We start from the raw sequence: 130,798 nt of genomic DNA, 5'->3' as shown, positions 1-130,798 counted from the left end.
ACAGGTTACTTATTTTGCTCAGTTAACTAAATGCCAGGCCCTATTTATGCTTACTAGCCACAAACACCATGGTCAATCAGAGACATTGTGAACTCATAATGAGCAGTATGTGGTCAGTATTGGATTGGCAAGAGAGTCTCATTGGTTTCATTAAAAAATATCAAAGAAGCCCTACAATGTGGAAACAAGCCATTCAGCCCGACATGTCCACATCAATTCTTTGAAGAGCATCCCACCCAGACTCACTCCCCTACATTATAACCCTGAATTTCCCATAGCCAATCCACTTAACCTGCACATCCTTGGACTGTGGGAGGAAACCCATGCAGGTACAGGGGAGTATGCAAACTCCACACAGATAGTCATCCGAGGCTGGGATTGTGAGGTTGCAGTGCTGTCCACTGAGCCACCATATCACCCAATATTCATTTAAGTGATATTATATCCTGCTGTTTCCTGATTCATTTGTTAGTATGCCAATTATTTTATAGGGTCATCCATTTAATACCACATGTCCCTCTTTGTTTGCCTGCTGCATAAATCTTTACCAAGACAAGATGGAATCAATGAATAATTAGTGCATTGGCTTTGCATATATAGTACCACCACCTTTTGATTAACTATCTTCCAAAATGTCTCAAATTATATGTCTGAGAGTTGTTCAAAATTGACCAATATTCTTTAATTATGAGACATTTGTTACTGCAGAATGAAAGTTGGAGATAAAAACAACGCAAAGCTCAAAATAGCCCTACGTGCTTCTATAGCTGGGCCTATTTGTTACAAAGGTAAACTATTTTAAAATTTACCTGTAAATGTAAAAGCTTCATCTAACTTCAAATGCATTTTCACATTTGCCAGCCTGAGTTTGTTTTAGCTTAAGCTAAAACAGTAATAAAACCATAAAACCAAACTTTTGACCTAGTCGTGTTGTTCCCTACAGAAAATGTTAAACAACGAGCCACCATTAAGCAATATAATTCAATTCCTCACTTGCTTAATAAAGTCAAACTGATCAATTATTGAAAACTAAACCAATCCCACAATGACACCATCACAAATGGCATCGTATCTGGAAAATGTTTGGGAAGCACAGGCTTATGGATTTTCATCCCAGATTTTAAAAGAATTCTATTCTGGGAAGCGGGCATGCAATTGCGCACTCTTACCTACGTGATATAATTTACAGTAAATGTTAGAACTTTCACAAACAATTACAAGTTTTTCCAATTATGGTTGGTTGGCTGTGCTTCAACATGCCTTCTTTCTTTGAAGATGAGGTTTCATTCTATCTGATCTGAACAGACATGTAAATGTGATGAAGAAATGTGCCCCAATATGCCTTGCCAACTATTTACCTCTCTTTCTATCTCCCCTCTCCGTCATCCACAGAATTCAGATTTGAACACTTATCTTGCACAGAAACAGAAATTGCTGGAAAAGGACAGCAGATGTAGCATCATCTGTGGAGAGAAATTAGAACTAAGGATCAGAAGGGTCTGCAGCATCTGCAGATCTTTCAGTTTTTACTTGTGTTGTAACTTGTTAGAAGTTGAAAGGATAAAATTCTGAGGTTTTCTCATCTCATGATCTTTTATTTTGAGCATTAAATGAACTCTGTTGTACAAGTTAAAAATTATCATGGATATTTTTGTATGGTTTACTTATCTTTTAATACCCACTTGTGTAGATCACTGCTTTCAATAGAGGTTTCTTTTGTGAACTGAATTTGAATATGTGAGATTAGGTACAGGATTTATGATCTGGGAAAATCCAAATGATTTTACAGTTCTCTACTTCCTGTAGGGCTTGGTCTCATTTATATTGCTTCTTCATTTTGTCCATCTTTTTCACTCACTAGTTAAGCAATTTTGTTAGTTTAACTGCTGACCTGTTTTTACTTTAATAGGAATGTGAAACTAATGTATTCTAATTTTCCAGTGACAAATTGATTGCTGAGTTTGTCATGTCTGCTGATCTGAAGATTACGGGTTAGAAAGAGGCACAACTAATAATAGCTGTATCCAAAAACACAGATGCCAGTCCATTAAAAGGCCTGAGGAAGCTGCAGAATGCCAATATGTTTCTCTGTAAAGTTTTCACTGCAGTCAAACTTAATTCACTGCTTAACTTAGTGAGAGAGATCACAAGAAAAACTAGAAGACCAAAGTAAGGTGGAACTCTTTATCCAAAATTTGGAGGACAGTCACATTCTAGAAAAATAATTTGTCTGCTCAGGAGATGACTATTTCATTGTTTGGGGGTGAGGAGTGATGCTTGGAAGGGGTGAATGTGGAAGTTGTGCGGGAAAGAGCCCAAAATATGATCAAATTTGGGTTGGCTTGCAAGTTAAAAATCTGTCTCTAGCCTGCAATCTCTTGATATAGGAAGGTGGGTGATTATCCAGTCTCAGGACAGAGTTTTGACTATTTCACGATTGGAAGAAAATTGAGCAGCTTATATTTACCACCATTTCAAATTTAGTTCTGGGGCTGATAATATTTCCCAGGCCTTAGGCCAAAGGTCATTGAAGAATGCTTAATCCAGGAAATCCCTTTTCAATAAACTGCTGGGTCCCTTTTACTTGTGTTATCAATCTCAAATCCCCTACCCACTCCCCCATGAATCCCTCCTCAATCAGAACTCCCCTCCTCAAACCTTCCAAAACCACCTTGTGCCTACTCAACAAGTCCAGTTTCCTTCCAGAGGTGTCTCCTTGTTTCTTCTATCACATTGATCATTAACTGTCCCACACTCAGTCCAGCCCACACTAAGACATGGAGGAGGTCCTGACTCTACTGGAGTCCTTCAGACTTCAGTCACAGTTGTGAGAAATCCTGGGACAGTGAAAGTTTTGCTGCTGACCTCATTATCTGTGTGCCACACCACAATGGCATCACTCTCACACGAATTGGAAGTCTTTGCTGCCCGTGGACCTCAGAGATATGCATTAAAGTGAAAAGAGTAGAAGGAAGACTGACCTCCAGGTATTCCAAACCTTAGTTACTCACTGCGTGAAAGCAATTTTTCTTACTTCTTTTTTGCAAGTGACTTTAAATCTGTGCACTTTCATCCTTGATCCTTCTATGACTGGGAATATTTTATCCCTCGTAAACAAAAACAGAAATTGTTGGAGAAGCTCAGCAGGTCTGACTGCATCTGTGGAGAGAGACAAATGGAGTTAACATTTTTAGTCCAGTGACCCTTCTTCAGAACCAGCTACTGGAAGTAACATTAGCTCCACAAATGCTGCCAGACCTGCTGGGTTCCTCCAGGAGATTCTGTTTTTGTTTGTTTCAGATCTCCAGCATCTGCAGTTCCTTGTTTTATTTTATGGTTTCTCTCTATCAATCAATCCAGGCTTCTCATGATTTTGAAAACTTCAATCAAGTCTCCTTTTAGCCTTCTCTCCAAGAAAAGCTGTTCCAGTTTCTTCAAGGTATCCTCATAGCTTGTAGAGCCACTTCCATAAACCTCTTCTGCACTCTCTCCTATGTATTCACATCCTCCCTATAATCTGGCACACAGAACAATATACAATAGTTCACCTGAAAAACAACTAGAGCCTTAGATATGTTCAGCATAACCTCTTTACTTCATTATTCTACATTCCTATGAACAAAGCCTAGGATACTATCTATTATTAACTATGCTCTCGAGCTATCTTGCCACCTTCAGTGAGTCAGGTGCAGAAGGTTCCTCTGCTCCTTCACACCTTTTAGAGTGTACCCTTTATTTTATACTATCTCCATGTTCTAACTACTAAAACACATCACCTTTCACCTCTCTGCATTGAAGTTCATTCGCCAGTCGCCTACTCACTCTAACAACTTGTCAGTGTTCATTTGAAATTCGACACTCTCCTCTTCAAGTTTACAATGTTCCCAAGCTTTTCAACATTCACAAACTTTGATTTGTCCTTGCCAAGTTCTAGATCATTGCAGAAATCAGGAAGACCACACAGATACCAGTGACCCCTGAGGAACCATCCTCCTCCCTGAAAAATATCCATTAATTGTATTCTGTTTTCTATCTCAGCTAATTTTTATCCATGTTGCTACTGTCCCTTTTATTCTGTATTTTATAACTTTTCTGACAAATCGCTTGTGTGGCACTGTATCAAACGTGTTCTGAAAATCCAAAACACCCCATCAACAGCATCATCCTCATTAACAGACCTGTTACCTCTTTAAAGAACACCAGTATGGTTTTTAAACATGATTTACAGAAAAGAAATCCAAGCTGGCTCACATCAATGAAGCAACTTTTGTTTTCCATATGACTATTAATTCTTTATGGAATTATTGTTTCTAGAAGTTAAATTGGTTGGTTTGTAAATGATGGTCTTGTCCTTACAATCTATTTTGCAATTGTCCAGTCTTCTGGCACCACAGAGTCCAGGGAAACCTGAAAAGAGTACAGCTGGTGCCTCTCAGCTGTAAATTCATGGCCGTGAAATTCCTTTCTCACTACCTTCATTGTAATTGGATGCATCTCCTCTTGTTGTGGCATCTTGTCATCTCTAAATACTAATAGCTTATCTAATATCTCCTCCCCACAAACATTGACCCCTTCTACTGACAAGAGTTTTCATCTTTCATACCATTGGCTTAGGCAGAATCTGCTTTCTTCATGAAAGCAGATGCGAAATATTCATTTAATACTTCAATCACATGCCCTGCCTCCATGGTCCCTTTTTCTTTGGTCCCTACTTGGTTGTGCACCTCCTTTTACCACACTTTTACCATTTCTGTTCCTACAGAAGACTTTTTGATTGTTCATTATGCTACCTGCCAGAATTATTCATAATCCCTCTTTGCTTCCCTTGATTGCTTTTTCAACTCCTATCTGAACGTTTTGCATTTATTTTCGTTCTCAATTGTATTTTCCACCAGGCATCTTCCATTAAAACACTTTTTCTCCTTATCTTAATTTCAAATTCCTTTTTCAACCAATGTGATCTGGTTTTTTTTTGCATCACCTTTCCCTTTTGAGGGACTATTCATTGACTGTGCTTAACCGTTTATCTTTTGAAGGTAGCCCACTGCTCAGCTACAGTTTTACCCACCAACTTTTCACTTGCAGTTCATGCGGTCCCACTGTATGTCTGTATAATTTAAGTTTGCTTTCCTCTAGTTATTGTTCTTCTGTTTTTCCCCCACCTCCCATAGCTTTTCAACCATTATCTTTTATCGTACGATAATGGTCTATCTCTCCTAAATGTTCACCCACCAATATAATCTAATTGCCCACATCGTTTCTAAGATCCATGTCTAACAGTGCGACCTTTCTTATTGGACTGGATGCATTCTGGTGTTGAAAATTAACCTAATCACAATCTAGAATCACTTGTTGTCTGTGCCAATTACACTGGAACTACTTCAGTTTATATTCAGGTAATTAAAGTCTCTCACTATAACAACTATAAAACATTCATTGTTTTATTAAACTTCGCTTTAATTTCCTTGCAAATTTGTTCCACTACACCCTTCCCACTAACTAGTGTCTGTAGACCACACCAAGCATTGCAATTGTACCTTTTTTGTTCCTTAGCTGAAGCCAATTGATTCTGTCCTTGAATCTTTGGGTATTTCTCTTTCTCTAACACCTTAAATAATACTGTAAACCCTCCTCATTTTCTTCTATTCATACATTTTCTGAATATGCTTTGCCCAGAAAATTTAAAATCCAACCCTGCCCTTCTTTGAGCCAGGTCTCCTTTTTTCATGTCAAAATCATAATTTCACATAGCAAATTTGCACCTGTCACTTGCAAATTCTATTTACTACCCTGTGTACGCTTACATATGCAATAGAATCTTGATTTAGACTCGGTCAATTTCTCCCTTATTCCAACTATTCTCAATTCTAGTGCTTTCTGTTTCTCAGTATTTGCGCATCTTGGCATCCCCCTCTAATATTCTGCCCTGATTGCCACACCCCTAGCTGTGTCAGTTTTAAGCTCCCCCAGCTATCCCTCCTAGACAGGTCCAGAGCAACCTGCCCAGCTTGTACTGGTACCATCTCTCTCAGAGTCTGTGCCAAGAATCTAAAGCCTTCCCTCCTCCACCTTGTTTCTAGCTACATAACCATCAGTCTTATCCTTCTATTTCAATACTTACTTGCATGTGGCAGTGGGAACAATTTGGAAATTACTGCCTTTTGATGTCCTGCTTGCTAATTATTTTACAAAGTTTTCTAAATTGGCACCAAATTTGACCACAACCTCTAGATGTTCAGCCTCCCCAACTGGAATGTCCTGCAGCTGTTCTGTGACATCTTTGACCCTGGTATCAGGGAGGCAACATCCCATCTAGGACTCATGTCTATGGCTGCGGAAATGTTTGTCTATTCCCCTAAGTGATAAATCATCTATCACTGTTGCTCATCCTTTCTTGTTCCTCCCCTTCTGTACAGCTCGGCCATTCTTAGTGCCACATGTTTGGGTGACTGCACTGTTATGAAGGTTGAATGCTTTTATCAAGATCCAAAATGGAAAATTGATTGGTGGGTGGAATACCAGGTGTCTTCTGCACAATCTGTCGAAGGGACATTGTTTAAGAGTAAGAGGTCTTTCTTTAAGATAGAGATGAGGACAATTCTTTCAGAAAGTCATCAAGAGTAGAAGTCTCTTCCCCAGGTAGTTGAGGCTGGGTCTTTAAATTTATTCAAGCAGGAGTTAGATAGATTTTGTTGGACAAGAGCGTCAAGGGTCATGGGGTTCAGACAGGAAAGTGGAAATGAGACCACAGCCAGATCAGTCCATGATCCTACTGAATGACACAACAGCTTTAAAGGATCAACTGGCCTATTTCTGTTCCTAAGTCCTCTTTCCTTATGTAAATGTTTGAAGTACATATAATTTTATGAATACAAATGAGGAAAAGCTATTGAAACTTTGAGCTTATTGTAGTTCTTGCTTAATTAAAAGGGAAAATCAGGCCTCATCTGTTTGGAGTGCAGTTAATTCACAGAATGATGCACAAATGTCATTTTCTTTTTCATTTCAGAACAGCTGCCTTGAAGGCAGGAATGTATATGTTCCCAGCTTAAATAAAATGCTTTATGCATGCACATGCATACCTAAAAATGTGCCAACAATTTAACTTACTGTGTTATATGCTGCTTTGTGGTTATACAGCACTGTTACACAGGAAGTTAAACTTTAACTTGTACAATAAACATCCCATTGCAGAATACCTCTGGCATTCCAATCTCAGTCTTTACATAAGGCACGACTGAATGTAATTACTTGATTAAATTATATTGAATATTACAAGAAAATCTATTAACAGAGAAACAAGCAAGGTCGTGATTCTATTGTCGAATGTCTGTGAAGTTCATTTTCCAATAAATCACAGCTATAATCTCTAGTTGATATGATAAATATATATCAATTAATACTTCATATTTGCTCACACACACCTATTAAACTAAAATAAAGTAATACAGCTCACTTTAATTTGCAAATTATTATGTAATGAAACATTACTTTATCTAAATGCACCTTTTTTTCTTGTAGGAACAAAAACAAAATTGCTGGAAAAGCTCAGCAGATCTGGCAGCATCTGTGAAGGAAAAAGCAGAGTTAACATTTCGGGTCTAGTGACCCTTCCTCAGGTAAGGCTATGTGGTCAGGAATTGTAAAGTCAAATGAGGTGTCTGCTATATCAGCTTTAGTGACAATGGAAGTACTTCACAAAGCGATCAATATGTTCAAACTCCTGAAAGCATTAAAACATTCACAAATACAGCATGTCAATTCTCTGACTCTTCATGAACTCTCCCATCCCTGTGCATAAAATTTAAAAGAAAACAATAATAATATGGGTAAAACTATCTTAAACAGTTCTGGAAAAAGCTTTGTGATGCATTCTATTTACACCATCTTACAAAATGAACTTGTAAACCGGAATTTATTAACAAAGTCCATTGGAACTCTTTTTGCTGCATATAAATATTCATAGCAAAACAACTTTTAAGTGATGTAGTCACAAAAATTCCTGAAATATAAATAAAGATTTGTATCAACATAGTTCCCAGAATGTAAATTAGTTGTGAATAAATAATAGACAAATCCACAAACATTCAAAAATGCTAACTTGAAACTATTCTACATCAAATGGATGGAGGAGTAATCTGAGTTAACTCATCTCAATCTCAGTGCTGTTAGTAGCACTAAAGCATGGATCAGTGAATGAGTTAAAATTGGCCAAAATGAAATGATCACCCAATGAGAAATTAACGCCTTCAGGAAGGGAGGAAAGATAATTAGTAGAGAGAGAAAAAAACAAATAAATTCAATCAATTGAGAAACCTCAACTCACACTTAAGCGCAGTGTGAATCTGTTATTTTCCAAAGATTCTTGGAACACAACTTCAGATATAATTATGTTGTTCCCCGCCCCTTTCCCCAGTTCTATAGCTTGCTAATTCCCCTGTGCACACACATACATGGTATGCTTTGAATCCTGGCACTTTGTACTATGTGCTGGCATTGATAGTTGCCTTAAGGATACATGCTGATAATTGACTCGTTACAAAACCGTACTTGATAAGGATACAGCTTTCACAAAAATTGCTTTGGCAAACTTTTGTTTCATTTGTTTGAACAGAATCCAATTAGCAAATCTTGAAGAAGCACATCTTCAGTGTTTTCTTGGTGATGCCAATATGACAAAATAAAGCACAACTCAATGACTCATATATCCAAAGAGGAAAATAAACATCTAATACTTTTCAAACATCAATTATCCATTAATGGCATGATTTATATTAGTTGCTAGAATAAATGTCAATATAGATTGTGTCAGTTGGCTGAGGTGCCAAATAAACAACATCATTAAGCATCAACCATTCCACCCCTCTAGCCCAGAAGTGTTTTTGTGAAGTTATTTTTTTACTTCACAAGTATAGTCTGCTAAATATTTACCATCTGGTTTTGCACAACAGCTAGCACTGCCTTCTCAAAAACAACATAAACTTATTGAACTGTTTATTAAACTTATTTTCTTGCTCAGAATTTAAACAATGAATGACAGTCATGCTTAGAAAAATCACATTATCTGGGTGAACAATGTCCCAGTTTACAGAATGGATCATTGGTTGAATGTCATTCCAACCTTTTATATTGAGCAGGAAAGCCCATTGGGTAATATTTTTAATCTATGTGATACTAAATAGGGCATGGGCATAGTTCCAAATTTCTAGACAGGGTGCTGCACATCACAGCTGTCCCTCCCTGGCTCTCAATGTACAATATACTATTAGGTGTGTGAGAGACATTGACTAGCATTTGTCAATAGTACTGCAAATCGATTTATACCACTTACCAGCTGGAAGATTTCATTTTGGATCAGATTCACAGTCTGAAGCTTCTGTCAATTATTATACAATATTCGATAATAGTGTGATGTTGCATGGCATAACATTTACACTTGTGGGTTTATTGAAGATGATGTTGACAATACTCCAAAGACAAGAAATGTCCTTTTTCTGCTTTGGGCAATACAGTGAAGTAATTTCAGCTCAAAGTACTACTTTCAGAAAACAGTTTATGAGCAATCTCCTAGTAGGCTAGCTTTTAATATTCAACATATTGTGGAAAGTTCAATGAGGTGTGACGTTTCAGGTTGGGTGAAGGTTCTAACTTGCATCTAACTAGTATGGAACATGATGCCAGTAAGAAACTGCACTTACAGAACAAGGGCAAATGTTAATCTTGTTTATGGAGATTGAAGCAAGCTACCAACACTTAAATAAGTGAATAATGACAGCGCACCCTACCAGTACTAAGTTATTTGATGACTGACAGCTTCTGCTTGATGTCCAGGAGTGGAACAGATGCTGTTCTTCTCTGACTCAAAAGAGCCATTTGCTAATAGAACTAGTGGTTGGCGTCAGCTGGAAGTGTATCTGGGTCTCTGCTGACTTGAAAATCAAATCTCCTCAGGGTGTGAGGCAGTGTTACTAATAATGAATTCTCCTGAACGGTAAGAGTTTACTCATAAATTATATGGCTCAGGCATTAAATAGGGATTGCCTCTGAATTGAGAGAATTTCCCTTAGGATATTATTACCCTTTAAAACCAAAAATGTCAAAGAGGGTGAATGATTTGCTGTTTGAATAGATCATACCATTTTTCTGTTCTGCCACAAGACAAACAGTATTTTTGTATTTTTTGAATGAGGTGAAGAAGATTACGTTTTAAATACTAAATATTAGTCATTAAGCATCTCAAATCTGTTGGCGCCTCTTTAGGCAAAAATTTAAATCCTATGCCATGCTAGAAAAATTGACGAGTTGATATTTAGATTTTGTGCATTCTGTGGATGAGGTTAGGAGCAGTTATTTCCACGCAATGCCTCAACACTACATAAATGGAAATTGATTGATGCTCCTACTTTAAATATAACAGTACCTAAAACAGCCATTAGCTGTTATATCTATCCTCATTCAACTCCTAGAAATAAATAATCTGTGTGCACTCTCTTGTTACAGGAGAATTCATGGAAAAAAATTAAAGGAACTGCAAAAAAGATTTATAAGAATATATAGTGCAATATTTAAAAAGTGTGCATTCCTGGATAAGCTGTTCATCTATCTAGGAAATGTGCACATTTCTGTAAGTTTAAGCTTTTGTTTAAGATATGTTTTAATTTACAAATGGCTGAATTAAGGAAACAGTAGAATGACTTGTTTCCAAAGTAAGAAAATACGTGGCTTATATTGTTAGACTGGCAATGTATAAATGGCACAAAGTAATGAGCAAGAGGTTGATGACTAATGAGAATTTCTTAATTCGAAGACCTTGTAATTATTCAAGACACATTTCCCATAATTTAACCCATTATTTGTTTTTTTTTTAAAGATATTAAAGTTAACATTTCTGTTTGGTTGAATAATCATTGCCTGTATCAAAAATACTGCAGTGTTGCAAAAAGCCATATTTTATCCAGTGAAAAATTTCTATAAGAAAACAAATTGTTGATGCATATGTCAAGCAGTTCACCAAGAAACCAATTGCTGGAAAGATTACAGCATGTAGACAGTAGGGGGCAAGTCAGTTATGAGAACTATTTAAAAATTGTGGAAAAAAAAGTTTTGTAAAATATATCAAATTGTTGAATTCTGAATAGGAAGTCTGGAGGCTAATTTGTGTCATATAATTGTTTTGGAGTGAATATCGCATTATATGAAGAACATATTAATGCATTTATGCCAATATTATAGAACCCATGTTTAATATTCTTCAAGACAGTTTTCCATTTCTTTATTTAGGCTGGTTGACTAAACTTCTATTTAATCCTACTTCTTATGAATTAACAATAGTTCATGCTTAAAATATTTATCTATTTTTATTAACCTGTTTTAACTTCATGGGATTTATATTTTTGTTTTCATTTTACTTACAAAGAGCTTTTAATTGTGACTAGAAATAATAAAATGGTCAATGTCTTTATCCTCAGAATACTGTAGGATATTGACGGCAAAATAAAAGCTTTGTCAGGAATGAATCAATTGTCCAATAAATAAGAGGATAGCTTCTAACACACACAAACAAGGCAGTGATCAATAGATCAGTCATATCAACTTGCACCAAGTCTTCTTCACCAGTCTTCCCTGTGTTCATTGGCCTGCATGGGTCATGATGAAGCAAATAAAAACATTTGTGCTACATAGCACCTGTTATAACTACCAGAATTTCCAATATGCTTTGCAGTCCATGATGGACATTTGAATCATAGCCATTGTTACCATATAGGAAACTGGGTAGCCAAAATGAAGACTGCTATATCCTACATATAGCACAGTGATAATGACACGATAATCTTTTTTTCATTGTAGCTTTGCTTGTGAGATATCTTTTGGCCAGGATACACTGTTGTTCTTCAAAAATAATGCAATATCACCTATTACAGGAAATTGAGAGGGCCTTTGTCTAATATTTCAATCTAACGATGGCAATGCACTGAAATGTCAGCCTAGATTTTTGGACTCAGGTCTCGGACTGTTATTTGAAACCACAGTCTCTGACTCAGAGACAAAGTGTCATAGAGTGCTACCAACTGTGCCAGGTTTGACACAACAGCTCCGCAAAATTTAAAATTCCAATTCTTATTTTCATTTCCCTTCATTGTCTTACTGTTGTCTATCTCTGTAGTTTTCACCAGTCCCACAACATTGAGATGTTTGTACTCCTGTAATATGTACGTCTTGAGGATGCCCAATTTTTATTTTTTCAAAATATGTGGCAAGCCTTTGACTAAAAAGATAGTAACGCTTTCCTGCCTAAACCTCTCCAACAATCTGTCTCTCTTTCCTATTTCAAATCACTCCTTGAAATCTACCTTTTTGGCCTGGCATCTGTCTTATTATCTCCTCATGAGCTCTTGTGTTAAGTGAAAATGCCCTTGAAAATGTAGAAACATGTCTATTCACAGTGGCTTCAATTTTGGAAAAATTTGAGCAGGAGTGGGCCATTCAGCCATTGAGCCTGTTCCACTATTTGATATGATCATGGTTAATCATTGTTAATCAAACACTTCAATGCTTTTTGCTGATAGTTTCCCCTAGTAGTATCCCCTAGTAGTAGCCACTAATAACCCAAACTTTATCAATCTTTAAATATACTCAAAGACTGACCTTCCACAACACTCTAGGCTTGAGAATTCCAAAGATTTCCCGCCATCTGTGAAGAAAATATCTCCTCATCTCAGTACTAAATGGCATCTCCCTTATGTTTTAATTGTGCCATCTGTTCTAAACTCCCCAATGTTAATTTCTGGGGACTTGGTGATCCCAGCTACCTTGTATATGCAGTTAACAATTTATAGCAGTTTTCAGATAGTTTATTAAGTTTGTTAAAAAGCAGCTGTTTAGATATGGTACATTAGTTAATTAGACCGAGACAGTGTGCAATTGTGGCAACTGGAGATGACTTACTGATACTGGAGCACAAATAGGCTGTTAGCGCAGAATGTGTTGGTCTTGTTAAAGTTGTGAAGACAGAATCCTGCTCTTCATCTGGTGATAGGGAACTCTTCCCTGAGTCTCCCTCCTCTTCTTCTCATCTCCCAACTGGAGAAGATAGCTGTCTGAGATCCATCCAATGAGGACTATTTGTTCAGAACCACATTGGAAGTAATCCGGAGATTACTGCTCTTGCGGTAATGCTTTTTAACTTTCTTACAAACTCCCTGAATTTTGCTTTCAGGGCATCATCCCTCTTCCTACCGTGTTGTTGATGCCAATGTGCCAATGCCAGGTTGACCCCTTCCCCTAGAAGGATGCCTCTGTAAAGGATGGCCTGCAATCCCTCTGTGACATCCTTGACCCTGGCACCGGAAAGATAACACGCCATTCTGAAATTACGTTTCATTCCGTAGGAACGCCTGTCTGATCCCCTGAATTTGGAATCCTCTATTACTATTGCCCTTTCATTCTTTCATCTTACCCAACACCTACCACCCTGCACAGCTGAAGTCCCTTGGTGCCACAGCTGTGTCTCGCTGCACTCAATTGAGAAACCATCAGCCTCATCAATTTCCAGTTTGTGTAGCTGGTGACACTTGCTGTAGAGGTGTTTCTCTGGTGCAAAGACACATAGGGATCAGGTAGGTGGGTGGGATGCTCTTCAGAGTGTCAGTATGGATTCAAGAGACTGAATGGCCTGCTTCCACACTGTAGGGATTCAATGATTCTATGACAATACACATCCATGAGTTCACAATACTGCAGGATGTACACTGCATTTTTCTACACTGGTTTGCCGTCCTGTAATTCTGAAAAGATTTCCTAACCATAAAATAAACTTAAAAACCTATAAAAACTTTTTAGGAACTTAACATTCCCTTTTATTATATTTTACTTGACATGATTTAATCTTACTTCCCTCTTGCCGAGATTCCTTCCTGAAATACAAGTGGCTGCTCTTGATAAATGGTATTCTTCTTGACCTGGACTCTCAGTCTCACCTACTATGGAAACGTGTCCTCTACATCTGCTCTATCCATACATGTAGAACATAGAACAATACATCCAGTATTCTATAATTTTCAATCAGAATCTCCCCTCATCCTGCTAAACTCCATCCAGTACAAACCCTGAGTTCTCAACCACTCCTCATACAATAAGCCCTTCATCTGAGGATCATTCTTATGAACCTCCTCTGGATTCCCTGCAATGCCATCCCTCCTTAGAAATGGGGCCCAGAACTGTTCACAATATTCCAAATGTGGTCTGAGTAGAGCTTTATACAGCCTCAGTAGTATTCTCTGCTCTTGTATTCTGGCCCATTCAAAATGAATGTTAACATTACATTTACCTTCCCAACTGCCAATGGAACCTGCATGTTAACTTTAAAGGAATCCCGAACTCAAACTCCTAAGGCCCTTTCTACTTCGTTTCCTGAAGCCTTTCTTTATTTGGAAAATAGTCTATGTTTCTAATCTTCCTACCAAAGTGCATAACCTCACACTTTCCCACATCATATTCCATCTGTTACTTCTTTGCCCACTTCCCTAGCCTGTCCAAGTCCTCTGCACCTTCCTACTTCCTCAACACTATCTGTCCCTCCACCTATCTTTGTGTCATCTGCCAATTTATGAACAATGCTCTCAGTTCTTTCATCCAGTTCATTAATGTATAATGTGAATAGATGTGATCCCAAAACCAACCTCTGCAGAACCCACTAGACATTAGATGACACACCCATACAAGAGGTGTGAAAGGTTAAGGCTCTTTGAAGTTCATAAGCTTGACTTCACGATCTTGCACTGAACCAGGAACAAAAGGATTGACAGTACGTAAGGTGTCATGAGTCAGGGTCACAGACCACACACACTCTAGGGGCTGTGATACAGTTAGAAGTGTAATGTTCAAAGTGGGAATGAGCTTAGCCAGATAGTGGAGGGGGGATGGTGTCTTGGGACAACTTGTGGGTATGCTGCTATATGTGGAGTTAGCAGCCGGACACCCAGGTGTTGCTCACTATTCACATTTCCAAGCTTTAATTGGTCATAAAGTGCCTTCTACATCGCACCCACATCCTTCAAATTCCTCCCCAAAATTACTTGATACATATTTTGGACTGAGATGAGGTGAAATTCCTTCACTCAGAGGCTGGTGACCCAATGGAATTTTTGAACAAAGAAGGATAGAGAAGTGAAGTCACAGAACATGTTTTGGAAAGAAATAAGTTGATTTCTAAACACGAAAGGTGTCAAAGGGCTTGGGAGATCAATGTCAAAAAGCACAGAGTGAGACAAATGAGCTGAACGGCCTGTTCCTCCTTTTTTTCTAAGTTCCCACTTGCAATCACTTGATGCTTGACATACCATAAGAAGCAGGCTGCTCTTTGTAACTTAATGGTTCAATGTTAGCTCAAACACTAAAGTACCTGAAGAATGTAATGTCTGTATATAAAAGCTAGCAGTAATAAATATCTGTTGGATTCTTCCATATTATGATATCCACATCCAGTTTTTTCCTGTGATCTAAAGGATAACATTTGGGGCGGCACAGTGGCTCAGTGGTTAGCGCTGCTGCCCAACAGCGCCAGGGACCCGGGTTCAATCCCACCCTCGGGCAACTGTCTGTGTGGAGTTTGCACATTCTCCCCATGTCTTTGTGGGTTTCCTCCGGGTTCTCTGGTTTCCTTCCACAGTCCAAAAATGTGCAGGTTAGGTGGATTGGCCATGCTGAATTGCCCACAATGTTCAGTGATGTGTGGTTTAGGTGGGTTATAGGGGGATGGATCTGGGTAGGATGTTCTGAAAGTCAGTATGGACTTGTTGGGCCGAAGGGCATGTTTCCACACTATAGGGATTATATAAGCATTGCTTCATTAGGTGAAATACCATGTTGGATGCAAAGGGCATTACCCAATACAGCCACTCTTGCTGAAATCTAAAGCAGGACTCAACCTTGCATTTCTACACCTCTTTAACTTAAGACCACATTTACTCACACTTCAGCTAACCATTAAAGTTAATTAATGTAAAAACTACTGTAAAATTACCACCACAATTTCTGTCTTAGAACACAGAGTTAATTCATGTAAATGAGACTGTCCTGTTCCAACTCCTTTTTTAAATGTATTTTCTTTAAAGTTCAAGTTTGAAATTGAACGTTAGTTTTATATTGTGGCTTAAAACTCTCAGGAAATTAATTCAGGAGAAATAGATTGTATTAATGATCCTTGGCGAAACATAACAGAGAGAGAATCATCATTTCCACTATTTCAGCTCAGTTTGCATCCTGATTCTGGAGCTTAAAGTGACTATTTCTAACACAACATATGGCACAATCATTGATAAGGGAAGGAGAGCCTACATTTCATCTGTTTTACTGGATTGCACTGAGATTTCAGAAAGGGAAAGAACTGTCTTCCCACACAGTATACCACTTCCTTTTAACACTCATATCCTTGTTGTCTTCACAACGTGATTGAATTAACTGGAGTTTAACTTCGGTATTGAATCTGTGCAGATGGCATGCTCTTGACAGGATTCACTGCTATCCCTGAAATTACAAGCACTAGAATCCCCATGATAGAGCAGGCTTTTATAAGATGTACAAATGGACAGATTCCCAACAGAAGGTCCTCAGGCTAACAATTTGATTAGTCCCATTAGCAGGTCCAGAGATCATGATGCATAATTGCACTATATCTAGTTGAGTTGAGGCAGACAGCACATGAACATTGTGCTGCCTGCACATCTCAATGATTATGCTGTGCAGCAAAATGTATAATGGCCCATTGACTGGCTGCATGGTCAGTATAGGGCCGACAAACATGCACTTCTAGCAATAACTTGAAGCTACCCTGGTCTTCTGAAAGGCAGCCTGCCCCTGTCAAAAAAGAAGCACACTCATCTGACAGCAGCTGCTGAAACAGTGCAGACAGGCTTTAAAGGAGGGAAGGAGGTTTTAACGGAAAGAAGGTAAAAGCATGTGGGAGTCAGGATAATAAAGTGTGGGGCTGGATGAACACAGCAGGCCAAGCAGCATCTCAGGAGCACAAAAGCTGACGTTTCGGGCCTAGACCCTTCATCAGAGAGGGGGATGGGGAGAGGATTCTGAAATAAATGGGGAGTGAGGGGGAGGCGGACTGAAGATGGATAGAGAAGAAGATAGGTGGAGAGGAGAGTATGGGTGGGGAGGTAGGGAGGGGATAGGTCAGTCCGGGGAGGACGGACAGGTCGGGGCGGGGTGCGGGATGAGGTTAGTAGGTAGGAATTGGAGGTGCAGCTTGTGGTGGGAGGAGGGGATAGGTGAGAGGAAGAACAGGTTAGGCAGGCTGGGACGAGCTGGGCTGGTTTTGGGATGCGGTGGTGGGGGAGGGGAGATTTTGAAGCTGGTGAAATCCACATTGATGCCATTGGGCTGCAGGGTTTCCAAGCAGAATATGAGTTGTTGTTCCTGCAACCTATGGGTGGCATCATTATGGCACTGCAGGAGGCCCAGGATGGACATGTCGTCTGAGGAATGGGAGGGGGAGTTGAAATGGTTCGCGACTGGGAGGTGCAGTTGTTTACTGAGAACCGAGCGGAGGTGTTCTGCAAAGCGGTCTCCAAGCCTCCGCTTGGTTTCCCCAGTATAGAGGAAGCCACACCGGGTACAATGGATGCAGTATACCACATTGGCAAATGTGCAGGTGAACATCTGCTTGATGTGGAAAGTCATCTTGGGGCCTGGGATAGGGGTGAGGGAGGAGGTGTGGGAGCAAGTGTAGCACTTCCTGCGGTTGCAGGGGCAAGTGCCGGGTATGGTGGGGTTGGAGGGGAGTGTGGAGCAGACAAGGGAGTCGCAGAGAGAGTGTTCTCTCCGGAAGGCAGAGAAGGGTGGGGTGGGAAAAATGTCTTTGGTGGTGGGGTCGGATTGTAGATGGCGGAAGTGTCGGAGGATGATGCGTTGTATGTGGTCCTAAGATGCTGCTTGGCCTGCTCTGTTCATCCAGCTCCACACTTTGTTATCTTGGATTATCCAGCATCTGCAGTTCCCATTATCTCTGGGATTCAGGATAACTGGGCAAGCTGGATCCAAAGTAGGCTCAGTGACTGGAGACAGATGGTGGTGGTAGAATGTTGTTTGGGTGACTGGAGTCTGTATGGTAGCGTACCACAAGGATCACTGCTAAGCCCCTTATTGTATGTGATATTCATAAATGACAAGGGGAGGTGATAGCCTAGTGGTACAATCACTAGATTGTTAATCCAGAGACACAGACAACATTCCGGCAATGCAAGTTTGAATCCTGCCAAAGCAGATGATGGAATTTGAATTCAACAAAAGTATCTGGAATAATGGTGACCATGAATCCATTGCCAATTGTCGGAAAAACCCATCTAGTTCACTAATGCCCTTTATGGAAGGAAACTACCATTCTCACCTGGTCTGGCCTGTTTGTGACACCAGACACATTGCAATGCAGTTGACTCTGAACGAGGGATGGGTAATAAAAAATTCTGCCTAGCCAGTGACACACTCATCCTGTTAACAAATAAAAAAATGATGTAGATGAGAATGTGGGTGGCAGGGCAGTGCGAGTGTAGATGTTAAGTAAGTTTGCAGATGACACGATGGTTGGTCGGGGAAGAATGTCTTAGGTTACAGAAGGATATAAACAGATTGGCCAGATGGGCAGATCAGTGGCAAATGAGATTTAATCCTGTGATGCTCTTTTTGGAAGAAGGAGCAAGGCAAAGGATTACTCAATGAATGACAAGTCACTAGGAAGTTCAAAGGAACAGAGAGCTCTTGGTGATTATTGACAGGCTAATAAGGTAGTTAAGAACGCATGTAGGATATTTTCCTTTATCAGTAATGTCATAGATTATAAATGCAGAGAGATTATGTTGCAACTGTACAGAGTTTTGGTTAGGCCCTGGCTGGAGTACTGTGTGCAGTTCTGGCCACCACACTATTGGAAGGATGTGATTGCACTGGTGGGGGTGCAAAGAAAATTCACCAGGATACTGCCTGGGATGGAGGATTTCATGAATGAAAGAGAGACTGGATAAACCTGGGTATTTTGGAGCAGAGAAAGTAAAGGGTTGACTTGATAAAGGAGGATAAGATTATGAGTGGCATGAACAGGGTGAATAAAAAGCAGCTGTTCCCCTTAGGTGAAAGGTCAAAAACAAGGGGACACATTTTGAAAATGAAAGGCAAGCAGTTTAGAGTGATTTAAGGAAAGCTTTCTTCAGCCAGAGTGAGATGGTGGTCAGGAACACACTGCATGGGAATACAGTTGACGCAAGTAATCTCACCACCTTTACAAATTATTTGGATGAATGCTTGAAGTGCCATTACATTCAAGTCTAGAGTAGGAAAATGAGACCAGAGTAAGCATTATTATATTTTTGACCATCCAGAATCAATGGGTCAAAAGGCCTCTACTCTGTGGAATTATTCTTTGACGAACAGGAAACTAGGTAAAGGTGGAGGTGAAGCATTGTTAATCAAGGATGGCATTTATGCAATAATTATAAATGATCTTGGCTCAACAGATCAGAATATGGAATCAGTTTGTGTGGAGATGAGGAATAGTTGGGTTAAAAAATCATCAGTGGAACTTATGTACAGACTATTAACAGTAACCATAATTTGAGACTGAGTATACAAGAAGAAATAGTGGGTGCCTGTGTAAAATGGCAAAGTAATAATCTTGAATGACTTTATATATAAACTGGAAAAATAAAATCAGTCATACAGTACTAGCCTGGTTGAGGACCTTATGGAATACTTTTGAGATAATTTCTAGAGCAGCATAATCTGGAAATGACCAGAGAACAATATATATTAGACTTATATTCTTATGTGACAAGATTAGTAAATGATTGCAGAGTAAAAGCACCTCTAGGTCACAGCAACTACAATAAGACTTAATTTTACATACAGTTTGAGAGGGAGGAAAATGGTTTAAGATTCATATTTTAAACCTAAGTAAGGGCAATAATGCAGACAAGAAAGCTGAGCTATCTGGAATGAACTGTCATACTAGGCTAGGAGATAAATCAATGGAGATACTGAGGCAGACATTTCAGAATACCCAAAGTAAATATGGTCATACTTAAAGAAAAGTCCTAGAGGGAGGACCCATCATCCATGGATAATTAAAGAAGTTAGGGAAAACAAAAACTTAAGGAAAAAGCATATAATTGCACAAAGATGAGTGGCATGTCAGCTGATTATTTAGAACATAAAGAATGACAGAGAATGATGAAACAGGTTAAGCAAGAAGAAGAAATTCGAGTATGAGAGGAAGCTGACTAGGAATGTAAACATGAATGACAAGAGTTTCTACGGGTATGTGAAGAGTAAGTAAAGTGAGACCTGGTTCTCTAGAGACTGATAATAGGTAGTTAAAAGCAGATAATAAAGGAAAAGATAGATTAAATTAACAAGTATTTTGCTTCCATCTTCAAAATACAAGATACAAAAAAATTCCAGTGTTAGCAGTAAATCAGGAGGTGATACGTAGTAAATTGATGGAGCTGTCAAGTCTCCAGATGCAGATAGACTTCATCTTGGGGTCTTAAAAAGGATAGATAATGGGCCAGTGGATACATTGGTGTTAATTTTCCAAACTTCCCTCAATTGAGGAATAATTCCTTCAGACAGGAAATCACAAAATATAACCCATTCTTTCAAGGAGGGAAGGTACCAGGAAACTATAGGCAGGTTAACCTGATGTCTGTCATGCGGTTGGCTTTAGGATTGATCATTAAAACAATTGTAGCTGCATGTTTAGAAAAACTCAAGATAATTGGGAAAACTCAGTATGGTTTTGTCAAGTAAACAAAGGAGAGCCTGTAAATGCATTGCATTTTGATTTCTAGAAGCCACCGACTGTGATACCACATCAAATTATTGCAGAAATTAAAAACTCATGGTGCAGGGAATAACATACTATCATGGATAAAAGATTGGCTGATTAATACAAAACAGTGTACGCATACATGGGTTGGCAGGAAAAGTTATGCAGGACCCTACAGGAATCTGCTCTGGAGCCTCGATCATTTGCAAATTACATCTGCAAGTAAGACTGTACATCCTGCAGAACGAGTGTCTCTCCTCAGTTGGGAATTATACAAATATACAAAAATAGGAGCAGAATTAGACCAGTCAGTCCCTCAGGTCTGTTCAACTATTCAATAAGATTATGGCTGCTCTGTTTGCATTCGATGTTCCATATTCCCATATAATCATGATAACCTTTGATTCCACTGACTCACGAGAATCTATCTACATACTCCTTAAAAGTATTTAATGGCACACTTCTACAAACCTTCTGAGGCACTGTTCCAAAATGTCATGACTGTCTAACAGAATTTTTCTCTTAATTTCTGTCCTAAATTATCCACTAAGTCTGTGATTCTGGTCCCTGTGCCAGGTTTAAATTCTCTCTGGAATCCTTTGATTTCCAGTTCTATTGGCCAGAATCTCATACTTCTGCTAGGATATCTTCAACTTCAGTGTCTATAGTTCAATTTCCTGCATTCTATTTGTTGGAAGCATGTTCCAGCTTTCTTTTTTTAAAGGACTGCAGCGGTTCAAGAAGGCAGCTCACCACCACCTTCTCAAGACAACTAGGGATGTGCGATAAATGCTGGCCCAGCTTCCACAAGTGAAGTAAAAATTGAAGGAAGATGGATGTTTAGATCCATAAAATTGTTTAATCTTAAGATCTTTAATAATACAAAGCTTGAGAAATAGATGCAATTAATAGATGAAATAAAGCCTTTATCTAGATGTCGGTTGGCTCAGTTCACTGGACAGCTGCTTTGCAAGTGATGCGAGCAGGGTGGGTTCAATTCCGACATCAGCTTACCATGAAAATTACCACCTTCTCAACTTTGCCCCTCACATGAGGTGTTTTAACCCCCAAATTAAAGTTGCCACCAGTTGTCTCTCTGTAAAGTTCCCTTACTGACTCTGCAATGAGACACTGTGGTGCCACATCAGGCTGATTTCAAAATGGTTCAAAGGATGGTTCCAAACCTTTCAGTTATTTGTGTGGACTTTTTCATTGGTTTCCCAATGAATAGGGCTCCTAACTTTGGGCTCACATAGTTGTTGGACCTCTTCGAACCTTAGAGTCTCCCTGAAGTATGGCACAGTTCTGTTTCTGCAGCTTTACCCACTTCATGTGAACAGCCTGTTCGAAAGTTAAATCATCTCTAATTTGCAAGAAATTTAATAACACTTCATCAAGCATGCCAAGATAATCTTTCAAGCCTCCATAGCTGCATCTATTAGCTCATCTGTGTGAGCCATTTGTAAATGAATTTGTGGATTCTCCTAGTCTCTGCCTTCTTTGGTTAAGCCCCACTTGTTCAGTTATCAGATTAGGCATCAAATATACCCCTATAGTCCTTACCTCACCGTGTCACCATCTGCTTTGGGCCCAATGAGATACAGAAGTGTACAGGCTTGTCATTTCGGTTCCTTGCCCTATATGCCTGAAATTGTTCAGTGCCTTTCAAACTCACAGTTCTCAAGCTTCCACCACTGTTCTTACCGCCTCCTTCAATGTTTCCGAAAGACCAGGGAAGTAAAAGTGGCTATTAGAGTAGTTTTGAACGTCCTTACTGGTTCACTTTGTGGCTTGGAACAAGATTTTTCTTTTTTTGCTTCTTTCTTCTTTGCAATGTCAAGCTTCAACCTCTAAATCCACGATTCTCGGTTTCTACCTGCGGCCTTCAAATCTGTGGCATCAATTATTCTAAACTCCAGCCTCCAACAACGCTACCATATTCTCAGATCATTGCCTTCTTTTTCCCTACGAATTATGGCTCAACTAGATTTCTGTTACTCTGTGAGTTACTCTGACATAGGCTAGTACTGTTTTCTTTAACACCCATGTCCTCATAGTAAGCAATGTGCCTACTCCATTCTATCTGGGTGACATGCAGCCTGGCTCAGAGATAATGGGAACTGCAGATGCTGGAGAATTCAAGATAACAAAGTGTGAAGCTGGATGAACACAGCAGGCCAAGCAGCATCAGAGGAGCTCCCTTTGATTATATCAGTATTTACTCATTTGATTATTAGCATATACATGAACCCATGCCTCTACAGTAAATCAGGCCTGTCCTCCATTTGTCTATTGTTTTGCAGTCCAGTAGGGATTATAACTTGTATAAATTGTCGTTCTGCTGACAGAAAGCTCAGAACTCCTCTGGCCCCCTTGTTGAACTGCAGCTCCCTTCCGAATCCAAACACTTTCTTGTATTCCTCCAACAATATAAAACAAAGTACTGTGTAGTGGCAAAGGTGATCAGAATTTCGAAGGAGGATAAACCAGTAAAACTGGTGATTAAGGCATCATTTCCCCATTCATCCTGTATACTTCAAAAGGTGCTCCAGTGTGACCAGTAACTTCATTTCCAAGTATTACTCATGTTCTATTGTTTCTTTCCTGCAGTCTTATGGTGATCCCTTTATATAGTGCTATTGGGAATGATATTGGTGGACCTCATGTAGCTGGATGTGAGTTTGCTCGTTGAGCTGGAAGGTTAGTTTTCAGACATTTTGTCACTTTTTTTTAAAATTGAAAAAATATACTTTATTCATAAGATGTACAAAAAATAAAACATATTTATACACCTACCCAGTCATGCAAGCTGCTCCGGGTTACCCAGGGGGTACGTACACCAAATAAAAGGAAAAATAAACAAAACAAAGAAGAAAAAAAAACAAAGCAAAGAGAATACCCCGGCAGTCGTCACCCCGCACAGTCCCAGTTTGCCCCCTGACTAGTTGAGGAAGGCGCCAGCTGGGCCCAGTTACCAGATGGGGCCCTTTTTTCTATTCTGGACGAGGGGTTTCATACCATGGTCTTTCCCCACCGCACCTCCTGGACCTTGGAATGCGCCAATCTGCAACATTCGGTCGGGGTCAGTTCTTTCAGCTGGGAGACCAGCAAGTTGCGGGCAGACCAAAGAGCGTCTTTCACCGCATTGATGGTCCTCCAGGCGCAGTTGATGTTGGTCTCGGTGTGCGTCCTGGGAAACAGCCCGTAGAGCAGAGTCCCGCGTCACGGAGCTGCTCGGGACGAACCTTGACAAATACCACTGCATCCCCCTCCAGACCTCCTGTGCATAGGCACACTCCAGAAGGAGGTGATCAACAGTCTCCCCCCCCCCCCCCCCCGCAGCCGCCTCGAGGGCAGCGTGCGGTGGTGCAGAGATTCCGGGCATGCATAAAGGATCTCACTGGCAGAGCCCCTCTCACCGCCAGCCAAGCAATGTCCTTGTGCTTGTTTGAAAGTTCTGGCGATGAGGCATTCTGCCAAACGACTTTGGCAGTCTGCGTGGGGAACCACACGACAGGATCCACCCTCTCCTTTTCCTGAAGGGTCTCGAGGATACTACGTGCTGACCACTGCCTGACGGCCTTGTGGTCAAAGGTGTTTCCTTTCAAAAATTTCTCCACGAAGGACAGGTGGTACGGGACGGTCCAACTACTCGGAGCGTTCCACGACAACGAGACCAGGCCCATCCTTCGCAACACCGGGGACAGGTAGAACCTCAGTAAGTAGTGACACTTGGTGTTTGCGTACTGAGGATCTACGCACAGCTTGATGCAGCCGCACACAAAGGTAGCCGTCAGGGCGAGGGTGGTGTTCAGTACGCCCTTTCCCCCATTTTCCAGGTCTTTGTACATGGTGTCCCCGCGGACCCGGTCCATCCTCGACCCCCAAATGAAGTGGAAGATGGCCCGGGTGACTGCAGCGGCGCAGGTCCAGGGAATAGGCCAGGCCTGCGCCACATACAACAGTACCGAAAGCCCCTTGCACCTGACAACCAGGTTCTTACCCGCGATGGAGAGGGACCGGAGCGTCCACCTGCCCAGCTTCTGCTTCAATTTGGTGATACGCTCCTCCCAAGTCTTAGTGCACACCCCAGCTCCACCGAACCAAACACCCAGCACCTTCAGGTAGTCTGTCCTGACGGTGAAGGGGATGAAGGAGCGGTCGTCCCAGTTCCGAAGAACATGACCTCGCTCTTACCCCTGTTGACTTTGGCACCCGAGGCCAGTTCAAACTGGCCGCTGATGTCCAACAGCCTACTCACCCACCGACGATCGGTGCAGAAGGTGGCGACAGGGAGGTCTTGACCTGAAGGCCTCCGCTATCTGGGATAGTCACGCCCTTCAGGCTCAGGTCCTTCCTGATGGATGCGGCGAAGGGCTCCACACAGCACACGAACAAGGCAGGAGAGAGCGGGCAGCCCTGCCTGACTCCAGATCTGACAGGAAAACTGTCCGATTCCCACCCGTTGATCGAGACTGCACGAACAATGTTGGTGTAGAGCAGCCGGATCCAATTGCGGATGCCCTCCCCAAACTCCCAATTTGGAGAGGACGTCCCTCATGTAAGCATGAGAGACCCTGTCGAAGGCCTTCTCCTGGTCCAGGCTGACGAGGCAGGTGTCCACCCGCCTGTCCTGTACGTAGGCGATCGTATCCCTGATGAGCGCGAGGCTCTCAGCGATCTTCCTGCCCGGCACAGCACAGGTTTGGTCAGGGTGAATCACTGACTCCAGGACAGACCTGACCCGGTTGGCTATGACCTTGGCCAGGATTTTGTAGTCCACGTTCAATCGTGAAATGGGACGCCAATTCTTAATTTCTTCCCTCTCCCCCTTCCTCTTGTAAATGAGGGTGATGATGCCCTTCCTCATGGACTTGCACATTTCCCCTGCCCGAAGCGCACTGTCGTACACCTCCAGCAGGTCCTGGCCAACCAGGTCCCACAGAGCGGAATACAGCTCGACCGGTAAGCCGTCGCTTCCGGGAGTCCTATTCCTCTCCAAGGACTTGAGGGCTCCGGTCAGCTCGTCCAGGGATATCGGCCAGTCCAGCCACTCCCTCATGCCGTCATCTAAGACCTCCGTGATAGACGACAGGAACGACTCAGAGGCCGTGCTGTCCGTGGGCTTCGTGTTGTACAGTCCGGCATAGAAGGATCTGCTGACCCTCAAAATGTCGGGCCGAGACGACGTCACCGAGCCGTCGTCCTCCTTCAGCCGGCTAAGCACAGAGCTCTCTTTGTGCACCTTCTGAAAGAAGAAATGCGAGCATGTCTCGTCCTGCTCCACGGAGCGGACCCTGGACCGGAAGATTATCCTGGAGGCCTCCGCGGTGAAGAGTGAGGCTTGCTGGCACCTCACCTCGCGGAGGTCCTCCGTGACATCGACCCCCATCAACTGCAGAAGGAGCAGGTTCTGCACCCTTTTCTGGAGTGGCGACAGCTTTCCCCGCCTCTCTCTCGCCTTCCAAACACCCTTGAGGACAAAGAACCTCTTGATGTTCTCGTTCACCGTCTCCCACCAGTCGCCCGGAGACTCAAAGTGGGGTTTCACGGTTCTCCAACCGGCGTATTCCCTCTTAAGCTCCTCGACGTTCTCTGGGGTCAACAGAGTCGTGTTGAGCTTCCACGTCCCCTTGCCGGCCAGCTGGTCATCCTGTAAGTGACAGTCGGCCAGCAGGAGGCAGTTTTCAGAGAAGAACACCGGCTCGACACCAGTGGACCTGACCGAGAACGCCTGTGACACAAACAGGAAGTCTATCCTTGAGCGAATAGACCCGTCTGGCCGCGACCAGGTGTACCTCCGCTGCGCTCCATCTGCAGGGGCGCTGAAGACGTCGAGCAGCTTGGCGTCCTTCACCGTGCCCATCAGGAATCTGGACGTGACGTCCAGTTGACTTCCCCCACCCGCTGTCCCCACGCCGGATCTTCCATCTGCATCGATGAGGCAGTTGAAGTCTCCGTCTAGGATGACCGGCCTGGACGTAGCCAGCAGGGGTGGAAGCTGTTGCAGGACAGCCAACCGCTCACTCCGTACCGCTGGGGCGTACACGTTGATCAGCCTCAGGGGAGCATTCCTGTAGGTGATGTCAGCCACTAGGAGGCGCCCCCCCACCACCTCCTGAACTTGAGAGATGGTGAAGTTGTGCCCCCGCAGCAGAATAGCCAGGCCCAAGGAGCGACAGTCGTTACCCCCCGACCAGATCGAAGGCCCACAGGTCCAGGCGCCGGACCATTTCCCGTACCTGCCGAGGTGCGGTATCCCGCACTCCTGCAGAAACAGGAGGTCCGCCTTGATGGTGGTCAGGTAGGCCAACGTGGACACACATCTTGTGGTGGACTTGACGCTGCGCACATTAATGCTCGCAACCCGTACCCCTATTGTCGGTAGTGACCGCAGTACCGTCCCCAAGTCCAAGGTCCGGTGCCTCCATCTGTCCCTTCATGCCCATTGCCCGGGATAACTACTGGACGCTTCCGGGCTCAGGAAACCGTCCATGCTGCCTTCCGGGTGGCCTCCCCCCGTCAGGGGTATGGAGGCAGGAGAGTTCGGCTCTGGGTCAGGCCTCCCATCACCTGGAAGTGGGGTGCTGCTTTCCTTCTCCCTTGAGATCTTTAACTTCTGGTTCGGGCGGGCCCCCTCCGAATGTCCCTCATCAGAGGATCTCTTATAGCCCCCCTGTAGCTGCCTCTTCCCGCCTGATGGTTGCGGTTCCTGGGCCCACCGACTCACCTTCCAACTCGCTTTCCGGAACATCGTCCACTCCCCTGGGTCGCCTGTCACCGCCTCCATTGACTCCGGGTTGTTGGTGGGGGATCGGAGCCTGCAGGGGTGCTTTGCTGGCCTCGGGCGCATCCTGTGGGGCTGGGCCCTCCTGCACGGTCTGGCCCTCCTGCACATTAGTGGGGTCCTTGCTGGGCCCTGGAGCCTTCCTCTCCTCCGGGGGGGCTGGCCCCACATTGCCCCTGCCGGCGACCTGGGCGTAGGTGGTCCCCCACCGCGGGCATGCCCTACAGAGGTGGCCCGCTTCCCCACAAAGGTTGCAGCTTTTTTCTTGTGGGCAATCCTTTGCAAGGTGTCCCTCCTCCCTGCAGATGGTGGCTTTGCAGTCGGCCGCCACGTGACCTGACCTACCACAGGCATGGCAGACTTTAGGTTGCCCTGCACAGGTCAGGTAGCCCTTGCTCCCACCGATCACGAAGATGGATGGTGGGTGTACAATGTTCCTGTCCGCGCCCATCCTCAGCATCACCTTGACCTGCCTCTTACTGGTCCAGATGCCAAAGGGGTCCATGATGTCGGTTACATCCCCTTCCACCTTCACATACCTTCCGAGGAAGGTCAGGACATCAACTGCTGGCACGTGCGGGTTGTACATGTGTACAGTCACCATACGGCTCCTCTGTGCTGGCATCACAAACAGTGGGACAGCGGTCAATACAGAGAGGGGGCCCTCACCTCCTTTCTCCTTGAAAACCTCCAGGAAGCGCTCGCAAAGCTTGGCACTCCGGAAGGTCACATCGTAAAAACCTCCTCTGGGGAAATCCTGCAGGCGGTAAATGTCCGCAGCAGCAAACCCACAACAGTCCAACAGGACCCTCTTCACGAAGAAGGCGCGGTCCACAGGTGCACCTTCATCCACCTTCTTCACGGAAACACGGATGGTGTTCCGGACCCCCTGACCTGGGGCACGAGCACGAGCACAGGTTGGCTGCTCCCCTGAACCAGCGTTAGGCCGAAGCCAGCATTAAGATCCATCGGTTGCAAGGGTGCACAGCCAACCCGACGTCCTCCTTTCACCTCCAAGACAGCACTCTCGTCCTCTCAGTCCACAAGAGAGTGGGTTTTTATTTTGTTCCGGATGTAAGCTGGTTCACTGAGCTGAAAGGTTTGTTCCCAGATGTTTTGTCACCTTTTTTTTTTATTTGAAAAAATATACTTTATTCATAGAATGTACAAAAAATAAAACATTTATACACCTACCCAGTCATGCAAGCCACTCCGGGTTACCCGGGGGTACGTACACCAACTAAAGGAAAAAAAAAACAAAACAGAAAAAAAACAACAAAGCAAAGAAACCGCCCCGGCAGTAGTCACCCCGCACAGTCCCAGTTGGCCCCCTGACCAGTTGGGGAAGGCGCCAGCTGGGCCCAGTTACCAGATAGGGTTCTTTTCCCTTTTCTGGACGAGGGGGCTCATACGGTGGTCTTTCCCCACCGCGCCTTGGCGGCGGCTGCCCCAAGCTTTAGCGCGTCCCTCAGCACGTAGGCCTGGACCTTGGAGTGCGCCAGTCTGCAACACTCGGTCGGGGTCAGTTCTTTCAGCTGGCAGACCAGCAAGTTGCGGGCAGACCAAAGAGCGTCCTTCACCGCATTGATGGTCCTCCAGGCGCAGTTGATGTTGGTCTCGGTGTGCGTCCCCGGAAACAGCCCGTAGAGCACGGAGTCCCGCGTCACGGAGCTGCTCGGGACGAACCTCGACAAATACCACTGCATCCCCCTCCAGACCTCCTGCGCATAGGCACACTCCAGAAGGAGGTGATCAACAGTCTCGTCCGCCCCGCAGCCACCTCGAGGGCAGCGTGCGGTGGTGCAGAGATTCCGGGCATGCATAAAGGATCTCACTGGCAGAGCCCCTCTCACCGCCAGCCAAGCAACGTCCTTGTGCTTGTTTGAAAGTACTGGCGATGAGGCATTCTGCCAAACGACTTTGGCCGTCTGCATGGGGAACCACACGACGGGATCCACCCTCTCCTTTTCCCGAAGGGTCTCGAGGATACTACGTGCTGACCACTGCCTGACTGCCTTGTGGTCAAAGGTGTTTCCTTTCAAAAACTTCTCCACGAAGGACAGGTGGTACGGAACGGTCCAACTACTCGGAGCGTTCTGCGGCAACGAGGCCAGGCCCATCCTTCGCAACACCAGGGACAGGTAGAACCTCAGTAAGTAGTGACACTTGGTGTTTGCGTACTGAGGATCTACGCACAGCTTGATGCAGCCACACACAAAGGTAGCCGTCAGGGCGAGGGTGGCGTTCGGTACGCCCTTTCCCCCATTTCCCAGGTCTTTGTACATGGTATCTCTGCGGACCCGGTCCATCCTCGACCCCCAAATGAAGTGGAAGATGGCCCGGGTGACCGCAGCGGCGCAGGTCCAGGTAATAGGCCAGGCCTGCGCCACATACAACAGTACCGAAAGCCCCTCGCACCTGACAACCAGGTTCTTACCCGCGATGGAGAGGGACCGGAACGTCCACCTGCCCAGCTTCTGCTTAAATTTGGAGATACACTCCTCCCAAGTCTTAGTGCATGCCCCAGCTCCACCAAACCAAAGACCCAGCACCTTCAGGTAGTCTGTCCTGACGGTGAAGGGGATGAAGGAGCGGTCGTCCCAGTTCCCGAAGAACATGACCTCGCTCTTACCCCTATTGACTTTGGCACCCGAGGCCAGTTCAAACTGGCCGCAGATGTCCAACAGCCTACTCACCGACCGACGATCGGTGCAGAAGACGGCGACATCATCCATGTACAGGGAGGTCTTGACCTGAAGGCCTCCGCTGCCTGGGATAGTCACGCCCTTCAGGCTCACGACCTTCCTGATGGAGGCGGCGAAGGGCTCCACACAGCACACGAACAAGGCAGGAGAGAGCGGGCAGCCCTGCCTGACTCCAGATCTAACAGGAAAACTGTCTGATTCCCACCCGTTGATCGAGACTGCGCTAACGATGTTGGCGTAGAGCAGCCGGATCCAATTGCGGATGCCCTCCCCGAACCCCAATTTGGAGAGGACGTCCCTCATGTAAGCATGAGAGACCCTGTCGAAGGCCTTCTCCTGGTCCAGGCTGACGAGGCAGGTGTCCACCCGCCTGTCCTGTACGTAGGCGATCGTATCCCTGATGAGCGCGAGGCTCTCAGCGATCTTCCTGCCCGGCACAGCACAGGTTTGGTCAGGGTGAATCACCGACTCCAGGACAGACCTGACCCGGTTGGCAATGACCTTGGCCCGGATTTTGTAATCCACGTTCAAAAGTGAAATGGGACGCCAATTCTTAATTTCCTCCCTCTCCCGCTTCCTCTTGTAAATGAGGGTGATGATGCCCTTCCTCATGGACTTGCACATTTCCCCTGCCTGAAGCGCACTATCGTACACCTCCAGCAGGTCCTGGCCGACCAGGCCCCACAGAGCAGAATACAGCTCGACCGGTAAGCCATCACTTCCGGGAGTCCTATTCCTCTGCATGGACTTGAGGGCTCTGGCCAGCTCGTCCAGGGATATCGGCCGGTCCAGCCACTCCCTCGTGCCGTCGTCTAAGACCTCCGTGATAGACGACAGGAACGACTCGGAGGCCGTGCTGTCCGTGGGCTTCGTGTCGTACAGTCCGGCATAGAAGGATCTGCTGATCCTCAAAACGTCGGGCCGAGACGACGTCACCGAGCCGTCGTCCTCCTTCAGCCGGCTAAGCACAGAGCTCTCTTTGTGCACCTTCTGAAAGAAGAAACGCGAGCACGTCTCGTCCTGCTCCACGGAGCGGACCCTGGACCGGAAGATTATCCTGGAGGCCTCCGCGGCGAAGAGCGAGGCTTGCTGGCCCCTCACCTCGCGGAAGTCCTCCGTGACATCGACCCCCATCAACTGCAGAAGGAGCAGGTTCTGCACCCTTTTCTGGAGTCGCGACAGCTTTCCCCGCCTCTCTCTTGCCTTCTGAACACCCTTGAGGACAAAGAACCTCTTGATGTTCTCCTTCACATTCTCCCACCAGTTGCCTGGAGACTCAAAGAGGGGTTTCACGGTTCTCCAACCGGTGTACTCCCTCTTAAGCTCCTCGATGTTCTCTGGGGTCAACAGAGTCGTGTGGAGCTTCCACGTCCCCTTGCCGGCCGGCTGGTCGTCCTGTAAGTGACAGTCGGCCAACAGGAGGCAGTGGTCAGAGAAGAACACCGGCTCGACACCAGTGGATCTGACCAAGAACGTCCGTGACACAAACAGGAAGTCTATCCTTGAGCGGATAGACCCGCCCTGGCAGGGGTGGAAGCCCCTGCAGGACGGCCAACCGCTCACTCCGTACCGCTGGGGCGTACACGTTGATCAGCCTCAGGGGAGCGTTCCTGTAGGTGATGTCAGCCACTAGGAGGCGCCCCCCCACCACCTCCTGAACTTGAGAGATGGTGAAGTCGCGCCCCCGCAGCAGAATAGCCAGGCCCGAGGAGCGACAGTCGTTACCCCCCGACCAGATCGAAGGCCCACAGGTCCAGGCGCCGGACCATTTCCCGTACCTGCCGAGGTGCGGTATCCCGCACTCCTGCAGAAACAGGAGGTCCGCCTTGATGGTGGTCAGGTAGGCCAACGTGGACACACATCTCGCGGTTGACTTGACGCTGCGCACATTAATGCTCGCAATTCGTACCCCCATTGTGGGCAGTGACCGCAGTACCCTCCCCAAGTCCAAGGTCCAGCCCCTCCATCTGTCCCTTCATGCCCATTGCCCGGGCTAACTGCTGGACGCTCTCTGGGCTCAGGAAACCGTCTGTGCTGCCTTCCGGGTGGCATCCCCCCGTCAGGGGTGCGGAGGCAGGAGGGTCCGGCTCCGGATCAGGCTGGGGACGTGCTGTTTCCTCCTTCCCGCCTGGACGTTCCGGGGGGCCCTCCAGTGCTCCAGCGGCACTTGACTGGGTGTCGGAGTGAGCCTCAGGACGCCTCCCGTCACCTGGAAGCGGGGTGCTGCTTTCCTTCCCCCTCGAGACCTTTAACTTCTGCTTCGGGTGGGCCCTCTCCGAATCCTCCTCGTCAGAGGAGCTCTTATAGCCCCCCTGTAGCTGCCTCTTCCCTCCTGATTGTTGCGGTTCCTGGGCCCGTCGACGCACCTTCCTCCTCGCTTTCCGGACTGTTGTCCACCCCCCTGGGTCGCCTGTCGCCGCCTCCATTGGCTCCGGGTTGTCGGGGGGGATCAGAGCCTGCAGGGGTGCTTCGCTGGCCTCGGGCCCATCCTGCAGGGCTGGGCCCTCCTGCACGGCCTGGCCCTCCTGCACATTAGTGGGGTCCTTGCTGGGCCCTGGTGCCTTCCTCTCCTCCGGGGGGGCTGGCCCCGCATTTCCCCTGCCGGCGACCTGGGCGTAGGTGGTACCCCGCCGCGGGCATGCCCTATGGAAGTGGCCCGCTTCCCCGCAAAGGTTGCAGCTTCTCTCTCGTGGGCAATCCTTTGCAAGGTGTCCCTCCTCCCTGCAGTTCCTGCAGATGGTGACTTTGCAGTCGGCCGCCATGTGACCTGACCTACCACAGGCATGGCAGACTTTAGGTTGCCCTGCATAGGTCAGGTAGCCCCTGCTCCCGCCGATCGCGAAGCTGGACGGTGGGTGTGCGACATTCCCGTCTGCGCCCATCCTCAGCGTCACCTTGACCTGCCTCTTACTCGTCCAGATGCCAAAGGGGTCCACGATGTCAGTTAGGTCCCCTTCCACCTTCACATACCTTCCGAGGAAGGTCAGGACATCAACTGCTGGCACGTGCGGGTTGTACATGTGTACAGTCACCATACGGCTCCTCTGTGCTGGCATCACAAACAGTGGGACAGCGGTCAATACAGAGAGGGGGCCCTCACCTCCTTTCTCCTTGAAAACCTCCAGGAAGCGCTCGCAAAGCTTGGCACTCCGGAAGGTCACATCGTAAAAACCCCCTCCGGGGAAATCCTGCTGGCGGTAAATGTCCGCAGCAGCAAACCCACAACAGTCCAACAGGACCCTCTTCACGAAGAAGGTGCGGTCCACAGGTGCACCTTCATCCACCTTCTTTACAGAAACACGGATGGTGTTCCGGACCCCCTGACCTGGGGCACAAGCACTTGCCGCAGCCATCGTTGCAGGTTGGCTGCTCCCCTGAACCAGCGTTAGGCCGAAGCCAGCATTAAGATCCACTGGTCGCGAGGGTGCACAGCCAACCCGACGTCCTCCTTTCACCTCCAAGACAGCAGTCTCGTCCTCTCAGTCCACAAGAGAGTGGGTTTTTATTGTGTTCGAGATGTAAGCTGGTTCACTGAGCTGTAAGGTATGTCCCCAGATGTTTTGTCACCTTTTTTTTTTATTTGAAAAAATATACTTTATTCATAGAATGTACAAAAAATAAAACATTTATACACCTACCCAGTCATGCAAGCCACTCCAGGTTACCCAGGGGTACGTACACCAACAAAAGGGAAAAAAAAACACAAAACAGAGAAAAAAAAACAAAGCAAAGAAGCCGCCCCGGCAGTCGTCACCCCGCACAGTCCCAGTTGGCCCCCTGACCAGTTGGGGAAGGCGCCAGCTGGGCCCAGTTACCAGATAGGATTCTTTTCCCTTTTCTGGACGAGGGGGCTCATACGGTGGTCTTTCCCCACCGCGCCTTGGCGGCGGCTGCCCCAAGCTTTAGCGCGTCCCTCAGCACGTAGCCCTGGACCTTGGAGTGCGCCAGTCTGCAACACTCGGTCGGGGTCAGTTCTTTCAGCTGGCAGACCAGCAAGTTGCGGGCAGACCAAAGAGCGTCTTTCACCGCATTGATGGTCCTCCAGGCGCAGTTGATGTTGGTCTCGGTGTGCGTCCCCGGAAAACAGCCCGTAGAGCACGGAGTCCCGCGTCACGGAGCTGCTCGGGACGAACCTCGACAAATACCACTGCATCCCCCTCCAGACCTCCTGCGCATAGGCACACTCCAGAAGGAGGTGATCAACAGTCTCGTCCCCCCCGCAGCCACCTCGAGGGCAGCGTGCGGTGGTGCAGAGATTCCGGGCATGCATAAAGGATCTCACTGGCAGAGCCCCTCTCACCGCCAGCCAAGCAATGTCCTTGTGCTTGTTTGAAAGTTCTGGCGATGAGGCATTCTGCCAAACGACTTTGGCAGTCTGCGTGGGGAACCACACGACGGGATCCACCCTCTCCTTTTCCCGAAGGGTCTCGAGGATACGACATGCTGACCACTGCCTGACCGCCTTGTGGTCAAAGGTGTTTCCTTTCAAAAATTTCTCCACGAAGGACAGGTGGTACGGAACGGTCCAACTACTCGGAGCGTTCCGCGGCAACAAGGCCAGGCCCATCCTTCGCAACACCAGGGACAGGTAGAACCTCAGTAAGTAGTGACACTTGGTGTTTGCGTACTGAGGATCTACGCACAGCTTGATGCAGCCACACACAAAGGTAGCCATCAGGGCGAGGGTGGCGTTCGGTACGCCCTTTCCCCCATTTCCCAGGTCTTTGTACATGGTATCTCTGCGGACCCGGTCCATCCTCGACCCCCAAATGAAGTGGAAGATGGCCCGGGTGACCGCAGCGGCGCAGGTCCAGGTAATAGGCCAGGCCTGCGCCACATACAACAGTACCGAAAGCCCCTCGCACCTGACAACCAGGTTCTTACCCGCGATGGAGAGGGACCGGAGCGTCCACCTGCCCAGCTTCTGCTTAAATTTGGAGATACGCTCCTCCCAAGTCTTAGTGCATGCCCCAGCTCCACCAAACCAAACACCCAGCACCTTCAGGTAGTCTGTCCTGACGGTGAAGGGGATGAAGGAGCGGTCGTCCCAGTTCCCGAAGAACATGACCTCGCTCTTACCCCTATTGACTTTGGCACCCGAGGCCAGTTCAAACTGGCCGCAGATGTCCAACAGCCTACTCACCGACCGACGATCGGTGAAGAAGACGGCGACATCATCCATGTACAGGGAGGTCTTGACCTGAAGGCCTCCGCTGCCTGGGATAGTCACGCCCCTCAGGCTCACGTCCTTCCTGATGGAGGCGGCGAAGGGCTCCACACAGCACACGAACAAGGCAGGAGAGAGCGGGCAGCCCTGCCTGACTCCAGATCTAACAGGAAAACTGTCTGATTCCCACCCGTTGATCGAGACTGCGCTAACGATGTTGGCGTAGAGCAGCCGGATCCAATTGCGGATGCCCTCCCCGAACCCCAATTTGGAGAGGACGTCCCTCATGTAAGCATGAGAGACCCTGTCGAAGGCCTTCTCCTGGTCCAGGCTGACGAGGCAGGTGTCCACCCGCCTGTCCTGTACGTAGGCGATCGTATCCCTGATGAGCGCGAGGCTCTCAGCGATCTTCCTGCCCGGCACAGCACAGGTTTGGTCAGGGTGAATCACTGACTCCAGGACAGACCTGACCCGGTTGGCAATGACCTTGGCCAGGATTTTGTAGTCCACGTTCAAAAGTGAAATGGGACGCCAATTCTTAATTTCTTCCCTCTCCCCCTTCCTCTTGTAAATGAGGGTGATGATGCCCTTCCTCATGGACTTGCACATTTCCCCTGCCCGAAGCGCACTATCGTACACCTCCAGCAGGTCCTGGCCGACCAGGCCCCACAGAGCAGAATACAGCTCGACCGGTAAGCCATCACTTCCGGGAGTCCTATTCCTCTGCAAGGACTTGAGGGCTCTGGCCAGCTCGTCCAGGGATATCGGCCGGTCCAGCCACTCGCTCGTGCCGTCGTCTAAGACCTCCGTGATAGACGACAGGAACGACTCGGAGGCCGTGCTGTCCGTGGGCTTCGTGTCGTACAGTCCGGCATAGAAGGATCTGCTGATCCTCAAAACGTCGGGCCGAGACGACGTCACCGAGCCGTCGTCCTCCTTCAGCCGGCTAAGCACAGAGCTCTCTTTGTGCACCTTCTGAAAGAAGAAACGCGAGCACGTCTCGTCCTGCTCCACGGAGCGGACCCTGGACCGGAAGATTATCCTGGAGGCCTCCGCAGCGAAGAGCGAGGCTTGCTGGCCCCTCACCTCGCGGAGGTCCTCCGTGACATCGACCCCCATCAACTGCAGAAGGAGCAGGTTCTGCACCCTTTTCTGGAGTCGCGACAGCTTTCCCCGCCTCTCTCTCGCCTTCCGAACACCCTTGAGGACAAAGAACCTCTTGATGTTCTCCTTCACCGTATCCCACCAGTCGCCTGGAGACTCAAAGAGGGGTTTCACGGTTCTCCAACCGGCGTACTCCCTCTTAAGCTCCTCGACGTTCTCTGGGGTCAACAGAGTCGTGTTGAGCTTCCACGTCCCCTTGCCGGCCGCTGGTCGTCCTGTAAGTGACAGTCGGCCAACAGGAGGCAGTGGTCAGAGAAGAACACCGGCTCGACACCAGTGGATCTGACCGAGAACGTCCGTGACACAAACAGGAAGTCTATCCTTGAGCGGATAGACCCGTCTGGCCGCGACCAGGTGTACCTCTGCTGCGCTCCGTCTGCAGGGGCGCTGAAGACGTCGAGCAGCTTGGCGTCCTTCACCGTGCCCATCAGGAATCTGGACGTGACGCCCAGTTGAATCCCCCCACCCGCTGTCCCCACGCCGGATCTTCCATCTGCATCAATGATGCAGTTGAAGTCTCCGCCTAGGATGACCGGCCTGGACGTAGTCAGCAGGGGTGGAAGCCGCTGCAGGACGGCCAACCGCTCACTCCGTACCACTGGGACGTACACGTTGATCAGCCTCAGGGGAGCGTTCCTGTAGGTGACATCAGCCACTAGGAGGTGCCCCCCCACCACCTCCTGAACTTGAGAGATGGTGAAGTTGTGCCCCCGCAGCAGAATAGCCAGGCCCGAGGAGCGACAGTCGTTACCCCCCGACCAGATCGAAGGCCCACAGGTCCAGGCGCCGGACCATTTCCCGTACCTGCCGAGGTGCGGTATCCCGTACTCCTGCAGAAACAGGAGGTCCGCCTTGATGGTGGTCAGGTAGGCCAATGTGGACACACATCTCGCGGTTGACTTGACGCTGCGCACATTAATGCTCGCAATTCGTACCCCCATTGTGGGCAGTGACCGCAGTACCCTCCCCAAGTCCAAGGTCCAGCCCCTCCATCTGTCCCTTCATGCCCATTGCCCGGGCTAACTGCTGGACGCTCTCTGGGCTCAGGAAACCGTCTGTGCTGCCTTCCGGGTGGCATCCCCCCGTCAGGGGTGCGGAGGCAGGAGGGTCCGGCTCCGGATCAGGCTGGGGACGTGCTGTTTCCTCCTTCCCGCCTGGAAGTTCCGGGGGGCCCTCCAGTGCTCCAGCGGCGCTTGACTGGGTGTCGGAGTGAGCCTCAGGACGCCTCCCGTCACCTGGAAGCGGGGTGCTGCTTTCCTTCCCCCTCGAGACCTTTAACTTCTGCTTCGGGTGGGCCCTCTCCGAATCCTCCTCGTCAGAGGAGCTCTTATAGCCCCCCTGTAGCTGTCTCTTCCCTCCTGATTGTTGCGGTTCCTGGGCCCGTCGACGCACCTTCCTCCTCACTTTCCGGACTGTAGTCCACTCCCCTGGGTCGCCTGTCACCGCCTCCATTGGCTCCGGGTTGTCGGGGGGGATCGGAGCCTGCAGGGGTGCTTTGCTGGCCTCGGGCCCATCCTGCAGGGCTGGGCCCTCCTGCACGGCCTGGCCCTCCTGCACATTAGTGGGGTCCTTGCTGGGCCCTGGTGCCTTCCTCTCCTCCGGGGGGGCTGGCCCCGCATTTCCCCTGCCGGCGACCTGGGCGTAGGTGGTACCCCGCCGCGGGCATGCCCTATGGAAGTGGCCCGCTTCCCCGCAAAGGTTGCAGCTTCTCTCTCGTGGGCAATCCTTTGCCAGGTGTCCCTCCTCCCTGCAGTTCCTGCAGATGGTGACTTTGCAGTCGGCCGCCATGTGACCTGACCTACCACAGGCATGGCAGACTTTAGGTTGCCCTGCATAGGTCAGGTAGCCCCTGCTCCCGCCGATCGCGAAGCTGGACGGTGGGTGTGCGACATTCCCGTCTGCGCCCATCCTCAGCGTCACCTTGACCTGCCTCTTACTCGTCCAGATGCCAAAGGGGTCCACGATGTCAGTTAGGTCCCCTTCCACCTTCACATACCTTCCGAGGAAGGTCAGGACATCAACTGCTGGCACATGCGGGTTGTACATGTGTACAGTCACCATACGGCTCCTCTGTGCTGGCATCACAAACAGTGGGACAGCGGTCAATACAGAGAGGGGGCCCTCACCTCCTTTCTCCTTGAAAACCTCCAGGAAGCGCTCGCAAAGCTTGGCACTCCGGAAGGTCACATCGTAAAAACCCCCTCCGGGGAAATCCTGCAGGCGGTAAATGTCCGCAGCAGCGAACCCACAACAGTCCAACAGGACGCTCTTCACGAAGAAGGTGCGGTCCACAGGTGCACCTTCACCCACCTTCTTTACAGAAACACGGATGGTGTTCCGGACCCCCTGACCTGGGGCACGAGCACTTGCCGCAGCCATCGTTGCAGGTTGGCTGCTCCCCTGAACCAGCGTTAGGCCGAAGCCAGCATTAAGATCCACTGGTCGCGAGGGTGCACAGCCAACCCGACGTCCTCCTTTCACCTCCAAGATAGCACTCTCGTCCTCTCGGTCCACAGAAGAGTGGGTCTTTATTTTGTTCCAGATGTAAGCTGGTTCACTGAGCTTGAAGGTTTGTTCCCAGATGTTTCGTCACCATTCTAGGTGACATCAACAGTGAGCCTCCGACGAAGGGCTGGTGTTATGTCCCGCTTTCTATTTATCTGGTTAGGTTTCCTTGGGTTGGTGATGTCATTTCCTGCATTGGTGATGTCATTCATGTACCATCCACCATCCCCTGAGAAAAAGAACAGGAAATGACATCACCAGCAAGGGCTACCTGACCTATGCAGGCCAACCTAAAGTCTGCCATGCCTGTGGTAGGTCAGGTCACATGGCGGCCGACTGCAAAGCCACCATCTGCAGGAACTGCAGGGAGGAGGGACACCTTGCAAAGGATTGCCCACGAGAGAAAAGCTGCAACCTTTGCGGGGAAGCGGGCCACCTCTATAGGGCATGCCCGTGGCGGGGGACCACCTATGCCCAGGTCGCCGTCAGGGGCAATGCGGGGCCAGCCCCCCCGGAGGAGAGGAAAGCACCAGGGCCCAGCAAGGACCCCACTAATGTGCAGGAGAGCCAGGCCATGCAGGAGGGCCAGGTCGTGCAGGAGGGCCCAGCCCCGCAGAATGGGCCCGGGGCCAGCAAAGCGCCCCTGCAGGCTCCGCTCCCCCCCCCGACAACCCGGAGTCGATGGAGGCGGTGACAGGTGACCCAGGGGAATGAACGATGGTCCAGAAAGCGAGGAGGCAGATGCGTTAGCGGGCCCAGGAATCGCAACCATCAGGCAGGAAGTGGCAGCTACAGGGGGGCTATAAGAGCTCCTCTGACGAGGGGGATTCGGAGAGGGCCCACTCGAAGCAGAAGTTAAAGATCTCGAGGGGGAAGGAAAGCAGCACCCCGCTTCCAGGTGATGGGAGGCATCCTGAGGCTCCCTCCGACACCCAGTCATGTGCCGCTGGGGCACTGGAGGGCCCCCCGGAACTTCCAGGCGGGAAGGAGGAGACAGAGCGTCCCCAGCCTGACCCAGAGCCGGACTCTCCTGCCTCCGTACCCCCGATGGGGGGAGGCCACCCGGAAGGCAGCACGGACGGTTTCCTGAGCCCGGAGAGCGTCCAGCAGTTAGCCCGAGCAATGGGCATGATGGGACAGATGGAGGGGCTGGACCTTGGATTTGGGGAGGGTACTGCGGTCACTGCCCACAATGGGGGTATGAGTTGTGAGCATTAAGGTGTGCAGCGTCAAGTCCACCGCAAGATGCGTGTCCACGTTGGCCTACCTGACCACCGTCAAGGCGGACCTCCTGTTTCTGCAGGAGTGCGGGATACCGCACCTCAGCAGGTATGGGAAATGGTCCGGCGCCTGGACCTGTGGGCCTTCGATCTGGTCAGGGGGTAACGACTGTCGCTCCTCGGGCCTGGCTATTCTGCTGCGGGGGTGCAACTTCACCATCTCTCAAGTTCAGGAGGTGGTGGGCGGGGCGCCTCCTAGTGGCTGACGTCACCGACAGGAACGCTCCCCTGAGGCTGATCAACATGTACACCCCAGCGGTACGGAGTGAGCGGTTGGCCGTCCTGCAGCGGCTTCCACCCCTGCTGGCTACGTCCAGGCCAGTCATCCTAGGCGGATTCCTGATGGGCGTGGTGAAGGACGCCAAGCTGGTCGACGTCTTCAGCGCCCCTGCAGACGGAGCGCAGCGGAGGTACACCTGGTCGCGGCCAGACGGGTCTATTTGCTCAAGGATAGATTTCCTGTTTGTATCACGGGCGTTCTCGGTCAGGCCCACCGGCGTTGAGCCGGTGTTCTTCTCTGACCACTGCCTCCTGCTGGCCGACTGTCACTTACAAGATGACCAGCCGGCCGGCAAGGGGACGTGGAAGCTCAACACGACTCTGTTGACCCCAGAGAACATCGAAGAGCTTAAGAGGGAGTACACCGGTTGGAGAACCGTGAAACCCCTCTTTGAGTCTCCGGGCGACTGGTGGGAGACGGTGAAGGAGAGCATCAAGAGGTTCTTTGCCCTCAAAGGCATTCGGAAGGCGAGAGAGAGGCGGGGAAAGCTGTCGCGACTCCAGAAAAGGGTGCAGAACCTGCTCCTTCTGCAGTTGATGGGCGTCAATGTCACGGAGGACCTCCGCGAGGTGAGGGGCCAGCAAGCCTCGCTCTTCGCTGCGGAGGCCTCCAGGATAATCTTCCGGTCCAGGGTCCGCTCCGTGGAGGAGGATGAGACGTGCTTGTGTTTCTTCTTTCAGAAGGTGCACAAAGAGAGCTCTGTGCTTAGCCGGCTGAAGGAGGACGACGGCTCGGTTACGTCGTCTCGGCCCGACATTTTGAGGATCAGCAGATCCTTCTATGCCGGACTGTACGACACGAAGCCCCCGGACAGCACGGCCTCCGAGTCATTCCTGTCGTCTATCACGGAGGTCTTAGACGACGGCACGAGGGAGTGGCTGGACCGGCCGATATCCCTGGACGAGCTGACCGGAGCCCTCAAGTCCTTGGAGAGGAATAGGACTCCCGGGAGCGACGGCTTACCGGTCGAGCTGTATTCCGCTCTGTGGGACCTGGTTGGCCAGGACCTGCTGGAGGTGTACGATAGTGCACTTCAGGCAGGGGAAATGTGCAAGTCCATGAGGAAGGGCATCATCACCCTCATTTACAAAAGGAAGTGGGAGAGGGAAGAAATTAAGAATTGGCGTCCCATTTCACTATTGAACGTGGACTACAAAATCCTGGCCAAAGGTCATAGCCGACCGGGTCAGGTCTGTCCTGGAGTCGGTGATTCACCCTGACCAAACCTGTGCTGTGCCAGGCAGGAAGATCGCTGAGAGCCTCGCGCTCATCAGGGATACGATCGCCTACGTACAGGACAGGCGGGTGGATACCTGCCTCCTCAGCCTGGACCAGGAGAAGGCCTTCGACAGGGTCTGTCATGCTTACGTGAGGGACGTTCTCTCCAAATTGGGGTTTGGGAAGGGCATCCGCAATTGGATCCGGCTGCTCTACATCAACATCGTTAGTGCAGTCTCGATCAACGGGTGGGAATCGGACAGTTTTCCCGTCAGATCTGGAGTCAGGCAGGGCTGCCCGCTCTCTCCTGCCTTGTTCGTGTGCTGTGTGGAGCCCTTCGCCGCGTCCGTCTGGAAGGATGTGAGCCTGAAGGGCGTGAATATCCCAGGCAGTGGAGGCCTTCAGGTCAAGACCTCCCTGTACATGGACGATGTCGCCGTCTTCTTCACCGATCGTCGGTCGGTGAGTAGACTGTTGGACATCTGCGGCCAGTTTGAACTGGCCTCGGGTGCCAAAGTCAATAGGGGTAAGAGCGAGGTCATGTTCTTCGGGAACTGGGACGACCGCTCCTTCATCCCCTTCACCGTCAGGACAGACTACCTGAAGGTGCTGGGTGTTTGGTTCGGTGGAGCTGGGGCATGCACTAAGACTTGGGAGGAGCGTATCACCAAATTTAAGCAGAAGCTGGGACAATAAAATGTGAGGCTGGATAAACACAGCAGGCCCAGCAGCATCTCAGGAGCACAAAAGCTGATGTTTCGGGCCTAGTCCCTTCATCAAAGATGGGGATGGGGAGAGGGTTCTGGAATAAATAGGGAGAGGTGGGGCGGCAGACCGAAGATGGAGAGAAAAGAAGATAGGTGGAGAGGAGATCATAGGTGGGGAGGTGGGGAGGGGATAGGTCAGTCCAGGGAAGACGGACAGGTCAAGGAGGTGGGATGAGGTTAGTAGGTAGGAGATGGAGGTGCGGCTTGGGGTGGGAGGAAGGGATGGGTGAGAGGAAGAACAGATTAGGGAAGCAGAGACAGGTTGGACTGGTTTTGGGATGCAGTGGGTGGAGGGGAAGAGCTGGGCTGGTTGTGTGGTGCAGTGGGGGGAGGGGACGAACTGGGCTGGTTTTGGGATGCGGTGGGTATCAATGTGGACTTCACCAGTTTCAAAATCTCCCCTTCCCCCACCGCACCCCTAAACCAGCCCAGTTAGTCCGCTCCGCCCACTGCACCACACAACCAGCCCAGCTCTTCCCCTCCACCCACTGCATCCCAAAACCAGTCCAACCTGTCTCTGCCTCCCTAACCTGTTCTTCCTCTCACCCATCCCTTCCTCCCACCCCAAGCCGCACCCCCATCTACCTACTAACCTCATCCCACCTCCTTGACCTGTCTGTCTTCCCTGGACTGACCTATCCCCTCCCTACCTCCCCACCTATACTCTCTCCACCTATCTTCTTTTCTCTCCATCTTAGGTCCGCCTCCCCCTCTCTCCCTATTTATTCCAGAACCCTCACCCCATCCCCCTCTCTGATGAAGGGTCTAGGCCCGAAACGTCAGCTTTTGTGCTCCTGAGATGCTGCTTGGCCTGCTGTGTTCATCCAGCGTCACATTTTATTGTCTTGGATTCTCCAGCATCTGCAATTCCTATTATCACTGAAGCAGAAGCTGGGCAGGTGGACGCTCCGGTCCCTCTCCATCGCGGGTAGGAACCTGGTTGTCAGGTGCGAGGGACTTTCGGTACTGGCCTATTCCCTGGACCTGCGCCGCTGCGGTCACCCGGGTCATCTTCCACTTCATTTGGGGGTCGAGGATGGACCAGGTCCACAGGGACACCATGTACAAAGACCTGGAAAATGGGGGAAAGGGCGTACCGAACGCCACCCTCGCCCTGACGGTTACCTTTGTGTGCGGCTGCATCAAGCTGTGCATAGATCCTCAGTACGCAAACACCAGTGTCACTACTTACTGAGGTTCTACCTGTCCCTGGTGTTGCGAAGGATGGGCCTGGTCTCGTTGCCGCGGAACGCTCCGAGTAGTTGGACCGTTCCGTAGCACCTGTCCTTCGTGTATAAATTTTTGAAAGGAAATCCTTTGACCACAAGGCAGTCAGGCAGTGGTCAGCACATAGTATCCTTGAGACCCTTCGGGAAAAGGAGAGGGTGGATCCCGTCGTGTGGTTCCTCGCAGACTGCCAAAGTCGTTTGGCAGAATTCCTCATCGCCACAACTTTCAAACAAGCTCAAGGACATTGCTTGGCTGGCAGTGAGAGGGGCTCTGCCAGTGAGATCCTTTATGCATGCCCGGAATCTCTGCACCACCGCACGCCGCCCTCGAGGTGGCTGCGGGGGGACGAGACTGTCGATCACCTCCTTCTGGAGTGTGCCTATGCGCAGGAGGTCTGGAGGGGGATGCAGTGGTATTTGTCGAGGTTCGTCCCGAGCAGCTCCGTGACGCGGGACTCCGTGCTCTACGGGCTGTTTCCCGGGACGCACACCGAGACCAACATCAACTGCGCCTGGAGGACCATCAATGCGGTGAAAGATGCTCTTTGGTCTGCCCGCAACTTGCTGGTCTGCCAGCTGAAAGAACTGACACCGACCGAGTGTTGCAGACTGGCGCGCTCCAAGGTCCAGGACTACGTGCTGAGGGACGCGCTAAAGCTTGGGGCAGCTGCCGCCAAGGCGCGGTGGGGAAAGACCACGGTATGAAACCCCTCATCCAGAATAGAAAAAAGGGCCCTATCTGGTAACTGGGCCCAGCTGGCGCCTTCCCCAACTAGTCAGGGGGCCAACTGGGACTGTGCGGGGAGACGACTGCCGGGGTATTTTCTTTGCTTTGTTCTTTTTTCTTCTTTGTTTGTTTTTTTCCTTTAGTTGGTGTACGTACCCCCGGGTAACCCGGAGTGGCTTGCATGACTGGGTAGGTGTGTAAATATGTTTTATTTTTTGTACATCTTATGAATAAAGTATATTTTTTCGAATAAAAAAAAGGTGATGAAATGTCTGAAAACGAACCTTCCAGCTCAGCGAGCAAACTCACATCCAGTACCTCAACCTGAGCTACAAATCTTCTCAAAACTCACTATCATGTCGCTGAATTTGTGATTACTGGAAACTTTAATAAAATGTAATTAATAGGACTGACAAGGCCCAAATGTGGGTCAAGCACCAAATCAGCATTAGGCAATGCTTCTGGTCATGGTTACGCACTCTACCTTCTACTCGTACATTCATGACATTCCCCATTCTGGCAATTATTACATATAGCACTTGGGGCTGAGCTGGAATTGGCTGAAAGCTAGAGAGTCTGGATTACAGCAATCTCTGCACAAGGAGCAGGATTGTGCCAAGCTTTAGAACCTTCTACTTTCCCTTTACAGCTCAGAATTGAGTTTTATAAACTCTGATAATGCTATAGCTCCCTGCTGATTCCAGTGACTAATTCATTTTTGACTGACACACTGTACAGTTTTTACCGTAAATAATTGAGTGCCTCCCATCACTTACATGTTACACTATATATTCAGTAATTATGCAGCTTGTTCTCTTTTTAATTTTGTCCTTTAGATATCTCTTCAAAATAGTAGTGTTCAGAGTCTCTTCTGGTTGGAGAGAATTTGGAACACAGTATTGAACACTGCGACTGTCATGTCTAGAGGGCTGGAGGTGATTGATTTTTCGGTGCTAGAGTGTATTAATAGCTTTGATCATTATGCTCAAACAGATTGAACATTCGTCTCCCTAACAAACTGTTTGTGTTGTGCTTTTACATGCACACAAAATCACCAGATAAGTAATTTTTCAGTTTTTAGATGACACTTCTTTGAAAATATATGTGACACTTAAGCAAATTCAATTTGATTCTACTCTGGAAACACGATCGCAAGCATTGAATAATTCAACACTCTGGCAAGCAGATTCATAGATTACATCTATTTCTCATGCTTTGTATTGTTCAAGTTCTTACAATTTCATTCCAACTTGCTGAATACAAAACTAATCTTGCCACTAGCCTGGAACTACTAATTGCCCATGCCAACCTCAGCAATGCCATTCTCAGGTAAAATAGTATCAGAGATAATGGGAACTGCAGATGCTGGAGAATCCAAGATAATAAAATGTGAGGCTGGATGAACACAGCAGGCCAAGCAACATCTCAGGAGCACAAAAGCTGACGTTTCGGGCCTAGACCCTTCATCAGAGAGGGGCTGGGGTGAGGGTTCTGGAATAAATAGGGAGAGAGGGGGAGGCGGACCGAAGATGGAGAGAAAAGAAGATAGGTGGAGAGAGTATAGGTGGGGAGGTAGGGAGGGGATAGGTCAGTCCAGGGAAGACGGACAGGTCAAGGAGGTGGGATGAGGTTAGTAGGTAGATGGGGGTGCGGCTTGGGGTGGGAGGAAGGGATGGGTGAGAGGAAGAACCGGTTAGGGAGGCAGAGACAGGCTGGACTGGTTTTGGGATGCAGTGGGTGGAGGGGAAGAGCTGGGCTGGTTGTGTGGTGCAGTCGGGGGAGGGGACGAACTGGGCTGGTTTAGGTTATCATTGTGGACTTCACCAGTTTCAAAATCTCCCCTTCCCCCAGCACACCCCTAAACCAGCCTAGTTCGTCCGCTCCCCCCACTGCTCCACACAACCAGCCCAGCTCTTCCCCTCCACCTACTGCATCCCAAAACCAGTCCAACCTGTCTCTGCCTCCCTAACCTGTTCTTCCTCTCACCCATCCCTTCCTCCCACCCCAAGCCGCACCCCCATCTACCTACTAACGTCATCCCACCTCCTTGACCTGTCCGTCTTCCCTGGACTGACCTATCCCCTCCCTACCTCCCCATCTATACTCTCCTCTCCACCTATCTTCTTTTCTCTCCATCTTCGGTCCGCCTCCCCCTCTCTCCCTATTTATTCCAGAACCCTCACCCCATCCCCCTCTCTGATGAAGGGTCTCGGCCCGAAACGTCAGCTTTTGTGCTCCTGAGATGCTGCTTGGCCTGCTGTGTTCATCCAGCCTCACATTTTATTATCTTCCATTCTCAGGTAACTCTGAATTCATGATGACGTTTGATCTTAATTGCCAATGTGGAAACTCAACTGAATCAATGGATCAAAAATCTAAACTCATTGCTGGTGCACCTCTTCCCCTTGCACTGCACCAATTCAAGAATTCAGCTTACCTCCATCATCTTAAGGACCAATCAGCATGAGCAGCAAATACTAGCTCAACCAGTGATGCCAACATCTTGTAAATTAATGAAAAAACAGATTTAAGGAAAAGGCTTACATTAGAGCAGAAAGAATTATAAGACTGAAGAATTGGAGGATTCTAAAAATAATAACCAAACCAACTTTTAAAGGAAAAAATGGAATAGGTACCTGTATATTTTTTGGAGTCTAGAAGAATGAATGTCATGCGAATAGTGAGCTAAAATGTCATGGATATAGAGATTTAGCCATGATCTTATTTTATGGTACACCAACTTGAGGGTTCCTCACTTACATCTTAAACTCTTCTGATTTCAGTACCAGCTGCTTGGGATGGCAATGCTCAGAAAACCTGTTTAAATACAAAAACAGGATTCAGCTGCAGTTTCTGCTAAACAGTTGGTAACATCTTTGTTCATATCCAAGATCATTAACAAATGCAACCAACAGTTAACTTTCACATCGAACATGACATCTGGCAACTCTTTCCTTTTAAAATAAATATTCAACTTGACTAAATGTGGAAACTCAACAAAACGCAGCCACTTGTCAGTACAGCGTTTCTCCATATTAAGTTGCCACATTTTATGTATTTTTGCATTAATGTTAGACAATTAACGAGTCCTGAATTTATGTTGGCATTAGGAGATTTGTGTTAACATTTTTACTGGAGGGTTGCGCTGTCCATCAGAGCCATTTTGATATGACCTCTCCTGCTCACTAACCTTTTTGGACATGGCTGATCTTCCCTCTCTCTGATCCTTCAGGTCACTATCAGCCTTCCCCCTTGCTGAATCTCCCTCTTGAAAACTCATCTGGTTGACCCTGTCTGTTGCTGCTGACTTTCCCAATTGCTGCCTCTACAAATTGCATCTTACCTTAGTAATACCACAACTTGAAATTGTCCTTCTGCTTCTTTTTAATCAATTCACCAGTGCTTGATCAGATTCAAGGCTCAGGAGAGGGAGTTGGAAGATAGTGAGAGGGAGACAAACACAATCAGCAGTGACTGGGAGAATTGGGTAAAGGGAGAGACATCAAATTGGAGAGGCAGCAAGCCAGGGGGTAGAGAATGGGAGAGATGCAGAGAATCAGAAGCTATGGAGCTAGCAAGGCAATGATAAGTGGAAAGCCAGCATATTCTTATTTTTAAAGTATTGTTTTCTGGGAACTATTTTGTTTCCCAGCAATAAGAATTTAACAAAAGGCATTTCAATTTAAGAAAGACTGCTGATAGCCCTGGGAAGCTCTCAGTAACATGTGCAGAACACATATGCACAATGTCAAAAACAAAATTGCTAGAAAAGCTCAGCAGGTCTGGCAGCATCTGTGAAGAGGAGACAGAGTTAATGCTACAGGTCCGGTGACCCTTCCTCAGAACTTTGTTTCTGATTTACAGCATCCACAGTTCTTTCAGTTTTTATTATGTATGCATAGTGTCCCTGCAGTGCTGCCAAAGAGGTCATCTGTCCTGCTCACTCATAATGATTGTGTTTATTTGCGCTCACATTTTTATACTGGCAGGGCATTTCACAAAGTGTGCCATGCAAAACTTTCCGCATGAGTGATAAGAACTTTCAGACGGTGTCAGGAAACACAGTCTTTCATTTTACAGAGTATTGAGTTTTAATATTTTCATCAGATAAGGATGTTCCTGGAGAATCTAACTACACTTCTCTATTAGTTGCAAAGGAACAATTTGACTCACTTAGTGTTGTTTCATTGAAAGTTGCACTTTTCAGGAATGTGACTACAAGATTGAGTGAGGATTTGCGTATGGACATGTTGCCTCATTTCCCATGGCTGAGGCAGCCCTGCTGGATCTTTGATGAACAGTCACAGACAGGGCTATCAGAGGGTCCAATACCCAATGGCTAGCAGTGAAAAACCATTTCAGCAGTTAGCGCGGGGATTTGAGCTCAATGCCTCTCCCCCTGCAGGTGCCACAGGAAACAATAGGAGATATTAGTCCAAAGATAGTTATTCTCCAGGAATGTGAACATGGATGTTTGACTTAGGGATAGACAATAAACACTGGCCATCCCAACAATGTCCACACCCAATGCTTTGTAACGTTAAATAAAATGTATTTGCTAACTCCGCTTTCTTATTTTTCCTGTTATTACATCCGGAATGGCAGCTCCCTGTTTTACTTGTTTCAAGGTGAATGCCAAAGCATGAGTGGAGTCATTGTCACAGCTGAAAGACATGCTGTGAAGGTGCTGGTGTTGGACTGGGGTGGACAAGGTCATAAATCACATGACACCAGGTTATAGTCCAACAGGTTTATTTGAAAGCACAAGCTTTTGTAGCAGTGCTCCTTCGCCTGATGAAAACTTGTGATTTCAAATAAACCTGCTCAATTATAACTTGGTATCATGTATCTTCTGACCAGCTGAAAGATGTTTTGTAATGGGATTGGGACAGCAGTGGTGGGAAGTGGAATTGTCTTTCATTTTTCTCATTTCTGGTCAGAATAACTTTCAAGTTGGCATCTCTGGTAAACGTGGCAGCAGTACTGATCTGAAGGTGCTCAAGAAGGTGGCTTGCCACCTCCCTATCAAGGGCAGTTAAGGATGCGTAATAAACAATGGCCTTGCCAATGATGCCCACAACCGATGAGTGAATAATGTTGTTTTGCCATTTATTCAGTTATTTCTCTCCTAATTCTTATCATCTCAAAGTGCATCACGGTGAGAAATAAAGCCTTTATCTAGATGTCGGTTGGCTCAGTTCACTGGACAGCTGCTTTGCGAGTGATGTGAGCAGGGTGGGTTCAATTCCTACATCAGCTTACCATGAAAATTACCACCTTCTCAAATTTGCCCCTCACATGAGGTGTTTTAACCCCCAAATTAAAGTTACCTCCAGTTGTCTCTCTGTAAAGTTCCCTGGGACTGTACGTACTGATTTCCAGAGAACGCATCATACTCATACTGAGATTACAGCTATCAGCTGAACCTGTCTTGTTGCAAACAAATTCAGAGGCTTCTTGTCAGTGCTGATACTACTAATACATATATCATATTTTAACTGACTGTTCCATAGTATAGTAGTGATATCCCTGAGTCCAAAAAATCCTTATATTCAACAAATCTTGTATTTTATCCGCCAGTCCACTCGTGCTTTTCTACTTACCCATGCCTTGGATCCAAAGTCATTCCAGATTCCAGTGCTTGCTTTAACTTTAACTTAGATTGTAAGGTTGATATATTTTAGTGCATTTTAAACATGCATGAAGGATAGAGGAAGAGAACAGAAGTGTCATAACTCTTCAGTAGCTTTTACTATCTGAGCAATTGAAATGATGCTTTCCCTCTCCAGAATCTATGTTAAATTACGGATGGTGCAGGCGCTGTCATTTAAAAATGTAAATTGGATTAGTAAGTGCCTCAATAATAGGAAACAAATAAAAGATTGCCAGTGGTAATAATTCTAATTGGGCAGCTGTGACCAACACAGTTCCCTAGGGACAGCCCAAAGGCCGGGGTTGTTCCTAAAATCCATTAATAACCTCGACAAGCATTGTAAGAATACATTGTGTTTATGGAAGCTAGCAGCTGATGTGGGAAAGTAACAAAAGGACTGAAATTTAGCCAAGCACACAGTGGTTGTGGACATACCAAGATGGAAAATTAGTGAGTGATCTTAAAATATCAGCACAATTGACAGGCATCATATTTAATACAGGCCAGGAAAATCTGGGTCAATCTTATGCACCTCTTAAAAAAAAACCCTCCAATTTATACTCCCTTTCACAATCTCAGGATGTCCCAAAGTGCTTTACAGACAGTGAAATGCTTTTAAAGTGGTCTTTGTTATAATGTAGGAAACATGATAATTTCCAGAAAGCAAGCTCCCACAAAGAGCAATATAGTTGAGGTAAGATAAATTGCTGTCTGTAATGTTGATTGAAGGACTGAAATTGGTCAGTGAACAGTGTTGTGGCTGTGAGACTCACTGTTATAACTCGTAGAGGAGGAGCTGATGATGCCCTTTGACAGCATTCCTTCGACCTCCAACCTCCAGTTTGAGATGCATCAATGAATGTGTACTTGTCATAATTACCAGTATTTCCCCTCAATCACTGCAGTGCAATACAACCTGCCTCCCATAGCCCCTAATGCCACACTCTGCTCTAGATAGTCTGTTCAATACTTTCTCTCTCTCGCTGTTAGCACTTGGCACTACTGTCATACCTTGAAATGCAAAAATTATGGGAATGAATAATGCAAGGATGAATAGTTAGGGGCATGATGAATGACGAGAATAAGCGACATATCTTGAAGGGTTCTTGGCCCTTCTTTTGTTACTACTTGTCTTGTTTAAGTCTCATCTTCACACATTATTCATAGCAAAGTGTTAATGATTTCCATAGATCAGGCTAGATGGCTCTTTCTCGTGGAGTCACCAACACTTACACAAAGGAGAATGGGAAAGGTATTAAGCTTGCTCAGAAGAGGTAGCTAACTTAAAGAAGAGACAAAGAAACTGCAGATGCTGGAATTCATGGTAGACAAACATGAGGCTGGAAGGACACTTCAGGCCAGGCAGCATCTGCAGGAAAGGAGCAGCCAACATTTCGGCTATTCCATTTCTTCAGGATTCAGGGAATACCAGAAATATTGACTGCTCCTTTTCTCGAGATGCTGCCTGGCTTCTGTGTTCATCCAGCCTCCTGTTTGTCTAACTTAAAGAAGAACTTGAATCTAGCCTTGCGTCAGCATATGCAAATGAATACATTGAAGACTCAAACCAGCAGAAACCAATGTGTATGTACTGGCCGATTTTCCAAAGAGCTTGCTCACAATGGTAGAAAGAAGGGGAAAGACCAACTTAAACCTGTACACATTGATGCATGTCACAGAGGTCATGCAGTCACATGGAGTGAATGCTCAGTTCCATTAACAGACTGTTGGAGTTCACAAGGGAGTCCAGAAAAATGTGACAAATGTAACAATTTGAAAAAGAACAAGCAGAAGGTGACAGGGAGGGACCAGGAGTTACAATATAGTGCTGTAATAGTGTATTGGCGAGTAGGGTTAGATCAGGGAAGAAAGCATGTTAAAAAATTAGCTTAAAAGCGCTTTACTAAATACACAAAGAATTCATAACAAACCAAATAACTCCAGTAATGGCACAATTGGATACGAGTGAATTTGACCAACCAGTCATGACCTGGTTTAGGCATGGCTATAAAATGACCAATGTTGAAAACTAATCACTCCAAGATATTTGATGCTTTTGCTGGACCTGGCACTCCCACAGCAGCATTATCCATAGAGACAGCGATGAGATCAGACAGAACATGAGCAGAATCCTCTGCCCTTCATTCCAGTCTGCATGTGATCTCTGCCTGATTTTCCTCTGTTTGCCTGTGTATCTCTGTCAACTCATTAATGGCTGAGTACAGAGGCTCATCATCTCATCTGGGCCCTGCTCTCGGCAATCTGCTGAGTGTTAAAGACCTTGGCTGCTTCTTGCTTATCTAGCTGTGGGCTTGTGTTAGTTCTGTGTTCACTAGAATGTGACCCTATGCTGAGTCCAGACAAACTGCCCGCCGAGGTGAATGTCTGTGCACTCTCTCGAGGGTGGGGAGGAAGGCCTAGATGATGCATTCTCTGAGAATCACAACTACCCCTTCTCAGAGATGTGATGTGAGGAGCTGGTAAAATGTGTCTAAGGGTTGAATGCTTACTTGGGAGTGGAATCTGGAAATTGCATAAAGAAATAAAGATTTGTCAGTGTGCATACTGCCATTGCTACCCAAGTTTTCACTGAGGCATTGGTACTTATGGTGCAGCTGTGAGGTTACCTTACTGAATAGTTATAGATATACAGTCTCCCCTCAGCAACGGCATGATCCCCTCCCAACAATGGCTCTCTTGCTGGCTTGATGGTCTGGCCTGTCAAAGGGGACCAGGAGTCTTACATCAGGCATCCACTCACCTCACTCCTCTCTCCATCTGCCATGTCCATGCTTATTGTGCTTGTTCGTCTCCTGCTGAAGGAGAGCAATAATAAAAGACAATTGCATAGTTACATGAGCACTGTGCCTGCACTGACAGGTACGGATAGAGCTGTAAGTTCCCAGGGCTGTGACTGTCACTGTGCGTGTATGTGGTACAGAGAATGTGAGGTGTCAGAAGGCTCTGAATGAAACGTTGTTAAGTGACATCAAAGAGCTACATTTGATGAAAACAACAAAGTAAGAGATGTGTCTGGGATACCTGTGAGGCGCTCATCCTGATATCTACTTTTGTGGATTCGTTCTTGACTTACACAAGCCTTTGTTGTCAAACTATCAGATATTTGTGTTGGCCTGACCGTACAGAAAAGTCACAGGGCTGAAGATATGTGAGCTACTGACTGTTGTGGCATTTTCATGTTTCAGTATCAATTCTGACTAATATCAGAGAGTTGTGCCACTGTGGTGGAAGTAGTGCTATATTGATAGTGTCAATAAAGTGCCAAGCATTGAAGAATCTGACAGTTCTCAGCAGTGACAACCTTTCAATGCTACCTAATGCTCATATAGGCATGAACTATTAAGTAACAATGTGGCACTCTGAATCTTGTCAGTATGTATGTATTTGTATGCTTTCTTCACATTTTCCTTGGTGCCAGTGTTATACCATCCTGTCCGTCACCTGTTTTTTGTTCTGGAATTTGCCTTGGTCTTTGGAACTACATTTCCTGCCCATGTGCCAAATACTCTTCAGTGCTTTATAGATAACATAAAAAGATGGTAGCTTTCTGGTAGGTGCAACAAATCATATCTGTTACAGATTTTATTGGTTGGTGCACTTTACTGACTGGAACAATAATGTTGGCTGTACCTGAAGCATGTGATTGCTGTTGGCCTGCCAACATAATTTCATACCTGTGTCTAGCCTCAATGATGTACCAGCGATGTGGACCTTTATCTTGCCAAAAAGATCTTTCACAAAGGCTTTAATTGATGACTAACTCAATAAGCATCTCTGGCACTTTCTATCTAGAAGTTCTGCAATTGTACAGGACGTTGGTGAGGCCACCTTTGGTGTACTGTGTACAGTTCTGGTCAACTTCTATAGGAAGGATATTATTAAATTGGAGAGGGTGCTTAAATGATTTACCAAGATGTTGACGGGAGGGTTTAAGTTATAAAGTTAGGCTGGGTGGGCTGGGACTTTTTTCCCTGGGGTTGGGGAATTCAAAACTAGAAAATTTAAGGTGAGAGGAAAGAGACTTAAAAGGGACCTGAGGGGTAACTTTTTCACACAGAGAGTGGCTCATGTGTCGCATGAACTGTCAGAGGAAGTGATAGATACGGATACAGTTACTATATTTAAAAGATATTTGGGCTGGGACATGATTAGGAAAGATTTAGAGGGGTATGGGCCAATCACAGATAGGTGGGACTAGTTTGGTTTGGTATAATGGTCGGAGTGGACAAGTTGGAGCAAAGACTCTGTCCTGTGCTGTATGATTCTATGACCACTGTTGTTACCATGGTATGAATAGCCTCCAAGAAGGTGTTTAATTGTATGTGGCAATACTTATTGTCTTCCAAAAGGTGAAGAATTGGATATGGATCAGTAACACGGAAGGAAATTGGGGCCCCAGTGCTGCTTTGCACCAGGTTCCTGCTCCCATCCCCAGCACCTGACCCCTGCTCAGCAGCCCCACCTGCAACCTAAGCACAGCAGCCCCAACCTGACTCGAGTATAGTGGCCCTTCCCTGGCCCCAGCCGACATCCCACTCCCTAGAGCCCTGGTCTCCAGTTGTTGGACCCTGATATACTTCCCTGTCTAGATCACTGATGTAGATATCATGGTATTGAAAAATCCAATTGACATTTCTCAAAGAACATAAGAAACATGTGCATGAATAGGCCATCGTGACCCTCATGACTGCCCCACCATTCAATAAAATCAATGCCAAACTGCCCCAGGCCTCGACTCTTCTGTACCAGTCCTGCCAGCTTCCTGATATATCAAAAATCTATCCACCTCTTCTTGGAATGTTTTCTGTGATCTACCCTCCACAACGCTCTGGGGTTATTTTTTATTTGCTGGTGGGATGTGGGCACTGCTGGCTGACCAGCATTTATTGTCCATCCCTAGTTGCCATTTAGAAGGTGGAGGTAAGCTACGTTCTTGAATCACTGCAGCTCATTTGCTCTAGGTAGACCCACAATGCCATTAGGGAGGGAATTTCAAGATTTGAACCCATTTTTTTTCAAAGACCCAAAGTAGCAGGGAAAGAATTCCAAACATGCACTACTTTCTGGGAGAAGAAATTCCTTCAGATCTCACTTTCAAATGAATGTCTCCTAATATTGCAACTATTCCCCTAGTTCAAAACTCCCCACTCATGGAAACATCATCTCAATATCTACCCTGTCAAGCCCACTCAGAATCCCCTATATTTCAATAAGATCAACACTCTAAACTGTAATAAATAAATAAATGACTAACTTGTTTAACCATTCTCGGTTAATCAACCTCTTCATCCCAAGAATCAGCTTAGAGAATCTCTTTAAACTGCCTCTGATGTAATTAAAGATAATAAAATGTGAGGCTGGATGAACACAGCAGGCCAAGCAGTATCTCAGGAGCACAAAAGCTGACGTTTCGGGCCTAGACCCTTCATCAGAGAGGGGGATGGAGTGAGGGTTCTGGGATAAATAGGGAGAGAGGGGGAGGCGGACCAATGTGGTATACTGCATCCACTGTACATTCCACATTAAGCAGAGGTTCACCTGCACATCTGCCAATGTGGTATACTGCATCCCCTGTACCCGGTGTGGCTTCCTCTACATTGGGGAAACCAAGTGGAGGCTTGGGGACCGCTTTGCAGAACACCTCCGCTCAGTTCGCAACAAACAACTGCACCTCCCAGTCGCAAACCATTTCCACTCCCCCTCCCATTCTTTAGATGACATGTCCATCATGGGCCTCCTGCAGTGCCACAATGATGCCACCCGAAGGTTGCAGGAACAGCAACTCATATTCCGCCTGGGAACCCTGCAGCCCAATGGTATCAATGTGGACTTCACCAGTTTCAAAATCTCCCCTTCCCCCACCGCATCCCTAAACCAGCCCAGTTCGTCCCCTCCCCCCACTGCACCACACAACCAGCCCAGCTCTTCCCCTCCACCCACTGCATCCCAAAACCAGTCCAACCTGTCTCTGCCTCCCTAACCTGTTCCTCCTCTCACCCATCCCTTCCTCCCACCCCAAGCCGCACCCCCATCTACCTACTAACCTCATCCCACGTCCTTGACCTGTCCGTCTTCCCTGGACTGACCTATCCCCTCCCTACCTCCCCACCTATACTCTCTCCACCTATCTTCTTTTCTCTCCATCTTCGGTCCGCCTCCCCCTCTCTCCCTATTTATTCCAGAACCCTCACCCCATCCCCCTCTCTGATGAAGGGTCTCGGCCCGAAATGTCAGCTTTTGTGCTCCTGAGATGCTGCTTGGCCTGCTGTGTTCAACCAGCCTCACATTTTATTATCTTGGATTCTCCAGCATCTGCAGTTCCCATTATCTCTGATGTAATTATATCCTTTCTTTAGTTAAAAAAGGACCAAAACTATATCTTGTACAGTTGCAACAAGACTTTCCTGTTTTTAAACTACAACACCCTACAAATAAAAGCCAAAACTCCACAAATTACTAACTACACCTTCACAATAATTTCTTTGGCTTTCATGCTCCAGAACACCCAGAGCCCTCTTTGCTGCACTACTTTGGAGTCTCTCTCTATTGATTTTTTGCCCACTCACTCAAACTATCTATATTCTCTTGAAAATTCCTTCTGTCCTCAAGCCCTCTCACCAATTTTTATATCATCAGCAAATTTGGATAGATTGCTCTCTGCAGTTTCCACAAACCTCTTCCCGCCACTACTCACATTGAGACGCTAGGACTGAACTTGTAGCATTCCACTGGTTACATCTTTGTATCCTGAAAAAGACCCATTAATCCTGACTTTCATCTTCGGTGTGTTAAGTGATCCATAATCTATTCCAATACATTGCATCTCATACTTTGAACTTCTGTCTTGTACAATATCTTTTTATGTAGCACCTTATTGAATGCTGCTGAAAATTGAATATGTTACATTACTTGCTCCCCTTTAATCAACTATGCTCGTAATGCCTTCAAAGAATTCTAGTGAATTTGTGAAATATGATTGCCTCTTCATAAAACTATGTTGTCTCTGATTATGTTAAGATTTCTAAACTCCCTGTAATTTCTTCTTTAATAATGGTCTCTACCATTTTCCCAATGATGAATGGTAGGATTATAGTTTCTTACTTTCTGTCTCACTCCTTTCTTGTACAGGGTGTCACATTGGCATATTTCCAATCTACTGGAAAGCTCCTGGAATCCAATGAATTCTGAAATATTTTAACCACTATTTCCACTATCTGTGCAGCCAATTCTTTTAAAATACTTGGTTATAGGTCATCAGGTGCTGAGAACTTGTCTGCTTTTAGTCCCATTTGTTTATCAAATACTTTGTTCCTCATGATGTAAACTGTTACAACACTTTCCTCCAATTAGACCTTGCTTGTCTGATATCTTTAGGATGCTTACGATGTCCTCACCATGAAGACCAACGCAAAATATCAGTTTAAATTATTGTCCTTGTTCTCCATTATCAATTCCCTAGTTGCAGGTCCCACATAGTCTTCTCTTTTATACCCATATAAGGTGTAGATGTTTGTTTTTAAACTTCTTACCAATTTACTTGCATGATCAATTTTTCCCTCTCTTTAATAGTCTTTGAATTCCAATCCTCTGGTCTACCACAATTTTTGCCATTTTGTGTGGTTTGAAGCTGTCAGTCTCCCTCAAACATGCAACCATGTTAAATATCCGACACCATGTATATGTTGTGTGTAATAAATATTGGCAACTTTCAACAGGTTGTTGCAGATTTAATTCATGCATGTTTACTAGATACAAATACAATTTTATTTTAGATGGAAATTTTGAAGGCAAATGGAATATTGAGGGATATAAAATAATCTATAAAACCTAGGAAATCTTGGAATCTATATTGGGTATGAAATTGTGATTTTGTTACTGCATTTGAACACCAGAAGAAAATTCAAAGGGCAACCCAGATATAAGTTTTGAATTAGTGAACTGTGAACTTTGAAGTGAAGAAGCTTTCTTTAAGTTAATTGTGAAATAAATACTGCTTAGTAGGCACAAAGTGAAGGCGATTGAAGTTTCAATTTCAGAAATAATATCAATGGGTAACTTATTTGCATGGAACCAGAAAGCAACTGGTGAATATAATTCTAAGGGAAATGACAAGCCCAGGATTGTTTCTTTCTTGCATCAAAAAAAGGTTCATTTAAGGAATTGATTGTCACATAATCAAACAAATGAAGAATTTAAAAGATGCAGGTGTAGTATCTGAAATAACTGAATGGATAAAGAGTGGAAGTTGTGAATCCACTGCTGAGTGATGAAAATAGCTTCTGTCAGTCATGACCATGGGTTAAGTGACTGGGCAATTTTGACGAATTGAATAATTTCTCAATTAATTACTAAGACCACTGTACCATTTCTACAAATCAACTTGATGATCAGCTTTAAATTATTGTTTTGATATCTTCTATTCCACAGACTAATTTATGAAAGGTAAATCTTGCAACTATTTCTCTTGACCTCGGTACAGACTGGTTTATATTGCACTAAATAACGAAGTGATCATATAAATCAGCTTTTAAAAGAAAGTTTCAGGGAATAAACTTTCTTCTTTGCAATTGAATACATTTATAATGTATATAAGTAGATAAATTAATTTAGCTCCATTTTGCACAAATTGTAGATGGATGGAAATTGAAGACAAAATAGTTTGCATTTAAAGCTGCATTTAAAGAAAGGAAATATTAGAGATTATTTTGATAGTATGCAACTGTGGAGAACTTCCTATTGTTGAGAATCTAACAAAGGAAATACTGACCTGAATGTTATGTTTCTTCCAGATAGCAAGCAGGGTAGTTGCTTCTGTATAGGCCAGGTAATGCAAGAATTACTTCAAATTAAAATTGAACAATTGTGGCAGTGAGGATAGAATCCACTTAATGTAATTGCAATTTCATTATTTCTGGTGTTGGCCATCCCACTACATTGCTCTCACACTGTGAAATTACAATTGCAGATTGAACTTCAAATAGTAAATATGGATAATGATTCATTAGTATGTTATTAATGTATAGATTCAACATTATCATCTACGTTATGAATAGTTATTATGATCAGGTGCAGAGGTGTGAATCGGCTCCTGTTTGTTTTAAAACACCTTGGTTGGTTGCAACAGAGATTTTTAATTCTTTATACCATGCAGTTATACTACACCTCATTGAAAACATAGTTTACTCGAACAGATTAATGAGCCAAGTATAAGGTTTTCTTGAGAGAAAGAACGAGGATTGTTATTGCCTAATAACCCATGAAAACTGATAAAAATGATATCAAACACACACGCACATGCACATAAACAGACAAACACGTTTCAAGTTTTAAAAAGGAAGTGTTTAATACAAAAAGAAAAATAAAGAAAATACAATTTTAAAAATCCTTAGAGTCCTTAACATGTGGGCTTTTAACCAGAGACCATGGCTGCTTAGTTGATATCCTGTGACATCAGCAGTAGTGAAGTTTATAAGTTTCTTTGAACTCTTGAAGAGTGAAAGTTTCTCCAATTTGCTTACTCGCCATTTGTTGTTTCTGGTAGGCTGAGAGAACAGGGAGTGGGGGGAAGGGAGAGAAAGAGGGCTCCAGCTTTGTTGTTACTAATTTTTCTCTCTCTCTCCAGCCCAAAACTGTTGCCTCAATTACTATATATTTCTGTATGGCTATGTCTGGCTTCATCGCTTTTCTAAGTGGGATAATCTGCTGCCAACTTTCACTCCAATATGTGTGGTTTCCAGAATGGTATGAATTAATGAAGAGATACAGCTCTTGAGATTTATTTTCTAACTATGTTAATTTCAGCACTGACCGATTCCTGTTTTTTGGTTATTTCATGAGCTTGGCTCAAACTAGGCAAGTACTCACTGCCATTTTTCCTGGCTTTTTAGATAACTCCTTGGATTCTCCCATATACCTGTTAACCAGAAGTCAGGCCGTGGTTTATCATCTTGTCACATTTACCAATCCTTTCTTCTCCTCCTTTATGGATACCTTCTTTGGGTTCTGTCCTGATCACTTTAATCTTGCCAAGTTGTATTCAGCCCTGCTTAATGTAAGTGACCCATTGGGAGCCACCCCAAACCTCACGGGTTTTACTGCCCCTATTGGTCTTTTGAGCCTCTCTGAGTACCACTTGCCTCTGATTTAAGTGACCCTTCATAAATTCAACCCTCACAAGTTTTTCTAACCTCTGTGGCGTTTTTAAAAGTCTTTCAGTTTCTGCTACCTGCTGCTTGCTGCCTTCATCCTTTCCAGTCTCTGTGAGTTGTCCTTTCTTCTTGGAGGGATATATTTTATGACCAGCCAAATTGTTCCCAAATTGTCTATCTATCCCTGACATTTGCCAACTTGGGACTACCTGCACTGTTACTAGACCCAAAATTAGTCAACTCTTTAGCTTTAAACTTTAACCAGTGGCACCTTTAAACTCTTTTCCATGAAATCTTTTATCAGCACACTGGAATCTTCTTTTTTTTCCACCAGTAAGTTCTGTGAGTACCTAATGTTTCAGAGAATGCTAATTTCTCTCTCTGGCTGTTTAAAACAGTCAATGGTCACTATTTATTTGAATACAAACTCCTGGCAGTTATCTTGGTCAACAGTTGAGCTTAAGCAGACATTCTGTACAGATGCTACCTGATCTGTTGCGTCTCTTCAGCACTCTGTTTTTGTTTCTGATTCCCAGCATCCCTAGTTTTTTTGTATTTACTTATCTGAGTAGACACTGACCACCTTTAATGTTCTAGCTCTATAGTCTGGAATGCTGGAAACAATAACTTTTCTTCACACACCCTGGCTCCCTTTTGTGGAAGCACTTGGGTGGTTAACCATCTGTCTCTTGTCCTGAGGAATTTCTTCGAACAGTCAGGGACAGTTTCATTTCTCTGCCTGACTTCAAATTTGTCTCCAGTTTATCTTAGGTGTGTGTACCTCACTGTCATCTCTCTATGTCTGCGAAAGTTTTCAGATGCCAGCTCACCTGTGCATGTCAGCCTGTCATTGTCATCAGTCAGAATTACTTCCAGTCTTCTTCTGCATACATCTGGAATGGAAAGGCGATTGAGTTTTTGAACTTCGAGTTACCACAAAGGTTTTCATAAATTGTCTCAATTTTAAGTGCCCATGCACACACTGGTCAAAGTGAGCTGCTTCAGCCCTTCAAATTCCAGGTATACCTAATCAGGATGTTTCCTGGGCCTGTGAAACTTTTGGCAGTACACTTCCAGCTGTAACTGATATGCACTTAAAACAGTCCCTTTGATTCCTCATAGTCGGGGCACTTTCCTCAAGCAAGATGAAGGAATTTTTTGTAAGCTTTCCCTATCAATCTGCTTGGCAGCAGAGGGATCTAATGTTGAATAAGCCACTTTAAGTGCTGTATTAGAGATCAAAATGCATTCATCTCCTCCTCATCCAATTGAGAGATTGAACCAGTGCAGAAGAACACCAGCTCTTAGATGCGTTAGATGTGGTTCCCTCATCAGAGTTTCATTGAGATTCTCTCAATTCGACCTCCATTTGCTCCTTGCCTTTTCTATAATTCTGTCTCTTTCCTTTCCAACAGCTGTTCTCTCTAGTTTTCTCTTTTCTGGTATTCTCTTTGCTCTTTTTTTCTGTCACTATCGTCAGCTAGATATTTCACCACTTATTTTTGCAATTTCTAGCTTTTTGAGCTGAACCACACCTGAGTACCTAGCTACCCCCTTCTAATATTTCTAAGAAGAAGGATTTTAATTATTCTATATTCTTCTCCAAACGCATTAAAATCAAATCTGAACGTTTCAACCCTTTTTAATAGTGTTCTGGTCTAAATCTGCATCCAGTCACAGCCGGGATGGACATTTCCTGTTGACTAGTGGGGACTGGTTCGAAAGTTTCGTCCGGCGCTAGGACCCCGGCGAACTTAATAGACAAGGAAGTGAAACATGCGAAGCGACTGCAATTGGAGAGGCTGGAGATTTTGTTATTTGTGTGTGCATTCGAGTAGCGGTAGAGAATAGTTGCTATCCACACTGTTTACGGTAAATCTGCATTTGTCCGACTTGTATAACTAAATAGGGACAATTAAGCAGTGAAAAGCTGGAAACCAGAGAAAGTTTGATCATGAAAAAGGGAGAGGGATCACCGTAATAAATTAAGAAGATATCTTAAAAAGAGAAAGTGAAAAAAGTGTACGAACAAATTTAATGATTAGAAATGGAAGATCAAAATTTGGAATCAATATTGGAAACATTGGTGGGAAATAATAAATTGGACGGCTCGTCAAATGTAGAAAACAAGTTGGAAAGAGAGAAAAGGTTGGGGAGGGATTTATGAAAAGTGGTGGAAAGTATAAAAAATAGTGGCGAAAAAAGACTCAAACGAAGCGATGAAGCGTAGCGGGTTCAAGTCAGATACTGGATAAAAGACTACTAGAAAACTTTCGTTTTTCTGTTGCAGGAATAGTTGAAGGACATAGGGAAAACTTCAAAATTGAGGGGAGGGGGATAATTGTGATTGTAATTACAGAGCATATCACTGCAATATTACAGAGGACTCTACAATGAACTAGAAATAGGAAACGGGCGTGAGAAGTTGTAACAGCTTGAGACTTTATTTTCTAAAGGAACAGTCAGCGAATGAACAGATACGTGGGAGTACGGGTATTTAATCGCAAGAACACAATCGGAGTTTATATTTGAAAAACCGGGATAGCAGAGGGAGAGCAGAAGAGCTCTGACTGAAATGGTCGAATTTACAGAAGAGGATCTGGCCTTTTACCTACTGAATCAGGTTGGTGGAGACTTGTGTGAGATGAAATGCAATGTAGTCATTGCCACAGAGAATGACTAGCTTTCATGTTAAGGAGGGATATTTGTTAATAGCCAGAATTCCTCAATTAATTACTGACACAATTATTTAGATTTATGACTGACATTTTCACCCCCCACCTGCTGAGTTTCCATCCATCAGAAGTGTTCTGATATGTTTAGGAGAGTTTCCTTCAAGCCTGACTCCTTGTTTTTAGTTTTTCTTTCTTAAGATTTCACTGCGAATTTCTCGCACCATAAAGAAGTAGGATTTATCTTCTGGGACAACAGGTTGCATTCAACAGCATAAATAATCCCAAGAAATTTGGCAGAAGTGTATTCTGATCAAAATTTATGTCATGTAGCCAAAACAAAAACTGGTCAAAGAGTTGTAAGAAACATCTTAAAGGAAGAGACAAAGATGGAGAGGTTTCGGGAAGGAATATAAGAGCTTTAGAGGCTGTTAGCATGACCATCAACAGTGCTGGAATGGGAATGCATGAATATGGTAAAATTTAGGAGGATTGTGATGTTTGTGGAAGCTTGTGGGGCTGGAAGATGGCAGGTGGGGTGATGCCATGGAGGAATCTGAACAGGAGCTTGTCAACGTTAACATCAACATATTGGTGTACTGGAAATCAGTGCAGGCCAGTAGCTTGGATGTTTGATCAATGAGATTTAGTGCACATTAGGGCAGCAGAGTAATTGAAAGGATTTAAGTGCATAAATGATGGAAGATGGGGTGCTAACTATAAGCCTGTTAGAGCAGTCCAGCCTGGAGCTAATAGGAATCCAGATGACAATTTTCTTGCGAAGGCGAAAGTAGGTTGTCCTGTTGATATGGAGGATATCAGCTTAGCAGCTCTTTACAGGGACAAACAGAATGCTGAGATTGCAAACAATCTGCTTCAGGCAGAGACTTGACAAAGGAGGCATGTTTTGGTGGCTAGGAACGGAGTTTGTAGCAGTGCTGAAGGTGCTTGCTTTGGCCTTCCTAAGGTTTAATTGGTAGAAGTTTCGGCTCATCCAATACTAGATCAAATCTGTCACAAAGGGGTAGAACAGGGTATCATCAGGATACAGAGGAATGTGATCTGAATTGTGACATTGATTATAGATAAAATCAAGGCAAGAAATTGGAGAGGCCGAGCATAGATCCTGGGGATCTCCAGAGGTGATGTATTGGAACATCAAGACACCCAACACAGGAAGTCTCTGGTATCTGGATAGGTAAGATTGGTGTTTCCGTCTGTATGGAAGAACATAACTAGAGGCCAGCAATATAAGATATTTCACCAAGAAATTCAATGGGGAATTCAGAAGTTTCACCATTACACAAATAAATAGTGAGAATAGATAGATTCTTAACAAGGAGGAGGGTGAAAAGTCATTAACCAAGTCAATCATGATCTTATTAAATAGTGGAACAGATCCAGAGGGTGGAGAGTCTATGCTTGCTGTTAATTTGTATATTTGGATGTGGAATTGTGGGAGTGGTTGAAATAAAAAGCTTAGATTACGGATGAAGGAGAAGGGAAAAGAGGGTTATGCTGCTCAGCTGAAGCGTTATCAACTGAAATGGGCCAAGTGACTTTTTTTGTGCAAGTATGTCTCATTCACCAGTTTTACTGGCTTTTCCTTCTGGGAGTGCAGCACAATCACAAAGAACACTATTTCTGACTTTAATCAGGAGCAAAGACTTGATCAGAAAGACTCAAGCTTTTACGTCACAGAAAAGATGGACACTCATAGGCAGTAGACCCTTTGGAACTGGACATCAGCAACTGCTCCATCTAAAGATGGAGAGGAGAAATCTATACCTGCAATGTCCAGCCACATTTTCTTAAATCTGGGAACCAAACCTTTTTTAATTAACATTTCTATTAAAGAATTATTGTGGATAGTACGACCATTCCATACACTTTTCTTGGTAAGAAAACCTTCTAAAACACTCTCCCTAATCCTTGTCAGTTTTCTCCACCCTTGCATGTTTCATTAAAACCTATCTCTTTTGGAAAGACTCCGTGACTCTTCAGCAACTGTTTTTTTCACCTTTTCAAATATCTTGAATTATTTTACTGAGTTAACAGCACTATGGGTATGAAAATACTTAATGTAAACATGGGCCTTGTTGTGCCACATACACACTGGCTCAGGGATACCAGTGCAAATTATAGTTGTGGCTGACATTGCTGTTTTTTGAAGACGGTCAATACATTATTGATTTGTTGGGGTTCTCACTGATGGAAATATCTCTATCATGTTCTTCCTTACTGGTTGACTGCAAAATTCAAAGTATCATTGGCATAAACTGTGGAGAACATCATCGGGTGTGGAGTAAAGGGTGTGAGGATGATAAAAGCAATTCAGCTTTTGCATTTTATCTTTTTTTTCCATTGCTCATTGAATGTAAGCAAGTTTGCTTATCTTGTTAAACAAGAGCTGCTCATTAAACGTAACATTGTTAATAACATCCTTATTGGCTCAATATAATTGTTGCCATCCTAGTTAAGTAGGTTTATAACTTGGAGTTTATTAAGATTTAACCAATATTAGAATTCAGAATATGTGGAAAGTTTTTGGGTTCAGTGCATGGGTAGCCATCCGTTGAATTTGTACAATGAAAAGTAGGTGGACTATCTGCTGCATTATTGCCTAGATGGTATAGAAAATTTACCCCGTGTCTCCAGCTGCCTACCTAAAAGATTTCATTGAACTAACTTTTTTTGTAGTTTTTTTGTTTGCAAAAGTCAGGAATTCTTCCTCAGCTTCTTGTCTATTTTCTGGAACGTTTCTCTATGTTTATGGATTGTTTCTTAGAGGAGGCGACGGTCTAGTGGTATTGTCGCTGGACTGTTTGTCCAGTGACCAGATAATGGTCTGGGAACTGGGTTCAAATCCCACCATAGCAGATGGTGGAATTTGAAATTAATAAATATCTGGAATGAAGAACCTAATGATGACCATGAATCTATTGCTGATTGTTGGAAAAATCCATCTGGTTCACTCATGTCGTTTAGGGAAGGAAACTGCCATCCTTACCTGGTCTGGCCTACATGTGACTCCAGACCCACAGCAATGTGATTGACTCTTAACTGCCCTCTGGGCAATTAGGAATGGGCTATAAATGCTGCCTAGCCAGTGACACAATGATCCTGTGAATGAATAAATGATGTCCTTTTTGTGAAATAAACTTCAAATCATCCAATGTGTTACTCCATCTAGCTTTCTGTATCCTACTTCCTGCACACATCCATAGTCTCATGTTCTGCAAGCTGGTTGACTCCCAGTGCTCCAATGAAGTGCGTAGTGTCAAATCCACTACTGACCTTTGCTGCATTTTACTTCGATAAACACTCCTGTCCTGTGTCCCTGTGACGATCATCTTATGCTTTAAAGCCAGACTTATTTTTGTCCTCTGCTCCACAATTATGGCTGCTACTTCATCAGTACATTTCTGTCCAGTTCTATCCAGTTACCACCTCCCACTGCTTTCAAAACACTTAGTAGCTCTGAAAAAAAGAGAATGCTGGAGAAAATCAGCAGGTCTGGCAGCTATAAGGAGAGAGACACAGTTTTGGCAAATGTTGGAAACGCTTTCCTGCATATGGAGAGTAGCTTAAAAAAATCAATTTAAATTTATGAAGTTGGTATTCCCCGGGAAATAATGAAAGGGTTTATATTGGAAGACTTAGCAGCAATCAATCTCTCACTGATTCGTTTAGTAATGACTAATTCACTGTTAATGTGTGAGTAAACAGTAACTTTGACATAGAGCCTTGAACCTGCGTTGGGAACATAAATAAAATGTGTTAAATTGAACCGTCAATAGTAATTTATTAATAACATAAATGTTGATTTAGTTAAACAGCTCCAGAGACAACAGGCTGCTCTACTAGGCTGCACTGCCCAATACATTATAATCATGGTGGCAGAAGCATATGAAATGGTGAGAATGTTTGTGTCTCTGATTTTAAAAATTGAGCAGCGCTGTCTTTTTTTTCAATAAATCATCATTTGAATTGAAAGCTGCTGTTTATTCTGTTTATTGCGTGGGATCTTTCAACGCCAGAAAGTGAGGGAGTTCTATACACACCTACAGCTGGAATTTTCTATCCTCCCAATATATTTTTCTCCCCATATTCGCCTTTGAATGTTGTCCACTGGTAGACAGGAAGTGCTTTGTCATGGTAATAGCGCAATTTTGTTTCGTTTTCTGATTCTCGTAGAAAAGTTCTTTGCGGTCAGTGTAGACGTAGAACTCAAGATTGCCTACAATTAGCACAAAGATACTATCCGGATAATAATGTATTGCACAGCTAATCTTATACCATTGAGATTAGATTAGAGATAACACAGTTGTTGGGACAAGAGTATCGTAAATTATATGTCCTAAATCTAATTTGGGATGACTTATTTGGGTGCGGAAACCAGGTTGAAAGCAACTCCCCTGCTATTATTTGGCTTGAGTACATTTTTGTGATTTATTTTGTAATTGTGTTGTATTCTGTAATAATAATTATGGCAAACAGATTATTGTCAGCCAGCGTTGAGTCATGATATGGGCTCACTCGTTTAAAATGGAAGATGCGACAACACTGGGATAAGACAATTGGCTCATACGATCTTATTAAGTGCACGTCTAGAATATGTGCAGTAGCATTTTTAATTCATCATTTGGCATCTTGCTCAGAAAAGAGCTAGAATTGTCTTAACAAATGTAATTGTTAGGTGGATCTGCGGCGTCGGCAAGTTTCAAAGACTGAAGAAGAAGTTTATGCCATCGTCCAAGAACTAACTTCCGCGATCAGTGCAGAGGATAGCCGCTTTCAGCCTATTTTTCATTCTGGAATTAACAATGAGAACATTAAGGTAATATCTAGATTAGGATCTCTGCTGTCTTGTGAAGTTCCATTAATGTTAACAGGTTGTACTGAAGTTGTATTTTGTTGGTTTTACAGAGCATCACATCAATTGCATGTTGAATCCCAGGGAAGTTTAATCTGTTAATCGTCTTTGCATTGACTTTTTTTGAGCATCGATGTTAATTTACAAAATTTAAAAGTTTGTAATGTCCATTTCATTGTGTTTTAAATGATAATTATGGTATTGACAAGATCGTTCTTTATTTCAGTGCTGACAATGTGAAGTATGGCACTAAGGTGGCCCATTCAGTTACTTTGTGCTAGGAACAAATATTATTTTTGGAAAGGATGCAGAAGAATGCAGGGACGCGCAGTGGTTCGCAGTGCTGCCTCGCAGCACCAGGGACCCAGGTTCAATTCCAGCCTCAAGCAACTGTCTGTGTGGAGTTTGTACATTCTACTTGTGTCAGCAGTGTGCTCTGGTTTCCTCCCACAGTCAACAGATGTGCAAGTTAGGTGGATTAGCCATGCTAAACTACCCACAGTGTTCAGGAATGTGTAGGATTGGTGCATTAGCCATGGGAGTTGCAGTGTTACAGGGATAGAGTAAGGTGTTGGGTCTGGGTGGGATTCTCTTCAGAGGGTTGTTGTGGACTTGTTGGGCTGAATGAACTGTTCCCACACTGTGGGGATTCTGTAAGAAATTAAAGAATCAGCAGTTCGTTGAACCCTATTTAAATCTGAGAATAGAAGACATGTCGCCCAAATGCTGGTTTTAAATCTGAGGTCAACTCATGTCTCAAACAGGATTATAGCTTCATTTGAGAGGAGACTTTAGTAATTTCAAAACTGGCAGCTCAGTGACTTGATGCAGGAAATCATTCCATCATGGAGCAAGTGAAAAATGAACTTGGGGTCTTCTGCGTGATTCTTTATTGACCATGGAAAGACATTATGATGTCTGGGGAGAAGATAATAGAATTCACCTGTATCAGTAAAGAAAGTTGTTTGTTAAAAGATCAATTTGTGGATGTTGCATGATGAAATTTGGTACGATTTAGATGGATAATGAAATGTTTAAAGATAAATGGGTACCCTTCTATTATGTCTCCATACAATGCTGAAACGCTCCAGATTATGTCTTATGCAGCATTTTCTGTGATGACCTCTGTTGTACAATGTCGTTTGTGTCAACTCGATCAGTACATGTTGCTGTGTAAAGAATGTTTGATGTAGTTTGTGTTCACCAATCTTCTTTTGTCTTAGGTTTACATGATATACCCTTGTTGAGTACCTATGGAAATGGCACTATTCACAGAGATTACAAAGTTTTTTGCATAACAGCAATTAATATAACTGCAGCTAGCCAGGTGTAATTCAAAAGACATTGGGGAACTGGTACAGATACACCCATTCCCTCTGAAAGCTAGGGTAGGACTTCTTGACTCCACCAGGCTGGCAGGAAGTGCTGGACCCCAGGTCAACAACAACTGGCAACCTGGAGGCTGACTGATAAATCCTATTCTGCCTGTAATACAAGCCTCATTTGACTGTTTAACTGGTTTAATAAACTACCTAATGCATGTGGAGGGTTTCTGGTGCACTTCCAAATGGCCCTGTCCACCCCACCTTGTAGCAGATTGATGGTGGTCAACAGGAACGCAGCCAAGTGGCGCTATTTTGGATGCGACCTGTCTCAACTGTGACCCCAAAGAGCTAAAAATCAAGACCCAAGTCTTCGTAGACTTGCTGTTGAAATTCATCATGTTGAAACTCAAGAATGTAAACAGATGAATTATTTGCCAAGTTCCACAAAAGTCTGCAATCATGGCCACCTCGCATTAGTTTAGATACTAAGTATAAGGTTAGGAGGTCTTCCCTGTTTCAGGTCTTCATGTCTTTAGTATGACATTAGCCCTGTAATGTCTGCTTTATAACCTGTAAGAGTCTCCACAATGAACATAAACCAGTTCCCACATCATTGTACACTGTTCCTGCCCACTCTGAGTACACTGAAACATCATGCAACTCCTTCCACTAACTCAGCATAATTTAAACAGGAACATGACAGTTCCTTAACAGTATCACACAATCCTTCTTCCAACAGGAATGTAAGAAAATGAAACGTACTCTGTGATGTGATATGAAGATAAAAACTTCGGAACATTCAATGTTGTGATAGATTTCTGTAGCTAAGTGAATGTTGAGAAATGATTTTTCGTAGCTGTATTTATTTTTGTGATGTAACATCAATAATTCATGGAAATCAGTGGCATCTCTTTATTGTGTATTTCTGCTTGGATTAAGCAATCAAACTTTATAGTTCCTTTCTCCAACACAAAAAGAGAAAGCAGGTCTGGCAGCATCTGTGCAGATAAAGCAGAGTCAGTGTTTCAGGTTCGGTGACCCTTCTTCTTTATCTGGTTTGTCCTGACATTCAGTGTCTATTCACATTTGCAAACACTGTTCCTGTTCCTCATTCTAAGGCATGAGGCCAGTCTGAGCTGTATGGAGACAATGAACATCCCGTGTGCACCATCCACATGTTCCCTCTGGTAAACAACCTGCATTCTTTCTCAAATGAGCCTTGGGCAAAAGAAGCCTCATTTCCAGGCTCGAGAGTATGATTTTACTCCACCATCCCAAAGAATATCTTAGCCCAGTGATGGATCATTGCAACAGTGTTTCAGAAGGATTAGAAGAAAGAAGGTGCGTTGGGTGAAAGCCTTAATGATTTCTACCAGAATTTCTTTGCAAATGAAAACGAAGTTTGCCTGTGACTTCAGCTTCTAGAGGCATTATGATCAAGTTCTGCGGAAAGAAATCCTGGGGAAGCACAGTGGCTTAGTGGTTAGCACTGTTACCTCACAACATCAGGAAACCGTATTTAATTCCAGCCTCGGGTGATGGTCTGTGGGGAGTTTGCATAGGCTTCCAGTATATGCATGGGTTTCTACTGGGTGCTCCGGTTTCCTCCCACAGTCCTAAGATGTGCAGGTTGGATGGATTGGCTGTGCTAAATTGCCTGTGATGTCCAGGGATGTGTAAGTTAGGCAGATTAGCCATGGGAAATGCAGAGGTGTGGGGTCAGTCTGGGGGTGATTCTCCTGGCAGAGTCAGTATGGACTTGTTGGGCTGAATGGCCTATTTCCACACTGTAGCTATTCTATTTTGTGATTCTAACTTTTGCAAACTTTTGATTATTGAGACATAATTTAATATAAATAATTAATTTCTTTATGTCATGGAGTTTCAAAGTGAAAATTTGATCTATCGAAGTCTTATCAATATATTTTGTGCTAAGTGAATCCTTTGTTATCAGCATAAATAAGATTTTCCAAAAATGTGACTTTGACAAAAGGCACTCCATCAATATCAATATCTAAAACAGTGAGCATGAAAGGAAATGGAAAGGAAACCAACAAAAATGCTGCAATTCTTGAACCGTGATTTTCTTTTCCTTGGACGTAGCAGAAAGAGTAAGTAATTATGTGGGTTGACCTCAGAGAGATACTCACCCACTTCACAATTATGCTGTGGGTGGACAGGTGACCTTCTGGACCTGCAATAATTAATGGCTTTAAGTGGTCAATTAAAAACCCACTTGAGGGCTGCAAACTGCCACCAGCTGTCACCCCTCCCTTTTCAGCAGACAAAAAACGTGGCTGCTTTCACAGCAGGGAAACCAGGGTAACCTGCTTGCTGGCTTAGGGGACGGGGAAGGAAGAGAGCAAGCCTCCTTTTGCTTCAACATAGAGGCATCTGGGGCAACAATGGGGTTTGCAAGGGGCTGTGGTGGTGGTGGGCACTAAAAAATCTGAAAGTTTTCTTTTCACCAAACTCAGGCTGATTTAATTAGCCATAGGGTCATAGAGATGGACAACATGGAAACAGACCCTTCGATCCAATGCGTCCATGCTGACCAGACATCCTAAATTAATCTTGTCCCATTTACCAGCATTTGGCCCATATCCCTTTAAGCCCTTCTGATTCATTTACCCATCCAAATGCCTTTGAGATATCGTAATTGTACCAGCCTCCTCCACTTCCTCTGGCAGCTCATTCCAGACACGGACCAACCTCTGCATGAAAAAGTTGCCAGTTAGGTCCCTATTAAATCTTACCCCACTCACCTTAAATCTTTGCCCTGTAGTTTTGGATTCCCCTACCCTTGTAAACTTCTATAAGGTCACCCCTCAGCCTCCAACACTCCAGGGAAAATAGCTCAAGCCTGTTCAGCCTCTCCCCGTAGCTCAAACCCTCCAACCCTGGCAACATTCTTGTAAATCTTTTCTGAACCCTTTTAAGTTTCACAACATTCTTCCTATAGCTTAGTTCAGGAAGACTTTACATGGTATTGCAGGCTTGGTGGCCAAATGGCATTCTCCTGTGTTACCATGTCTGACTTCAACCAAAAATTAAATTAAGGGACACCGCAGAATGTGAGAAACCAGTCAACTTCATACACCTAATAATGGGTCTTGAGCACAAAGTAAGTGGCAGCTTTTGGACTCATAGACTCATATAGCATGGAAACGGATCCTCCAACCAGTCCATACAAAACATAATTTTTTATTCAATGATTAAGAATGTGGGTGTTAAGAAAAGTCAGAAATTAGTTCTGCTGCAGTTATAAAATACATATAAGTGAAAGCAGCTTGGAGTACTTAGCTGATCATTGGCTAGAATCAAATCATTAACATGCCTTAAAATAAATATTTTACTGGAATGTCTACATGTGGTAAAAGTTCACCACAAAAAAATGTTAGAAAGTTGACAGATGTGGATATAAGCCAATTTTTGTGAAAGATGGAAAGAAATGTTCAATACAAAGGAAATAATAGGGCAAGAAAATGGGGTCAAAATCAAATAACTTCACATGGAAAGAGGAGAGAAATAAAAGATAAAGTAAAAGACAAAACAAAGTCATAGCGGTGAATTCTGCATTTAAATGTTAATCACATGCTTAAAATGAAATCTAGTTAAAGAAAAATTTGTTCTTCCTTGGATTTTGGCAATGTTGTGCAACATAGCGTCATTAAAAGAACTTGAGTTGGCACAGAACCTGCCAAAATGAAACTTTCTGCGATGTAGCTGGTATGATGTTTCCGTTTGTTTCTGTTTTCGCTCCCCTGAGGTGATGTGTATGTCTGACACCTCACGACATTCCAGCTAAATAATTATTTTCAAGCATGATAGAAGCAATAGGCTTCTAGCTAATTATCTCTCAAGATACTTTGACCCTCCGATTAGCTGTTTTCAACTGAATGCATTTGACATCTATAGTAGCACTGACTCCTAATCACTTTTCTTAGCTCCTGTTGGGTATGAAATAAAGTAAATTATTCTTGAATGGGTCAGAAAACACAGTGCATCATGCCATGCGCATTGTTTGGCTTCTACCATAATTGTTTAGGTCTTTGCATGAACAGCCCAGGCATCTTCAGACGGGAGCCTGCTTGTTAAATGCTGTGCTCATGGATAAATGAGAATCACTGCATATGGACAGTTGAGGTAAGTTTTTTTTTAAAAAGCCTCTGGCATCAGTGCAAGGGAGGGTATGAGGGCATTCTATTTCATCACTCACCAACAGGCCTGTCATTCTCACTACAAACTCATATATTCTTCCCTTTCTTGCTCATTACACATTTGCAGTATTTTCCTCTTGTTTTCTAACCACTGGATAATCTACAATGGGCTGCTGTTGGGGAGCAGTTTCTGGTGGACGAGCCACGTTCCTGTTTAAAGTGGAGTGCATCGCTTATTGCAAAGTTAAGTTCCCTTGTGGCTTCTTTTGTTCTACAAGTATTGGAAGAAATGAGTGAAAGTCACAACATCATGTTTTTTGAAGTCTCACTTGAAGTACACTAGGCACAATAGGGACCGCCATTTGGCAACAGAGGCGAGTGTTGTTGAGGCATGGCAAGAGATTTTAAAGTATGGCAGAACTTGAAAATAGTGCCGAAAATGCTTTAGTGACTTCATGAGACTAATGAGGGTGAGTGCTGCTGTTTATTCCTCTCTGCGACACATGATTATAATCTTTCATCCCTCCCCTAGAAGAGTCAATAAATCCGCTCGGTTCGCAACAAACAACTGCACCTCCCAGTTGTGAACCATTTCCACTCCCCCTCCCATTCCTTAGACGACATGTCCATCCTGGGCCTCCTGCAGTGCCACAATGATGCCACCCAAAGGTTGCAGGAACAGCATCTCGTATTTTGCTTGGGAACCCTGCAGTCCAATGGTATCAATGTGGACTTCACAAGCTTCAAAATCTCCCCTCCCCCGACCGCATCCCAAAACCAGACCAGCTCATCCCCACCTCTCTAGTCTGTCCTCCCACCTATCCCCTCCTCCCACCTCAAGCCCCACCCCTATTTCCTACCTACTACCCTCATCCTGCCTCGTTGACATGTCCGTCCTCCCTAGACCAACCTATCCACTCCCTAACTCCATCCCCTACACACCTTTACTGGCTCCAGCCCCACCTCTTTGACCTGTCTGTCTCCTCCCCACCCATCTTCTCCTCTATTCATCTTCTATCCGCTTCCCCCTGTCTCCCTATTTATTTCAGAATCCCCTTCCCCTCCCCCATTTCTGAAGAAGGGTCTAGACTGGAACTGTCAACATTCCTGCTCCTCAGATGCTGCTTGGCCTGCTGTGTTCATCCAGCTCCACACCCTGTTACCTCATTTCAAGGCTGTTCACTTGACTCACAAATCAAGGTCTCCTGATCATAACCTCTTCAACAACCATTAAAAAATTCACTCTCAGCCTGATTAATACAGATTAATGCTTCAAATTACACCTTTTCCAAACCTGCATCCTCCCTCCTAATGCCAATCTAAATAATCCTCACAGAGACAACTTGTAGTGGGTAAATCCTTCTGAGGAGGTAGTGTCACAATCTCCCTCACTGCTGGCTGTTGGGTTAGAATGAGCCAGGAGGATCTGCATGTGGTGATGTACCAGTATTAGTAAATATTAACAAGTAACTGTGGTAACCCAGTGACTTACAGAGCCTGTCACACATCTTTTACACCCTGAAAGTGCAAAGAAATTCTAAAGAGGCTAGACCGACACACAATAGCCATAACTTTTCTCCCTTGACCATTGAAAGGAAAATAGAACTGAGTTGCTGCCCAGAAGTATTAGATTGGTCCAAAGCTTCCTTGATGCAAGCATGTTAAATATTAAAGGCTCCTACTCTTCTTGCATGCTCTATGGATGTTGCTATACGTAAAACTGGCTGGAGCAACAGAAAGGACTTTTTTTGTACTAGTTTGGCTCAGTGTACCTTATAAAGTTGGTGTTTGTGTAACTGCTGAGGTCTCCCATTTAAAGAACCTTGAGGTTACATTTTCTATAGTCTGCTCTCAATCATCGGTAAAGTATTGGACGGGGTCATTAACAGTGCCATCAAGTGACTCTTGTCAGCAATAACCTGCTCATCGACACTAAGCTTGGATCCCGCCAAAGCCACTCAGGTCTTGACCTCATTACCACCTTGGTTGAAACATGAACAAAGGAGCTGAATTCCAGAGGCGAGGTGAGGGTAACTGCCTTTGATATTAAGGCCATATTTGACGGAGTGTGACATTAAGGCCATATTTGACGGAGTGTGGCATTAAGGCCATGTTTGATGGAGTGTGGCAAAACTAAAGTCAGTGGGAATTGGGGAGAAATCTCAACGAGTTGGAGTCATAGTTAGCTCAAAAGAAGATTGTTGTAGCTGTTGGAGGTCAGTCATCTTAGTTTCAGGACATTTTTGTTGGAGATCTTCAGAATTGTGTCCTAGGCACAGCCATCTTAAGTTGCTATATCAATGACCTTCCGTCTAACATAAGGTCAGAAGTGGGGATGTTTGCTGATGAAAACACATTGTTCAGCACCATCCACAACTTCTCAGATTCTGAAGCAGCCCATGTTGAAATGAAGCAAGTAGCCAGGCTTGGGCAGACAATTGGCAAGCAACATCTGTGCCAAGCAATAACTACTGTCAAAAGGAAAGAATGTAGCTGTCACTCCTTGATATTCAACAGCATTACAATTATTGAATTGCCAACTATCAACATCCTGGGTGTTACTCTTGACCAAAACTGAACTGGGCTTGCCATATAACTATTGTGGTTATAAGATCTTGTGGTTGGGAAGTTAGGAATACTTTGATGAGTAATTCAACTCTTAACTCCCCAAAGCATATTCACCATCCACAAAGCACAAGTCATGAGTGCGATGGAATACCCCCACTTACCTTGATGGGTGCAGCTGCAACAGCACTCAAGAAGCTTGAAACCATTCAGGATAAAGCAGCCCACTTGATTGGCACCACATCCACACCCACTGACTCCCTTAATCACCAATGCTTAGTAGCAACAGAGCAAGCTATCTATAAAATTTATTGCAGAAATTCACCCAAGGTTTTTGGACAGCACCTTCCAAACCCATGACCACTTCCATCCAGAAGGACAAGGGCAACAGCAATGTAGGAACACCACCACGTGCAGGTTCTCCCTTTAAGCCGCTCATCATCCTAACTTGGAAATGTATCAATGTTTCTTCACGTGCTGAGACAAAATTCTGCAAATCTCTAACAGCGTTGTGGTGCAAATGCACCAGATAAATCTCAGCAGTTGAAAAAGGCAGCTCACCACTGTCTTTTTAAGGGTGGCTCAAAATGGGCAATAAATGCTGGCCTAGTCAGTGACACCCATATCCTATGAATTATTTTTCTTTCAAAAAGATGCCTGCTAGAGAGGACCTGCAGCTATCCAAGTCCAGTCTACTGAACACTTGAGCCATTGTCAGGGTTTGCAGCCTTCTTCTAGTTTATCAAATCTTTCTGCCTTTGTAAGAACTGCCTGGAGTCAGTTAAGTAGATGCTAAAGAGTTGAGTTGAGCAGAATTTCTCTGGACTTGAGTCTGTACAATTGACAGTTGAGGAACAGGTTGAAATTTCACTTTGCTGTTGAGATCATTATAATTGCCTTCCATATTTAGTTTGACTTGTTTAAATTTCTTTTGTGTAATTAACTTATGTTGTTAAAAACAAATCTGCAGCCTTGTGTGAACATGTCTCCACCACTATCCAACACCATAGCTAACTAAATGAGAAGAAACTCAACATCTATCATTCCAGATTGCATTTGGGAATTTGACTCCTCCAGTCGTACCATCAGCTGGGATCATAACACTTTGCGCTAATATTTGAATTTAGATTCTTAGAATAAAGCAACCTTTTGCATTAAGTAGTCCATTGATGTCGTTTGTTTAAATACTTCACAACTATCTTAAGAATTGTCTGCATGTGAAGGCTGCTATATTGAAATAAGTTATTGATAGAAAACTTTAATTTGTGTGTCTGAAAAGGCCTCAGTATTTTTAAGATGCCTTGTATTCTCGATGCATTTCAATTTTTCTTGTTCTGTCTATTAAATAATAGTTTGAGTTCACTTTTCTTTATACAGAACATTGTTTCATTATTTTTCTAGGACCAATTGGCTGTAGTGGCTAAATGGTCATCCATTCTAACAGGGAAGCGAGCCCAACATGCTTCTGTCCAGGTACACCTCATAGTGATTAGCTCCTCCATGCTTGCATTCCAACATTTTTCCATTCCCCACATCCCCAGTCCATTTCCCAGTGCATCGTTACATCCTCCCGTACCTCTCTCCCTTGCTTATTCACCTCCAGATTCCACTAATCTTTTCCAAGTGCACTGTATCAAACCAACTTTATAAAAAAAATTCTCCACCATTTTGCACAATAGACTAGCCACCTATGTGAAACTGAAATATTTTAACTGTATCATGCATCCTTTCTTCTGTCTCAGTGAAAATAATTTTCTGTTACTTCCCAAAATGTTTCTTTATATGTTTTTGGGTGATCAAATGAAAAACAAATGATGTAAAGATTATGCTTGTGAAAACCCCAAACATTTCTACACAGCTTCTACAAATGAATAGCTAGCATATGTTTTTTTTGTTTCTTTGACAGTTTGAAGTACAGTAAGTGTGTGTTTCACATTGTTTGGGACATCAGGCTTAAAATGTCAGAAGCCTAATCTTCTTGGCACAATTCAGATCTTATAAAACTCATTGACAAGAATGCTGTTAGTGTATGATTACAACATAATATTATTACTTTGTGAGAATAATTCACTTGAATATAATGGAACTTCTAAAGTTTCAGTGAATGCACAACAGTAGCAAGAGCAAAAATGGGATCATATCGAACTACAAAGAAGCCCAGAGCAGAGCCATATTGAAGTATTTACAGTACAGTGCCTCAGCAGATCCTATTCAGCATGCTTCATCAGGCATTGACACTGCTGACATTATTTTGACATTTCACTGTATGGCACTGTGTTACATCAACATCACATCTTCAGCATGTGCAAGAGGCAAAGGTGGAAAACACAGTGCATGTGCTTTAAGCAAATGGCAATGTGTGAAAGTCAAAGGGGAGCAGTTCTTAGTGGGATGACGTGGGAGTGCAGTCAGTTAGGGAGTACTGCCACAGTCAAGGGGCTTGTCCGATTCCAGTTTGGCCATGTTCAGGGACCAGAGTCCAGGAGTTAGACTGTGTCTGTCTGAAAATTCAGTCATGGGTCAGTCATGCAACTCAAGTGTAACTAGTGCAAGGCTTACAGATAGTTCAGTCAGGGTGCTGTGGAGACATCAGTCTGGGGAATGGACCAACTTGTTCAGCAATGAGTGTCACTATAAACGGGGAAGGGGATGAACTTGATTTATGATTATTTTTCTCTCTAAAGCTCAAGATAATGAAATATTGTTTGATTTACTCTGCTCCCTTTGTTTATTGCTGTTCGTTCATGTGACAGACAGAAGGATGTTCCCCAAATCATTGTTTTCGATTCCTATTTTTGAAATAAATCCTCAATAAAACCCTCTAAGTGAAAGCAAAGATGACGTTTATTAACAAAACATCCAAAGTCTAAGAGGATTGCCTTTTTACTCCATTCTCACCAACAAGAACTTGGGGAAAATGAAGAAGACAGAAGAGGAGATATGTTAGGAATGTCAAGGTTTAGTAAATCACTTCATGTGAGTTACAACTTCCCAGAAGTCCATGCCCAATAATAGTTTCCTTGATGAGCTCACCACAGTAGTGTTCCTTTTTACAAGCAAAATGTTGGCTTCTTTCTAACCGGCAACTTGAAGACAGAGATAGAGGGTGTGGAGCAGACTGCTAATTCAGCATGGAGTCCTGCTCTCTCTTTAGAGTTCAGATAGCAACTGGTGTAGAATTGTTGTATTGTATGTTTAAATGATTCAACCAGTTCCAATTTCTGTCATGTGACAGGACAGGCACTTTGACTGCTGATGGCCCAGCTCTCTGGGCTAATTGGAAGGACACTAAGCTAACGTTGTAGCTTTACCTCTGCTATTTAGAGTTGCCACTGTGAGATACCAAGACAGTTGTAAAATCACTAGTGCTCATTTTAGTAATGATATGTCTGCATGTTTTCCTTTGGTGAAAGCTGGGTGGAAGCAAAATTGCTCATCTCTAAGTTCTTTGTATCTGCTTTAGCCAGAATGTCATATAATGCAGGGATTCAGAAGTTTTTGGAATTACAATCATGTGATCAACCTCAACCATTTTATGATTGTCTATTTTCAAAAGAAACAGAGTTTAAATGTGAAATACGGAAGAGAATACAATTATCTTTGGGATTTCTCTTCATGTTCTCTGGCCATGTCATGAGATAAAGGGTGGGATTGAGTATGCTGAAAGAGAATGGAGAGCAATTAGTGGTGATGAGTGAATAAGAGAAAAGGTGAGGTGTTCGCAGTGGGTGAGTGAGTAGAAAGTACAGATGGTAGGAGAGTCAGTACTCATGAAGATTAATGAGCTGAAGAGAAGAAGGTTATGTGAGTGAAGTTGTTCTGAACAATGGTGGACTGGGTGCCATGAATGTTACTCACAAGGGACTTTGACTGAAAATTCCACTCATCATTCTTTTTTTGGTTATCGCGAGTTGAACACACAGTCAAGGATGCTGCACCATTATATTCTTATTCTCAAAAACAGATCACCCAAATTGGGCTATAATCAAATATACCATGATATTCAACACAATCATATAAATTCACTCCCAAGTCATACACAATGACTATTTGAGTGAGAAGTCTTGAGATAGCAGGTGCCATAAAGACTCTATCCCAGTCAAGAGTCAGTGCCTGATGATGTTGAGAAAATTGAAGAGGAAACATGTGAACAGGAAACTGGTTTCTATGTGGTGGCAGAAACATTTTATTTCAGATAATTAATTTTAAATGGTTCCAGTGTACTCTCTTGTTTGCCCCTTGCTTTTAAAAAAATCATTTTACTACACCACAGGCGCACATTGATCTAGCTTTCCCTTACAGACTGCTGTTCTCTGGTTCAATTATAATTTTACTGCTCACAAACAGGATATTGATCAATAATGACATTGGTGTCATTCACATCAGTGATACATGGGACAGTCCAAGAGTTTTTGCCTGGAGCTGTTTCTGTCAGCTGTGCTCTCTGATGATTTTGGTATACTTGTTCACAAACAGATCAGACAGACTCATCCATATAAAATCATGCAGATAATAATTATAACTGAAATATTTCACGTATGCCTTGCAATCGTCACATGTTCATGATGTAGGTAATTACAAAGATGATTTCACTGTGTTTTCAAACCTCAGTACTAACTATAATGCCTGGAAGGAAATGTTAGTGTCTAAGTGGTGTTTTGATTTCTCTCAGGTTCAATCACCAACACAGCTTTTCATTATGGTTCCACTCCGGGGTCTGTCAGCTTACACAGAGCGGAAAGTTCGTCAGTGGCGCTATTATACCTTGACTGGTTCGAAGCTCATCTCACCTGTTCAGGAGCCTGAGAAGTTGCATCAATGGTTGGAGGTGGATCAGTTCCTCAAGACAAATCAGGAATGGCGCCAGTCAGATGTGACTATTGAAGGGGACATTGTTCCTTCAAAAGTTGTTGCTATCTTTAAAGCTCTGCTGGAGAAACTACTCCAAGCCTCTAACTTCCATGGTAAGTAAAGTATCAGAACAATCAGTTTAATTTGAAACATAGGCTAAGACCCAGTGACCTTGAATGAAAACTGCCCAAATATTTTAGCAATCTGTGTAGTGATCCCCTCTAATCTTGCTCATTTAAAACCTGTGCCATGTCAAAGGGATACTGGTGTGCTGCAGCAGCAGTGATGTCAGCAAGCAAACAAATGGCAAGAAGTATTCACATGCAGCAAGCAGAAAGGATGGCACAGTGACTCAGTGATTAGCACTGCTGTCTCACAGCACCACGGACCTGAATTCAATTTCAGCCTTAGGTGACTGAATGGAGTTTGCACATTCTCCCAGTGTCTGTGTGGGTTTCCTCGCACAGTCCAAAGGTGTGCAGGCTAGGTGGATTGACCATGCTAAATTGCCTGTAGCATTCAGTGACTTGCAGGCATGTGTTAGGCATGGGAAATACAGGGTTACATGGTTAGGGTAGCTTATGAGTCTAAGTGGGATGCTCTTGGAAGATCAGTGTGGACTTGGTGGGCTGAATGGCCTGCTTCCACACTGTAGGGATTCTATGAAAGGTGAAGGCATTGATTCCCTTCACGTTTACTTTAAAGATAATAAAAATGAACAGCTATGGTTAATTGAAATAGAAACTAAATAAAGGTATCCTCATAAAAAAGGATTAAAAAAACATTTTACACTGAAATTTATTGTTATGGAGAATTTTGGTGTTCTGCAAATTTAAAATTGGCTTTTAAAAGTCAATAAGTGAGTTTGACTTTGATGAAATCAGTACGTTATTAAGCCTCATTCAGTGAGGCATTACTTTTTCAAACGACTTTACTGTAGAACTAACTTTTAGAAGTGGAAGTTTGCCAAATTATGATTGCAGTGTGTATGAAACTCCAAGAAGCATAGACTTATTGACTTCTGAGTTTCTGTTATTCTTTGCATGTGGAGTTAACAAAGTTGCTGTCATTCCCAGAACAACCCTAATGTGTATGATTGTTTCAGATTTGTTAAGATTTTTAAGATTAATTTTATTCAAATAATAATCAAATGTGTTCAACTGAAGTAAAAGCTGCTTGCTGATTGTGATGTCTAATGTGTGGGTTTATATGATCGATTATTTTATGTAAGCTATACAAATGTTAGTTAAAGCTACAATATAATCAATTTCACAAAAACAGTTTGTCTAGACATTATCATGTTGCTGTTCGTGGGAACTTCTTAATGTGCAAATTGGATGCTGCATTTCCCACATTTCAACAGAGGCTGTACTTCAAAAGTATTGAGATAATCAGCAGTCATGAAAGTGACTGTATAAATGCAAAGAGGCGGAGATAAATATGTCTTTATTTTCCAATTTCTTCCAAATGTGGCAGCCTGGAATGTCATGTGGGCTGTATCTATCTGATTAGCTCAGAAATCACTTCGGACTAACATCTGAATATTTGTTAACCTAAGATAATACTAAATTTAGCAGAGCTAATTTAGGACACAATATCACTATTGAAAAATGTAAATTATGGGGTTATAGGGATAAGGCAGGAACAGGATACTGATTGTGGATGATCGGCCATGATCATAATGAATGGTGGTGCTGACTCGAAGGGCCGAACGGCCTACTTCTGCATCTATTGTCTATTGTCTAAATTAAAAGTAACTGATTTGTAAGTGACTAGGAATCATACCATGATAATAACAAAGCTACAAATAAATGAATGATTTATACTGTAATTTGAAAGTGTCCTTATTGTTTTATGAGTTAATAATATGGTATCAGGTCAAACTGTAGTATTTTGGAGATAATAGGAACCGCAGATGCCAGAGAATCTGGTCTTTGCCAAGTTAACTGCTATGATCTGGACAGCACTACGAATGGCAATGGGCTAAGAGCTAGGGTGGAGATAATTCATACAAGTTTTCTACTTCGGATCACATGCTGGGAAATGCATGTTTATGGTTCCGAGATAAGGAGATGACTGGATCAACATCATGCGTGAGGTTATAGACTTGCTCGCTGAGCCTGTGTGTTTGGTTGCAGATTTTTCGCCACTTTGCTAGGTAACATTATCAGTGCGCCTCCGGCGCCTCTATTTGGCTCATGTTTTATGGATGTGTTGTCCCAGTCCAATCTGTGTCCCTCTTTGTCCATGTGTATTGAGTCCAGTGGGAATTGACCATGTCTCTAGGTGGCTAGCTGGTGTCCATGTATCCTTGTTATCAGTTTTCTTCCAGCTTGGCATATGTAATGTTCCTCACAGTCCTTGCATGGTATTTTGTATAGTATGTTAGTTTTATTGGTTGTGGGGTTGGGATCCTTTACATTCGTCAGATTTTTCGCAGGGTGGTACTTGGTTTGTGGGCTACCCTGATACCTTGGGGCCTGAGTAGTCTTGTGGTCACCCATGATATGTCTCTGATATATGGTAGGGTGACTAATATGTCTGTCCATGTTGTGTCTCCTTGTTGTGAACTGTCGCAGAGATAATGGCAGATTGCACTTCTTGGGTATCCATTACTTTTAAAAACTCTTAAGCGGCCCTGTTCTGCTTTGTGCAATTCTGGATTGCTGCAGTGTGTTGTGGCCCATTTGAATAATTCCCTGATGCAGCTCTGTTTATGGGTGTCAGGGCGGTTGCTGTTATAATTAAGTATCTGGCCCATAAATGTGGTCTTTCTGCATACACTAGTCTGAAGTTCCCAGGTGTACTTATGTCAGTTATTGTTCTCTTCTTCTTTTGTGAAGGTTATACCAGTGAAGATGTTGTTTGTGTGTCGGTGGCTTTATTCTAGTCTTGTGTGTTTGATAATCACAAATGTGTCATCTACATAATGGACCCAGAGTGCGGGTTGTATTGTGGGGAGCACTGACCGTTCTAACCTTTCCATTACTGCTTCTGCAATCAGCCCTGATATTGGGGATCCCGTTGGTGTTCCATTGAGTTGTTTGAATATATGGTTGTTGAAGGTAAAGTGGGTTGTGAGGTGCAGATCCACAGTTTCAAGGTGCTGCCCTTGTTAATGCTGTTGGTGTAGTGGGATGCCTGTCTTCATGATTTGTCCAGTAGTCTGGCAATTTTTTTTTTGGCTAGATTATTGTTTATGGATATAAATAGTGCTGTTACATCAAAGGATGTCCTTATCTCATCCTCTTCTGTTCTGATGTCCTCGACAATGTTGAAAAATTCTTGGGAGAAGTGAATGGAGTAGGTAGTGTTGTCAACTAAGTACTTCAGTTTCCATTGTAGTTCTTTGGCTAGTCAATATGTTAGTGTGTCTGGTAGTGAGACAATGGCTCTGAGGGCTACTCCTGGCTTGTGTACCGTGGGGATTCCCTAGAAGTGGGGTGTGTTGGATCCCTCTGGCTTCATTTTTTGGTAGTTTGTCCCGCGGATATCTCCTGAATTGTGTAATTTCTTCAGGGTTGTTTTGATCTGGTTCTCTAACTGGGGTGTTGGGTCTGTCGCCATCTGTTGGTAGGTGTCAGTATCTGCTAGTAGTGTGTTAGCTTTCTCAATGTATTTGGCTCTTTTAAGGATTACTGTCATGCGTCCTTGGTCGGCTGGTAAGATTATGATGTTTCTGCTTTTGTTCAGTCTTTCCAGAGCTATCTTCTCCTCTGTGTTGAATGTGTTCCAATGACATTTTCTGCTCAATGTTGCGACTATTGTCTGTCAGATGGTCTGTTGTGTTTCCTCTGTGAGTTTGTTGTTCTTTAGTTTTGATTCCAGTGCAGCCAGGAAGGCAGTCTTTTTTGCATCTCTGATGTTATGATTCAGTCCAGGCACTTGGACAGTCTTCTCAGAATCTGTCAATGGCCGGTCTGAGATGTTCTTGATCCATGTTTCTGTGTTGTCCGTGTCATGATTGTCACTGAGTTTGAACAGATTTTCTCATAGGGCTATTTTTTTCTTTGTTCTGGTCTTTAGTTGTTGTATGCTGTTGGCTTGTTCCAGTGTGGATGTCCATTCCTGGTTGGTTGCATCAGAGGACAGAGTTTTTTGGTGCGCAATTTCCTGCTCATGTTTGTGGAGGCAGTTGTGGGCATCGTTGATCATTCCCCCATCATTCTGCTCAGCTGTTCTTTGTGCCTGTGGGTTGTTGATTGGAGGTTTATATTTTAAACATTGTGGCAGTGCCCGTTTTCTGAGGCATATGTGCAGGAAGCTTTTCCAGCAACTTTGCTTTTGTTCTTGATTCACAGCATCTACAGTTCTTTCGGTTTTTATTTAGTATTTAATTCACTGCCACATCTCTTCTCGGCATGCCCATCTTGAAGATGTTCTGCTCCTCTCTCCGGTGGGATTTCCATTCCAATCTTTCTTCTTGTCCATCCACATTAACTTCATTGTCACTCCTGATGTTTGACCAAGTATTTGCTAAAACTTGTTTCCACGGCCATATCACATTCCTGAGGGACTGCTTCTGGCTCAGACTTACTCCACATGGATTCCAACTGAAGTTTCATCCCCCGTGTTTTGAATCCTGTTCAGATCACAGATATCTCCGTGATGTTCAACGTTCCACGGACGGCTGCTCTTGCTGCATCCTGAGATCCACACCCAGTTGCCGTGAGCACCACATGCACACTCTAAACCTCTCTCTCCAACAGCATCGCATCACGCTGGCCCAGGGCTGCACAACTCCGCAGTTCCACTTCATCTTCGTTCTCATTCAACATGCTAGCAAGAAACATTTTCTCTTCCTTTCAGGCATCAAGGCCCACAAGCTGCAACAACTCAGAGATACCCATGGCTCTCTGGAACCTTCCTTCCTTCCCCTTCCCTCTGACTGCGTCCCCTCTCCTAACTCCCACACCTTCTGTCAGGTATTCACCATCCCTCCCAACTTTCTGCTGTCTGATGCTGAACATTCTGTACTCAGCAAAGGCCTCAGCTTTATTCCTCTGCATGCCCACCTTAACAGATTTTGGGCACGACATAATGCCAAACTCTTCCTCGGCCTGTTCTGAGGAAGGGCATTACTCTGTCTTTTTCTTCACAGATGCTGCCAGACCTGCGGAGCTTTTCCAGCAACTTTGTTTTTGTGCAGCAAGTATAGTTGTTCACGGGTCACGCTCAGATGGATGGCATTTGCCTCCCATCTGTGGGCCAGTCTGAGTGTGTTGCACCCATGGGTGTTTAAAGTTTTTGAGAAGACTTGTAGCTTGGGTTGTGGATGAGGTTGTAGGCATGCTTGCTGAGCTGGTGTGCTTGGTAATATCGTCAGTGCGCCTCTGGTGAACCAAAAGGGTACCCAATATCAGGACTGATTGCAGACGCAGTATTGCAAAGGTTGGAATGAAGGGCAGAGATAATGGGATCAATGTGGACTTCACCAGTTTCAAAATCTCCCCTTCCCCAACTGCATCCCTAAACCAGCCCAGTTCGTCCCCTTCCCCCACTGCACCACACAACCAGCCCAGCTCCTCCACTCCACCCACTGCATCCCAAAACCAGTCCAACCTGTCTCCGCCTCCCTAACCTGTTCTTCCTCTCACCCATCCCTTCCTCCCACCCCAAGCTGCACCCCCATCTACCTACTAACCTCATCCCACCTCCTTGACCTGTCCGTCTTCCCTGGACTGACCTATCCCCTCCCTACCTCCCCACCTATACTTTCTCCACCTATCTTCTTTTCTCTCCAACTTCGGTCCGCCTCCCCCTCTCTCCCTATTTATTCCAGAACCCTCACCCCATTCCCCTCTCTGATGAAGGGTCTAGGCCCGAAACGTCAGCTTTTGTGCTCCTGAGATGCTGCTGGGCCTGCTGTGTTCATCCAGCCTCACATTTTGTTGTCTTGGAATGAAGGGCAGTCCCCATTATACCACCCAAACTCTGGATCCGCTATGGAGATGACGCCTTTGTGATCATCAAATGCACAAGTCTAAAAGAAACTCACTAGTACATAAACAACATCCTCACTGAAATAAAATTTATATAAAAAAGAGAACAATAGCCAACTATTCTTCTTAGACAAAACGGTAGAACACAAGAACACCGGGAAACTTCAGACTAGCGCATACAGAAAGACCACACGTACGGACCAGATACTTAATTACTACAGCAACTGCCCCGACACCCATAAATAGAGCTGCATCAGGGCATTACTCAAATGGGCAACATCACACTGCAGCAAATCCAGAATTGCGCAAAGTAGACCAAGGGCCCTTATACGGAGTTTTTAAAAGGAATGGATACCCAGAAAGCACAATCCACTGTTACCTCCGCAACAGACCACAACAAGACGACATAACATGACCAGACACACTGGATACCCTACCATACATCAGACATGTATCAGGGATGACGACAAGACTACTCAGACCCCAAGGTATCAGTGTAGCCCACAAACCAAGTACCACCTTGCGACAAATCTGATGAATGTAAAGGATCCCAACCCCACAACCAATAAAACTAACATACTATACAAAATACCATGCAAGGACTGTGAGAAACATTACATAGGCCAAACTGGAAGAAAACTGACAATAAGGATACATGGACACCAACTAGCCACCACGAAATACAACCAATTCTCACTGGCCTCAATACACGTAGACAAAGAAGAACTTGAATTTGACTGGGACAACACGTCCATAATAGCCCAAGTCAAACAGAGAAATGCCAGGGAATTCCTGGTGGCCTGGCATTCCGACCAGAACTCCATCAACAAACACATTGAACTGGACCTGATATACAAACTACTGAAAACCGGAACCGGAAGTAATGGCAACCACCCTGGCAAATCAAAGCGTTTAAATAACAAGCGGGACAGAGCACAAACGCTTCACCAGAGGTGCACTGACTATGTTACTTAGCAGGGTGACAACATGTTTGCAACCAAACACACCGGTTCGGTGAGCAAATCTATAACCTCATACATAACCTGAGCTACAAATCTTCAGAAAAACATGGTCATGCATGCTATGATAGAATATCATGTACACATTTATTGGGGACAATTTTAGTCAGTGAAAAGGCAAAACAGGAATCAAATCTGTGGTGGTTCTTTTTACTCTGTTGTCAACAGTGAACGTTATCTGCTTGCAAGTATGATCACTGTTGTGGCATTTGGCACTTGTGAAACCATGCATGCGCATGAGCTAGCAGCTTCCATAGAGGAGAATGTATTGAGAAAAAAATAAATAATCTCTTCTGCAAAAGAGTAAAATGTAAAATGATGTTAGTTCAGTGAAAGGTCATAGAGTCATAAAGATATACAGCATGGAAACAGACCCTTCAGTCCAACTCATCCATGCTGAAGAATAGAAAAGCAAAGCACTGTTTAAATAGAGAGAGACTGTACAGAGGAATCACAATGCCCTGGTACATAAATCACAAGAAGTTAGTTGAAGGTTCAGCAAACATCACAATTGTACAATTTTGATGGTCTTACACCAAAAAAAAACTGTTAGAATCATTAGAAACAGTTCAAAGAATGTTCCCTCAGCTTATTCCTGGGATGAAGATGTTATTTTGTTGGTAAAACTTGATGGCCTGTATGTATCGGAATTGAAAATGTTAAGAGTTGACTTTATTGAAACTTTAGGATCTGGAGGGGACTTCCCAGGATGGTTGTTGAAAGGATAGTTCCCTTGTTGGGGTGTTTAAAAGTAGGGAATTCAGTTTAAAAGCAAGATTGCAATGATGATGAATTTCTTCTGAAAAAGTTATTAGCCTGTGGAATTCTCATCTGTGTCACCAAAATATAAGTAAGGTTGAATTAGACAGACTTCTGATTTAAAAGGGTGTTGAAAGTATTGGGGAACAGACAAAAAAGTGGAGTTGAGGCTTTAATCAGATCAGCCCTGATCTTGTTGAATGGGGGAGCAGGCCTGCGAGCCTACTCCTGCCCCTAACTCTGGTGTTCCATTTTACTGGAGAGCTGCCACCTGGTAAGGAAACCCTAAGGAAAACCCAGGCAAATTCCCAGTTGGTTTCTGAATGTGGTTGGGTAGGGATGGAAGTGTTAGCACTTTGATAGCCTTTCCTTGGCCTATGTGGAAGTATAGGAGTGTAAATGGCCATTCCTATAGTTTACTCCTGGATATGCCCCAACACTATATCCTCAATTGCCAGCATCTGCCTGTCTGCCTGGCTCCCATTTGCTGACAAAATCTTAACCTGTCTTTTAGTATGCCTCAGTGTGGAATTTTCCTCATCCTCATCCTTCAGCCCCGTCAGTAACCACCTCCTCAGAGTCCCTTTGTCTGCCTGCATACAGTTTCAGTCCCGTCAGTAGGACTTCTCACATGGTTTATTGTGATGTATATTTCCAAAATGGTCAAAGGTCTTAAGGATAAAAGGAGGCTTGGAACAATAGCTCTGTAACTACTCATTAGGACAGACTTTAGCTGGTGAGTCCTTGCAAATCTCTCGCATGGGATGCCTTGGGAAATCTGGCAGCTGAAAAGATGGATGGACAGCATCTGGAAGAAATGAAGCTTTTTCCTGTGACACTGTGCCCCCATGCACCAATCTCCTCCACCGAGGGAGTTGGTGACTGTAGCACTCCTCCATTTCTTCACTGGCAGTTCCAGGCAGCTTACCCCTTACTTGGCTGTTACTTGGAAGGCATGCATGTAAATCAATATGATTTCCAGGCAAGGAATCTGCTGAAGCAAATCTCTGAGCTTTGGACACCTTGGACTTGAGGGAGTATTAGCAGTCTCTGACACAAGGCAAACAACAGAGAGGGAACGGAGAGATCATAATTGGGTACAAGGCTGTTAAAGTAATGCAAAGTAATGTCTGCAAAAAGTACTGGAGCGAATGGAGGGCACTTTGGGAGTTTAAAATTGCAATTCTATGTGACTAAAGGGAAATACTTTTTGTATTAGACACTGGAAGTGCTGGGGTGAGAAGATGGTGGGAAATATAGTCAGGGTCATAAGAATGTGATGATAATTGAAAACGTAGGCCCAGAGAAGGAAACAGTCCTCCACTCCCAATTTGTAATCGGTGATTGCCAGACTGTCACAACAGATATTAGGTGGGAATAGATTCCACCACCAATTGTCACATGCACTCTAATGTTCTCAGCTGCTGTTTCCCTTCCAAAAGAATGAAAAAGTTGAGAATGGTCTCAGGATGTCATGAGATGCAGTCAAACCCAGTGTACTGTCTAGAAGTTATGTTGCTGAACACATGAGTTACAGGTGACAAGACTTTTGATTGAAGGATTGATCTTCAATTGTTTGCAAGGCTGTAAAGAAGTGAGCATCTTCATGTGATAGTCATGATGTGGGGTATCTGAGCAATAACAAAATATTTTGCCTGCAGGATGAGAAGAGATCCTTTTAAATTGCCTAAAGAGATATCATAATTTGCTACTGGCATTCAAGTCACGATGTTCAAAGTGTGAAAGAGCAAAGACAGTTTGCTGCATAGATGAAGGAACCATTAGTGATAAAGTGATGCTTATTTACTCATGAGTCAAACTCAGTATCTCATTGTGCTCCAATAGGCATACCATAATTTTTGTATGAACAAGTTATAATACAAAATGATATTATTGAATCACATAGAAGGTAGCTGAGAGTCACCTTGTCATGAAGAAGCTGCTTTGTTAAAATATATTGTTCAGTACTGAATAACTGAGTGGTTTCCATGCAAAATATATACAATATGTTCAAAATATATTCATCCCCCCCATCCATCACTGCAGTAATTTATTCAAATATACTATGATATGTTTAGATGTTACAATGTTTCACTAAAGTATGTTTTTAACTTGCAGTATGTTTTATAGGAAGCCTACCTATTTTCCTGGTCACTGCTTTGTTGATTCGCAAACCTCTTTTTGCCACGATCAATGCAAAACAACAAGTGCAGGAGTATCAAACAGGTTAACAGGTATAACTCTATCTAGGTGATGCTTTTCAGTGGATTGTTTGCTAAACCCTCTAGACAGATAAAATACAGTAGAAGTCTGTATTGATCAATTTCGATTAGGCGAGTGACTGAAGGATTACCTTACCTATAAACAGATTCAATAATATCATTTTAAATAATGGGTAGGATTTTAATGCTGGGTATTCAGCCTGCATTTGGCTTCAGCTCAATCTGGTTTATACCTTTTCTCTGATTGAAAATTGGTCATTGAAACAGTTGGTGGTTTAATGCTGGCAACTGAAAGGACCTGGTTCATTGCATTTAGTTGATTTGAGGAATTGCTTTAACTAGGTGAATATATTGACAAATTTTGGAAGCGACAATTCCAAACCATCAAGGGAACTAAGTGGAGTTTCAACTGCCTCGAGTTCCAAGCTGTTTTGTTTGAGTAATAGCCTAGATATGTTGCCAACAGTACACCACAGAGTCTCCAGAAGGAATATGCCAGTGGAAATGCTGCCAATTACACACTGACAGATGGAAATTCATTCCGGGTGTGTATCTATGCACGTGGGGCCAGATTGTTTGGCATCTTGCAGGTATCTATTAGTCACCTGTGGTGAGAACTTTCATAACACATAAATGTTGCACTTGATTAGTTTCTTGTCAACATCAAAGTTTTATGCTCTGTTTCACTGTTCAAACTGAGCAAGTAGGATGAGTGAAAATCTTAACAGTCTGGAACTGAACTGTTCTGGATTATATTGCAAAAAAAGTTATATTTGATACAATCAAATTTGGATTCAGTTGAATTATTCATTATTTTTAAAAAATCTAACAGTATATACAATTGGCAAAATGTTCCCTTAAATAGATAAATCTACCTTGCATCCTATAACCAGTGAGTTTTGAGAAGATTTGTAGCTCAGGTTGAGGTTCTGGATGTGAGTTTCCTCGCTGAGGTGGAAGGTTAGTTTTCAGACGTTTCATCACCATTCTAGGTAACATCATCAGTGAGCCTCCGATGAAGCGCTGGTGTTATGCCCCGCTTTCTATTTATCTCTATTTATCAGATAAATAGAAAGCGGGACATAACACCAGTGCTTCGTCGGAGGCTCACTGATGATGTTACCTAGAATGGTGACGAAACGTCTGAAAACTAACCTTCCAGCTCAGCGAGCAAACTCACATCCAGATCCTATAACCAATTCTATAAAAAGTAATTGATTTGTGGTTGAAAGATTGCTGAAATCTAATATGTGGTTGAATTCCTAATAATTTTGTGACATAACTTGTAAGGAAGCACCATTCAATCATAAGACTATTTAGATTTGATTGCACTCTGCGTATATCTAAAATCTTAACCTACTTTTAGGCCCATGTGCAAAGATAATTGAATAGCTTCTTGATTTTTAACAGGTTGATTGTTGTAACGAGTATTTCTCTCTTCTGCACTTTTTGTCTGCATTCTCTCCCTTTCTCTCTCTCCACCATTTCCTTTGTCCTTGTTTCCCCATCTCAGATGATGATAATGCCTCCAAACATCAACCTACCTGTTGAACAAAAAAAATTCTGTTCTACCCACAGGAAAGATCAATACTTTGGAAAGTGTTGGACCTACCATACGACTTGCTGTGAAAACAACAGAACAGCATGTTGAGGTGGAGATTGTACCAGCCATTGAAATTGCAAACCTCTGGCCAAAAAAAGCACGTTGGCCACGGTTTCTGAAACGATGGCCATCAAAAGAAAAGGCTCGAACTGTCAAGGTATTAGAGAAAATGAATTTAATGATGTAACAAATCAACAAGAAATCTCTTTGTGTTAGAGATAGGTGAATAGAGGTTGCATGTCAGAAAACTGAAGGACTTCTTAAAGAAAAATTAAGCTTGATGTACATTAGATGGAATAGCCCTTTGGATCTTTCAGAGATGTGGCTATGCATGACTATAAGCATGATGCGTCATTTATAATAAGCCTGCCCATGAACCTCATGAAAGATTTAGTGAGAGACAAATAGGACTGAAATCAAGGACACAGAAAGAAGTGGATGATTAGTGCATTGATTTGAAGTTAGCCTGTTTTCTTGCCTGAGTTGTACCAGGACCAAAGACAGTGGAGAGAAATTTATTTTGGGCAGTGTCATAAAATGGACACTATCTGGTCAGCCAACACCATGTCTAAAATCTAATCCTATTGACTGCAATGAATTGAATGTCAGGAATGGTTTACAGCAACACCCAATCTCATACTGTACTTTCTACAACGTAGATCAAGACAAATTCCTGCCTCAGAAGGATTTAGTTTGAATGTTGTATTAGAATTTTTAATGGCTTGTGGCCCATTTCATGTTTGATCAGTTATAGAGTTATAGAGTCATAGAGATGTACTACACCGAAACAGATCCTTTGTCCATGCCAAGCAGATATCCTAAATAAATCTGGTGCCATTTACCAGTATTTAGTCCTAATCCCTGTAAACCTTTTCTATTCATATACCCATACAGATGCCTTTTAAATGTTGTAATTGTACCAGCTTCCCCACTTCCTCTGGCAGCTCATTCCATACATGCACCACCCTCTGCGTGAAAATGTTGCCCCTTAGGTCCCTTTGAAATCTTTCCCCTGTCACATTAAACTTATGCTGCCTAATTTTTGTTTCTCCCACCTTGGGGAAAAGACCTTGTCTATTTACCTTATCCGTGCCCTTCGTGATTTTATAAACTTCTATAAGGTCACCCCTCAGCCTCTGACTCTCCAGGGACTCTCCCATTTAGCCTCTCCCCATAGTTCAAATCCTGCAATCCTGGTAACATCCTTGTACATCTTTTCTGAACCTTTTCAGGTTTCATCAACATCCTTCCTATAGCAGGGAGACCAGAGTTACACGCAGTATTCCAACAGTGGCCTAACCAATTTCTAGTACAGCTGCAACATGACCTCCCAACTCCTATACTCGATGCACTGACCAATAAAGGCAAGCGTACCAAATGCCTTCTTCACTATCCTATCTAACTGTGACTCCACTTTCAGGGAACTATAAACCTGCACCCCAAGGTCTCTTTGTTCAGCAACATTCCCCACAATCTTACCATTAACTGTATAAGTCCTGCCCTGATTGGCTCCACCAAAATGCAGCACATCACATTTATCTAAATTAAACTCCATTTGTCACTCCTTGGCCATTTGGCCCATTGGTCAAGATCCTGTTGTACTCTGAGCTAACCTTCACTGTCAACTGCACCTCCAATTTTGGTGTCATCTGCAAACTTACTAATCATACCTCCTATGTTCACATCCAAATCTTTTGTATAAATGACAAAAGTAGTGAACTCAGTAGCGATTCTTGTGGCATACTACTGGCCACAGGCCTCCAGTCTGAAAAGCAACCCTCCACCACCACTCTTTGTCTTCAATCTGCGAGCTAGTTCTGTATCTAAATGGCTAGTTCTCCCTGCATTCCATGTGATCTAACCTTGTTCACCAGTCTACCATGAGGAACATTTTCGAATGCCTTACTGAAGCCCGTATAGATCATGTCCACTGCCCTGCCTCATCAGTCCTCCTTGTTGCTTCTTCAAAATACTCAATCAAATTAATGGTATTCAGTTTCACATTCACAAAGCCATGTTGACTATCTTAATCAGTCCTTGCCTTTCCAAATATATGTAAATCCTGTCCCTCAGGATTCCCTCCAACAACTTGCCCTCCACCAATGCCAGGCTCACCAGTGTATGGTGCCCTGGCTTTTCCTTACCAGCTTTCTTAAATAGTGTCACTATATTAGCCAACTTCCAGTGATCTGGCAACTCACCTGTAGCTATTGATGATACAAATATCTCAGGATGGGATCCAGTAATCACTTCCCTAGCTTCCCACAGAGTTCTAGGATACACCTGATCAGGTCCTGGGATTTTTTCCACCTTTATGCATTTTAGGACATCCAGCACCTTCTCTGTAGTATGGACATTATTCATGATGTTACTATTTATTTCCCCATGTTCTCTATCTTACATATCCTTCTCCACAGTAAACACGGATGAAAATACTTGTTTATTATCTCCCCCATCTCCTGTGTTTCCAGACATAGGCAGCCTTGCTGATCTTTAAGAGGCCCTATCCTCTCCATTGTTACCCTTTTGTCCTGAATGTATTTGTAGAATCCCTTTGGAATCTCCTTAACTGTATTTACCAAAAGCGATTTCATGCCCCCTTTCTGCCCTCCTGATTTCCCTCTTAAGTATAGTCCGACTGCCCTTGTACTCTTCCAGGGATTCATTCCATCTCTGCTGTCTAGACCTGACATATGCTTCCTTCTTATTCTTGACTAAAATCTCAATTTCCCTAGTCATCTGGCATTCCCTGTGCCTACTCTGGACTCACGTCATCTCATTTTTGAAGGCTTCCCATTTTCCAGCCGTCCCCCATTACCTGCAACCATCCGGCCCCAATCAACTTTTGAAAGTTCTTACTAATAACTGTCAAAATTGGCCTTCCTCTAATTCAGAACTTTAACTTTTAGATCTGGCCTATCCTTTTTCATTGCTATTTTTAAATGAATAGTATTTATCACTGTGTAAGTCAGTTACATATCTTAATATTGTAAGATTATTTAAATTTGTGACAAACCAATTATTTTATATTAAATGTTAATTTGAAAGAGGAGAAACCACAGTTATATTTTGAGATGATGGAAGAAGAGCATGTTTTCAGAGGTTTACATTGGAAAGCACCAGGAAGAAAGTTTTCAGAATTTTTCCTTAAATAAAACCTGAAAAACCTAAAATAGTACTAATTGCAAGAAAATAGTTTTAAAATAAACGTATATTCTCCTGCTTCCTATACTGACATTGTCAAACAAGCAGCCAAGCCATACTGATTTGCATGGTACGATTGGCTTCACCCACTGTGATTGGGGAAGAGAAACAGTGGCTAAGGTATGGATTCATCTGCATGGAAATGTATGGAAAATGAAAAGAAAGTAGAGGTTATTGAAGTCTCCAGCACACCAAATAAGACAGAGTGATTTGTAGGGGTTAGGAATCAAACTTCAAGCACACTGGATATATGAATGACAGTGAGAAGAGGGACAGTAAATACAGAACTGAAGGTGATGTATCTGAATATACACAGGATACGAAATAAGGTAAATGAGCTTGTAGCACAGATTGAAATTGGCAGGTATAATGTAGTGGGCATCACAGAGATGTGGCTGCAAGGGGATCAGGATTGGAAGCTAAACATCCAAGGAAAAGGTAGGCAGGTGGGCAGAAGCCTTGGGGGTTGCCTTATAGTAAAAAATGAAATTAAATCAATAGCGAGAAACAAAGTTGGGTCAGAAGATATAGAATCTGCATGGGTCGAGTTGAGGAATTGCAATGGTTTAAAAAAAAAATTAGAAATTATGAACAGGCCTCCAAAGAGCAGTCAGGATTTGGGGCACAAGATAAACCAGGAGATAGAAAAGGCGTGTAAGAAAGGCAAGGTTACATTAATCATTTGGAATTTCAGTATGCAGGTGAACTGGGAAAATCAGGTTGGTAGTGGGTTGCAAGAAAAGGAATTTGTGGAACGTCTACATGATGGCTTTTTAGAGTACCTTGTGGTGGACCCCATGAGGGAAAAGGCAATTCTGGATTTGGGAATATGCAATGAGACAAACTTGATAAGCAAGCTTAAGGTGAAGGAGCCCTAAGGAGGCAGTGACTGTAATATGATTGAATTTACTCTGCAATTTGTGAGGGAGAATCCAGAAACAGATGTAATGATATTACAGTTGAATAAAGGCAACTACAGAGGCACGAGGGAGGAGCTGACCAGAATTGACTAGAAGAGGAGCCTGGCAGGAAATATAGTGGAACAGTAATGGCAGGAATTTCTGGCAGCAAAAATTCATTCCTAGAGAAAAGGCATAACAAATGGAGAACAAGGCAATCATGGCTGATAATGGAAGTCAGAGAGACCATGAAAGCAAAAGCGAAAGCCTAATGTGGCAAAGGCAGTAGAAAGTCAGAGAATTGGGATGCTTACACAGACCAGTAGAGAACAATGAAAAAAGAAATAGGGAAGGAGAAGATTAAATATGAAGTTATCTAGTAATATAAAAGAAGATTGCAAGAGTTTCCTTAGACATATAGAGGGCAAAAGAGAGGCAAAAGTGGAGATTAGGCCACTGGAAAATGAAAAGTTGGAAAAGTAGTAATGACGAACAAAGAAATGGTTGAGGAACTGAATAAGTACTTTGCATCAGCCTTCACAATGGAAGACATGAGTAATATCCCAAAAATTCAAGAGAGTTGGGGGGTGGGGGGTGGTTCAGAGGTGAGTATGATGGCCACCACCAAGGAGAAGGTGCTAGAAAAACCAAAAGGTATGAAAGTGGATAAATTACCTGGACCAGATGGACTATACCCACTAGAGTTCTGAAGGAGATAGCTGAAGAGATTGTGGAAGTGGGTGGGGATCTTACAGGCATCACTGGAGTCATGGACGTTCTAAGAGGACTGGAAAATCGCTAACGTGATACCCCATGTTTAAGGAAGGAGTAAGGCAAAAGATGGGAAATAATAAGTTGATTAGTCTGACCTCGATTGTTGGTAGGATTTTGGAGTCCATTGCGAAGGATGAGATTCTGAATACTTGGAAGTGCGTAGTAAAATAGGACAAAGTCAGCACAGTTTCATCAAGGGAAGTGCATGCATGACAAGTCTGTCAGAATTTTTTGAGGAGGTAATGTGCAGGTTAGACCAAGGAAAGCCAATGGATATTATCTACCTGGACTTCCAGAAGGCCTTTGACAAGATGCTACAGGGGAGGCTGCTGAGTAAGAAAAGGTCTCGTGGTGTTAGAAGCAAGGTCCTAGCATGGATAGAGGATTGGCTGTGTGGCAGAAAACGGAGATTGAGGATAAAAGGGTCCTTCTCAAAATGGCATGTGGCGACAAGTGTGTTCTACAAGGGTCAGTGTTGAAATTACACCTTTTTGCTTTATACATTAATGATCTAGATGAAGGAACTGAGGGCATTCTAGCTAAGTTTGTAAATGATGCAAAGATAGGTGGAGGGACAGGTAGTATTGAGGAGGCAGGGAGACTGCAGAAGGTTTTGGACAGGTTAAGAGAGTGGGCAAAGAAGCGGCAGATGGGATACTGTGTGGGAAAGTGTGAGGTCATGCTCTTTGGTACGAAGAATAGAGGCACAGACTATTTTCTAAATGGGGAGAAAATTCAGAAATCTGAAGTGCAAAGGGACTTGGGAGTGCTCAAACAGGATTCCCTTAAGGTAAACCTGCTGGTTGAGTTGATGGTTAGGAAGGCAAATACAATGTTGGTATTTATTTTGAGAGGACCAGAATATGAAAGCATGGCTTTACTTCTGAGGCTTTATAAAACTCTTGTCAGACCACATTTAGAGTTTTGTGAGTAATTTTAGGCCCCATACCTCAGGAAGGATGTACTGGCCCTGGAGTGGTCCAGATGATGTTCACAAGACTGATTCCAGGAATGAATAGCTTATCATTTGAGGAATGTTTGACGACTTTGTGTCGATACTCGATGGAGTTTAGAAGGATGAAGGTGCATCTAATTGAAACTTACAAAATACTGAATGGCCTGGACAGAATGGACATTGGGAAGAACCTGACGGCATAGCCTTAGAGTAAAGGTAAGACCTTTTTAGAATGGAGATGCGGAGGCACCTCTTCAACCAGAGAGGGATGAATCAGTTGAATTCATTGCCACAGAATGCTGTGAATGCCAGGTCATTGTGAATATTTAACACAGAGATAGATAGATAGGTTTTTGATCATCAAGAGGATCAAAGGTAAAGGGGAGAATGGGGTTGAGAAATTTGTCAGCCATGATTGAATGGCGGAGCACGTCTGATGGGCTGAAAGGAGCAGAAATTAGGCTAATGTCTTATGGATTCCTCGTTTTGATTGCTGCCCATTGGCACTATGCATTGGAAATGCACACATATGGATATGGAGCAAGAACAGGATCAAATCTGGTATTGATATATTTCCTCTCTACAATCTCTGTGGTAAGAACTGGGATCAGACAGGTTGCCCATCCAAGGAGGTACCTGCCTGATTTACACATATGAAGGCTCTATTCACATGATTTAACTGCACCATCAACATTTTCCCAGCAATAGACAAACTACATGATCCTTTCTCCAGCACTTGCTCCCTGTAACATGTCTGAGGATTAATGGAGGTGTAAAAAGCAAAGAGGAGGATGTGTGCATGGACAACAGTTTAGCTTTCCTGGCAGGAAAGCTTAAAGGGGTTTCCTTTCCAGAACTTGGCGTATCCCATTTTCTTACAGATATTTTTCACCTATGTTTGTTGTGGCCTGTAGGACTCGTGCTATCCTCCATAGTGAACCCTGCTCCTGGTGACACTGCTGAGGTTGCTTTGATGAGAAGCAGCCAGCGTGAGAAACATTGTCTTTAATGTCACCTAATTTTGCTTTTTCTATTTTAAAACAAAGTCCTGCCACTGCCTTGATGTCACTGTTAAAGTGGAGTGCTGAACTCTGTAATGTTTACAACTCGGTTTACTTTGTTATGTATGAGCAAAGCCATTGGGGGCTTTAATCAAACCCAAAAGAAGCCAAAATAGTTCTTAATTTTTTTGAATTTGAAAGGGATTCCAGATTCATTCCTAATGTGACTCAAAATTGATGACAGTGGCTTTATACTTTTCTAATTGTAATTGAGATCGGAATTTAATTCTCTTATGAGACATTTTCTGAGAATTTTGTTAAAGGAGCTATGTAATAAAACTTGTTGAACTTGCTTGATTTCACCAGATCTTAAGGTAAGTCACCAATTTTTTAATGTTTATGGAAGTTTCTACAAAGATAACTTCCATGGCTTTGGTGCAATTGCTGGAGTTATTACCTTTGTTAGGCAATACAGTTCAGTTTTTAAAATATTCAGTGATGCAGGACAGATGACAAGCTACAATGTGAAGGAGTATTGCCAACTGACTGGGCAAGCTTAGGAGTTACTGAAACATTCTTAGTCCGGGTGATTTAGACTTGTAAAGGAGAACGATCATCCAGCAGTGATGGTAGTAAGTTCAGTTCTGATTGCAACAATGTATATTGTGTCTTAAAAATGTGAAGCAATTCATGAAATCATGTTAAAATTCATTGTAGTGGCCTGGCATGCTACAACAGTGCCCTGCAGTAGCCCAGTGAAATGCTGCATCTATTCATTGAGGGATTCTTTTCCCCCTCCACAGTTGAAAATCCTGCCTGTCAAGACCAATGGAAAAAAAATCTATAGCCTACACAGAGGATTAATGTAGTGACTATTTAACAAGAGACCAGGAAAATCGAGAGTGCTTGGAGTTGGTGACAAGGGATTAGGGGTGAGCTGTACCTGGAGCCACAGAAGATATTTCAGTTGCAGCAAATTTTGGCTCATCCAGGTTAGTTATTGGAGAAAATAGGCTGATAGTACAAAGTAAGGGAATTGAATTATTGCTGAAGAAGTAGAGCTGGTTGCCCTTACTGTGCACATGGAAGCTGCGAAGGTTGCTGTCAAAAGGCAACATGTGAGTGAGGAAAGGGGGTGGGGCCAAGCATAGATCTTAGAAGTTTCTAAAAATAATGTGCAGAACCTGACAGGCCACTGTTGGAGATGATCAGATTGTGAATGGAAAGGTAACCATGGAACCTAAGCAATGGTAGGCTGTTTGAACGGAGTAGTTGTTAGTCAAAAGAATAGTTGACCATGTTATATGCTGCAGGAAGGTAGGGGAGGACAAAGAAAGAATTAAAGTTAAACTTGTTTTTATATGGCACTTTTCACAATATCTGGATGTCCTAAAACACCTTACAACAAATTAAATACCTTTTATAATTGCAAAAAGAGAGCGCAGCAGCTAAAAACTGCAAGTATAAAGTATACCTCAGAGATAATGGGAACTGCAGATGCTGGAGAATCCGAGATAACAAAGTGTGGAGCTGGATGAACACAGCAGGCCAAGCAGCATCTCAGGAGCACAAAAGCTGACGCTTTGGGCTTAGACCCTTCATCAAAACTAGGCCCTTGGCCTGCTGTGTTCATCCAGCTCCACACTTTGTTATCTATAAAGTCTGCCTGTTGACTTTCACTAATACTACAACAATTCATCGTGTAACCATCCCTGTGAGATGTACAAATTGGATCTTGTACATCACACAATTGGCTGTCCTGCAGTGATGAATGAAACCTCAGGGCCCTGAGATTATCTCTTAGTGAAAGAAAAAGTAATGCATAAAAGACCGTTAATACTTTGCCTAAACAAACAAGATATTTGTTCTGACATTTCTCTGTAGAGCTTGCTTTCCAAGAGCAAATAAAAAGACTGATTATATGACTCTGATCTTCTATTATCCTGTTCACTAATCATCTGTTATGTGCTAATGTGTTGTTTTCCAACAATTTTTTTTAGTTTTTAGTGCTTAGTTGAGAATTGAATCTTGGAGCAAATTCTCAGCCAGTCAAATATCATTTGTATTTGTCCTATTCAAAAGAAAATTAGTTCAAACACGTAGGGTGGAGAAGACATTAATTAAGGCCACAGTGAAAGTGGAAAGAGGGAGCGAATAAAGAATATGAAGACAATGTAAACAGAAGCAATGTTTTGAAGCATAATGATCATTTTCTGTGTGTTTTTTTTTCTTTTTTAGGTTTAGAGTTACTACAAAAATAAATTTACTCGTAACACCTGAGTATCCTTAAAAGTCTTTCTCACCACTTACTGTGCAAACTTTAATTGTCAGTATGTTTAAATCACCTAGCTGTCGAAGGGTTAAAAACAGATTTTCAACAATTTTGTAACTTTTTAGAGCCACAGTAGTTATAGCCTCAAAATTGCCAACAGCCTTCTTTTACTCACGTAGGAATAATACACGTAATGTACCTTTATTGTTATTTGTTTCTCAAATGGTCTTATTTTACACACTTATAAAAAGCCCATGGAATTCCTTCAGAAGCCTGAAAGGATGCTGGCCCTGCCCTACATGACCAAGCTCCATGGGTTTTTCAAGGTCTGCTGGAAACAGTGCAGGTTTCATGGGATTTTCCAGATGCTATTATCATGACTCTCTTTTCAATTGCCAGAAAGATCCTGGCAAGAATATATTTGACAGGCTTGTGTCCATCATAGCAACTGAACTCCCAGAGCCAGTGCAGTTTCACAGCAAACAAAGACACTAGAGACACGATAATTTCACTCAGACAAATACAATGGAAGAGCAACTCAAAACCCTGTACGTTATTTGTGCAGACCTTATCAGGGTATTTGATACAGAGTAAGCAGAGATGGGCTTTGGATGCTAAGCGTGGTTCCTATCCATAATAAAACAATTTCATAAAAATCGGTCTGGACAAATCAAGCAGAACAGCCTTCTCTCACATCCTTTCGCAATCTCCAGTGATGACAAACAGGGATATATGTTGGCCCCGACCTTATTCACTAACTTCTTCAGCCTGATGTTGCAACAGTCAATGGAAGATTGTACAAAGGTTGTTAATTTTCACTTCCAGACTGATGGATGTGTTTTCAACCTCCTGCAAGTTCAGGCCTACCCATAGAAACTGTAAACCATTAACTCATAGTAAGTCAGACCTGCCACACATAACAAAATGTGAGGCTGGATGAACACAGCGGGCCAAGCAGCATCTCAGGAGCACAAAAGCTGACGTTTCGGGCCTAGACCCTTCATCAGAGAGGGGGATGGGGTGAGGGTTCTGGAATAAATAGGGAGAGAGGGGGAGGCGGACCGAAGATGGAGAGAAAAGAAGATAGGTGGAGAGAGTATAGGTGGGGAGGTAGGGAGGGGATAGGTCAGTCCAGGGAAGACGGACAGGTCAAGGAGGTGGGATGAGGTTAGTAGGTAGATGGGGGTGCGGCTTGGGGTGGGAGGAAGGGATGGGTGAGAGGAAGAACAGGTTGGACTGGTTTTGGGATGCGGTGGGTGGAGTGGAAGAGCTGGGCTGGTTGTGTGGTGCAGTGGGGGGAGGGGACGAATTGGGCCGGTTTAGGGATGCAGTAGGGGAAGGGGAGATTTTGAAACTGGTGAAGTCCACATTGATACCATTAGGCTGCAGGGTTCCCAGGCGGAATATGAGTTGCTGTTCCTGCAACCTTCGGGTGGCATCATTGTGGCACTGCAGGAGGCCCATGATTGACATGTCATCTAGAGAATGGGAGGGGGAGTGGAAATGGTTTGCGAGTGGGAGGTGCAGTAGTTTGTTGCGAACTGAGCGGAGGTGTTCTGCAAAGCGGTCCCCAAGCCTCCGCTTGGTTTCCCCAATGCAGAGGAAGCCACACCGGGTACAGTGGATGCAGTATACCACATTGGCAGATGTGCAGGTGAACCTCTGCTTAATGTGGAATGTCATCTTGGGGCCTGGGATAGGGGTGAGGTGGGAGGTGTGGGGGCAAGTGTAGCATTTCCTATGGTTGCAGGGGAAGGTGCCGGGTGTGGTGGGGTTGGAGGGCAGTGTGGAGCGAACAAGGGAGTCATGGAGAGAGTGGTCTCTCCGGAAAGCAGACAGGGGTGGGGATGGAAAAATGTCTTGGGTGGTGGCGTCGGATTGTAGATGGCGGAAGTGTCGGAGGATGATGCGTTGTATCCGGAGGTTGGTGGGGTGGTGTGTGAGAACGAGGGGGATCCTCTTTGGGCGGTTGTGGCGGGGGCGGGGTGTGAGGGATGTGTTGCGGGAAATACGGGAGACGTGGTCAAGGGCGTTCTCGATCACTGTGGGGGGAAAGTTGCGGTCCTTGAAGAATTTGGACTTCTGGGATGTGCGGGAGTGGAATGTCTTGTCATGGGAGCAGATGCGGCGGAGGCGGAGGAATTGGGAATAAGGGATGGAATTTTTGCAGGAGGGTGGGTGGGAGGAGGTGTATTCTAGGTAGCTGTGGGAGTCGGTGGGCTTGAAATGGACATCAGTTACAAGCTGGTTGCCTGAGATGGAGACTGAGAGGTCCAGGAAGGTGAGGGATGTGCTGGAGATGGCCCAGGTGAACTGAAGGTTGGGGTGGAAGGTGTTGGTGAAGTGGATGAACTGTTCGAGCTCCTCTGGGGAGCAAGAGGCGGCGCCGATACAGTCATCAATGTATCGGAGGAAGAGGTGGGGTTTGGGGCCTGTGTAGATGCGGAAGAGGGACTGTTCCACGTAACCTACAAAGAGGCAGGCATAGCTGGGGCCCATGCGGGTGCCCATGGCCACTCCCTTAGTCTGTAGGAAGTGGGAGGAGTAAAAAGAGAAGTTGTTGAGGGTGAGGACCATCTCCAGCACATCCCTCACCTTCCTGGACCTCTTAGTCCATCTCCAGCACATCCCTCACCTTCCTGGACCTCTCAGTCTCCATCTCAGGCAACCAGCTTGTAACTGATGTTACAACTGATGATCCAGCCTCACATTTTGTTGTCTTGGATTCTCCAGCATCTGCAGTTCCCATTATCCCTGCCACCCATAACCTGGATGGACAGCAGTCGCCTGCCCCAGATTGTGTTGCATTAAGAGCTAACAAATCCCACAGGGCAAAGGGGCTCCTTGCAGGCATTTCAAGGGCTGCCTTAAGAAGTCACCCTTTGTGTGCCACACTGTCCATTACCATTAGGGAACACAGGCCATAGGTCAGGATTTCTGGAGTATTTCACCCACCTTTGAAACCGAATGAAGAACCAGTGTGATAGAGACAAAAAGGAGGACAAGGATAGATTCAGTTGTCGCCAGCAGTGATTCTGTCTTCACTTGCACCCACTGTGGGTGAAATCTGCCAGTCACAAACAGGCCTGGCTAACTCTCAGCAGATGACAACCAATGAGTAAAATCTTCTTAAAATCACCTTTCATGAGGAACAGCATTTAATTTAATACTTTATGTACCATTTTAAACAAAAATCGAATTGACCTATATTGAGATAAAAGTAAAATAGTGTGCGTTCTGGAGATCTGAAACAAAAAAAAAGTCTTAGTGTCAAAATGTTAACTTTTGTTTCTCTCTACTGATGCTGTGGACCTGCTGAGTTTCTCAAACACTGGTCTGTTTTTATTTTCTGTCTGAGGTCCTTACTGAAACCTTGAGTAGCCATTACTTGTTTTGTTCAATTTACAGATGACTGTGGATATTAATCCAGATTAATGTTTTGAAAACTACAATTCTCTAAAATAATCAACTGCACAATCTTTCTTATTTCTGTGGTGACTCAAAACAACATAATAATATATTATCTTTCCAATCTACAACTTTTCACAGTTTATATGGTTGTGATGAAAAATGCCTGCACCCAGTCCAGTGCTTGATAGTCTTTAGAACATTTCCAAAATTCTTTCGTCAGGATAAATTCATAAGTCAGTCATAAAGATTTCAGAGTACGCCACCGGGGTGAGACCTCAGCCTAATGTACTATATATTAAAATACTCTCAATGTTGCATCTTACATCCAGCTGTAAATAAGCACAGAATGGTGGAGAAACTCAACAAGGCTGGTGCTATCTTTGGAAAGAAAATACAAAATTCATGTTTAAAGTTTAGCCTGACTTCTTCAGAAGTGTAAATGTAACACAGACAGTGGGGTCACATTTAAAGTGATATGACAGCTGTAAACTGAACAGGGATGAAACCCAAACTGCTGAAATTTCCCTTACTGGAAGTCCATCAACTCCCATTTACTTTGCTGCAGCTCCTGGAAATTTGGTTGTTCCTTGATTCAGATAATTTACTCCTACTGATTTCAATTTCTCTCCCCGGTATGCCATCATTTTTCCCTTCCTCTTGTCTCTTTGCTTCACCCCTCTTTCCCTTTACTACCCTCATCTTTTTTCCTTTCCTCTCCTCTTCCTGCTTTCCCTTCATTCCCCATCACTTCCTCTATTTCCTTCCCTCTCCTCCATCTCTAGCTTCTTTGTTTTCACTTCTTTTCACTCCCTCTGTAAGTGTTCTGTGCTGCCCACATCATTCCTCTCCCTTCTCCTTCGGTCCTTTCCCATCTCGCTGTCTTTGTACTTCATGTGGATTCCATTATATTTCACTGTCTATCCCAAGCCTTGACTTGAACAGTTCAAATTGGTATTCACTATTTGTGTCATTTAAAATCAGCTAGTACATATTAAAAATCATGTTTGAGTTAAACTTAGCTGGCAATGAGTTGAATTCACAGGATAGCCGGGTTGGTAAATATTGATTAATATTAGAGAGACTGTCTGAACTGTTATGTTGTAAACGATGAAAGCTACGGTGACCAATGGGATCATTGACACTCATTGCTGCTGTGTCAACTCCATTAAATTAAGCCAACGGGGCTGATTGCCACGCCAGCTTTTCAAGACCAAATGTGAAGAGGGAAAAATAAGTCAGACAACAAAGAACTGTAAGAGGGATGGAGTACAAGATGGGGAAATTATCTTCAAATGGAACAATAATTTACATTAGCCTGTTTGAATGAAAAATGTCCCAAGGTGTCTTTCAGGAGTGTAATCAGGCCCTGTTTGGCACAAAAGGGAAATAGCATAACTTGTTGATTATTTTTGAATGGTTGCAAGCCATATTGATTAAAAATAAATAAATCAGTCAGAATTATTGTTCTGATTAATTGTTCAACAGAAGGAAAGAAGCCTAATATTTTAAATGCCACAAACTTGCCAAATTCTGCTCCGTTGAGCTATATGAATTGGCAAACAACAAGAGTAGCAAGGGCCCACTTTTGACAACTTCAGGTATGCCCCACTGGCTGGAAAGGCTTGCTCTAAAAAACATGAAGACTGGACAGATTCTGACTTCTGGCATACCAATTTGGACCTTGGAGATCACTTTCACGCTCACTCTTAAACATGCATAGCTGAACGTGTTCAAGGGAGCCCCACCCCTACGAGCACCAATTATATGGAGTGTTGTTTATGCCTCAGGTGAGGTGTTTTTGATTTTCGTTACCTTTTGCAAGCATATTGTTAATTGAGCAGATGATAGAGGTTTTTCTGTCAAGAGTGAGTGGTATGGTTCTAGAAGGACTTGAAGCAGAAAGCCCAATGCAGGAGTGCGGTGTGGAGTTGTAGTTTTTATTAGACTACAGTCTGTCTGAGAGAAACAGCAGAGAAGAGATGCTTCTAACTGGGGCTGGAGGAGGAAGCCTCTCAACAGAAAGTCTTTTCTGTCAAGGGTCTTCACAAAATGCTTCCTACTTCAGCCTGAGAGTATCTGTAATGACTGCAGGGAACCAAGGAGGTGCTTACTGAATGCTGCCACCTTCACAAATGAGCCTGGCAGCCATACAGCAGGGTGAGGATATTATTGCTACAGATACTGTGTCCACATCATGGAACATAGAACAGTACAGCACAGTACAGGCCCTTCGGCCCTCGATGTTGTGCCAAACTTTTACCCTAATCCTAAAGTCAATCTAACCTCCACCCCTACCTTATCCTATAATCCATATGCCTATCTAATAGCCGCTTAAATGCCCCTAATGAGGCCGACTCCACTACCTTCTCTGCCAATGCATTTCATCCCCCTATGACTCTCTGAGTAAAGAACCTACCTCTGACGTCTCCCTGTATCTACCTCCACTCACTTTAAAACTATGTCGCCTCGTAATAGCCACCTCCATCCTAGGAAAAAGTCTCGGCTGTCTACTCTAACTATACCCCTGATCATTTTGTACACCTCTATCAAATCAAATGCTAGTGTAAGGAATACCATGGTGATCCTCAATTTATACACCAGTGAATCCTTTCTGGCTGGAAACTGATATTTCTGTTTGCTGTGCTTCACTAATCATTTAGGTAAGAGACATGCATAGGTACAAAAACAAAAGTTGGTAGAAAAGCTCAGCAGGTCTGAAACATCTGTGAAGAAAAAATCAGAGTTAACATTTTGGGTCCGGTGACCCTTCTTTCTCAGAACCTGGAACCAAAATGCTAACTCTGATATGCTCTTCACAGATGCTGCCAGCCTGCTGAGCTTTTCGAGAAACTTCTGTTTTTGTTCCTGTATTACAGCATCTGCAGTTCTTTCGTTTTTTATTTAGACATGGGTAGGTGTCTGTACAACAGGAAACGTAACTTCTCCTTGGTCTAACTAGACAGAACGAGGCGAATTGGAATCTTGGCCAGAATCTGAGTGTTCCCAATGACCGAGGAAATCATTGACTGAACTCCTGGTGTAGAGGGCTCCACATTTCAGTGGTGGAAGTTCCACAGCTGCATGTGTTTGCACATCCTCCATGTGTAGCAGATCTGTGACTATACACAACATCATGTTGGTACATTTCTGGCAGTGGCCACTGTGTCAATTTGCTGTTCCTACCTTCTCACAGCCACCATGACAAACCAGAGAATGAATGCTGAGCTACAAAGTATATCCACTGTACACACAGTTAATGAGTGTTCTCTATTTCCAAACACACACATCGAGTGGTCACATAGTGACAGCTATGCTGTGATCAGGAACCTCATGGAACTCACTATTGGTGCCCCGAATCAATGGGTCAGCTGCCCAGTCCACTTGGCTGCCGAGGGGAGCAGAGCATGTCTCATAATTTGTGATGATCTGCAACTGACAGCCAAGAGGGTACAGCCCTAGTAACCAGATAGGAGGGAGAGGAAGGGCTAAGGCATCCAGTCGTTCATTGGAGCTGTCGTGGTCCCTTGAACCTATGCTATCATTCAGTTAGAGAATCCAAACCTTAAAGCCACCCATCCATCTTGTTTCTATACACCTTAATATTTTTCCCTAGTAAAAGCCTTTCAAGTCTCAAATTAAGAATCATTAGCAGAGCTAGCATCTACCTTTATTTAATGGGACAGAGTTCAGCACTTCTACCACCTTTTACGTGAAGAACTGTGACCCAACTTCAGAATGGCCTGACTCTTACCTTGAGAATATGTCCCCTTATCCAGGACTTCCATATCAGTGGAAGAAGTTCTCTCCATATACTCCATCAATTCCATTCAAAGTACCTTGATTAAGTCACCCATTAGCCTCCTTTGTTCTGGCAAACATCAAGCCTAGTTTACATAATTTCTTCTCACAAACAAATAAATCCTTAGGGCCCTAGTAACAATCTGGTATTCCTTCTGTGACTAATACATCCGTTCTAAGGGTGGTGTGTAGTATTCCAGATATGAGGTCTTATCAGTGTTTTGCATGGTAACATCAAACATTGTCCCTCTCTGCACCCTCACTCTTTATTCTAACTATCTAACCATTAAGATAAACATTCACTTAGTCACATTAGTGAAAATTTTTATTGACTTTTAGTAATCTGTGGTCACAGGCCCTTAATTTCCTTGTATCTCCAGTGTTACTTTTTTCCACATTTACATGATATTAAGAATATTCATTTTTCTACTCCAAGCTAGATGGTTTCAGACTTGTTGCCACTTAATTCTGTGTGTCACTGCTTTATTATCACTTACTTAATTTAGTAGTGTTATTTGGGCATTTAATGGTTTATTTAATATACCACTACTCTTTGGATAATATTAACCGTGGATATACGTTAGTGTCTCTGCTCAGCAACTACTTCCCACTGTACATCAACATACCCTTTTATTCATTCCTCCCTTATGTATTGTTAATAAAACCATAAGGCATAGAAGCAGAGACAGAAGCGGAGGCTTGGGGACCACTTTGCAGAACACCGACAGTCTGTTTGCAATAAACAACTGCACCTCCCAGTCGCAAACCATTTCAACTCCCCCTCCCATTCCTTAGACAACATGTCCATCCTGGGCCTTCTGCAGTGCCACAACGATGCCACCCGATGGTTGCAGGAACAGCAACTCATATTCCGCTTGGGAACCCTGCAGCCCAATGGTATCAATGTGGATTTCACAAACTTCAAAATCCCCCCTCCCCCCACTGCATCCCAAAACTTGCCCAGCTCATCCCTGCCTCCATAAGTAGTTCTTCCTCTCACCTATCCCCTCCTCCCAACTCAAGCGCCACCCCCATTTCCTTCCTACTGACCTCATCCCACCCCCTTGACCTGTCCGTCCTCCCCGGACTGACCTATTCCCTCCCTACCTCCCCACCTACACTCAACTCTACTGGCTCCATCCTTGCCTGTTTAACTTGTCTCCTCTCCATCTATGTCCTCCTCTATCCATCTTCGATCTGCCTCCCTCTCTGTCCTTATTTATTTCACAACCCTCTCCCCTCCCCCATTTCTGATGAAGAATCTAGGCCCAAAGCTCCACACTTTGTTATCAGGCATAGGAGCAGAACTGAGTTCTGAGGAAGGGTCACCGGACCCGAAACGTTAACTCTGTTTTTGCCTTCACAGATGATGCTAGACCTGCTGAACCTTTCCGGCAACTTTGCTTTGATTTTAGCCCTCTGTTGAGATTCTGTTGAGAGAAGAAATTCCACCTCATCTCTGTGATAAATGTCCGACCCTAATTCTCAGTTTATGCACTCTAATCCTAGATTGTTCCACAATGGGTAACAACTTTTCCATATCTACCTTGTCAAGTCCCCTAAGAATCTTGTATGTTTTAATAATGATGCCTCTTATTGTTCTATATTCTAATAAGTACAGGCCCAGCTTATTGAACCTCTCCTTATAACACAGTCTCTCCATAACTGGTATTAATCTAGTGAACATACTCTGGACTGCCTTCAAAGCTAGTAATCGTTGCTTGATAAATAAATACCAACACACCATTTGCCTTCTCTGTTCCCTGCTTAATTTGTATGCTAGATGTTTGTGATTCATGCAGGAGCACTCCCAAACCTCTCTTCTATAGCTTTCTGCAGTCTATATTCATTTAAATAATGTCCAGCCCCTCTACCATTCCTGCCAAGGTGCATAATCTCCATCCGCTAGTTTTTGCCCAATGACCTAAACACTCTATATCTCTCTGCAGTCTTTGTGTCATCGTCACCACTTGCTTTCCCAACTAGGTTTGAATCACACACAAACTTGATAATAGTACATTCACTTTCCTCATCCAAGTCAAGAGTATATATTGTAAATAATTGTGGCCCTAACTCTACTTCCACTGGCATTCCATTTGCTGTAGGCCACTAGCCTGCAAATGCCTCTCATATACTAACTCTCTGTCTTCTATTAGTTAGCAAATCCTTTGTCCATGCTAATATACTAATGCTAAAGTTACTGTAGTCCCCAAAGACTACTTTCTCATTAGAAAGAGAAGACTAATGCTGATTTAACCTGAGGGCTATGAACCCTCAGGCAAGGGGATAGATTGAATCCCTGATGGTAACATCAGCTAGTGAGAAAATTGAACCGACACTGTTGGCATCACTCTGGATCATAAACCAGCTGTCCAGCCAACTAAACTAACCAATCCCACTAATACTCTACTGCCAACACCAGAGGCTTTTTATTTTATAAAGTAGCTTAATATGTGGTACCTTATCAAGCATCTTTTGAAAATCTACATATATTGAATCCACTGCTTCCCACTTATCTATCCTGCTTCTTATCTTCTGAAAGAGTTCTGGTAAATTGGTCAGGTATGGTTTCTCCTTCATGAAGCCATGCTGACTCTTCTTAATTATTCAATGTTTTCCTAAATACTTTGCTACTAAATCCATTATAATAATCTCTATTGATGTTCACCTTATCTTTGTATCACTACTTCAACTCTGTATGATGTCAACATCTCCAGTCTAACCACTTTTTTGGTAGATTTGCTTGAATTCTTTATGGAAGGTTTCGGTGTCCCTCTCTTGTGTCATGCATGTGGGTGAATAAATAATGGTACAGTGCCCATAAACCAAGTGAGCCAAATTTACTGAATGACCCCTGAATGAAGAAGTTACCCAACAAGATTTCTCTTTTGTAAATTTAACATAAATTAATATCAACGCAAATTAAAAAACAAATCATAGTCAGAACAAACTTAAATTCTGCTTTTCAATGTAATTCTCCTCTCTGCCAATGTGGCAAGTGCAATAGTGAGTACTGTGACAAAAATGGTTGAAAATTAAGAAAGATAATAAAGTGTGAAGCTGGATGAACACAGCAGGCCAAGCAGCATCTCAGGAGCACAAAAGCTGATGTTTCGGGCCTAGACCTTTCATCAGAGCTCTGATGAAGGGTCTAGGCCCGAAACGTCAGCTTTTGTGCTCCTGAGATGCTGCTTGGCCTGCTGTGTTCATCCAGCTTCACACTTTATTATCTTGGATTCTCCAGCATCTGCAGTTCCCATTATCTCTGAGAAAATTAAGAAATCAGATTTTCAACATCGAGAAAGAATGTCCCATTTTTCCCCTAAGTGGCAACTTCCAAATCTCTGCCTTGAGTGCCAACTAACCTCTGTGCATCGGCATCTCATTAAAGCCCCGCACGGTACTGTTTATAACCCACTTCCAATTGTCCTCTACTGGATAACTAGTCAGGCCACATTTTGCAACAGGTAAAGCAGAGTGTGGGTGCCTGCCAGCTGCAGCCTGCCAAATGCCTATCCCAGCCATCGTGCATCAACTTCTTCTGAACAATATTCCTGCATGCTCTTTGACCAGCACCTTCCTCAAACCTTCATCCCTATGACTCCTTATTTGAAAACCACCAGCCTCACTACATTACTAAGCCTGTTTTACATGCCCTGGTGACCAACTCTGGTACAACATTTGGCTTTCAACACTTTAGTTTGGAGTTGACGGATAGCTATGACTTGTATGACACTTCCAAGTCCCTTTACACTCTGGGACAGCCAAACATCATATGCTTCTGCACAAGTACCTTTGCACTGACAAGGACACACACATTAGGACTCAATGACTTTAGCACTGTATTACAGGCTCTTTTGGTTTAGCTTGCTTTTTAGTGAGGGAGGACAGGTAGCTGGCGACAATGTGGGGGCACAGAATAGTCAATCGGTCTGGCAGGGGCTGGATATAGGGCTGTTTGACTCCCATGCTAAATGAATGTTAGAGCACAGCATATTCCAGAAACCTGTCTGGCAAACAACAGAAGAAAATTGTATCAGAGATAATGGGAACTGCAGATGCTAGAGAATCCATGATAACAAAGTGTGAAGCTGGATGAACACAGCAGGCCAAGCAGCATCTCAGGAGCACAAAACCTGAGATGCTGCTTGCCCTGCAGTGTTCATCCAGCTTCACACTTTGCCATTTTCTTCTGTTAACAATGTGTGAAAGTCAAAGGGGAAGAGTCGTCAGTCAGGTGAAGCAGGACTGCGGTCAGTCGAGTGTTACTGTCATCGTCAGACATGAGCTTTGGCCGATGACATGACAGAGGGAATGGGGGTTGTCATAGTGAGTCCTGCAGGTCAAGTGCAAGCTGCTCTAGGATAGGAATTAGGTCAGGCAGGGTGCTGTGCAGACATCAGTTCAAGGGGTCGGCCAGTTTTCCTTGCAATGAGAAAAAAGGAAGGACTGAGAATGTTGGAAGTGGATGCGAGAACATTTATTGGTTGTATGTGCGCAGGAGAGCTGGTTGAGAGTCCCTACTGAGTCAACAGGAAGCGCAGAGTGCAGGAAGAGTCAGTAATTTGTGAACGTGTGGTGGCTGTGAACGCTTGAGTGGTCATGATGCATTCAATACTGCAATCTGTACTCCACGAACCTTGATGAGGAGCATGTGCAGTGGCAGAGTTACTATAAGTTCCTGGTACCTCACAGTTTGATTGCCTAATTAATGTGGGGAAACGTGGAAAGTTGTGAGAAAAATGTGCCCCAGAGCATGACAGTCTGGACACTTTGAAACTCACGCAAACAAATGCAAATGGGAAAATTTATCACATAGTCATTGTTTTATCTGTTTTTCTGACTTACCCAGGTTTTAGGCAGTCCACTCTCCCATATGGTCCTAGTTTCAGCCACACAGTTTCTCCAAACAGAATTTAATTCTATGTTCTTGATTTGATTTGATTTATTGTTACATGCACCCTAGGATGGTGAAAACCTTTGTGAGCAGTACAGGCAAATCATTGTGAGCAAGGACATATAGATCACAGGATGAAAAAAAATTCTTGGGCAGAGTAAGGCATACAGGATGCACTGCACAGGGTGTCCACGCTAGGCAAGATCAACATTAATAAGTTCAGCATTATTTGAAATTAGAGCCCATTCATCAGTCGAATAATGGCAGGGAAGAAGCTATTCTTGAACCTGCAGGTGCACGTGTTCAAGCTTCCGCATTTTCTGCCTGATGGAAGAGGTTATAGGAGAGCATTACTGGGTTAGGATAGGTCTTTGATGATGTTGGCAGCCTAACCAATCCTCCAAGCAATGCAGAAATGGGATTCCACCTGTGCAATCTTCCCCATAGAGCTCTTCTTTCCAGAGATAATGGGAACTGCAGATGCTGGAAAATCCGAGATAACAATGTGCGGAGCTGGATGAACACAGCAGGCCAAGCATGGCCTGCTGTGTTCATCCAGCCTCACATTTTATTATCTGGGAATTCTCCAGCATCTGCAGTTCCCATTATCTCTAGCATCTTAGGAGCATTTGTGCTCCTAAGATGCTGCTTGGCCTGCTGTGTTCATCCAGCTCCACACTTTGTTATCTCTTCTTTCCAGAACCTGCTTTACTATCAGCACTTCTCTTGACTTTGTTTATGGTGCCTATGTGCCACACAGCAGCTGTATATTAACTTCCTTACTTTCACAGACCAATATTTCTTATCCAAAGAGTATAATTTATTCCTTTAGAATTGATATTAACTCTTTAAAGTCCTTCAACTAGAAACAACTCTCGATTCCCCAGTCATTTTACAGTAATTGTTGTACTTCCCACTGCCTTGGGAAAGCAGTCAACATGATCAAAAACCCCTCCCAGCCAGGTGCTTCTTTCATTGGTAGAAGCTACAAAAGTTTCAAAATACATACTAACAGATTTAAGAACAACCACTCCCCCACTGTTATCAAACTTATGAATGGATCTGTCAAAAATTAGTTGATCTTTCTCTGTAACTTCTCTGCAGCTGTGACACTATATTTTGCATTGTATTACACCGATGTACTTATGTATGATATAATTTATCTGGCTCACATGCAATACCATACTTTTCACTGTATCTGAGTACAATGTGACAATAATAAATCAAATCACATTAAATCATTATTGTTGCTGCTAGTGGAATCTAAAGGAGAGATGAGAATAATTTATTTCATTTCAGCGTTATTGTGATCTGAAACTCTTTACCAAGAAAGATGGCAGAAGTTGATTGCATAAATGATTTTAAAAGGGATTTGTACTTGTCATTGAGGATGTGGGACTTGCAGGTTTGTGGACAAAAAGCAATGTTATGGGTCTCAGCATGACTGGGTTTTTAAACAGTCATCACACACACTCTTTTGTACTACATGTTTATATGATTCAATGATCTTACATTTATATTTCATTCTATCTCCCAAAAATCAATCTGAAGATGTTTTTACACATAGGCACTTCTTTTGCATAGTATGTGCCGTTGTAATATGCAGCTTTCTCAGTTCGTGATGTCATCTGAACATGGCTATTAGCCTGTCCACTGTTTCCAGTATTGGTTTAAGAATTCTCAGAGGGTCTTCGTACATGGTGATGATGTTGTGTGGAATGGGCAATAAATGCTGGCCAGTCAATGACACCCATGTCCTGTGAGTGAATAAAACTAAGTTCTCGTGCAAGCAATAAATAGATGGCATTTCTGACTTTCCTCAAGTAGGATTTATTCTGGTTTTGTTTTCACTCCTATTCATGAGAGTTAAAAACTATTCTTTAGTTTCTTTTTGGAAGAAGAAACATCCAAAACTGTCTAGCTGTAAGGGACAGTTTATGAAAACGTGACCAGCACTGTGGGAGTTTGTATCAGCAATCTAATCACACATATGTTTTTGAAAGTGCAATGCTTGTAAACTGGGAAGCTCCTATGCATTCCAAATAGTGCCTGATGCAGCTGGAATGTTAGGGACAAACTATTCAAAACTAGCCCAGTGGCAGGAGATAGAGAGTGGTAGTAGACAGCTGTTTGACTGAATGGAGCCAGGTGTGCCATACATACTGCAGGGAGCAGCGCTTGGTCCCTTATTTTCTGTGATATTCATAAATGATTTAGATGAGAATGTGGAATGATTGACTGGTCAGTTTGCAGATGACATAAAGATTGGCAGCTGTTTCACAGTGAGGAGGAAGACCTTTGGTTATAGGAGGATATAAATGGATTAGATCATTGGACAGATCAGTAACACATTGACACTTAGCCCTCAAAATATGAGGTGATACACTTTGGAAGAAGGAACAAGACAAGGGAGTATTCAATGAATTGCAAGGCAGTAGGACGCGGAAAGGAACATTGGGATATTAAGATGCTTGTCCATTGATCCCTGCAGCTGGCAGGACAAGATAATAAGGCATTTAAGAAGGTGTATAGGATGCTACCTTTTAGTTATGGAATGGTTTATAAGAACAGGGAGATCATGTCAATGCATTACAGAACTTTGGTTAGGCCTGGAATAAAGCTGGAATACTGTGTGCAGTTCTGGTCATTGCGCTATAGGAAGGATGTGCACTGGGCGGGGTGCAGAGTAAATTCACCAGAATATTGCCTGGGGTGGAGCATGTCAGTGATGAAGAGAGGCAGGATAGGCTCACATTGATTTCTTTGGAGCAGAGAAGGTTGAGGGAGGACCTGATAGATGTGGATAAGATTCTGAGGGGCATTGACAGTAAATAGAAAGCAGCTGTTCCCCTTAGTTGAAAGATCAGTAACATGGGGGTATTATTTTAAAGTGAATGGCATGAAATTTACAGGGGGTGAAAGGAAACATTTTTTCAACCAGAAGGTGGTGGTCCTCTGGAACACACTATTGGAGAATGGTTGAGGCAGGAAACCTCACCACTTTTAAAAAGTACTCAGAAGAACACATCATAACAACCACGACACTGGGCCTACTGTAGGTACTCGTATATTTTTGGCAGTACAGACTCAGTGGGTTGAAGGGCCTCTTTTGTATTGTACTATTCAATATTCAATCCATTGTAATTCATACCAAATTTTGACTGGTCAAAATTATTTTGTGTTCTAATCGTAGTTTACTCTTTGAAGATACTTGTAAAAAATTAGTAAAAATACATGGGCAGATTTTTTGTTTTCTGATGAAGGGTCTCAGCCCGAAACGTCAGCTTTTGTGCTCCTGAGATGCTGCTTGGCCTGCTGTGTTCATCCAGCTCCACACTTTGTTACCTCGGATTCTTCAGCACCTGCAGTCCCTATTATCCCTGAGCAGATTCCTGCATTTGCAGCTTGTTTCCACTAGAAGCTATCAATAGGAATCTGTGGAAATCTTTGTCACTGATCATTTAAAGAATTACAAAGAGTTTTGGATTCCTTGATTCAAATTCAGACTAAACTATCAGCTAAAATAACATACCTTTACTCTCATTGGTATTTTCATTCTAATGATACTTACAGTTATTGAATTCTAGATCGTCTTCCACTTTCATCATATGGAACACAAATAGATAATTACAGAAGATTGGATCCAGAATGCCCTCTCTGACTACTTTAACTGATTGCTAAATTGAGTAAGAAAACAATTATCTCATTGGATGACATTTATCAGCTTTTCTACAGTAGTCAATATCGAGATATTTGAAAACACAAGCTTCCATAGCCTTGCTCCTTCTTCAGGTGTTATTGAGAGAGGTGGCATCAGACACGGAATTTATAAGGAAAAGATCAAATAGTCAACTTGAGTGGGTTCATGATCTGTAGTCCTTTTTGGATCTTTTGTGCTTTCTCTGAGGAAACTTGATGTCTGTGTCGATATGCATGTTCTTCTTGGAGCTCGTCTCCACTTTGAGCTGGTAGTTGGTGGTGTCGATGGTAGGCATGATGTGGAGGTGCCGGTGTTGGACTGGGGTGGACAAGGCCAGCAGTCACATGACACCAGGTTATAGTCCAGCAGGTTTATTTGAAAACACAAGCTTTCAGAGCCCCAGTCCCCCTTCAGGTGTTAGTGAGAGAGTTGGCATCAGACACAGAATTTATGAGTAAAAGAAACTTGATGTCTGTGTTGATATGTGAGATCCTCAGCACTTTGAGTCGGCTGTTGGTGGTTTCTACAGAAATGCAAGAAAGCACAAAAGATCCCAAAGGACTATAGATCATGAAACCACTCAAGTTGATCCTTTGATCTTTTACTTATAAATTCTGTGTCTGATGCCACTTCTCTCACTAACACCTGAATAAGGAGCGAGGCTCTGAAAGCTTGTGATTTCAAATAAACCAGTTGGACTGTAACCTGGGTGTCGTGTGATTTCTGACTTCATCAATCTCAATCCAACACCAACACTTCCACATCACAAATATTTGAAGCTTTAGTTGCTTTTTGGCATTTTGACTATTGTCCTCACTTCCAATCTTATGTTGGAAGGAAGATATTTGAAGTAGCTGCAGATGGTTGGGCCTACAACACTACCCTAAGGAACTCCTGCAGGTATGTCAAGGAGCTGAGATGACAGACCTTAAGCAACCACAACCATTTTCCTTTGCACTAGATATGATTCCAACTATCAGAGAGTTTCCCCCCAATTCTCATTTCCTCTATTTATGCAAGGCTCCTTGATGCCATGCTCACCTTTGGAATTGAGCTCTGTTGTCCATACTTGAACCAAGGCTGCAATGGGATTAGGAGCTGAGTGGCCCTGGTGAAACTTAAAATGGGTGCCACTGAGCAAGTTATTGCAGAGCAGGTCCTGCTTGATAGCACTGTTGAAGACGCCTTCCATATCTTTACAGATGATCAGGAGTGAATTGATGGAGCGGTATTTGGTTGAGTTGGACTTTTCTTGCTTTTTGTGTACAGGACATACCTGGCATTTTACATATTGTTAGGTAGGTGCCAATGTGGTAACTGTTTTGGAACAGTTTGGCTAGCGGAGTGGCAAGTCTGGAACCCAATGCTTCAGTGTGGTTGTTGCCACATCATTGGGGCCCATAGCCTCTGCAATATCAGGTCATAATTATGAAATTATACTTATCAACAGAATCAGGATGTTATTTGATGAGTCTGTGAGTTCTCCCAATTTTCTCAATGGCACTAGGCCCAAGATAATGGTAACAGAAACAAAGTTGCTGGAAAGGCTCAGCAGGTCTGGCAGCATCTGTGAAGGAGAAAAGAGAGTTAAAGTTTCAGGTCTGGTGACCCTTCCTTAGAACTGAGGACTGAAGAACAGTTCTGAGGAAGGGGTCACCGGACCCGAAACGTTAACTTTGTTTTCTCCTTCGCAGATGCTGCCAGACCTGCTGAGCTTTTCCAGCAACTGTGTTTTTGTTCCTGATTTACAGCATCTGCAGCTCTTTCAGTTTTTATCAAGATAATGGTAAGGAGGACTTCACAGGGTTAACAAAGCTGTGTTTTATCTGTTGTATGCATTGACTCAGATTCTCGCCTGTACTTTGGTCCATCCTTTGACACTGTCTCCGTTTATGTAGAAATAACTAATGTTGTTGAATATTAGTTCATGGACAATGCATTTAATTGAAGAATGATTGGGGTCTTGCAGGTTAAATAGTGCTTTTCCTGGCAAATCCTTTACTTGTAAACCTAATGCTTTGATCTGGATGCTGCATCATGTTGTAATTTCAATGAATGCAATATAATGAGGTTTCCCCTTGATTAAGTTGATTTTTTTTGGTGCAGTTTGCCTGAACGTGGTGGAACCCCTACAAAAGATCACAAAATTTAAAGCACAAATCATGCTCGGTGGAAATAAATTTCAATCATTTGTTCTTGTTTGAAAATTATTGCAATAGAAGCTAACTTTGACTGTAAAACTTGCACCCTATCCAGGGTAATTAATCACTATTGGGAGTTTCCACCAACTGTTTTAATTAGTAGAACTTTGAGCAAACTAAATGTTATGCAGATTTATTTAGTGCTGATAAAGTAATGCAAATGTTTCAAAGGTTTTAAATGCACTTTTATTTCAAAGTTTATTTAAAAACTGTCCACTCTGTCCCTCTAAAATGTGGAAATGCCTCAATATATTTTCTAAAAAGGGAGTTGGTTAGCTCAGCTGGTGGGATGGCTTGTTTAGCAGTGCAAAGTGACACCAACAGCATGGGTTCAATTCCCACTCCAGCTGAGGTCACCACGAAGATTCTGCCTTCACACCTCACCTCTCGCTTGAGGTGCAGTGAGCCTCAGATTGAAGTCACCATCAAGTGTATCTCTCTCTCCCTCTAACGAGAAAGCAGGACTATGGCAACTTTAACTATTTTTTTCATTCATTTAAAATTAGGTTACTTTTTTTGCAATAAATCTGTTGTCAGCTGCAATAATTGAACTGCAATATGCCACCACTTTTCAATATATAAGAGAATATATTTCAAAACATCCTTTTTCAGAAATACTTCAAAACATATGAATGATGTGACAGGCTGTGACCTATGACAGGCTTTGTGTTTGGAGATATGTAGGTAATATTGAGCTGAAACTTGGGGTGAAAATACCCATGTAGCAATTACAGTGGTGTTCCGGAATCCACCACTCCATCAATAACCTATGTAACCTCGATAGCCACAAGGCTACAGCTTAACCATAGGTCACCTTTTAGCAGGCCTCTCCCTCTACTATGATGGCCTGGCAGATATGGCCTCTTTTTGTATTAAATTTTTAGGAAGTTTTCAGAGCGCATTTTATCTGATGGGACCCACATATTCACTCACCTGTGTTGGCAGCTCCCACTTCTGATGGTGGGGCTGCCAATCTCTCAACTCTAGGAGGGTCTTTTATTGGGCAACCCACCACTGACCTTAATTGGATAAGGTGGCTTCTTCTATGAAGCCACTGCCAGAGATCTATGTTCCTGACCCAGAATTCATTGAGATTAGGACCATGGAACCAAATTCCAGCCAAATACTTCTGCAATTGTTCCTTTCTGTACAAGTATTCAGAAATAGCAAGGCAGATTTTTGTTTCCTGCCGTAAATATAACAGGGAAGGGAAGTTAAAGTCCTCATACTTGAATATTAAAATCTGTTTGGCAAGCTTATTAGTGATCTGCTGTTTTCACTTACCAATGGTTTCTATCTCGATAGTCCTTTGGATTTAATTTATTGGCAAGATCAAATTACCACTGGCAGCTTTCATTCACGCGTGCTGAGCGAGAACTATTAGAAGATATGGATGAAGATGGAGGCTGCCGCCTAAAGTGTTTACAGGTCATTAGAAAGCTGAAAGAAGACTATTGGTGCCCTGGAAATAAACCAGTCATCACATCCTATCATCTACAGGTAAGAAATATGCTCTGGTTTACCAAGCAGATCATTTATGGTATTCGTATTACATTGTTATAACATTCTCACAGCTTTGTGATATGTTGATTTATAGAGCAAGAGAGGTTGAGCTATGGCTTCTAGATTAATTATTGCTAAGCCAGTAATATTGGAATAATTGCTGAAAATACATGGTAGAATCATCACAGCTATGGATGGTCAAGATGTTTCTCTTCCTTCCTTCAAACCTTTAGTCACACCTGAGTCAGGATCAAGCACTAAGGATCTCAATTGGCCTTTGGCTCTGCATCTACATTTTTTTTTGGCCAAAATTCAGTTATTAATCCTGTATTTATCACAATTTGCCTTTTAATCTTCATACAGTTTCCTTCATGCCATTGGAGAAAAAGATAGTGTCATGACTGCGATACTTTCCAAGACCGATATATAAATACAGTATATCTTAAGTCATCACTCGTGCACCCATTGATCTATATTTGTTGTGAGTTAAACATTGATTTAAAATTACCATACCTGTATAGTGTCCTACAGCCCTCTGAGATGTCAACGTGAGATTACTTCTGGCTTCATGATCATCCTCCTATTTTTAATCACTTCACCACTAGTTGTTGTGCCTTTAGCTGCCAAAGCTAGAGGATCTTCAATTCTAACTTTTTATACCTCCCTACCTCTGTCTTCTAAGGCAGTCATCAGAACTCATCTTTCTCTTTAAGGATGTTTTTGGCCATCTGTCCTAACATCTGATTATGTCACTCAGAGTTAAATGTTGTTTGGTAATGCCCCTGTGCAACATCTGGGATATTTTAGTAAAGTAAAGGTGATATTTAACTAAAAATTGTAGTTGATTGACATAAAATATTTGAGCCAAGCTACAATATGAGGCTGATTATGTGTTACCTTTGTTTCTGTCATGAAAAATAATAATTGATTAAATAATTTGACGTGTAATCCATAATTATAGCCCATCTTTTTAAAAGGAGAGTCAGTACTAAGTACTATCCCTGAAGTTTTAACATTGGTGAGTGAGTCTGATTAATCCCTCTCCAGTGTTGTGGAATTAATCTTCCATTGAAGGTTTTTACGCCCTCAATTCACTTCTCCATTACCCCACCCCCAGTCCATATCGTAGGCTCCCAGACAAGAACAAAACAGGGGCAAAAAACTCACATGCTGTTAAGTTCCACAACCTATGGGAAAACCCAGACTTCAGGACTCTCAGATCCCAGTGCATCAGCAAATAAAAAGAAATCACACACTAGTGTTGTCAGAAGCAGCAACATAATTTTGCTCAGCTGATGGAGAAAATAATTGAAGATAGCATCAGTTCCTCAATAGGTTGAATACAAAAACAGCAAACCATGTTCAAAGTGTGTTTGAAATCTCATTCATTAGCTCTGTGCAATGATATAACTGCATTAATAAATTGCTAACTGCTTACTTTCCCTTTTTCCAGACACTTTTGTTTTGGACCTGTGAGAAATATCCACGCTCTAAAGATTGGAAAAATTTCCAGAAATGCTTTCTGCGGTTGGTAAAGAAACTTCAGAAATGTGTATTACAGAGATACCTCCGACATTACTTTGTGAAGAGCTTTAACCTTCTTAAATATGCTAACACAAATGAACTGGATGTTACATCTCAGAAAATTAATGATTTCTTAATAAATCCTGGCGTGTACTTCCGTTAAATTCTACTGACATTTTAAATCAATTGCAAGCTCCAATGTGTCAAATCTTACTGACTTTTCAAAACTCCCCATCTTTTTTATCTGAATTAAAATGAGTTATGAGCTAATATTAATACAGAGAAAAGAACGAGTAAAAATAACAACAAGCAAATATCATGCAAATATTTGTACCAGATTTCTTTCTGATATTTTAGTTGAAGTGGATATCTCCATTAAAATTTGAGAGAAATGAATTTAAAAGGGCCATGTTCTGAAGTCATACAATAAAATTGCTGATAGTGCTTGTATCCTGTAATGTGCTGAAAGGTTTACTACCTTAAGATTTTTCTTGCTGTAGACTTTAATGTCTTGAAGAAGAATCATATTTTTCAAATTAAATTTTCATCTGTTCTTGCCATATGATAGTCATTTTAAGAATGTGTTACTTGTAGTTATTGCTTAGTGTTTAATAAATTTCTCAATTACAAAGGACTGCCAAATGTCATTGCCCCTGATTTAGGATGTATTGGTAATTTCTTTTATCTTTACTAAAACATACATTTTCCCAATTAAACATCTTGTTTTAGCCTTTTGCATGGTAAAGTATCTTGCGTGCTTAGGATTATTTTGTTGTTCTATTTTAAGCTAATTTATGATGACAGTAAAATTAAACAAATAACAAATCTGCCTCTATGATAATTAATGATTAAGACAATGTGCCCAACAGTTCATAAACATACAACCTTTATGGATTTATATTTCACATAAACTGGCTCCAGAATTCAACTCTCAGGTCGTGCTCAGTAGTAGTTTTAACACCTTTTCTACCAAGTGTTTTCTGATTTAGAATGATTACTTAGACCCATTGTCTGATCAGGAATCATGTGTAGAATTGTCTCCATGGCATTTAGTGTAAATATAACAATAATCTGCTGACTACTGTTCCCACTCTTGATGTCTTTGGAGAGAAATTGATATTTGCCTTGTAATTCTGTAGTACACAATTGTAGTAATATTCTCTGATACTGATCCCACTAGAATCTGCATTATATATGAGAAGGTTCCTAATTTTCATGGGGCTGGTGGGCCAGTGAGCCTCTGTGGTATCTATATTCTATGGAATCTGTCTGCCCTAATTAGCTAGATAAATTAGTGCCTATCTACAAAGAATATACACAATCCCTTTCAAGGTCTAATTCCAGCTGAAGAGCCTCTTGCTGTGACTAAAGTTTTCAAAGTTTCTGTGTTTTTTTAGGAAACTCAAAGAAATAGGAGAAACTTTTTCCCTTGAGCACGTATCGGTGGTGACAGTCATCCTTTCATAGTGTTTGTAAAAAATTCCTGATATTTGTCCAACAATGAGGAACAACAAGCTGTATCCAAAACAAGATGGAGAGTGATTAGGAGGGGAATCTGGTATAATTCTATTCACATGACATTGCTCCTCATGTCCTTCTGGGTACTGGAAAGGAAGACATTTTGAAGTAACCTTGGTGAGTCTGTACATCCTGCAGACTGTACACCCAGTGTGTGATGGTAATAGTTGTGGTGGATATTGAGTCCAATAGCCAGGGCATCAATAAAACTAACTACTTTCCTGGCTGGTGTCAAGGTTCCTGATGGTTATTATGGCAACACCCATCCAGATAAATATTTGGATATCTCTTGAAATAACATTTATGGATATATGGTAATGTTGTGTAGCAAAGTTCCCCTTAATATAAACAGAGACTTCATAATTTGTTTCTACAATAGTCTATTTAACTCCTAATATATTTACTGAACAAGCTCCTCCTGGCTCCAAGGCCACCTTAACGCACCCCAGATTATAAGAGTGAACTTGAAATGGTTTAAACAGAGCTGATAGTATCAGAATTAACTAAAAGGTTCAGCACGACAGGGAAGATTTTTCTAAAGTCTGCATCTTTCTGCAATGAAAGAATGTTCAGTTTCACTCAGCTTGTACTTTTTGAATTTTCTATCATCACTGTTATGTATTCTGGAATTAGCCTGCGTGAACAGAAAAGCTCAAATGTTCCACGATTTACTTTTTGAGGTTTCCCAGTACATGGTTTAGCTGTAGCCAATTAGTTTGTCATTCGGTTTTCAAAAGGTTCCTATGCTATGAAATACCAACAGCTTGTTTGGACTGAAACCAAAACATACTCTTACTAATTAACACTTCAGTATATTCTGTGATGAACTTTGATCATGAGATTTGCACAGTGGTGTGGTACACTCGTGAGATCTTTCTTCATGTGGCTGGGTGAACAAAATAATTTGTTGAAGTGTTTATGTTGCCACAATAAGATAATTACTTTGTCATGGATAAGCAGCTCCACTGTGTCTTAGAACATATATTTGAAGCATCATCAAATCCTCTGACGATTTTTAATCTTACATGGTATGTGGGCATTGTTGGCAATGTTGGCATTTGTTTCCCAGCCCTAAGTGCCCCTATGAAAGCTGGTGGTGAACCACCTTGAGCTATTGTATTCCATATGGTACAGGTATGCTTATACTGGTGTTAGAGAGTTATAGACTTTCACTCCAATAATGTCTGTCATTATTTTAATGCCTGCTATTAGAAAAATGTTAGAATCTGTTATTAGGACAGTATAGCAGAGAATTAATCTGACGTCAGCATGGCTTCATGATGCTGAAGTCATACCTGACAAATCTAGTAGAGGAGATAACAAGCAATGTAGATAAAGGACAACACTAAATGTAATACTTTTGGATTTAAGAAAAGGATTCAAAAAGCTACTGCACATAAGGCTACTTAATAAAATAAGAATGTATGGTTTTGCAGTTGGAAAATTGACATGGATAGTGGGCTGATAGAATGCAGAGAGCTAAGATATGGGAGCATTTTCAGGATGGCACACTGTAACTAATGGAATGCCTCAGGGAATGGCGATGAGGTCATAATGATTTACAATATATGTTACTGACTTACTGACATTGAAGCATAAAAAATAGGTGCAGGAGTAGGCCATTCAGCCCTTCAAGCCTGCCCATTCAATATAATCATGGCTGATCATGCAATTTCAGCATCCCATTCTTGCTTTGATAGCAATAAATGTGCTATCATCAAGTTTGTGACGATTGAGAAATAGAAAAGAAGGCAAATAGTGAGGATGAAACAAAGATTCTATACAGGCAATATGGAAAAGTTACATGAGTGGGCAAAGATTTAGCAGATGGAAAACAATGTGGGAAAATGGGAGATTTTGCTCTTTGACCAGAATAGTACAAAAGCTGAATATCATGTAAATGGGGAAAGACTGCAGAAAGTTGCCACATAGAGGAATTTGGAGATCCTTAGGCATAAATCATAAGAACTAGAAAGTAAGCTCATTGGGTAATGGGGGAGGCAAATGGACTATTGGCCTTTGTTTTTAAGGAGAATGGAGTATAAAAATAGGAAGGTCTTGTCAAAGCTCAGGAAGGCACAAGTCAGACTACACCTGGAATATTGTGAACAGTTTTCATCCCCTTGTCTTAAGGAAATACTGGCAAACCAGGGAAGGTTCACGAGGTTGATTTCAAGTATGGACAGTTTTTCTTCTGAGGAGAGGTTGAGTAGTTTGGGCTTATACTCATTGACCAACCTGCTCAACCTCTCCTCGTGTGTTGATCCAATGCCAGTGTATTTTTCATGTCATGCCCATAGACCACAAGTGAATACAGTTATAAAATTTTAATTGTACAATCTGTGTAAATCCTTTTTTTAATGTCCTGTATATTCACAGTAACAAACTTTGCTATTGGAGTGTTCACCAACCAATAATGTACCTATAAAATCTAAAAACCTTTAACCAGTGATGAATAATTGATTCTCACCTTATCATTCAGTTTGATATATCTAATATTGAGAGTTCAAGGCTGACTCCAGATACTTGTGAACAGCAAACTGACACTCCAGTGCAGTGCTGGGGGACATGTTATACTCTTGAAAGTGCCATTCTGGGAAACATTCTCAAGCAAGGCTTTGTCTACTCTTTGTCAGGTGTAAAAGATACCATGACACTATTCAGCAGGGACATCACTGGAGTTAGCTTCACTGTCCTGGCCCAGACATATACCTCATATGAACATCATAATAACAGGTTCTGTGTTCATTACCAAATTGCTGATTTTGCTATGTGCACATTGACTGCTTCATTTCCTACTTCATAATTGATGTTTCAAAAGTATTTAATTTGATTTGCTGTTGTCACATGTACCTAAGTACAGTGAAAAGTTTTGTTTTGCATGTAGCACAGGCAGATCATAGTGTGCTTAGACAGACCAAGGAATACATGGGAGGTGCACAAAGCAAGATCACCAGCAGCAAGACCAACCGTATTTCATGTTAGAGAAGTCCATTCAGCTATCTAATATTGACAGGGAAGAAGCTGTTCTGAATCTGTTGGTGCATGTGTTCAAGTATTTTGTTTGCAGTATGGTGACTTCCTAAAGTTCTAGAAGATGAAGACAATTGCAGGTCTTTCTTTATTGGTGCTATTACTTGTAAAGAACATGGTTAAAGCTGTAACAGTGTAAACAGCATCTTGAAAATGTTCCAAAAGAAGCTTCATTATGTTTGGCACTGCAGTTGGATCCTTTGGTTTTCAATACTTTTTCTCAGAGTGACATTGGAAGTCTTTCAAATATATCGGACAGTTTACAACAGTGAAAGTTGGTCACCCAAATGTGAGATGCCATCGTGTAGATAAGAAATAATAAAGCTTCAGGCTTGGATGCAGACTTAGCTAAAGAATGTGGCAGAAATGCATGAAGTATACAACCTCATCGATTCTTTCAGGCTTTCTGTTATTATCTGTTGTGGCATCTGACAGTTTAGATGTCTCAATGCAACGGGAATGTGAACATCAATCAACAGTTCGCAATAGTGTGTCTGGCAATGGATATGTATATGCATTGAACTTAAAACATGGAATTAAGCCATTCAAAACTCAGAGACTTTTGGCATTTGTCCACCACATGACCAGATTGTCCTTATTGTATTTAGTCTACTTGTTTTCGTGTCACAACAGTTCCTTCTGCTTAAATCTGCCTAGCTAATTCAATCTAGACTGTTGATATAAAGAGTGGTTTCATTTCCACCTGCCTACTGGAGACAGTTAAAATTGGCAAGGAATCTGGATGCCAACCTTTACTGAAATGTCCCAGAAAGGATGATCTATTCCCTTGCTGCTCTTATAGCAGCCCTGTAGAAGCCTACTTTCATGTGCACCTTGCAGGTTATGTAACAATTAGTGTGCTGCCATAAATAATTAAGAAAACTTCTTTTGATTAAAGCAACAAACTTGTGTCCCATTCTTCAGTGTTGTAACTACCAAATATTAATTGCATATTTAATTTTAGTGAGGAGTTTGGGAAAACAAATATTAAATTAAATTAAGCATTCACTGCGCTTCTACCCCATGCATTATGCTAAAATTGCACTCAGTTACAGCAAACCTAATACGACCAATGATGCGGAAGTGCTGGTGTTGGACAGGGGTGGACAAGGTCAGAAATCACATGACACCAGGTTGTAGTCCAACAGGTTTATTTGAAAGCACAAGCTTTTGGAGCCTCATTCCTTCTTCAGGTGTTAGTGAGAAAGTTAATATCAGACACAGAATTTATAAGTAAAAGATCGAAGGATGACAGGAGTGATGAGGATGTATTAAACAAAACTAAGATGCTGTGAAATCTTTAATCAGTTAGAAGGTTTTAATTGATTAATATGTACATGTAAATCCCTGAATTCCTTTCAAGTCACACACACACTCACTTTCTCTTTCACCTCCTTACATGTACACACTCTCTCTCCCCATCTCTCTCTAGTAAGACTAGTAAGGTTGATGAGGGGCAAGCTGTGGATGTGGTGTATATGGACTTCAGTAAGGCATTTGATAAGGTTCCCCATGGAAGGCTCATTCAGAAGGTCAGGAGGAATGGGATACAGGGGAACTTAGCTGCTTGGATACAGAATTGGCTGGCCAACAGAAGACAGCGAGTGGTAGTAGAAGGAAAATATTCTGCCTGGAAGTCAGTGGTGAGTGGGGTTCCACAGGGCTCTGTCCTTGGGCCTCTACTGTTTGTAATTTTTATTAATGACTTGGACGAGGGAATTGAAGGATGGGTCAGCAAGTTTGCAGACGACACAAAGGTCGGAGGTGTCGTTGACAGTGTAGAGGGCTGTTGTAGGCTGCAGCGGGACATTGACAGGATGCAGAGATGGGCTGAGAGGTGGCAGATGGAGTTCAACCTGGATAAATGCGAGGTGATGCATTTTGGAAGGTCGAATTTGAAAGCTGAGTACAGGATTAAGGATAGGATTCTTGGCAGCGTGGAGGAACAGAGGGATCTTGGTGTGCAGATACATAGATCCCTTAAAATGGCCACCCAAGTGGACAGGGTTGTTAAGAAAGCATATGGTGTTTTGGCTTTCATTAACAGGGGGATTGAGTTTAAGAGTCGTGAGATCTTGTTGCAGCTCTATAAAACTTTGGTTAGACCGCACTTGGAATACTGCGTCCAGTTCTGGGCGCCCTATTATAGGAAAGATGTGGATGCTTTGGAGAGGGTTCAGAGGAGGTTTACCAGGATGCTGCCTGGACTGGAGGGCTTATCTTATGAAGAGAGGTTGACTGAGCTCGGTCTCTTTTCATTGGAGAAAAGGAGGAGGAGAGGGGACCTAATTGAGGTATACAAGATAATGAGAGGCATAGATAGAGTCGATAGCCAGAGACTATTTCCCAGGGCAGAAATGGCTAGCACAAGGGGTCATAGTTTTAAGCTGGTTGGTGGAAAGTATAGAGGGGATGTCAGAGGCAGGTTCTTTACGCAGAGAGTTGTGAGAGCATGGAATGTGTTGCCAGCAGCAGTTGTGGAAGCAAGGTCATTGGGGTCATTTAAGAGACTGCTGGACATGCATATGGTCGCAGAAATTTGAGGGTGCATCCATGAGGATCAATGGTCGGCACAACATTGTGGGCTGAAGGGCCTGTTCTGTGCTGTACTGTTCTATGTTCTATGTTCTATGTTCTATGTTCTCTCACACACACACACACACACACACACACACTCTCTCTCTCTCTCTCCTCACACACACACACACACACACACACACACACACACACACACTCTCTCTCTCCTCTCACACACACACACACACTCACACACTCTCTCTCCTCTCTCACTCACACACACACACACACACACACACTCTCTCTCCTCACACACACACACACACACACACACACGTAAATTCAGGGGGTGAGCTTGTGTTTGCAGATGCGTTCTAATGTGGTGTTTTATAAATTCCTACGTTAGAAATAAAACCTGTCTGACTCCAAACCAAGGCACAAACAGATTCTGAACAAGTCCTCATACCTAACATGCATTGTCTGACCTAAAATGTCACCTACATTTAGTTCTCTAAGGAGAATGACTTGAAAGGAATTTGGGAATTAACATATACATATTAATCAAATAAAATTTTCTGACTGATTAAAGGTTTAATAGCATCTTAGATCGTTTAACACATCCTCATCAGTGGTATGACAATTTTATCTTTTAATTATAAATCCTGTGACTGATACTACCTCTCAAATTTTAAACACCTGAAAGACTGATGCTTTGAAATCTTGTGTTTTGAAATAAACCTGTTGGTCTATAACCTGGTGTCACGTGATTTCTGACCTAGTACCAGCAAAAGTAAAGAGAATTTCCATATCTCATCATGCTGATAAATATGTATTTGGGTACCTCCAAGAAGACAAGGCAAACTTACGATGGTATGAATTTGTAATAAATTGTACAAGATTGTTTATATGTTACACTAAAGATTGGAACCAAAAATCCAATTCCTAAATTTGCAGTTGCCAATGTTTGAGACAAATTACAGTCAAATTACTGTCAAACAAATTTCAGAAATTAATACACTTGCAGAATGGGCAAATAAGTGGCAAATTATGTTCTACACAGATAAATGTGAGATAGTACATTTTGGTAGGGAAAGAAAAGGGAGTTTACTTATTGCTTGAACA

General features: G+C 43.5%; 1 protein-coding gene across 9 annotated transcripts; it reads left to right on the top strand.

The window, feature by feature from the left end:
- Nucleotides 1–9,778: 9,778 nt before the first annotated feature.
- Nucleotides 9,779–123,310, top strand: mab21l3 (mab-21-like 3). Of its 9 annotated transcripts, none has more exons than XM_059650300.1 (9): nt 9,779–9,991; nt 59,950–60,068; nt 62,932–63,098; nt 67,847–67,987; nt 77,475–77,546; nt 80,746–81,037; nt 92,445–92,626; nt 120,887–121,081; nt 122,538–123,309. In XM_059650300.1, the coding sequence occupies exons 3-9, from the start codon at nt 63,051–63,053 to the stop codon at nt 122,769–122,771; spliced, it is 1,164 nt and encodes a 387-aa protein (XP_059506283.1). In that variant the 5' UTR covers nt 9,779–9,991; nt 59,950–60,068; nt 62,932–63,050; the 3' UTR covers nt 122,772–123,309. The 9 variants fall into 9 exon arrangements, with proteins under 9 accessions (XP_059506283.1, XP_059506282.1, XP_048396772.2 ...); XM_059650299.1 differs by lacking the exon at nt 59,950–60,068 and adding an exon at nt 23,435–23,524; XM_059650301.1 differs by lacking the exons at nt 9,779–9,991; nt 59,950–60,068 and adding exons at nt 62,226–62,347; nt 66,979–67,064 and having other exon boundaries at nt 122,538–123,310.
- The last annotated feature ends 7,488 nt before the right edge of the window (nt 123,311–130,798 follow it).

This window comes from Stegostoma tigrinum, chromosome 12, assembly GCF_030684315.1.
Source record: "Stegostoma tigrinum isolate sSteTig4 chromosome 12, sSteTig4.hap1, whole genome shotgun sequence".
NCBI lineage: Eukaryota > Metazoa > Chordata > Chondrichthyes > Orectolobiformes > Stegostomatidae > Stegostoma > Stegostoma tigrinum.
The sequence above is the reverse complement of the archived record's forward strand: the minus strand, read 5'-3'. Positions and strand labels throughout refer to the sequence as shown.

Bases quoted from the DNA above. Each gene is read 5' to 3' on its own strand.
- mab21l3 (XM_048540815.2), top strand. From the start codon at position 63,051: ATGGTCGAATTTACAGAAGAGGATCTGGCCTTTTACCTACTGAATCAG. The intron at 63,099-67,846 runs GTTGGTGGAGAC...TGTAATTGTTAG, and splicing joins CCTTTTACCTACTGAATCAG to GTGGATCTGCGGCGTCGGCA. The intron at 81,038-92,444 runs GTAAGTAAAGTA...TTCTACCCACAG, and splicing joins CCAAGCCTCTAACTTCCATG to GAAAGATCAATACTTTGGAA.